The 143,153-nt window shown below is 38.9% G+C and overlaps 7 protein-coding genes and 1 long non-coding RNA gene across 24 annotated transcripts in view; 3 read left to right on the forward strand and 5 right to left on the reverse strand.

Annotated features, from left to right (window-relative positions):
• Positions 1-1,088: 1,088 nt before the first annotated feature.
• Positions 1,089-18,432, reverse strand: LOC127467990 (protein-lysine methyltransferase METTL21E-like). 11 transcript variants are annotated; one of them, XM_051780656.1, is made up of 6 exons: positions 18,211-18,432; positions 16,493-16,549; positions 15,996-16,062; positions 5,839-5,996; positions 3,370-3,487; positions 1,089-2,492 (listed from the first exon to the last, which is right to left on the reverse strand). In XM_051780656.1, exons 2-6 carry the CDS (start codon positions 16,535-16,537, stop codon positions 2,077-2,079), a joined length of 804 nt encoding a protein of 267 aa, XP_051636616.1. In that variant the 5' UTR covers positions 16,538-16,549; positions 18,211-18,432; the 3' UTR covers positions 1,089-2,076. The 11 variants fall into 11 exon arrangements, with proteins under 11 accessions (XP_051636616.1, XP_051636615.1, XP_051636614.1 ...); XM_051780655.1 differs by having other exon boundaries at positions 16,493-16,570; XM_051780654.1 differs by having other exon boundaries at positions 16,493-16,574.
• Positions 18,433-20,638: 2,206 nt separating this feature from the next.
• Positions 20,639-35,146, reverse strand: ERCC5 (ERCC excision repair 5, endonuclease). 3 transcript variants are annotated; one of them, XM_051780589.1, is made up of 16 exons: positions 35,023-35,103; positions 34,774-34,874; positions 33,935-34,110; positions 33,308-33,423; positions 33,119-33,211; positions 32,294-32,354; positions 31,242-31,385; positions 30,188-30,395; positions 28,758-29,909; positions 28,191-28,423; positions 27,696-27,815; positions 26,758-26,971; positions 24,737-24,881; positions 23,673-23,875; positions 22,663-22,745; positions 20,639-21,331 (listed from the first exon to the last, which is right to left on the reverse strand). In XM_051780589.1, exons 2-16 carry the CDS (start codon positions 34,859-34,861, stop codon positions 20,783-20,785), a joined length of 3,585 nt encoding a protein of 1,194 aa, XP_051636549.1. In that variant the 5' UTR covers positions 34,862-34,874; positions 35,023-35,103; the 3' UTR covers positions 20,639-20,782. The 3 variants fall into 3 exon arrangements, with proteins under 3 accessions (XP_051636549.1, XP_051636547.1, XP_051636548.1); XM_051780587.1 differs by having other exon boundaries at positions 20,640-21,331; positions 35,040-35,146; XM_051780588.1 differs by having other exon boundaries at positions 20,640-21,331; positions 34,774-34,877; positions 35,040-35,126.
• Positions 35,147-36,422: 1,276 nt separating this feature from the next.
• Positions 36,423-51,842, reverse strand: BIVM (basic, immunoglobulin-like variable motif containing). Of its 3 annotated transcripts, XM_051780618.1 has the most exons (11): positions 51,749-51,842; positions 49,867-50,468; positions 48,302-48,428; positions 47,564-47,659; positions 47,368-47,472; positions 45,452-45,546; positions 44,035-44,167; positions 41,710-41,781; positions 40,777-40,860; positions 38,883-38,979; positions 36,423-37,923 (listed from the first exon to the last, which is right to left on the reverse strand). In XM_051780618.1, exons 2-11 carry the CDS (start codon positions 50,354-50,356, stop codon positions 37,633-37,635), a joined length of 1,590 nt encoding a protein of 529 aa, XP_051636578.1. In that variant the 5' UTR covers positions 50,357-50,468; positions 51,749-51,842; the 3' UTR covers positions 36,423-37,632. The 3 variants fall into 3 exon arrangements, with proteins under 3 accessions (XP_051636578.1, XP_051636579.1, XP_051636580.1); XM_051780620.1 differs by lacking the exons at positions 36,423-37,923; positions 51,749-51,842 and adding an exon at positions 37,930-38,433; XM_051780619.1 differs by lacking the exons at positions 41,710-41,781; positions 51,749-51,842 and having other exon boundaries at positions 49,867-50,471.
• A 313-nt stretch (positions 51,843-52,155) lies between these two features.
• POGLUT2 (protein O-glucosyltransferase 2) lies at positions 52,156-66,362 on the forward strand. Its single transcript, XM_051780682.1, has 11 exons — positions 52,156-52,337; positions 52,988-53,077; positions 58,177-58,382; positions 58,797-59,002; positions 59,729-59,806; positions 62,882-63,054; positions 63,957-64,194; positions 64,781-64,990; positions 65,346-65,435; positions 65,972-66,076; positions 66,295-66,362. The coding sequence occupies exons 1-11, from the start codon at positions 52,282-52,284 to the stop codon at positions 66,310-66,312; spliced, it is 1,470 nt and encodes a 489-aa protein (XP_051636642.1). The 5' UTR covers positions 52,156-52,281; the 3' UTR covers positions 66,313-66,362.
• Positions 66,363-67,586: 1,224 nt separating this feature from the next.
• On the reverse strand, positions 67,587-73,691 carry TEX30 (testis expressed 30). Its single transcript, XM_051780676.1, has 5 exons — positions 73,622-73,691; positions 72,281-72,511; positions 70,776-70,827; positions 69,117-69,328; positions 67,587-67,949 (listed from the first exon to the last, which is right to left on the reverse strand). Exons 1-5 carry the CDS (start codon positions 73,637-73,639, stop codon positions 67,776-67,778), a joined length of 687 nt encoding a protein of 228 aa, XP_051636636.1. The 5' UTR covers positions 73,640-73,691; the 3' UTR covers positions 67,587-67,775.
• An 11,452-nt stretch (positions 73,692-85,143) lies between these two features.
• On the forward strand, positions 85,144-92,355 carry LOC127468000 (uncharacterized). The gene is made up of 4 exons (XR_007903384.1): positions 85,144-85,251; positions 88,485-88,627; positions 89,382-89,558; positions 91,955-92,355. It is a non-coding gene; the product is annotated as an uncharacterized LOC127468000 (long non-coding RNA).
• Positions 92,356-101,056: 8,701 nt separating this feature from the next.
• METTL21C (methyltransferase 21C, AARS1 lysine) lies at positions 101,057-109,407 on the forward strand. Of its 2 annotated transcripts, none has more exons than XM_051780667.1 (5): positions 101,057-101,384; positions 105,306-105,454; positions 106,754-106,896; positions 108,376-108,493; positions 109,013-109,407. In XM_051780667.1, the coding sequence occupies exons 2-5, from the start codon at positions 105,313-105,315 to the stop codon at positions 109,405-109,407; spliced, it is 798 nt and encodes a 265-aa protein (XP_051636627.1). In that variant the 5' UTR covers positions 101,057-101,384; positions 105,306-105,312. The 2 variants fall into 2 exon arrangements, with proteins under 2 accessions (XP_051636627.1, XP_051636626.1); XM_051780666.1 differs by lacking the exon at positions 101,057-101,384 and adding an exon at positions 101,538-101,619.
• A 706-nt stretch (positions 109,408-110,113) lies between these two features.
• The window catches only part of TPP2 (tripeptidyl peptidase 2), a 52,378-nt gene continuing 19,338 nt past the window's right edge, over positions 110,114-143,153 (reverse strand). Inside the window, exons 13-30 of one of the 2 annotated variants that reach the window (XM_051780585.1) lie at positions 142,307-142,475; positions 140,252-140,409; positions 138,635-138,711; positions 137,673-137,779; positions 136,715-136,869; positions 135,527-135,643; positions 133,823-133,923; positions 131,712-131,808; positions 131,308-131,445; positions 130,260-130,504; positions 129,977-130,055; positions 128,026-128,064; positions 120,356-120,507; positions 120,161-120,257; positions 119,170-119,300; positions 117,648-117,855; positions 111,287-111,406; positions 110,114-110,664 (exon numbers count right to left, since the gene is read on the reverse strand). In XM_051780585.1, the coding sequence (XP_051636545.1) occupies positions 110,575-110,664; positions 111,287-111,406; positions 117,648-117,855; positions 119,170-119,300; positions 120,161-120,257; positions 120,356-120,507; positions 128,026-128,064; positions 129,977-130,055; positions 130,260-130,504; positions 131,308-131,445; positions 131,712-131,808; positions 133,823-133,923; positions 135,527-135,643; positions 136,715-136,869; positions 137,673-137,779; positions 138,635-138,711; positions 140,252-140,409; positions 142,307-142,475 (2,280 nt within the window). In that variant the 3' untranslated portion in view covers positions 110,114-110,574. The remainder of the gene's footprint in view (positions 110,665-111,286; positions 111,407-117,647; positions 117,856-119,169; positions 119,301-120,160; positions 120,258-120,355; positions 120,508-128,025; positions 128,065-129,976; positions 130,056-130,259; positions 130,505-131,307; positions 131,446-131,711; positions 131,809-133,822; positions 133,924-135,526; positions 135,644-136,714; positions 136,870-137,672; positions 137,780-138,634; positions 138,712-140,251; positions 140,410-142,306; positions 142,476-143,153) is intronic. The other variant, XM_051780586.1, reaches the window with a different exon arrangement.

Consider the following 143,153-nt stretch of genomic DNA (forward strand, 5'->3'; position numbering starts at 1 on the left):
AGGAAATCAAGCAAAGGTAGAGATCCATCTTTGTTTCTTTATTCACTTACACTGAACTATTTCTATTAAACAGTCTGGAAAAATATTTCCATTTTGTAATCATGTTTTTCTACATTTGTAATGATCTCAGGCCATGTGCATAATAACATCTGTAAGGAGGGGTAATACTTCCTGCCAGATGGCATAGAGTCTAATTTTCTAGCTATACTGATTGATCCAATAAAAGATGCTACCTGTATCTACAAACCTTGTCACAGGAAACTAACTGATGAGGATTAGAAGCTTTTTCTCCAATAACCTCCAAACCAAAATCTCACATGCGATCTCTCATCAGGAAAGCTAGAAAATAGACTTGACTCCCTTTCTTCTCATTTGTTGTCCTGGACTAAGACATACTACTGATTGCTTTAGTTTTATCCATGTCTCACCAAGAATGCCCTCACTACAGTCAGTAGCAAGAAAGGTAGTGCTATGGTTCTAAAAACTTTTTGAAGTCAGTCTCACTATTCTCTTTCTTTTTCTCTATCTGACCTTCTCCCTACAGCTACCTTTTCTCTGCAACCCTCCCTCCAAAAACAAATCCCTCCTGCCACATCCTCATCTGCTCTCCCCCAAAATTCTCTTCAATACCTCCTTTCACACATAGGATACCCAGCTCCCACTGGAAAAGCTTGGCAGCTCAGCCTCTCCTCTCTGCAACACTTCATCTCTAACACCAAGCAACTTAGTCCCAAGAAAACCCAATGTTCAGCTGGAAGAAAAAGTACATCCCAGTTGTACCAGCTATTTACCATAATTCTGCCTTGTACTTGTGCCAGGCAGCAGAGTACATAAGTAGCATGCATCTGCCCTAATCAGAGGTATAAACACTAGTATGCTCTGGAAGTCAACAATAAAAAAATGCTCAAATCTACAATAGATAAAATACACTTTGAGGAAGTACAGATAGTGGCTAAAAAGTTAAAGACTGGCAGTCCCCAGAGCCTTCATATTGCTAGGGCAATTGCCTGCTACAGCAGAGGTGATAAAGCTCTCTTCTCTAGCCTGCAAGGGACTTGAAGGTCTCAAAATCAAGCAGAATCAGAAAATATGGTATGTGGAAAGAATAATTTTATTAATCTCCCCATAAGAAAACTATTGGATAGGCCACTGTAAACAGAAGCACACAATCCTGAGGACTAGGAGGAAAGTATTTTGTTTGTCCATATCACAAAACAAATATCTAAGCCTGTCCATGCCTCAGGCACACTATGACAGGCTGGTTTAGTTTTCTACCTCCAGCCACCAGCAGCCGGCAGTGCAAGGCTCCTCTCTTCATGGTCACCGTCATTTTTCCATTGTTGTTCCCTGATGTCCAGATAACTGTCTATTTTTGGAGGAGCAGACATCCAAGAATCTAAGGTCTTTGCAAAGGGCAGCTGGTGATATGCTGTACTCTTCTTATACAACTTACATATTGAGCACTTGTTCAAGCAACAAAACATTTAACTCCCTCTTGCCTCATGTGTGCAGCTGATGAAGAATCTCCAAATCTAAATAAAAAGTGAAAGCATAATTATTAAATCAAAGGGTAACTAATATATTCTATCCCTGTATTATGACAATATAGGTAGCAAGGGTTTTTTTCGGCTAATTTAACATCCTATTAAGGGTGTTCTAAGGAAGGATTAACATGATAGTGAGAATGGGAAAAGATCATATTTAACACCTCAACTTTTAAATGCAAAGATTCATGACAGTCTTGAGTTTTAAATGATTGGTTGATCATATAAGACACCACTCAAAGCTGTAACTGAAAGCTTTTGGAAATATTCATTACATGACCCATAACAATAGTGTTAAGACCAGTGAAACTTATTAGAGTTGTCATCTTAGCACAGAAAAGTCAAGAAAATGTCAAAAGTACATCTCTTCTGTGTATAAAACTATCAGCAAATTGAATTTAGCAATTTTTAGCTACCTCTAAAACTGTGATTCACGTAGATGTTAGCAGTTACTAACATGGAAATTATTAAAAAGAGAACAAGCTACAGAACAGTTGAAACTGTCACCTTCCTATATCTCACTTTCAGACCATCAGTTTGGAAGGCTGGCTTTCATGCTGCCTTTCCTCATTGCTTTATACAAGGTTATGTTCAAACTGGGGAAATTAGAAATCATCTCTAAGTCAAACAGGGTCTGAAATCTGTCCACAAATTTGTTCTCTTTCTCCAACCTAAATTTCATAGCCCACAGAATAACAGTATCATTCTTGCACAAGTGATCAAAAGTTAGGAGGAGTTCATCCAGGAACGGATGGTGGTAAACTACATCAGCAGCCATAATGTAGTCAAAATGACAGGAAGACCTAGGAAAGTTCTTTTCCAGATCAATTCCCCAAGACAATTCCTTAACACAAGGCTGGTGCTTGCTTTTCAGCTTTGTATTACGGAGAACGTTGTGCTGAAGGTTTCCCAGTAATTCTGGCAAATCTGTGGCAGTCACAAGGGCACCTGTGACATGGAGAAAACAAATGTAACATTTTAATATACTTCAAGACTTGAGTAAAAGTCCATTCACAAAAGTCACTGCACAAGGAACTCGTTTTATCAAATAGCTCTCACTGAGGCTAACAGAACAATGTAAATGCTCCCAATAACTCTTAGACATTGTGTTTGAAATAAATACTTGGTTTCTGATAGTTCTATTCTACAGATTGCCATCTAAATGCAGCTGGTGGGGAGAAATTAGATACTTACCGTGTCTTGATATCACACTGGTTAAAAGTACAGTGACCAGCTAAGGATAGAGGAATACCAGTTACTGACTCCAAGAAGTCAGCATGAGATTTAAGCATTGCCTCAGGTTTCTTCCTTTTCACAGAGAAAGAAGCTTTCTCAGACTACAGAAAGCTAAAGTTCTGTTAAAATGCAGACACCACTGACTTGGAATACTCTTGAGGAAGAATAGGTTACCATGAGAGAAAACACAACAGTGCCTGTAGCAGAAAAATCAAGTTGCTGAAGGAAAATACTGAAACACAAATGGATAGAAAGTGACCTGGCATCTAAGAGCTTCTTTGGTAAATGGAAGGGGGTGCATTAGTCATACTTACATCTGGCTCCAACTGACATCCTGTGAAGCCACTAATTTCTTATTTTGGTCCTCTGTTTAACACAGTTAATGACAATATATTTATTCCTTTCTTGCATCAATACACTCAGAGAAAAAAAAAAGTGACAAAGCATGTTTCCAATTAGAATTTACTGTTTCTCAGTCTGGGAAGCTCTCAAACAACAGCTTTTTAGAAGAACTAAGACACTTCCTTTGTCCTCCACTATTCAACTGAGAGCTATTTCTAAGACCATAACAGCAATGGCACATACTCACCCAGTAAGCTGGCTACTATGGAGACCAACCCAGTTCCAGCTCCAATTTCAATCACATTTTTGTCAACCAAATTGTATTGTTTAGAATTAGTTTCCAAAAAATAACACAGAACAAGAGCCTGTAGTGGAGGAAATCCGTGAACATACTGAATAAATTAATTAAATAAACCCCTTCACTAAATATGCATTGTCATTCAAAAGCATGCAAAAAACCTGTTGTCTGTTCAAATGAGCAATATCCATTTAAACACTATCCCTAAAGGATCACAGCTCACTATGATCTTTGAGCTCTATAGGTCACAAAATAAATGCCACAACATGCCTCCATGTAGGTTAATAAATTATTACAGCCAGAAGGAACAACTACAATTAGATAATCTGTCATTATGCATAACATGAGCTGTAAAATTACAGTCAGCAATTCCTGCTTATAACTGGAACTTCTGATGGATTTAAAAGGTGTCCTTTACAAAGACATCTTGACATAAGGACTGCTTGTGAGAGAAAATCCACAATGACCCTTGTTAAGTTTTCCAATGGTAAATTATTTCTACAAATAAGTAATTATCATAATGATTCAAAAGGGACAAATAGATTTACACCCTTTTCTTCCAGTTCAGTTTGTTTTCAGTTTCTGTGTGCTTACCTCGTTAAGTTTAGCAAACTTTCATAGCAAATATAGCCACAAAGAGCCCTCTACAACAGACTCCTTACACAAGTATTTATAAACTGTGATTAAGAAGCCCCTTCAGCCTATCTGCCCTGTCTCACACTAATCAATGAATTTTAGTTCACTGTTGAAATAGAAATTGTTAACTTTATTTCTCTGGCAAAGATAGTTTCGAGCTTGTCTCCCATATTTTTCCCCAGATGATGACAATTACATAGTCTCCACTGACAAATATATATGATGGTTGCCACATCCTCTTGCCACTTGGAAAGGTAATTATTTGTGGCTTGGTCTGGCACAATAAAATTACACTCTTAGTTTTGCTTTTAACTAATTAAGAAGTAGAAGGAAAGGAACAGGAGTGTTGACCCAGTGTTAACATTCTAGAAATTCGAACAAAGTTTTTGTTTTCTACCTCTTAATTCAGACCATGAAAGAGTAGGTAATGTGAACTTTGGTAAAGAAATAAGTCTGTGAGAACTAGGACTAATTAAAGTCAGGTTCCTATAGATTGGGTCTGATATTCGACTAATATTTGGCACATTATATTAGGATTTCCTGTTATTCCATAAATTCCTATAATTCCTTCCCTCAGAGTTCACCCTATTCTGCTGTAGAAACCAGCTAGCAAAATCAAAGTTCCTGAGAGTTCTGCCTTCCCATGAAACATACAGAAACTTTATTTTCATTAAAGTTTCTCCCCTCTTGACAAATTTGGCTGACATTTTTCATAAGAGTTCAAGCAAAGCTAGATCAAGAGGAAGGGAGAACATCAAGAAACATAGATTGAAAGGTTGTCTTCCTTACGCAGCAAAACTGGCTAAGCCCTTCTAGGAAAAAAAAAAAAAAAGGTGCTTTTCAATGAAGCCCATGATTCTGTGAGAATAATCAGCAGTCAGCCAAACTTTCCATGAGGACATGCACTGACATCACTAAAACATATAGTATAGATTATTTGTCCAGATCTCCTAAAACAAGGAATATCGCAGCTGAACTATGGCCATACTTCTTAAAAACAGTATGAACCTGGGACGCTGATACAGCTGGGACAGAAATGGAGCCTCCTGGGTCTCTCCTACAGGGACTGTTCCCTGAAAGCCACAAGTGTCAATGGTTTATCATGGCACCTCTTGGTGGATTCTTTCAGTCTTAATTATTTCCAAACAGTCAGTCAGCTACATTGTGCAGATTCAAAACCTCGAAGAAAGCTTCTTGTATGGTGGATGTGCTCACGGTTCTTATATCAAGAGCCAAGGACAACTGTTCTCTCCCACTAGATTTCTGGTTGCTTAAGAAACTGAAAGCTCCTTTTCCCTTGTCTACATATTTATAAGGTAAATTTGTTTCTTACATGAGTAGCCTGCGTAGCTTCTGTGAGTGCTAATATCTTGTGAGCTTGTAGCATAGTGGTTTCCACAACCTGGATCTGCCTGATACACAGTCATCTGTATTTACAAAACGTACAGAAATAATCATAAAACTGCCATATTTCCTTCAAAATATGCATGTAATTGCCTAATAGAATCAAAAGTTACTGGTAAATGAGGAGGGGACACAAGATCATACACCTTGTGTGACTGGGGCACAAAGAAGAAATACCATCTAAGCTTTCAGAACCACAAATTCAAACAAAACCAGGCTAAATTCAGGTTTGGGATTTCCAGAACAGAGACAGAGAAGCACAGAATTATTTCCTTGGGTTTACAACATATAATAAAACATATTTGTCCTACCAAACAAATTAAAAAGTGCTAGAAGACTCCAAAAATAAAAAATAACAATACTGTAAAAATATTGTACCGATGGCCAGACGACTGCCCCATAACAATCAGTGGTTTCTGTAATTCTTATCTCATGGCCAGCAAAGTGAAAGCCTTCCCACGTCTCATGAGTTATAAGAGCAGGAATAAACCGCCTCCTCATGATTTCTGCAACTATCTGTTCATCCTCTTTTTCCCCTGGAAGAAAAAGTATAAAAAGGCTGAGTGGACTGATAATGAAACTACCAATTCATGTTGAAAAGTTTATTTGGAAGCAAGAACATGAATTACATCTGTAAATAAAAATACATTTCACCATTAGCAGTTTGCATGATATATGACAATTCTCCTGAATTCTAATTGAAGTTTTAAGTTTTATGACTAAATAATTTCTTTCCTATTTTGCTGAAGCAGCTAAGTTCATAAAAAGTAAAGAAGGGGAATGCCACCATACGTTGTTTTTCCTTTCAGCACTCCAAAGGAAATTTTTAAACTTCTTTTTCCCTTCAAGAACAGCTGCCCTAGTATAGGTACTCATGGTCTTATGTGCCCAGATTTTTCATTATTTTCCATATCCTTTTGCTAATCACTTTCCCCACATTATGGTTCTTTTTGACAGTAAACAAAAGGAGGCAGAGTATCATTTATAAGTCTGTCACAAAACTTGTGAAACAGATCCTAGCAACACAAATTATAACAGACAGGAGTGAAAGCACTAGTGTTATCAGGAAAGCTTATCCACCCACCCCAACAGAGCCCTGTCAGAGGTATTTTTTCCAGTTGGCTTGATATCCTGAATGCCATTCCTGTTGCTAAGCAAAGGATATTTATGATAGCTAACATAATCTTGGATAACTCTTCTAACAGGAGAGGATTCATTCTTTTTTAGTTGCATACCAAGCTAATTTCAGTTTTGCCATCATCACACAAAGCAGCACCACAATGTTAGGAAAAGAAATATGTAAGTGAAGTTGTCTAGAGCATTTTCTTAGCAAAGTCTAGATTGATTCCAAGTTTTCACAAGAATTTTGCTTTCAGTGCCAACTACGATCTGTTGGCAAATCAGCTAAAAAAAAACATGTTTACAAGCTACACCTTCTAGAAAGCATGCTAGAGATTTAGATAACTGGGTTACCACCTTGTCCAAAGCAGAGTTTCTGTATCAAGCCTGCAGCCTCCAACAAAATCACAGATATCAATATCAGGATCTGCATGGAAATTGCAGGCCCAAATGCTGTTAAAAATGGAAACATTTATGCTTTCGACAGCATAAAACACATTGGTCTACCAAAGATTCTTCATATTTTCTTCTCCCTCAAATCATTGCAGTCACAGGACATGACAGCCACAAGTGTCATCACTTGTTTTGCCATATGCCTCAGTAATTTTATTGCTAACATATTGACAAAGTCTCTCTCCCTTCCTTGTGATACAAGGCCCAAGGAACAAAAGCAGGAGTGAACTAAGAAAAAGATGATACCAAACAAAATTACATGAGGAAGATGTTCAGGCTCATTAGCCAGTGCTTTAAGCTTGTAACTCAACTTTAAGTATCAGAGGAGACTAGAGAACAGCAACAAATGAAGAAGAAAAAGCAAAAATATTCAATCTTAGTATGTTGACCCTAAGACACAAAAACCCAACAAAAACCAACTAACCAACCACAGTACTCCATGAATTTACTGTGAGGGGAGAACCCTAATCATGGGATACAGCAAAATTAAAAATAATGCAGTGTATATACTACTGGAAAAAAATGCAAACAGGTTTTTATAAATTTTATAAAGATAACTAAAATAAAATGCTCAACACTGAAACTGGTATTCTAAGATGTTAGGAAACAAGTAGTATGTGTCAGCCCATTATATCTTCTTCAAGCCTCTAATGTTAAGCTGAGAGAAAACACATGAGTCATTGTACCTGTAATCAGGGAGCTCTTGGCAAACATGAATTAAATGTCAGAGAAATGCTGCTTCAGGGCAAAATTAATCTTTTTTTTAATTAAAAAAATAATATAAAGCTGTCTTATTACTCATATCATAAGTGTATTTAATATATCGTCCTGTTTCCAAGCATACCAGATACAGACTGCTTTTAATCTTCTCCTATTGCTTAGAGCAGTCTGATCTTGTTCTGTGATCATTACTAGCTGGGAAGTAAAAGCTATTCTTTCTATTACTTCTCAATTACAGTCATTTTTCTTGATTCTTTCTCCCCTGACATCAGTTTTGGATCCAATTTTGTTGAGAAGCTGGTAACTTATTAAGTCTTAACTTACAAAGCTTCTGCCAGAAGATCTATAAAACTTTAGCAGTATTACAGCTGCCCCTCTAGCGCTTAATAAACATTTCCCATCTATTCCCTACGTGATCAGCAAACTTTCTATTTCAGCCTTGTGCAGCACCTACACTAACAGAGTTTGTAGGCCACTGCTTCCTTCCTGAGCTAAACCGTCGGCACTCCTAAAAGAAGAATGCCCAATCTGCTGATTAATAACACCATTTAAATTTTTGCCCATCTTATCCCTTTGGTAATCCTCCAGGTGAGTTCCCTGGAGAAGCTTACAAAATTTTTTATTTTTTTTTATTTCCCCTTAAAATGCTACTAGTATAGTGAAGAATCAAGAAGAGTATCTGTTTCATCAGAGTTACCATATGGTAGGCAGGCTTTAAAACCTGAGAAACTTTATCAGGACTGGGATTCTAATGATCCTGATGAAGAGTGCTGACAAAATAAGGAGTGCAGACTTTTAGTCAGATTCACTTTCCTTCATACAAGTTTACATACTGCAAAAGACACTCCTCTGTTTGCTGCTTTATGTCTTTCAAACTAACTTCTTATGGGATTATGCAAAGGGAAAGAAGTTAATTTTTCTGTAACTGCCTTCAGAGTAGTCAGAACAGAAAAATAAAGAACTAGTGGAAAATCTGTCAAGTGACACAAAAACTACTATAAGAGTAAGTAAAATCCAAATGAGATGAAGTCTTCTAATACCTGAAAACACTAAGAAAATTCTGCTGGTACTTTGATCAAGCTAGTTTCTTGATAACAGATGTAAAAAGCCAAAAGGAAGTTATGCTCCTGGAAGTGTTTATCTCTATGTTCATATTCTCTTGTTAAAAAAAAAAAAAACAAACTGAAATTATGACTCAATGAATGATTTTAACGACGTTTTAAGACAAAAAGAAATGACTCATCAGTAGAACAGGATCAGACAAGAGAGGAGGTGGCTTGAATGACTTGGTTGTCAATTCTTCTAAGTATGGAAGTGCATAATGAGCATTTCCAGCAATACTACTCGAGCACCCATACTGAACTGCCAGAACTTAAAGGTCTGCTAGGACTGGATCCTCCCCTCTTCATTTGCCTGTGCTTGACCAGGTAGGTTTGCCCTCACTCCTCTTCTGTGATGTGGAGAGGCATGAAAGTGGTATGTATATATATATAGAATGATTTTCTTCAGCCTATTTATCTATTTGCATGAGCATGTATACAAAGAAACCACTGGAGTTTCAAGTCTAAAACCTTATTTATAGTAAAATGAGGCAATCTGATCCTGTTCAGGTAACACAGAAATTGAGATAGTTTTTCTTAGTGAAACAGATAGCACTCCTTTGGTCTTGAACTTGTGTTCACAAAGAAGTTCCCATCTATAGCTGCTGAAATTCTTTAAGAAATAGAATTTTAATGTCTTTAAGTTGCTTAAGACTTTATGCCTAATAGGCTAATTTCTTAAGTGTTCTTTGGAATACTTCAGATAAAGTATTGTTTATTATAGAAGTCTAACCTTGGAGTCGAAAATCTTTGGAGTGTGTTGTTTGAACTCCCTGCATTTTATGTCAATATCAGGGCTGAGGGAAAAAAACTCAGGTACTGCTGACACATCTGGCACTGTATCAACCACATCAAAAGAACGAAAGCATCATTCTCAAAGGCAAAGCAATCATCATTATTACAACTGAAATGCAAACACAGTTTTCCAAAGAGACATACTAAATCAGGTGGAAGACCGGAGTTGTGAAGTTAGTGGCAGGTTAGTTAGAGAAACTTGTGTCAAGCTGCAAAATCTTGTGTAGGGAGCCAGAGGATTTTGCTGACACATTCACAAGTCAAATGTTAAAATGTGACTTTAGTTGTCTTGTTACAACAAAACTTAAAGAAAGAAAAGGATGTGAGTTCTGCTGAGACAGACCTGGAGAAGTCCTTCAAGTGGGAAGGAAAGGCAGAAAAAAATAACAGGAGATAGACCAGGTTAGAATGAAAAAAGTTCCAAACTGCAGCATTTTTTTCTTTAACAATGCAGAAAGCTGTCTTTATATTCACACTTTTTGATTAGAATGAGTAGAAATAGTACTTGTTTAGAAACCAGCTACATTATCAGCTGTTCCCTTTACACGACTTGTCACATAAAAACATGCCTGGAAGTATATAGCTCCACTAGGAAATGGTAACCTTAAAATTCAGTTAAGTATCCATCAATTAATAGCATATGTTAAATCTCTCTTTGCATAACTAATGATATTGCTTACATTATTGCATTCTCCACAGAATGAAAAGCAAGCAGAGATAGGCACCATAAAACAGCACTTAAAATGCAGGGAAAACAGCAAAGACAAGGGGGGTAAATCAAAATTACATTAAAAAAAAAAAGTTACCATTGTCTAAATACCTGAATTAAAATGTGGCTAAAAAAGTAAAATGACCCTTATACACGAAAGCTATTAAGAAGATACTAGCAGTTAACATCCATTTTCAGACTCACTCACAAATAGCACACAGAGTAACAAAACATATTCCGAATACTTTGTCAGTGGATTAGAACAGCATTAATTCAGAAACCATAGTTTCAACCACTGATTCATCAAAACAGCCTACAGAAAAAAAATACATGTTAGCCTCTTTCAAGTGCTGCTCTGACCCTACTTAAACTCCTGAGGTCAAATGGTGTCACAGCCCAAGGTCACAAGGAAATAAGATCCAATCATTTTCTGCTTCTCTCCTGCTTTGATGGATCTTCTCCAACTGGCAAAAGGAATGAAATTCAAGACTTAAGCATGAACTTGACCTGACAAAGTTCAGCCCTACAACAACATACTCTCCCTTCTTCAGAAGCAGTATAATCTCACCTATGGAGTTTAGATTTAAAATGTACCATATATATTTGTACTTACAAATATTTTAATACCATGTATCAACAGCTGTGAAGACATATGTGGAGAAGTCCTCCATGACTTCTCAGCAATTATGTCAGGGTCTGATGAACATAAGAGGACTACCTGTGCTGATATTACTGATCGAATAATGCAAAAAAGTAATTTGTAATATCCAGGACTCTTTAGATCCCCCCACTCTGGACACATGGGACTGGAGTCATACAAACTAAGTATTTAAGATGTATTTTATATATATCATATGGACATGATATATATAATACACATAGTATATATATATATATATATATATACATATATATGTATAAAATAGCTATCTATATATCCCAAAGTCAAGAGAATACCTGCAGAAAGATTGGTGAGGGAACAAATCTGCCACCAGTTCTGTAACTGTAAGAGATGACCGGAGAAGAGTTACATTAGTCCACTGATAGAAATCATCAGAAGGTATTCCTGTGAATCCATATGGGTATTTCCAATGGCTCAGACCAAGTTTACCCCCAAAAAAAACAGAAAGGTCTCAATACTAAGGGACTCTGGCATCTCAGAATTTTTACTGAGCTACTGATATCTCCAGATCAGAGCTCTGCTCCTGCAAGCATTACAGATGGCTCCATGGAAACATACAAAATCCTGAATCACAAAATAGTCCCTAAATTCCAGGTGGTATCCCTTTAGTATCTTTATGTCATTCCACCTATTTCTATTTCATTCTATTCCAGCCTGAGGACCTTTAAAGGAAAGGGTTAGGAGGGAAATCTAATCATGCTCTTGACTTCACAGAAGTCAGATGTAACCTATACCTTTCTAAGAATATAAAGCAAAGTACCATGGAAATACTTGTCTAAATGACAGTTAATTTTTCCTTATTTCATCCCTACCTACAAAAAGGGAGATCATCATGTAAGTGTTAGCAGTACATTCATTACAAGTTCAACCTGCTGAAACGATGGCAATGCAGAGGTGTATTATATTGATTAATCTGAGATACTATGTCAGGGTAATATAATACTTGATACTTTATACTTTGAAATGCAGAAATACACAACTGCCACCACAGGCAGCCTCTTCTCAGTCAAAAGACAAAATGCACTTAGCTCAGAGCATGAGGACACAAGAACTGAAGAGGGGTACACTCACAGTATCCAGTCTATGTATTTGCCCAGGCTTGAGAGGTACTTGTAAATTTGGAATTTACACCACTGATATCCTAGTCCTATCCAAGTCACAGGTCATTTAAAATCCATTAAAAGGCTGAAAATAGAAGTATCATAGTGTCCATCTCAGGGACACATAATGAATTCTAATTTGTGAAGTACTTCCCCTGTTACTTCATCATGTTTATCTGTCATTGGAAACACCTTCAGGTCAAAGCTCTGCAGCTAAAAATAACTAAATTATTTGACTTTGACAACAAAAGACTGCAACTTTAAATTAGATTGTTTAATGTATATTAGAAAAGGCAACCAACTTCCTGATGGATAGAAAGAGACTCAAGAAAATGCCATCAGTTTTCACCTACCAATAATTCTAGGTTTCTAAAATACATCTTTGAATAAAGGACCTGAAATAAACTAAAAACACCAATCCATGCAACCCTACTACCTTTTCCACGTGGCAGTTGAAAAATATTATTTAGTGTCAAACTGCAGCTAGTGCAAAGATTAGAGAAGTGAAAATAGGAAAGACGGGCACATGGCTGAGAGGGTAGAATAAGTTGCAGAGTTCTCTACAGAGTTGATGTATACTTTGGTTATTTGTTGAGTGTTGCCTCCAACTTCTGCTCTATCCATACCCAAGAAGTTTCCACTTGAGCTTAGCAATGTCTTCAATGAAAGTGGGTCTACTTCTTGTGGGGAGAGAAAAGGAACACAGAAGTGTTAAATTAATGAATTTTTACTGATATTTAGTAGAGTACTTGAATGCTGCCACTTTCAAACAAAAGAGCTCAGAGGTAACTTACTGCAAGACATTCAAGAGATAAATAAAGAGAAGAGTTATTTCTAGACTATTCTGTTTTGCTGTGAAGGTGCCATTTATTTTTAGTCACTCCTTAATCGAGTTACACTGAGGTCTTATTCTAAACTACCTCTTTTAGACTTCTTTTGTCTTAGGCAACAAGAGACAGCTTGTTGCCTAAGAGGAGTAGAATTTTAATTCTGCTATTTCTCAATCTTGCAATGAAGAAAAAAATGTAGGTAACTAATGGTGTGACTTCCATGAGTTGGGGTGTGTGTGTGTGTAGGCACTAATGCTTTTAGGATGAGCATTAATGCTTTTAGGGTGAGCGTTAATGTAAGAGGTTATATGTTTGTTTGTGGGTTTGGTGTTTGGTTGGTTGGTTTTTAATCTTAAGATAGAAGCATAATTCAAAGCAAAAAGACAAGAATAAAAATGGAAAAAAAAAGGAAGGTGAAAGAAGGGAAGTCAGGCGGTGTGGGAAGATATTGCAAAAGTGTTATTTCTATATAGTATAAATAAGCTCTTTATTTAACCAGCACTATAAATTGAGAAGTCCACTATATAAAGAATGGTTCAGTGAATGAGGAACTCAAAATGGAGGAACTGAGTGCTGGATCTTCCTCAGAAGAATTCAAATTCAGAACTCACTCACACAAGGGGTGTGTTCCAGCCATCCTACAGAACCAGGTGCTTCCCCTCCCCTCCATCACCACCAGAGGTGGGCCATCAGAAAACCAGGATTGCAAGAATCATGCTAGAAGGACAATAAGCAAGGAAAAGCCCAACTACAAGTTGGGCACTCAGTTGTGAAAAGGCAAACTTGGACTCCATGCTCAGGTGCCAGGATATTTTTCACAGTTTACAGCTAAGTCTGTGAAGTCAGTGGGAAAGTGTCAGCAGGGAAGGGAATGAGAAAGAGAAGTAGTATCTTTAGAAGTAACCCAGGAAATAGGTCACTCCTCTTCCCAGCTGAATATCTTAATTTCTAAATTACAGGGTTAGACTGATTCTCATTTTGCTCCATTCCAAGTATGTCCTGTTTAAGGCACCTTTCTGGACTTCACAAAAAGGTACTTGACATGATGGCAGGAACTGCCATCAATTAGGACATCTGTCAAGCAGCGTGACACTCCTTCTAAAGTGTCAGGAGTTATTAGAAGGTTACTAGGTCAGCATTTTCTCAGATATTTATGGATTAAAAACTAAGGCCTGGCCAAGTGAACTGCAACGATGGACTGTCAAGGACAAGTATGCCTTGCAAACTTCTCCTCCTCCTTCTGTCTCAGACGTAAAGTTATTCTGGGTTAAATTTACACGATGCAACTGGGGTAAAGTAATCTAGTATCCCAAGAAATTAGGATGGGAGTGGTAGAATCAGATCTTAGAAACATTTAGCCAAGGAAACTTAAAGCTAATGATCGGGAGAAATTATGTGAGGAAAGAAAGGAGACATCTAATAATGCAGATGTGGAGAACTGATTGGATAAAGACACACGAGGAAGGATCAGACTGGGTGAGAACCTACCTGTAAGGTGAGAACCAGTAGTAATGGGAATCATGAACAAAAATAAGGAGTTTTAAACTGAAGAACTTATGATGAGTTAATTAAGAAGCAAAGGGGAAGGCACCAAAGATAAAGGACTCAGACTGTGAGAGTGGTGCAACAGTGGAACAGGTTGCCCAGAGAAGCTGTGGATGCCCCATCCATGGAAGTGTTCAAGGCCAGGATGGATGGGGCTTTGAGCAATCTGGTCTAGTGGAAGGTGTCTCTGCCCATGGTAGAGAGGTTGGAACTGCATGGTCTTTAAGGTCTCTTCCAACCCAAAACATTTTGTGATTCTATGATCCCATGACTGGAACTTGCAGAAAAACTGAACTAGAATATGAACCCTGAGAAACAGATATTGAGACTGGGTAGGGGAAATAACGAAATAGGGATGGTGAAGGGAGTAAAGAAAAAGGATAAGAACAGGGAAGGCACAGGCTCAGAGTGATTGAGCAGGTAAATATCCATGCAGCAGGTTCAGCACCCTTCACTTCCAGAACCTGGTATGGAATTTAAGATGCCAAAATATGGTGTCAGATGAAACTTTGAAGATATTCCATTTTCCATTCATGTCTCCTCATTCTCTTAAACTAGTGTTTCTAGACATGGAAGAGAACCACCTGTTATTGCTATCAACACAGTTCCTCTGTTAGCTAAGTGAAATGTATTTCTGCATTTGATCTAAATATTCTACTGACTAATTTGCTTACATTGACCTAATGTCCTAGAATTCAATTTATTTTCATAATTCAAAACCTAAAGAAATCATATGCAGCCTCACTCCTCTCTGCCCTGAATCCTGCATGAAGAGAATATCTGTATTGGACAATCAGGCTTTCAGAAGCATAGAAATGACTGTGGAACTTCATTTCAGCCCTCATGTACTATGGAACACACAATGACAGTCATCAATATTTCAGTCTTTAGTAGATCTATCTTTAACATTTATTCTTCTAGATAATTCTTCTCCTAATAATCATGCTTCATTGCATAGGATCAACTTGAGCTCTTTGTTCAAATCAGAATTAGACAAAAGGAATTAAAGAAAATCTCCCAATTAAGACACTTGAACAGTGCTTTGTAGAACAGCAACCTATACCAATTGCTATCAGACATCCTCTTGTGCAACATCAGCTTTCCAGAGAAGGTCATCAGTTTGGGGTACTCAAAAAAAAGTATTTGAAAGTGAAACAACAAACATTAGTTTTAATGAGAAAATAATTAATTTTAAGTATTGCAGTCATGCCCAAAGCTCTATGTTGCCTCACTGAACAGGTAGCAAAGCAAAACTGCATGCTGATCTCTCTTGAGAAAACAGAAACCCAAAAGCTTGGCTGTACATGGACCACAACTCAGCTGAGATTTTAAACAAAAATATTATGAAAAATAAAATAATTTTAAACCCCTCTTCCTTTCACACATGTTATGTAGAACATAACTAGACCCCACTGCAAAACACATGCACTTGCCCTAAAACCTTGTCTACTCCTGGTGACTGCTAAAAAGGGGACTACTTACAATACTTTAGGATCTTGAAAGATGTGCAGCCATGAAAGTGCTGAAGAAGAAAAGCTGTCAGTAGCCCCTGAGGGATTTGAAAGATTAGGTCTGAGGCTGTCTGGACAGAAACCAAGCTTGTAATAACCAATTCTCCCTAACTGACAGCCCGTAAACAAACCTCTCTGAATAGCTTGATCATAGTCACAGCTTCATTTCCTGGAACCAGTCACAGGCAAGTAGCTGGAGGACAGATGCCAGGCACTGGTAGGAAACTGCCAGGACAAGAGTACGCAGGTGTAACATACTTAAGATACCCACTGCATAGCTAGAATACAACAGCGCTATCTGTTGTATTTTCTGCACAAGTGGCATAAGCACAGCTCTTCAGAAAAAATGAATGAGAAGATAGCTCACTGTCAGCCAGACACTTTGTTCCTTATACTTAACAATAATGAAATAAGGAAAAATAATGAAATAAGAAACATTTTACCTTCTTGTCTTTCCAACTCTCTTACCAGTTCATTTTGTAGATAATTATGTTGTGATGATGTCAAATCCATACTGTCACAAACCTGGGACAGAGAAACACAAGCCTGCCTGAATAATGTAAGAAATAAGTACCTTATTTCTTTTTCCCCACAAAAAATAATTAAAAAAGAAAATTCTTTTTACATGTACTATGCTATAATTTACTTATATAGATGATAAAAACATGTAGACACATAAGTATCAATATTCAAGGCATAAAAGAACCAGAACCAAATTAGTTCAACTCTTACACTCTCAAAGAGGCAAAAGAGTAGATTTTTTTAAAAATGAGAGAGATAAAGAGCTTTGATAAATGTTTAAAACTATTATATGAAACCTTAAAATTAGAACAAACTAAAATCAGGGTTAGTAGGCTTATAAAGGATTGAAAGGAAAGGTAGCAACAAGTGTCTGAAAGACATGAAAAACTGCACCTTAAGGATCTAATCTTGTTTGAATAAATTTGCATATGAGAATAAGTAAGAAGCAGGATCTACAAATAACATGCTAAACAGAAAGCATATGTGCCTATATAAACAGTCACAGAACACACAGACTCCAGAGAAAAAATAATAGGAAAAGTATGACAGAGGACAATACAATTTTTGCTGTCTGTAGAAAAGTAGACAGAAGCAATCATCTCCAATTCTTGATATTTTACGATTAGGAAGAACACTGAGTTCATAGGAAGAAAAAAAAAATCAGTGCTTTAATAATTTTTGAAGTTTTAATTTAATTTTTAAATTTTCACTGTTATGTGCAGATTTAACTGATTTTTGCTGGAATGGTTCAGGTAGTATACAGTTAATAACCTACACATGTTTAAAGACCCGATAGGAATGCAATTAAATAAAGCAATAGGTGAAGGAATATCTCTATACAGTGAAAAGAAAAAAAAAACAACAATCAAAGTAAAAAAATATGCTGAATACCAAGAATCTTCCTCACAGTGCAAAGTCCAAGGCAGGTTTTTGTCTCAAAACTTCAAGTGAAAAAGGACAGTATGGAATAGCCCTTTCCTTTTAGAGAGGATGCACCATGCCCTTTTGACTTCACCCTACCAAAGACACATGTTTCATGTTTAACTTTACTACTACAATACCAGCAGTCATTAACCTGTTCGAAGGTGAAAAATATCTTTGGAGGTTTCTACATGTTACTGTAACACCTAGAAGAAAATTATTGACATTATTTTCGTGTCTACACACGAACTTAGCTATAGCAACATCATTAGATGAGGAACAAAAAAGAGATTCAATGGGATTTGAAGTCTTTGTATGCATCTGCAGAATAACAAGTAGCATAAGAAACTACTGGGACATTAAGCAGAAAATGCTACACACATCCATCAGCTTGTCATCCACCTCAAAAGAATAAAAAAGAAAAATTTTGGTTAATAATCAGTCCTTTTGCATTCTAAAGGATAAGCGACATTGCACTGTAAAATCATCCTACAAGGGAAAGCCTTTTTATTTTGTGATCCTCTACACTTTTTATGTCATTCTAAAAATATCCTTTCAAGTACACTGAACAACATAGCAATCTGTCTGAGTTTAACATACACATTCAAGGGTGCTACAAGCAATTAAACAGTGCAGAACAGCTCAGTTTTGCTGTTTAAAGCAAAGGATACAAAATAATTTAGAGTATAAGACACAGACAAGTGAAATATCACTGGCATCCACCGCATTTCAGTCAATGTTACCTGAATCTCTTGCAGCTTTCCGAAGATGGTGCTCAAACAGCAATGTCCTTATCTGCCTGGTCTCTTCCCTCCAGGGCAGCCACAGGCAGGAGCGTGTCCCGAAGCCTGTGTCACACATTGCCAACATCCCCACAGTGGGAGCAATAATAAATCCTGACAGCTGCAGGACGAGCACAAAGAGGGCACCGCACACCATGTCCCTTACATAAGGGAGTGGATTTCGTAACAGCACCAGTCACCCACTCAAGGGAGCTCCAACCAACAAAGTAACCAACTTGGGAGTATTTTTTTACAAAATAAATAGTGGCAGGATGTAACACTCAGTGTTACTAAAAAGTAACCACAGAGCATAATATCATTCTTCAGTCAAAAGGGTCTCCCAAAGCACAGATTAAAATTTACTAAGGGGCAGGGGGTGCATTTGCAGCAGGGGTGGTCACGTTAGAATGCAAAACTGTGACAACACAACTCCCAAAATCCTACTCTGCTTTACTCCATGAGACAGCTGTCAATTTGCATAAACATCCACACACTACTAGATTAATTTCAACAAAGATTTTAGTAAGGTGAAAAACACCTTATCTGTAGAAATGTACTCAAAATGAGACATAACAGGGTCAGACCACTTGATATAACCAGATAAAACTACTTAGAAGCCTTGAAGCTGTTCCAAGGAGGACATAGAAGACAAGGAAGATGAAGGTGGAGAGGAAGGGGTTGTCATTTTGAGACCACCAACTCAGATTTGGGAGGTGTGGCAAGGGTGGGATGATGGGAGGGATGGTTTTGGGGATGGGTGTAACCAATGAAGTAATGTCCAGATATTGTAATTAGATGGTATTATAAAATTGTAAAGGTCTATGCCATAGTCGGTACAATATTTTTTGTGCACCTACAACGCCTCAATTAAAGAATAGCTTTTTGCCTTTCTATACTAAAAATTGTCAAAAAATTATTTCTTTAATTACTTTCTTTGAAATTCTTGACAGGAAGAGTTAAACAGCATTTTAGGAATCTAATACAAAGGTGCTTAGCAAACTAAAAGTACTAGTGAGTTATACTAAATATATATAGTTATACTACGATTTAATATAATATAGATTTTAAGGCATCACACTCCTTTATATTCCAAATGTCTATTCACTCAACAGATTACAAATACTTACTGCCATAAGAACAACTACAGCTATCTAAGATTTCTCTGTTTTAGTGTGTAATCAATTCAGGACAAGAACCGTCTCTTACTTTACACATTTTTTAGAAAAATTAGACTTCAACCTCAACTGTGGTTTCTAGGTGTTACAGAAAAATGATAAATTATTGTACAAAAATACTAAACAAGCCCTACAGAGAGGTGAGGGTGTGTGTACTTTACCATACTCAGCAGAAGAAATTAACAGGAGCTCTTCTAGACCTATAAACTATTAAACAATTCGCTGAGACCTGATACACACTTTTAAAGTAAAATTCAGTAATAGTAATGAGTGATTTACAAACTAGTGCTGTAAACTGGTTGTACAGGCTGAGAATTTGCTTAAAATGTTATAATCTTTTAGAAAAGAGGTTTAAAGAGGATCATTTTTGACCAATATAAACTGTACATGAAGTATTAGAGTCTCTGCAACTGTGAGGATCAAATCACACCCAGTTCACGTCAGCCCTTCATCCTTTTAGGGGAGGATAATATCTAATACAAAACTTAAATATATGGACTTGGATTTCAAACAATGAAACAATGAGAAACACAGTAGAAATATCAAATGAGAAGACAAAAAAAAGGGCAAGAAGGACTAAAATGTAATGTGAGAATAAAAGTAAGACTGTACTTTTCCTCCTTAATCCACAGGAGGTAGAAATAAATTCTACAATCATTCAAAGAGGTGAGATGTGTGAGAAGTCTGAGCCCAACACATTGTCTCTCAAAAATTAATCTGATGTGAGTTGCTGCACCACTTTTTCAAACAAACACTGTCTTTCGATATGATCAAGGAAATCCAGATCTAGAAACATGACATTTACATTCAGAACATAAACAACTACTGCTCATCAGATTATGTAAGGACTGATTATACTGTGTGTTTTTCCTTGAGATTTTACGAGAGTTTGCTTCATCTCTCTTCAATAAACAACATTACTTTCAAGACAGGCTTAGTGAAGGGAAAAGAAAAACAAAACTAATTGAACTTATTTTCCTTCTTGCAACACCTAGAAATCACCCAGGTAGTTTTCAAAATTTCATTTAAGTTCTAAGTTAAGAAAGCAACAGATTGCAGGTGATTTTAACAATTAACTCAGAATGTAAATGAATGGACATCACATATTGGCTCAATTTTAAAATCTGAATCCAGAAAACTTATATCAAGTTCAATCTAGATCTTTATGAGTAAATGTCCTAAAATTAGTTTTTTCATTGCTTAGAATCCCTTCTATTTAAGGTCTGGACAGAAAATGAATGACAAATACATAACAAATAGAAATAATTTATTATATTTTATCAAAAATTCATTAGAATAATTACAAAGCTTAAATCATAAATGCCACAAGAGTCTGCCCTTTTTATTACTTTTCTTCTTTAAGACTTTTTCTTTCTTATTCCTCTCTTGCCCCGTGATCTGTTTTTTCTGCCCTCAAACACAGGTTTGGCAGTCACCATGACTACATTTCCCAGGTCTTCCTCCTCATCACTTGAGCTACTGCACCCCTTTTTCTCTTTATGGTCTGCAGTCTCTATCGTAGAGGTGTTTTTCCTCCTTTTGCTCTTGCCTAAATCTCTACTACTTGATTCCTCTGAGGAGTCACTAGAAGTTTCTGAAAGATGCAAATTTCCAATAAAACCACCTCCATATAAACATTCTTTTCTGGAATCTGAGTGTTTTCTTCTCTTTCCCCTCTGGGCTTTTGTTGCCACAGTTAGATTTGCACAGTCTGTGGTACCTTCCCCTTTTGTTTTCTCATGCTGTTCAAGTTCCATCTCTGTAACAGCAGTGGTCTCCTGAATTTCATCGTCTGCTTCTTTTTCCTTTCTCTTCAGGCAAGTCACAGCTCTGCGCAGTCTCTGACTTTTGATAGCCAGTTTTTCATGCTGCTCTAGTCTGAAGAATGAATCAATTCGAAGCTGAGTCTACCAAAAATAAAACAGAAAAACACCTTTAAATAGGATAGGAATTCAGTTGTTATCTCAGCTATGCTATAAGCTACCCAAAACTAAAGCAGGACAAAGGACTAATGAAATTAATACATGTGCACATAGATGTGAACAATAAGATGCATTATTAAGTAATACCTATATCTTATTATAAATTATACAACAAGAACCTTTACAGAAACCAAATAAGTAGCAACCTCCAGTGAAATTCATAAACATTGTACTGCTGATGATTAGACATATGTTGCTATTTTCAACCCTAATACAGAGAACCTCTGTAGTGCTCTTAAGGATGTCCTTACAAACACATCCTTAGCTTCAAGCTGTTAAAACAGCAGAATGTTTACTAAGTAAATGTTGTAAGTGCACTTCACATTTGTGCCTGCAAGTGCAACACACAGTCATTTGACTCAAGTTCGTTGTACCACATGCTGCTACAGTATAATTCCGAAGAGTAGAACTAGAAGTAGTCATACAGGATGGATCTGTGCTATTCAACCACAGCCAGGCTTATTGTAGAGACTAAGCTAGCCCTCTATATTTTCCCTAAAATTGTCTAAGAGAAACAGACGCTTCCAAAGGATGCTCAAGTCAACCTGAAAGTATAACTATTTAACCATGGGGTTTGGTACCTTTCAATCCTTTGAGTGATACAGAGAACCTAGAACACTGGTTTAGACAACATATCTACCTTATATATGACAAAAGGAGAAAACAGCCTGAGATTGGGTGATCAATTTCACAACTGCCTTTGACAGTTTTCACAGTATGCATCACAATTCCCTTTCAGCTTTTATTAAAGTTGACAGAACATTTATTTGGAAATTAGAATAATATTATTAATGGGCACTTGCTCAACAGTTCAGCCTGCACTCCTCCTCAAAGGATATGTATGGCATCAAATGGGCAGTATCACTTCACCAAAACCTTAGGGGCATTTTTATAAATACTTTTTAGAGACAGTATATTGTCTTTTAAAATTACTAAAGTTGCTTGAGGTACCTGTAGCGTCAACTACATCCAGAAGAAACAGCAGCCTCGATTTGAGATAGGTGCTTGATAGATAATAAAATTTGAGACCAACAATTGAAATTATGTAGAGTCCCTCACAGCACATTCAAATCATACAGAAATGAAGTCTGGAGAAGTACATTTAATGATTTAAATATATATACATAAAGATTATAAAACATATGACCAAAGCCCGGTTTTTGAGAAACATATTTTAGTTTAAATCCTTGCTCTTAATTTTAAAATGCTTCTCACAATTTTCCAGTTGCCCTTAAACTATAGGTTTTATACTTTACCTGCTGCACATTCAGCTGTTTCATCACAGGCAAAAGGATTCCATCTATCTTTGCTGTAGTCCAGCCAAAGTGATCCTTACAGAATGTGCAGAAAGTCAAAGAACTTTACAAAATGGCTATTAACTACTATTGTGTAAACACATAAAATGAAAATTCCTCAAGTAAACAATGTCTGTCGGAAAGTTGCTCCAGTTCAAAAGTTCTTCTAGTACAAAACTAGAGAAAAGACTCTAAGTTATAATAGCTGGTTTATGTGGACTGTTCCAGTATTACGCTATGCATCACGAATCACACTGTTACATCTCCAATAGTTGCAGAACCTTTTCTCTAATATCAACAATTCCAAAGGCATGTTTCAGTGAAGACAGAACTCACTTTGGCTATACAGTATTGTCATAAGACAAAATACCTATAAATAAACCTTACTTTTACACTTGCACACACTGGAAATTCCATTTACTGTTTAAAACACTATCAGCTCTGCATGCATTGCCATCTACTTTTCAACAATCCACTGTAGCTCAGACTGCAACAGATTCAAAAAACAGACATTATTGGAAGAAATGCAGGGAATAACGAGGGACAAAGTGCAGATTGAAACACCATTTCTGATTAGGCTTTGAGACTTATTCATGGAAAAATGGCAAACATACACCAAGAGTGTGCAAACAATCCCACTCACTCTAAGTCTAGAAACAGGCACAGGACAGTTACAGAAGCAGGAGGATCGAAACTAATTAGTTAGGTCAGCTACAAGATTCTCTTTCCACACAAAGCAAAGCAGCCCACTCTCTAGGAGGGCACAGCAGCCTTGAGTACCACACAAGCATGGCTGCATTCCCTTCCATTCCAGAGCTGGTGTCATTTTAGGAAAGCGCATGCAGATAGGGCTGGAGGCCCCTCACACCCAAGAGATGTTAAGAACTTGCCACTCCATTACTGACTCACTAACACACTTTATGAACTTTGAGTACTTTTACCTAACAAGTCCTACCATACAGTAAAAGGATATTCTCTGATCTGCTCTAAGTCAGGCTTCCCCCAGGTGAACGAACTCCTTGTCTCATCCACCACAGGCTTCAGGTATGCTTCTGCCACTGCTGGATTTGGGAAACCTGAAGAAAGCTGCAGCTCCCGTAGTTTCTTCTTGACCTTGGTATCATGTGGATTAGGTCTCAATTTCTTATTCTTCTGAGCCTCATTCCACCACTCACTGAAAAACAGAGATTATTAATTTGCCTCCATAACATATAATTTGAAGTATCAAGAGCCACCATGCTTATTTCAATAGCCTTAGTCTCTCTACTTCAGTTGCTACAAGGTATGAGGTAGAAAATTTCTAAATAAAGGACGGTCAAAGTGATAAATAATCTGAAAGCAGAAAAGACAAAACACACACATTAAATGCAGCCATTGTAAGCCACAGTAGTAAACATCACCTGTATTCCCCATAAATTGCTAAACAGAAGACCCTAACTTCAGCCTCACTTCCACACACAAGGATCATTTTTGGAGATTTTTTTGGTATGAAAGGGGAAAAAAAAGAAAACAAAAAGAAAACCCAAACCAAACCAACCCCAACAAAACCAACCAACCAAACAAAAAACCCAAACAAAAAACCAAACCTTCTAACCATCCTTGCCTTTGCCAATACAACTGCCTTGGCCCTCTTCAAATCTTGCTCTTCCCCACAGCCTACCTGTCTGTCTCTTTCCAGGTCATCCATCCTCTTTCCTCTATGAACAAGCTATAGCAACTTCTCACAAACTCAGGCAGAATAAACCTCTGCTCCATTATGGATCCAGCTCTGCAATGAACTCTGAGGCAGTCACACAGTTTTACAGCTATTCTATTTCGCTGTAATTGCTCACTTATTGTAATCACTGTATCAATATGTCACCTTATTTACCTATCATTTCAAATAGCGATATAATGGAGACACATGTTTTGCAGCTTAGTCTCCTTAATGATGGTCAAAGATGGTCATATGTCTTGGTGCATGCTTAAGCAGCAGCAAAGCATATTCATTTTCATAACACGGAGAGACAAAAGAGCAAAATAGAATGAAGCATACGCAAATTTTAAGAGTGGTTCTAAGCCATGCCCAGGAAATTCATTTAAAATCTCCATCGCTGTTACGAAGCCAACATTTGGGATGCCCTCAGTGTAGTCACTTCCAAGCAAGTACGCCAAATTAATTAGCTTGCTTCTATCCAACCCTGTAAAAGAAAGTGCATAAACCAAATAAAAACAGTGGATTCAGCATTTATTCTCTTACAAATTAAAAAATATTATCTGAAAGGCAAAAATCAAAAGGAAAGCAAAGACATTTACTCTGTAAAATTATATTTAGTTCAACATCAGAATTTGCTCAATTATATTCTAGAGCACTACAAATATGCTCCTGCTAGGTCAAGCACCAATAGTTGTGCTAACTGGGCAAATACATCTTGCCAAATCAAACTGTTACAATGGACATCAAGAGGAATTTTTTCACAAAAAGGGTTGTTAAACATTGGAATAGGTTGCCTGGGGAGGTGGTGGATTCACCACCCCTGGAGGTGTTCAAGAAACAACTGGACATGGCACTCAGTGCCACAGTCTAGTTGGTAAGGTGGTGATCAGTCAAAGGCTGGACTCGATAACCTCAGAGGTCTTTTCCAACCTAAATGATTGTCTAATGTCAAAACCTTTGGGAAATTCAGGGTTGCTAAGAGATTTTTTTTTTTACATTTATTTTATCCAATTACTGTCCTATTCCCATCTAATGCGGACTCAAATTTAATAATGCTTTAATAAAAAATGTTTAAATAAAAACATTCTGTTTGAATTCTAGCCCATAATATCAATGCCTCTGCTTCTTAAGCGTTCCCCAACTGGGAGCCTTTTGTTCTGTGCTGGTGCAGTTACTAAGTAGGTCAGAAGAGCCTGTGGAACAGCCAGAAAGAAGGAAAAACTCAGTCGACCACTTTTACTTGATAGAAGGTTTGAGGCAACCAGACTGATTTTTAGTGACCAGCTTCAATAATTTAGATTTAAATAAAAAATAACTTTAAAAAAATTCAATGCAGAAAAGGAGAGATGTGATTCTAAACACACAAAGCAAGATCATCATCATGCTAGTCAGGATATCTATCAAGAACGGAGCTAAGAAAGAATAATTGTGCAACGCATAGGAAAGAAGTAGCAGTACAAGGCTGCAGAGGAATGTGACATGAAGACTGATGGTGACTATTTTTCCCCAATAAATAAATAAAAGCTCTGGCTTATTACATTAATAACAGTTAAAAATCACACACATGCTTTTACAGCAAGTCTTTCCAAGTAAGCTACAGTAGCATACTTCAGTAGGGGAAAAAATATTCCATTCAATTTGCTGGAAGAAGAAACCAAAGATATATTTTTCATCACATAAAAATGGTAAGAAATGTTACATGCTGAAGACATTAAAATATTACTTCAAAGTCTACAGCCTCTCAAATTTGAAAGTGTCAAAACTGATTTTAAGAATTCTGTTAGAAAAAGACATAATAACAAGTTTAACTCGGTTCATATTTTCCCTAATACACTATGTGACACTGAAGTTTAGTAGTTCAACAAAATTAGCAACAATTTGATTAGACTGAAGAGCAATCTGAAAGAAGGAAAAAATCTGTCAGTGTTAACTAAATGAAAAATGTTTTACATAGCATACACATATTTCTGATCCTCTTTTAACACATTATGTGTCAGTATGCCCAAAACTAACTTTCATTTCCAGAAGACTATAAATTTGATGACATCAGAATATAATTTTCCTACCACATCAGGAAAGTCATGCTAACATTTACCCAGGAACTGATATCATAGTTCATATCTCCAGCCTTGATGATCATCACATTAACTCAGTATATGAAATGCAGGAGTTTGTATATTCAGGGTGGTCAGTTGGCAGTAAAAACAGCAACCCAACTGAATGGCTTTAGAGACTACCCAAAGAACAGGCATTGTAATAACAGACACACAAAATTCTGTAGAAAACACAATTTCAAAGAGACAGATGGCAGCGCTGTCTTACTAAAGACTGTGTTTAACAAACCAATACCTGAGGCTTACCTAGCTCATTTTGCAAATCAATATACTGATAATATTCTACATATTTGTTCTGGCTGAAGAAATTTTTATAAACATGTCGTGCGCCAAATAACCAAACATCGCTGTCATCGGTGATTGTCCCAGAGGTCTGATCGGTAAGGTCCAGTATGGCACACTGTGCCTCTGCTTCCATCGGAGCTTCAATATATGGAATGCCAAACAGACGCAGAAGCTCCTGCAGGATGGAGGGAAAGTAACAATTCATCTAAAGAATTAACTTCTATTATACTTCTGCTTGACTTGGAACTGCTAGATTCACACTTGGGATGTATTTAATATTTGGCAGCAAATCTGAATTTCCCCTAAAAAGTGCCAAGCGCAGTTAAGTCAAGGGGGAAATTACACTTATCTCAGGCAGATAGTTCCACATAAGTCAAGCACTACTTGAGCACCCTATTAGCACAGAGTTTGAGAACCTGCTATCTTAATTGCACAAGCATACTTAACTACTGTGTTTTCCACAGCAAGGAGAAAATTCCATGCATTACAGTTATGTGGGCTCCATGAAAGAAAGACGCAGGTTAAATGAAAAAAAAAAAATAAATCATATTTTAAAAAAATTGGTCATCACTTTAGCTAAGAAAATAGTTGAAAGCACCTGAGAAACATTCATATCAAGCAGGAAACAGTGGGCAGACTAATCATTCTTTGGATAGTGTTTTGATATACATGTATTTTGATGCGTTTTTGCTTTTATGGAATACATTAGTTAACTTCAGTTAAATATCCAACACGCACTAGGTTTACAGACTTGTGCTATTTACACAACTCTGGATTATGTTCCCCACCCAGCTAGAGGAAGAAAGGAGACCTATAATTAACAAAAATTACTAACAGCTTTTGAGTAAATTACTGGGGTGGAGAAGTGAACGAAATCAAAATGACTCAGCAAATACTACCTGGCTTTCCAAGAACATCTGTCCTGTTACAGAAGCAGCAACACGCTCCTGCTGCTGTTTTTGAGACTGAAGCATATTCTGCTCAGTAGAAAGGTCCCTTTCTAATTCTTCTAGTTCTTCCTGAAAATATAAACCAAGACTTTCATTATTTCAACAATTCAGGTATACTTAGTTAAGTACAGCACTAAGTCTCTGGCTATAATTATTCTAGTAGTATATGATTCATTAATTCACACACAGAAGGTGTTACAGCTTCTCTAATGCAGTACCAGGGATAGGTTGTCATCACCATGCTAAACCCTTGAAGTTTCCCTCTGATTTCAGGGAGATTATGATTAACTATCTTTAAACAAAAATCAGTTCCTGTACAATTAGACACATATATGAGAAAACAATGAAACAATACAAAGCTGTCCAATAGTTTTCCTTAACAACTACTTGGAGACAAAGCACTCCATTAATAGCTCAAAACAAGTAACAAGGAGAATAAGTTACCAAACTGATGTCTTGCCACTCATCCACTGCATCTTTATTATCAGCTTCTCTTTCAACATTCTGAGCATTTCCCAGCTGCATTTCATCAGACTCCTTCAGCAGCTCCTGTGTGACAACATCAGGTCTGCCTGTCTCTACTTCTGAAAGCGCTGTTTCATCACCCAGTTTTTCATCATATTTAGTAGGAAACTCAGCCTCATTACTGATTTCAGTATCCACTTCAATAAAGCTTGCTATTAAGAGAAAACAGATACTTGAACATATGCAGATTTAGATATAAGGATTGTGAAATTACACAAACCAAGTGGCTGACCATTAATACACCAGTTAAATTCAGTGTACACAACAACATGCTTTCCTGACTTTTTGTATTTTATACTCAGGTTTCAATGATAAAATGTGACACCAAGGGGAAAAACACAGCTCAGATTTTCTTCCCACCTCCTGTATGTGTAGGGACAGGTGTATTTAAAGCATTTCACACTGAGAGAAAAGGTTAACTTCAAATGACTACAAATATGCTAAGTTCCTATTTTTTATCTTTTTACACAATTAAAAAGCACATACCATCGGAATCACTGTCTTCAGACTGTGAAATCCCTTCTCTGTCCTCCTCAGGACCTCTTGCTTCTGGAAAAACTCTAATATGCTTCTGTACCTCAGATACATTCTCTTCTGTTTGTGAAATTACTTCCTCTATATTTTCAGAAATTTTCAAGTTTTTCTCATTTTTAGAAAGGTCTGTTGTTGCAGCATGAATCAAAGCCCCTATACTAGTTTGTACAGAGGAACAACTTGGCTTCTGCACACACAAATTCATATCCTTATCTTCCAAAGACTTTAAGTCCATTTTGGAACCATTTTCTTCTTTTTCTAAGTCTTCTTTGCCTTTCCTAGTATTTTCAATACAAGAATAATTTTCAGCTCTGGATATACTGATATCTTTGGGTGAAATATGATTTTTGGAACCATTTTCTTCTTTGTCTAAATCTTCTGTGTCTTTTCTAGTATTGTCAATAAACGAATAATTTTCCGCTCTGAATATATTGGTATCCTTGGGTGCAATACAATTTTTTGAACCATTTTCTTCTTTGCTTACATCTTCTTTGCCTTTTTTAGTATTGTCAGTAGAAGAGTAATTTTCAGTTGTGGATATACCAGTGTCTTTGGGTGTAATATGATTTTCTTCCAGCTTCTGACTTTTCTGTTCAAATTCAGCACCATGCATAGTCACTTGGATTGACGAACAAATTGTAGTTTTAAGTATGTTTTTTCCCTCCTTAACTTCAGGAATCTGCTCTTCCTCATCTGAGCTACTAAGCAGAAAATCTTTCACTTCTGATCTTTCTGGTAGCACTCCATCAGTTCTAATAATAACAACTTCCTCCCTTTTATCCTCATCACTCAGAGCTTGCTGAATTGCCCGTAGTGTTCTTGGAGACACACTGCCTTCCTCTGTTACATTCAATTGTCCTGTATCCAGTTCTTCTTCTGAGCTGCTTTCTACCATAGCAGCCTGGATAGCATGCAAAGTCCGAGGAGAGGGTGGTGCTGTCACCACATTATTATCTTTCTCTGTTTGCATCTTGTCAGATGCAACTGGCTTTGCATTAGCAGGAGATTCGTTGATTTTATTCAATTTAGTCAATTCAAGCATTTTTGATGAGGGTCCTGCAGTAGTTTCCAAGTCTCTATTTATAGCTTCTTTTGCTTGAATACCTGAAAGAAAGTTTTTTGTTGATTTTTTTGTTTTAGTAAAAAACTGCTTTATAATAACATTCCATTTTACATAATGAACATCATTATATAAAGATTAATAAACCACTTTTCTACAGGTTTACAGATCACAGTTAATTATGTACAATAGTAATGCACATTTCATACAAAGTATTGGCTACATGCGTCCATAAACAATATTCAGGGTTTTTTTTAAAAACTGCCAGTTGCAGAGTGTACACTCCAAACAAGAGGTTTTACAAAATTAAGACCTGACATACCCTTTATCAGAATATAGTGAGAAGTCTCTTCAGAGACCACCCTCCTTGATTCCACTTCTTTCACAAAACCACCTTCATTTTCATATTGTGTTTGGATTTCACCCGACTGCTGTTGATTCATTTCTTTTTGCACATTCTCTATGCACCGATTGAGGTTGCTTTTTTTAAGCAAGCCCCTAAGCTGGTACTGGGAAAACTCATTGGAGTCCTCAAAACAAAACAAAACAAAATGAAACAAAACAAAACAAACAAGTCAATTGAAATAAAATGCCCCTTTTAAGTAAGTTCATTTCCCACACTCTGGAGAGTGTGGAAACTCTTTTAAGAGTTCCTTTAAACACGTAACATTTGTGTTTTACTGACTGCTACACTCCCAAGCGACAGCAATACTATCCTGGTAACATGCAACAATTCTAAAAGGCACCAGTAGTTCTGACTGCTGGTTAAACATGAAATCTCAATTATGTGACCAACAAAACTTAGTTGGCTTGCAGAGGTCATTTCCATCTTAAAAAAGAAAGCAATTAAAACAGAATCCACAAGTGGACCATTTTAAAATTATGATTCTTAGCCATCATTTGATCTGTACTTTCAAATCTAACTGCAGAAGCAGCACTGTAGGATTCTCCATTTGTCTCTGAGCAGCTTCAGCAACACATCTGCCTAAGTTACAAAAGCCTCTTCCCAGCTGCTAGCTCCCCTAACAACCTCAGGGTTTGGAATCCTAGCTGTGTTCATTCTGCCTGGTTTATCCACACCACTAGCTTGTTTTTGCAATTGAAATCTTGGGCATAATGCTGATGAGGCATGAGACAGAGCATGCTTTTTCTCGTTCTTGCCAAACTGAATTAGCTCTGCTAATTTTAGTGGAAATCAAGAGATAAGGCTGTTAAGAGTCATTATCTCATTGGATTTTTTTCCCCCTCAATATAACATCTCTTATTAAGTAGTCCAGGGAGTAAAGCTTTCTAGATGTGATCTGCTTACATAGTCCTCATCTGCATTAATGGCAATAGCTCCATTCTGTTGGCTTGAAAACTATTTTAAATATTACCTCTGGCATTGCTTCAAATAACGTTCTTCTTCGCTTTGTAAGTTCTTTAATATCAGTCAAGATCTCATGTTTTACTTCTGGAGGTAGCTTGTTGAAATCTTCTGATTCAATATCTACAGAATAAGGATTTTCACATAACTGTTCCTATAAAAATGGAAAATAACATAAAATATATATTTTTATATTACAGCACAGCAAAAATAGTAAAATATTTAGAGCATCATTCCAAACAACAAGACCAAAAAAAAGTCTTAAGAATTTTGTTGCTACTTCCTATATGGTAAAGAAAACAAGGAAAAAAAAGGTAACTGCTACATAATAAAACAATGTAAAGTACATAATTATTGATGTACATTATACAGAGAAACTTGGTTTTATTCTTTTTACAAAAAGATATTTAGTATAAATCACAGAAGTAGGTTCTATAGCCTCAGCTAGTCTGATTTTATCTTTCTAAAGAGGTTCTCCTGAATGAGAACTACTTCAAAGATAAACAGTATTTTCAAGAGTTTTTCTTTTTTTTTTTCTATTGATGAAAGCAGAGATAATTTTATTACTCATTATGTCTTCTCCTTAGGTTATATATTTCTCTTCTCCTCTTCCTGTGAGCACAACAGAAGCAAATACAGAATTTATCTGTGAAAGCTCAAGGAATGAAATGCTTCAGCATCAGTTCATATGTGGAGAAGCACAGGAATTTTGTTAAATGTTGTATGCATACACATGTGCATAAATGCATACATGTCACGTACATCATCAGAAAAACCAATTTTTTTCTCAATATGTTCAGAGAAAGTAGTAAAAAGAAAAAAAAGGATACCATAAAAAATTTCTCTTCCGTTGTATCCTAGTGGAGAAATTACATTTATATTTCCTCATTATCAGGAAGTCTTAGAGTACCAAAAATTAACGTGTTTGCTTGAGAAGCAATGCTATAGTAAGACTTATATCTCCAAACAATTGGGTTTTTTTAAGCTTTTTGTTTATCTTTTAAGCATAGCATATGAATGAGAAGACTGTTCACAGTAACAGGGTAATTAGGTTGCACTTACTTGCAACATCTTTTTTTGGCTCACTCTCATTTGCCATTCTTTTTCTTCCTCCTCTTCTGAGCTAAAAATCACAAAGAGAAAACAAAAGGTGTAGATATTTACCCAGGAAAATAAAGTTCCTATTTAAAGCAAAAGGACATTAGTCATTGCTTTGGTAGTAAGTACAAAAATACATACGCACACACATATATATATATACATATACATACAAACACACATTATAAATACATACACAGGTCAAAAAGATCTGAGCAGAAAGCAAGAAGGCAGACTTATGTCAGCTAAAACTAGATTGAGACAACTGATGCTGCTTAAATCCTTATCTGATGGTCAGTGTTTAAAGTACATGAAAGGACAGATACACATAGAGTAATCTAACGCATAGCTTCATGTTCTCAGTTTTGTTGTCATATTTGACAGCACAAACAAAGTCTGCTTCTACTGAACACGTCAGTGCTCTGAACAAGGGGACACAAAACAGAGTCATATAGGTAGCAGTCACCCAAGTTTGAGCAATCAGTCCCATTTAGTTGTACAGATATGGTCAGAGAGACTGAGGTAGACCTTTCATCCTTAAACATGAATCCAGTGTAGAAATTTAATCTGTGGGCTGAAGGCTTCTTCTGTTACTTTCTCATAAGTAACTAGAAGGGTTCTGTGTACAGTTATAAACAAACCCTCCAAAAAGAAACTGAAATAAAATATAAATGAAAAATATACTTCATATATTATAGAATCTCATAGATCAAAGGCCTTTCAGCAGCATCAAAAAATGTGTTTAATGCTTTTATCCTAGTTTAAGTTATTTTTTTTAATTTTACCTACCTATTCTTCTCTTCATCTTCTAAAGCAGGCAATACATACATATCATCAATTTCTCCTCTTCGAACTTGTGTAATACTGGGCAAAACTTCATTGCTTAGGGAAAAGGAAAAAAAAACCCACAGTGAGTAACAGCTATATAAGGAATTATCTGACATTTATAAATGAGGGAAAAATAATTTTTATTCTTGCCTTTTTCCCGCAAGAGCAGTTTTGATAACATGTCTCTTCAAAAGCGTCTTCAAGAGTTTCTCTGTAGTTTCCCTGGAATCACTGATGGCAACTTCCTTTCTTTGTCTTCGCTTAGCCTGTGAAAGTAAGATTAACACCAACAAGATTTTGCCAGATGCTGAAGATGCACATCCAACATGTCACTGTTAAAATTCAGTGTGCTGAGCCTACGAGCTACTCCTAAATCATCCTACACTACTGGGGTCACAGTCTTCAAATCCTCTAAATCTACATCTGTTTCCTCTGTGGGACTTGGGAACAGCTTTCAGCTTCCGGGTACAAATGCCACAAGAGTTCATTCAAGGTCCATTCTGGAGCATGATCCAGGCTTATGCCATCCTCTACTTCTCCACAACCTGGTTTCTATGGAAAGCAAACCTGCCTCTATCAAAAGAGAGCTGCCGCATGCTCCAAGAGCTAACCCAGGTTGGGACTGCAGAGGACACTGCACAGCAGTGGCTTCAAGCCCTCCATCCTCACAGATCAGAAGCATAGGCAGAACAGTAGGAAGAAAACTGAACATGGCTACTTAGTTTCAGCGGACGCACACCCTATTTTGCATTGCAATGACTCAGCAAAGGCACTTACCAAGGTTTGTCTCTTCAGAAGAGGCGCCTCTCCGTCAAAAACAAAGACAGGTCGAATTCGGAAAAACAGTAACTTGCAGAGCCGATGGAACAGAGTGAGGAGGTGAGCATTCCGTACGGAAACACCACCACGATCTCTGGCTCCCTTTATTGCTTGGTTCAACCAAATACTGATATCTTAAAGAACCGCTGAGAGGAAAAACTGTGCTCTCTTACACATATACTACATTAAGTTTCTATAAAGTGCACATATTTGACTGAGTGGCTTTTACCCACTGCTTCAGGCTTGGCTTATGGAAACCAAAATTATCCAAATAGCTGTGAACTTTGGAGAAGAATAAATTCTTGCCCTTATTGCCCTGCACAAAAAGTAGAGTGGAAGGAACTGTGGAGCAAGTACCTCCCCAATTATTTTTACACATAAATGAAGGCTAATTTCCCTCCACATCTTTCCAGTATTTGACCAAGCATACAGGATAGGAAAGTTAATTCTTAAGTATTTAATTTTTTTCATCTTACAGTCCTACAGAGTTTATTTATAAAGCACGTTTATTTATAAAGTACGTTTATTTATAAAGCACAAAATCCTAGAGTCCAACACTTTTGTAAGGAACCTATTCAGAAAAGCCTATTCTTCAAACGATAAAAACAGAAAGAGCTTACTATTCCACATATTATAAAGTATAAAATCCACCTACCAAAATGTTGTCAATTTAAAATTAATAACAACAATAATCATCATAATCACAACAAGAAAACATGATCACTTATAAGTAAGGGAAATAGTTAAGATAATCTCCTTCACAGTTTTGGTTCCCCGGTTTTACTTTTAAAGGATACCCACAGCAAGAATTTTCCCTTCTAGCGTTTCTGGGCTTATGGTTCTCCCGGTGCATTCGAGCAGCTTCCAAAGTCCTTGAACTCCCATGGTCCCTTCTTACCTGCTTTGAGAGAAAATCTATGAGGCAAAAAGAAGGGATAACCCAAAGACGATACGGCCCACGTCTGCTTCATTAAGGCGAACAGAAATAACGAGGCAGCCGTTCGGCCCGGGACCAGCTGGGGCAGGAGGGGGTCGTGGTGCTGGACCTGCGGCGGGAGCTCACCTGCGGCGGGGCAGGGAGCGGAGCCTGGCGGGGGACCCGGAAAGGCCGGACAGGCCCAGCGGCCCCTCCAGCCAGCGAGCGCAGACACCGCCCCGGCACCGCCCCGGCACCGCCCCGGCACCGCCCCGGTACCGCCCCGGTACCGCCCCGGCACCGCCCCCGTACCGCCCCGGTACCGCCCCGGCACCGCCCCCGTACCGCCCCGGCGCTGCCCCGCGGCCCGCCGGGAAGAGCCGTGGGCGGGGCGGAGCCGGCGCCCCTTCCCGGCCTGCGAGGAGCCGCTCATTCCCGCCCCTCACTGCGGGGCCGGGCGGCTCCCACCGGTCTTTCTCCGCCCGCCGGGAGCGCCAGCGTTCCTGAGAAAGGGGACTCTCTGCCTGCCCGGAGGAGAGCCGAGTACCGAACACCAGAGACTCACAGAATCGATTAGATTGGAAAGGACCTCAGATGATCGAGTCTAACCTATGAGCGAACACCACCGTGTCAACGAGACCATGGCACTACGTCCCGTCTTCCCTTAAACAGCGCCAGGGTCGGTGACTCCACCGCCTCCCTGGGAAATCTATTCTAATATCACCCTGTGAAGAAATTCCTCCTTATGTCCAGCTTAAACCTTCCCTGTTGCAGCTCGAGACTACGTCCTCTTGTCCTGTCGCTGGTTGCCTGTGAAAAGAGACCGACGCCCATCAACCTCCTCTTTTTTTTCTTCCCGAACGTGATTTTCCTTGCAGCATGTGCTCTTGCCCACTCCGCTCCCACTGCAGCCACAGTGCCCCTCGCTGGACACACCCACCCCTGGGTGAATCCCTAGGGAAAGCTTCCTGAAGCATAACCCCGAGGACGTGGACTTTCCTCCTGCCAATGCTGGACGAATCCCATATACGGAGTACTCCGGATGAAATGTGACAGTCTCCATGTCCAGAGCAAAATAACTCTAAAACCAGTTAAGCATAGCAGCCGGCTACCATCAGAGGAGAGTCCCTGTTCCTCAGTGTAACTATTATTAAGCAAAACTTATGAGACATACATATAACACCGCATATATGTCTTAAATCCCTTAAAGAACACAGTGCAAGTATTCCAGAGAAACCTAAGCCCTCAGCCCAAATTCAGCTTGCAAAAACAGCTCATCTGGAAAATAAATTTTCAAAACCTATGGGTTCTGTTCAGTTGTGAGGCTACAGGCTTTGGGAAATTAAATATCAGAAGTTAAGTCACATTGGCTGCACAGAGCAGCCACTTTTTATGAGCAAAGAGATCCTACCTCCAGGATAACTTTGCTAAGCAGTATTTGCAACTCTGATCCACTGCTTACCTACTCTGCTGAAGACCTTTTCTAAATGTAGGGTCACCGTTCCCATGACAAATGAAAAGCAAACAAGATAGAAAACAAATTTTATTGAGTGAACAAAAGTCTAAAAGTCTCCCATTTTTGGTTAACAAAAGCAGCAACCTACAAAACCCCTGCATTCCACGACAAATCTTTTTATGTCAAAAAATTAATCCTTGAGCAGGTATGAACATTTGTACACAGAACATTGCAACTGTTGGGATGTGTTCGGGCAAACAACTAGATAAATTTCAAATCAGGGAAAACAAGAAAAGAAAAAAATAGACTGCACGTGGACACCTGAAAAAGCTTGAATTGTTTGCTGGCTGAGAGGTATATCATCGGGGCTGTCAGCAGTTTTCGGCACTTGCACCCCCTTCATACAAAATAAAAAGAGCAGCAGAAAAAGGACAGAGATTTTAAGACAGAACAAGAAAAAGAACTGCCAACAGAACATAGTGTTCAGCTAGCTCATTTGGCTAATGGTAAATGCAGCTTTTTAATACTGAATTTCACAAGCTTGTGTTAAGTGAGTCCGTGTTCTGAAGAGGCTCCAGGATAAGAATTCAGCCACTATACCCACAGAGCAAAAGCAACAGAGAAGTTCCATCCTCAAAAAGGCAATTCCCCACAGTCTAAAACAGGCAACTAGATAAGGGAAAAGAAAGTGAGACCTGCTTCTCAAGATATGATTATCTGACCAACAGAAGTCTAATGAGAACTAAATGGAGAATGTACATTCCCTTCGTAAATCCAAAAGGTTTTCTAACCCATGTGATTTTTTTTTTCCTTTGCACTGGATATGGGCAGCCTTAATAAAATTAAGTGTTAAAAAGGAAGGCAATGATTACTTTTATCTTTACACCATTTGCAGAATAACCCTTTTTTATAAAATCATACCACAGTTTTTCATGCTTTTGAACACTAAGTATTTTCAATGAAGTCTGTTTATTACATTGGCTAATTTCAATCTGTTCTTTTGTTTTCACAAATCAAGACATAGTACAATTACTTCAAAAGAAATTATTGATTTTGCTGTCACATTTACCTTTGATTGCAAAAGTACAATAATCTGTGCTTATCTGTCACTTTACACATCAGATCTTGTCCACTGCAACCATATCATCAGATTGATTTAATAATTATGAGGCTGTATCTTATACCATAATTTCTATTCATATGTATTCTAGGACTAATAGATCCCTAATATGTTTTGATTAAAACTAACTTTGATATATCAACTCTTATCATCTAAAGTTAATTTTAATCATTTTCATCATAATCATTATAACTCTGATACCCACTGTTCCTCCTCTCCCGAAGATTAGATTTCTTCCACGTAGATTCTTGATGAAAACTAGCACTGAAAGATCGACCCAGTCGTCCATGTTGTTTCTTAGAGATATTGTCTTCACTCTCAGATTTGGAAATTCCTTGTCCTTGTGTTTGGGATTGTTTATTCTGTCTAACATTTCCAAATGGAAAATTCCAAGGACCAAACCTTTGCCAGTTAAGTCTCTGAAAGGCAATGATGCAATGAAGATTTCCTCCAACCTAATCAAAGTAAAAAGGCTCTTTGTTAAATGCACATGGGTGCTTTTCTAAAACACATTGATATTTGACATCAACATCTTGGCAAGTAACACAATCATTTCAAAAAGAAAATACACAAAAAAGGCAACAAGTACAAACCAGAAAAAAACAAACAAACAAACAAAACCAAAAACCAACAAAAAAACCCCCAACACAAAACTATATACAAAAACAAACAACTCGCATCAATCAGTTTTTAATTGTATCCCAGATTCAATTACTGCCTTCTTTCTCATCTTTTTAAGTTATCCATTTTATCTTTCATGGGCCAGTGTTGCTTATCTTCTGCTAGTCTTTTTTACTTTCTAGCTACCTTTTCAGAAATTATGTGTTCTGGTCCATTCTGATCTTGCTGACACAGTCTTCCATACGGTCTTCACGTTTGAAATTATCTCTTCAGTCTATTATTTCTCATAGACTTGCAATTGGCAAATCACAAATACATCTTCCACCCATGAGATACAGCCCTATCTATAGGAAAGAAAGCCACATGCATTGACACTAAGTCTGCACAAGGGATAGACATGCATTCTTTTATGCCTGATCCTACTCGATTTTGCCTTGTTTCCTACTTAGAGGAAGCTAGAAGGGTCATCCCCCAAAGGGTTTGTAATTTGGCTGCAGAGTATTACTATACTTGCTGCAGCTACATTTTAAACCAGCACAGGTAAATATTGTGACCAAATACCTTGTATACACACATATCCTGGTTTATCCTGGCATATGCCAAACTACTGCTGTTCTTGTCCTACAAATAAATATAAAAGATGCTGGTATGCAAGTACCCACGTTTTACTTTTTTTCTTCAGCAACACTTCACAACAAACTTCTTTAGTGAAGTTATCTTACACTGCTGAAGTAGCAGTAAGTTTGCAAAAATCTACCATGAATTTCCTCCCATCTTAGTAAGTTTACCTTACCTTCTTTGTTTTTCGATGCTGCAATCCTCTCTCTAGGTGTCGAATATCTAGATATTCTGGATTTTGAGTGTTTAAGTCAGTGACAATATCTGCCCACCTACAGAATAAAATTATTACTACTCAACTGACATTTAAGAAATCTCAGCAGGATTAAGACTCAGGTGTATGTGCACGCAAATACAGATCTGTAGCTTTAAATGGTCTTAGCAGTGATTTAAAGATAAATGAATGTGTAAAGATATAAAAGCCTCAATATCAGAGACATCAACATAGATATAAAAGCGTCACATTTAATCAAAGCATTCACAGTGATTATTCCTGCTCTTGGAAAACGCCTTCCAAAATGAGTGAGAGCACCATGAGTCATTAGTTACATTCCTTACGCTTACCAATTCATCAGTTTGTGAAAGGAAGAAGCAAAGTGTGGTTTAGGCAAGTGGAAACATTAGCTTTTCCTATACTTAAACCCCTCTTACTCTTTTGTATTATTTTGTTTAAACCCTTGTTTTTTTCCACACATCAAATCTGCTTTTACCAGACAGCTCTTGTTGTAACTCACTCCTCCATTTTATTTAAATCCAGTTGAATCCTTCTCCACTCACTCAGCTCTTCAAAAATTCATAATTCCTTCTAGCACAATTGAAACAAATATTCCAGACCTCTTTAAACCTACACATCACCTTTTCATTTCTACCAATGCCTAATTACCTGTTTCTCTCTAACGCCATCCTCCAAGTTCAGCAAATGCATTTATACCCCAACCTTTGCCTTCCTACCTTAAGCACAGAACTTTCTGCTAGCTCTCATTGGGAGTGTAGCAAAAGACAGAATGTCTCCACAATCAAAATTAATATTACAAAGGTTTTTATTCTGGATTCAGAAACCTTTTCCTGTGCCATTTGTAGTTTATATACCACAGGACAAAGTTCTGTCATGGAGATCTATAACATGACATTTCTCAGCACAATAACATGCATAATGTGATTTTAATTTTGTTGCACTTAATCTCATTAGTCCAAAATGCACAATTATTTGCAATTATTAACATAGCCACATCACTGAAAAAAACCAAAAATAAAAGAAGTATTATCATTATAATTTGTTTTCACTGTTCTTCTCCTAATGTATAAAGAAAAATCACTCCATAATTAATGTGGGGATAACAGAGATGCTATTTGCTAAAACTTGTATTTTGGCCATGGAACTAGTTTCTTGAGAAATACTACTATTTTGCACTGTTCCCCAATTTCAGAAATAATACTAAGCATAAGTTAAGCTGATAAACTGTACCTGTCAATTTATCTTGACAAATATAACTAATCGAAGAAATTTCTACAGAGCACCCTCTAGTTCTCCTAGTCTGTATGTCTAGTTTAGACACCAACTTTGTAGGAGCCAAACCTCATCATAAATGTACGGTTTTAATGCACAGATAAGCTAATAACACAACAGAGTACAGGCTGTAACTGCACCTTAGCTAGGAGACCTTGGCAGCAGCAGAATATCCTGTGCACAGCCCAGACACAGCCTGTGGATGTCCTCAGCTGCGGGGTAAACTCCTCCAAGGGCCGTACAGCCTGTAACTGGCACCATCGCAGACAGCTGAGGTGTCTTTTCTTCCTGACTAACTTGAGATGTCACACTTAAACAAGAGAAATGGGCTTTGGCTTGCAGCAGCCCACAGGTGTCTTGACAGGTGATATAAAACTGCAGAGCCAACCCTAATATCAAAACACAAAGTTTCTCACTAAAGCACCACCTGTTTCTGTTTGATAGATATATCTATATATATATTCATTCAAAAGAACTAAAAAGTCATTTGTTGACCCTGAGTAGAGAAGTACAAAGTGTTTTGAAGGAAAACATTGTTTTATATTCTTACCAAGTAACATACCTTTTGCAGTGTATTGTTGGATGCTTTCTGCTCGGCTCTCCAATTAAGATCCAATATTCTACTTCTTGCTGCAAGACACGACCTCTGTTCAACAGAAGATACAATCCTAGTAAGATTTACTGTGTATACTAAAAAGAAAAAGAGATATTCTGCTGTTCTTTTTAGGATTTTCTAATGTTTAAAATTGTTTCCTCAGCTCCTGTGCTACATATAGTTCGCAATTCCATACAGGGAACCTTTCGTTTCACAAAGCCTGGAAGCAAGCCCTGTGAAAGCTACTGCATATTATTTGGGAAGAAGACAGATATTCATTAAAAATAGTGTTACTTGGATGAAAGGCAGTCTGGTATATGATCTAAATATAAATATATAGGTAAAACAGAAATAAGAGCTGTGGAAAGCCACATGAATGTGGAACAAACATCCTCCTCCCTATTTCTGACTCCCTAACAGTCATGAAAGAGTCCTTTCCACCATTTTTAAACTATACCTCCACTGACAGTTGTTACTAACAGCTGTAGGGTAACCTCTAGAACACAACTGGTAACTTCAAATGCTTCCTCCTAAGCATCCAATACCACATATTAAAAATCCAAACCCTTCAAAAGATCAATTTCAAGTTTGTGATCAACTTCCAAGAAACTCAAAGCCTGCAGTAACCTTATCAGGGAAAATTTGTGACAGGCACCAGGACAGACTGATGAGATGTACAGGACAGTTCTGTGACTTCCTGTAGATAATTACCTCATGAAAAACTACTTCAGTTTCAATTGTGACAAAACCTGAGATTTTTCTGCCTAGGCTATTAGACAGCATATGGCCTTAGTGCTTACAATAATCTGTTTACTTATAAAAAATTCCCTGTAAAAAACTAATGTATGCCATCACTGCACAGATGGGAAACCAAGACACAGGATAGATTAATAGACTTACCTAAAGTCACACTGGAAGTCTGTGGTTGAACTGGGAACCGAACCCAGGTCTCCCGAGTCCAAATCCAGCAACCTAAGATCATACAGGAAGTCTGTGGGTGACCTAAGAACTGTCTCTAAGCTCAGCCTAGCAGCCTATCTACTTAGCTCAGCCTAGCAACCTGTCTACCCACTGCTTTTGGAACTGAAAATGTTTCTTAGCTTCATTTTTAAAGAAAAGCTTAAAACAGATAAACAAGAACTGCTCCAGAATCTATATACTGCTCTGGAACTGAAACACTTTTTTTTTCCCAGTAAGATCAGAAAATACAAAGAAAACGGGATGCTCTTCTGGTCTGACCTCCAGCCTGAAGTAAGGCTATGAAAGCTCTTTGAACTTATTATTTCCCATTACATTGTTAGAAGATAACTCCTGTTAGGAAAAAAATGTAATACTGCCTTAAAAATAACATCACTAGTGAATAAGAATCTGTTTCAGCCATGGGTAAAGGACCGAAAGTGTTGTTCTCACTTATTACTAAACAATGTAAATTCAGATTAGTTATAAGGCATGTTATGCTTCCACACACTGGATCATATTACTTGGCAAACTGCATTTTTCATCTAGTAAACTTTTTTTTTTACTTTGTTTTTCTAGTGCAGATTCTTAGTAACTGATTGAGTAAGTAAGCCACTAATGTTTTGGTAAATTTAAGCAGACTGATGTATTGGATTTCTACTTGGGGCATATTTTCTACACACTTCTTACAAACATGGCACATCAGTGAATGCAGTCTTAATAAAAAAAACTGTAGTCTTTTGTTCACATACTAAAAGCTTTCATTAACCTTATGGTGAGACTCACTGGGAACAAATTAGATTCATAAGATTATGCTTTATCACCTCAAAAGAATTACCATTTTGAACTCCAAAAGCAGAGCTATCATTCTCCATTCCTTGACGTGACCCCACCTCTTAACAGCTAAAGTCAGACTGCTTAGCAAGCAAACAGCAAGACTTATACTAGTGCTCTATTCTTTTAATTGGTTAATATTCCCCACTATTGGTATCTGCTAATTGTGTCAGGAATTGTCTTCTTATGCTCTGTGATAATTCTAATAAATACTGACCAATGGTTGAACCTCGAGAAAGTCCAACAGAAACCTCCAGTACATACTGTGTTTGTAACTACTCTGAGAGAGGAAAAACAGTTTAATATGATTCCGTGAATGAGGTAAAACAAACTACTCTCCACAGGAGAGTACATGGAGTACTCTACTACATAAAGCAGCAAGGTAAATGTCTTACAAAATATAAATAGTGTCAGCATTAACATTTTCAAACTTAAAATCTGTGGGTTTAATACAAGACTTCCCCTAAACTCAGTATGAGTATCCATGCTATTATCCTCTTTTAAAACCTAAATTTAATTGAAATCTCTATCAACTATTGCATTATATTATCCTGAGCAACACCGCCCTGAGAAATCTGAAATTATTCAGGTACCTGTAACTGTATTTTTATTCTAAAACAACTGGCATATTAAGCTTCTCCTGGTATTTTAGAAGTGCTCCAGCATTCCAAGCATTGCTTAAAAAAGCCAAACGTACTGTGATAGTCCAAAGATCTCTTCTAGCTTCCCTCCCCCCACCTCCTGCCAATTCCTGGTAACAAATTATTCAGATATCTTTACTTTTCTATGCCTTACACTCCAGTAGTTGCAGTTTATCATCATTATTAGCCAACCCTGCAAAAAATGTATGCAACCACCATCCTACAATACCTACATATTCCCTGTTCTTGCTATATACAAGTGTAAATTTTGTGTAAATTTTATCACATCAACCCCAGGATGGACTGATATCACTGTACGCTTTTTGATTCTAGTTTATAAAGAAAAATTGCAACATACACACACTTCTGTTTTCCCCTCCAAAGTATCTGGGAACAGACTGTCTCCATAATTATCTGGCTTTTTATTCTTTTGCCTTAAAATAAAGCACCTGGCTTTTTTTCAGCCCCTATGTTTTTATTTTTCAGACTAGTTACCTTCACTTGTCCTTCAAGTAAATAACTACCCTTTCTATATGTGGCTAAAATGTCTTTAAACAATTTCTGGGTACCACTCATAATTTTCTGTTTTAAATTCTCTCAATCTAGTCTGCTTAGTTATGCTTAATTTTAAGTCAATCCTTTCAAATTACACTGTAGTGTTTTGCTAGCTCAGACATAAATGTCTTTTTGACATACAATGACATGTTACTTAGGGAAGAAAAATGGTATCAACTTGCAGTAAATTTTCCTGCATGTTTCTTCACCTAAAATAAGCATAAACACAGTATCTTACCTATAGGCTTTACTAGCTTTTACTGGGGTTGCTTCAAATCCAATTGGGCAAAAATAATGGTTTTGGCAATGGTAGATGTAGGCCATTGATTCATCTTTCAGTCCACGTGTGAGCTTTGCAAGGGCTCCTGCAGCTACAAAGAAAGATCAGGTTACACGACAGGGTGTGTAACACCCTGTGCAACATATTCAGCAAAAAAAAGACCTATTTGATAACAGAGAGTACTTATACTGCTTTTTTAAATGAGAGGACATGACCTGACAGGTATGCACAAAATAGAGTTTTGATCTCAAACTTCTTGTTATTTTTGAGGAAATTAAGTACTATCTACCACACAGTGTGTAATAAGAAAATGTAATGTAAAGTATGCTTAGTTGCATACTAAGCATACTAATACATGGTATTAAAATTTATCATTCTGGGGAGAAAAAAAAAAAAAAAGAACCAAAAGTATCTCTCAACCTTGGAAATACACACTGTAACACAATGCAGTCCTGCTGCCCCAAGTCACTGGTGGCACATATCAATGATACTACTGAAACCACTGAAAGCTTTCAAATGTTTTGGTATCCCTAGCTTCTTGGAGATTCCTAGTCTTAGAAACACATTTGGGCATACCCTGCTTTGTAATGTGACCACAACACTCAGTTTCAGGAAAAGACTAGAAGAGGCATTGAAACATGACAGAATTTTCAAATGGGATACCAAAAAAAAAGTTATTTCTACTTTAATAATCTCCCCCAAAACTTTTCAGTGTGATCTTATGCTTTTAAATAATGTTTTAATTAGAAGATAATTACCCAGACTATACCAAAGGCTAGTAAACTGGGTATGAAAATAGTTTTTTTGTTTTTAGGTAGCACACTTAAAAGTAGACATAAAAATGCAGCTTCATAAGTTAATTGAGAATAATCACCTAACTTTTAGAGACAGATGTTAGCCAAAGTCATGACTTCATTAACTTAAAAACTGGGTTTTTCAAAAGTATAAAACATTTATTAAGAACTAATACTTTTGTGCTGGACATTCTGAATTTTTATACAATATAGATTTCTAAAAAGCTGAAACAAAAATGTGTTGTTCTCCCAGTGTATGACAACAAATAAATCTTCCCAAACACAGAACCGGAAATGCAGTGTTCTCCTGGATACTTTAAAATTTCAGTTCTGTGATAGCAGAATATATAGTGCAGAATGTATAGCACAGAATATATATTATCATAATAAAACTAAAAATGAAAATTTTAGCAAAATAGGAGAAAAAGTAAAAACAGAAAAATCAGGCTACTTGGAGCTTCTTGATATCTTATCTCAAACTGGAAGTACTACTTACAGACTTTGTCCTGTCACATGCTACACACTGCAGGATTTTTCAGTTTATATACTGTAAGATGAATGCTTTAGGATTAGCTACGTACCAGTTTCTCCAGCTGTCTTGTTCTTCCCATGAGGTTTATACAGAACATATGAGCATCCCTTGATATGGAAGTGATCATTTATTTGCCTAAACCATCTGAAACAATAAGCTTAAAGACTGTAGTAACTCAAGAGTGATTAAATGCAATTTTATTTTCTCCTGCTCTTCATGTCTTGACAGTTTAGGAAAAAAGGTTTTTGTGTGCTACTAAATACCTACCACACCAGTATACAGATAGTAGATAGTACCCAATACAAACCAAATTTAACATATCCTAGAGAGAGAAATAAATATGCAAAGACTTTTCCCTCACTGTGCTTTTCCAGACCTGACATAGATCTATAATAACCAAAGATTTGGATGTGAAATGTTGGTCCTATTGTATTCAGTCCAGACACCTTTAATTTTCAGTTGCTCAGCCTTTAGAAAGACACAAAATTCTGAAGTGCCAAACTTCAACCATGATTTGTAAGCTACACAAATGAAATCTAAGATACCAGAAGGAACCCTTCAAGAGAGAGACTGCACATCATTTTTGGTTTCTGTCACATAAGCTTCACAAAGCCTGAGTGCTACAGGAGTCCCATACTGCAACTCCTCCTAGGAGCAGTAAATGAGGACAGGCCTGCAATTTTTCCATATTAGAAGATTCAAATTCACATGTCTGAAGATAACACCTCATTCATACAGCTATGTTGGGTGATGGGGTTGGCTCCCAGTCCTCCTGTTTCCCATTCTGCCAAGTACTTTAAAATTATTTGACCAGGCAGAAAATAAAAAAAAAAAAAAAAAGAGTAACTTCCCTGAAGTACACAGGATACTCACAGGGGAAATCAAGGAATTACAAGTTTAACTTTTGTCTGTACAGACTGTTGACTTAAAGAGACAGAGCATTTTATCAGCTTGGTCTGCAAGGGTCACTATAACCTGACATATTCCTGAAGAGATACAAATCCTGTATCTGTATCTGAGTCTCCTAAGGCAGATGAGGAAATTTTCATGACACTTTTCAATGATCTAGCCAGTATGCTGGCTGGAGAACAGACTGCTGACATATTTTCAAATCCAGCACCAAACTGCTGAGTCAAACACTATACATTGCCTTCAACACTATATAGTGCCAAAAAAAAAATTAATTAAACCAAATGCAACTCATGAAGCAAGCAAGAACACTGTAAATTTTTTTTAATTTCACACCAAAGCCCTGTCAGATATTCAACACTCAAGTATAATATGCTTCTTAGCTCTGTTTAATGCTAAAATTCCTTTAATATAAAAGAAACAAAAAAAAGTATAAAGATTTTAGGTCTAACTTATAAATAACAGAGCAGAAGTGATAAAAAATTTCAAAGTTGAAGTGTTCTGTGACTTCAGCCCCATGTTTCTGTTTTGGGTTTTTTTCCTCTTCCTCCTCCTGAATAGCTCCATTGCAGCAAAGCTGCAGCACTATCTCATTTTCAATTCTTAAATTATATTTTACATAAAACTACCAGTGTATCAATTGCCTTTTCAGGCTGTTTCAGTGATATTAGCAAGCATTTAACATGCCTTTTCAAAAACAGGAAAATGAGTATAAAGAAAAAATTTCCTAACTAGGAGACTGGACTCACTAGAGTATTATACAACCACTAAACAAACTGAACGAAAAATCAAATAGAATTTCACATTCACCTGACCTGTGTAGCAACACCGCACTATATAAAATGGCCAGTGCAAACCACTCTTTGAAAAGTGTCTTTGGGCGCTGTCAGAGTACCCAGGTATGCTTCATTATTCTAAAGCTTAAGAGGACTAACTTGTGTTAGCCACTTTTTTTTAAATAAATGAACTGGTGTATTTTTAAAGGTTCTATCTCTTAGCTTTATGTTATTTTTGCATAAATTAACAATTTAGCTACATCAAAAGAACCAAACGTACCTCATTAGAGTTGTATTTCCAGTGAAGGGACCAAACCTAATCTCCTCAAATGGGGGCTGAAAGCCCAGTATATGCAAAGCTTCTTCTTGAGTGATGGGTGGTAAACTGAAAACGAAAAAAAAGAAAAGAAGTAAATAAAGTAATTAGTAACATATTTTAGACACTCAAGAGGCAAAGCAGTCTATGTCTGACTTACCTTCCAGCTCCCAGTGTACTATATAAGAAATTCCAGCAAGACACTAACGATGAAATGCCACAAGAAGTCTTGTATTGAGGTCGGCTAACACAATACCTTAAACAAAAAAAACCCCAAACACATTAATAAGCATTCTTGATTTAGTTATAGGACCAACCTGAACTACTTTTCTGTGTGCCACGTCACTGAAGTGTCATGTTATAGTGGATGTTTTTATGTCACCTGTATTAAAAAATACAAACAAAAAACCAAAATAACTGCATTCTTTGAAAAATAAATTGAGTAAATATGTTAACCAATTTCTTTCTCAGATGCTAGTACGCTATTTTATATTAGTCAGCCAAATTTCCAACAGCTCCACGGGAGTTCTGTACAAATGATCCCACAGGAAAAAACAGTAATGCACTAATAGTGTACAGTCTCTTCTAACATGTCAACTTGCAGTAAACTGCATCTCTACCAATTTACTAATGAAGGTCATTCCAGATCGCAGATTCCCTAAGCTAAGCCTAATTTTCTATGTCACAGACATACAGATTCATTAAACTAAGTGAATTTAGTGAACTATATTCATATGATAATAGGTTGTATAGACACTGTATGTATGCGTAGCATATCCCCATTTCTCCTAAAAAATTTATGAAGACATTATTAAGAAGTTTTAAATCAGGTAACTAGCAACAGTGTTTAGTGATAAACTGTATGGGAATAATTCTAAACACAATTCAAAAATACTACCATCTCCGAAGGTCCAACACTTTTCTCTCCTTCACATCTTCAAGAGCTGAACGCTGAGGACACTCTCTGTATTGTTTGCTTTTTTTGTCCACAGACTTTTTCTTCATCCCTTGTTTCTTCATGTTGCCTACAAAACAGATTTCAGAAACAAATGAATGTCTAGTTTACCCTCCATAGCCTTCTTCTTAAATACTTCTACTAATAGCATACAGCTCAAATAGAGACACTGGTTGTGTTAGTAAGTGCCAACTGGGACTTTAAGTGAAAGGAAAAAGCTCAAATATATAATCAAGATTGTCAACAGGTTTATAAAGCTGCCATTAGCTCTGTAAACAACATGGTGTTTAGATCATGAACAGAATTAATGATGTCCTGCCCAACTGTTTAGAGAGATAAGTCAATCTGATTATTCTAATGCGTTAAATCAGCCATCCCAGAAATAGACTCTCACACCAACATGGACTTCCCATCTCCTAACATTAAATGCATGTGTAATATAATCAAATGCTTGTTTTTCACTGCCAGCCTTGTAACCAGCTTCTGATGAAAGCTTATATGCAAATTCAGTAAGAATAATATACACCAGAGGTCTCTTCCTTCTCATAAGCCACGGAGACAGGGAAAAACAGAGAGTTGAGCCACACTGTACAGCAGAAATATTTTTGTCCCATTTTGAAACCATCACATCCAGATAAAATATACCACATATTTTAGAAATTATGACCATCCTCTAAGACATTATAATTTACTTCTTACTTTCATTTAAGGACACTTCATGTATACATGAAAAGGCAATGGCAACTTGCCAAACATGTTTTTAAGTTTTGCTGAACAGGTTTCATACTAATCTAGAGAAAACAGCAGTTTGACTAGCTAGCCAAGCCATTAAGGAAAAAAAAAATCCACAGCACGCTCTAGATAAACAGAGGGATTGTAGGACAAAGAAAACCAAGTGGGTATGCAAGTGTTTGATTTGTAGTTGCAATCAGTGACTAGGCAGAGAAAGAACACAGGAGGTAGCAAAGGAGCCAGTTTTAAAGGATCCCTAACACTGTGTACATGTAGCAAATTGAAATAAATAAAATTCTGTTACAGAAACCTACTGTTTTCCTAGGCAACTGTCATGATTCCATTGTCATAAACAAACCACATCTTCAACTTCAAAATACATCTCTGAAGTATCTTGAAACATTTCTGCAAGTGACAAACCTGTACTTAACAGGCAAAAGTAATCATTGCACGATGCACTAGGTCCTACTAAAATTAATAAAAAAAAAAAAAACACTCCAGAAAAACAGTGGGGAAAAAATACCAGAAACCACCCCAAAAAAATAAAAAATACAGTTAAGTAGAAGCCAGTCTGTTTTAGAGCCACTTCCCCAGGCAGCTACATCTGACTTTCACTCCTCCTATCTCACCCTCTTCTTTTCCAATGAGCAGGTTCCTTGAAATGAAGTAGAGGCTCTTCTGTAGCACTTCCTCAAGGGATACATGACCAGCCCCCTCCACAAACAAGCTGTAAACATGAAGCCTTTTCCTTTCACATCAAAACTCCACCACCTCACCTGCTTTGTTCTTCAGATTTGTGTTCACACCATTGAACTCCGATTTGTCTATTTCCCATGCCAGTGGAAGCTTTCCAAGACTGCCAGGCAGGCTTTCCAAGTCAGCATCTTCCCTGTAGATTATCTCTGAAGCACCAGTTTGAACGCTGAGTAAGTTAGGTGTGTTATTTCCAGCATTTAAGGCAGTACTGCCTGACAGGCAGGCATTAACTGAAGCACTTGGGCTTTTACAAATAGATGTTACTCTGTTTAAAAAAGCATAGTCTGAGCAGATGGTATAAAATTTCTCTCTTGTATGAGTCACAGGACATCCCCATGGATAATGCCCATCTCCCCTGGATACCAACGATGCAGTGGAGCTGTCTGACATGCAGTATGGCTTCACAGGATCATGAAGAGAAGCTTCTGGGGATTCTTTCCCAGCTCTGTTTTCAGTGTTTCCATTATTTCCAGAACCATTTTCCTTTTCATCTTCTGAAATGGTAGGCATTGAATGATACTAAAAGAGTATTGCGCAGCTAAGAATACGTTTTCTTTTTGTTTAACTACACCAGGGTTTTCATCATTGCCTCCATTGCCTCTGCAAGGTATTGACGAGGTACCTGAAAGAAAATGTGTGTCAATCAACATAAAATAGACACAAAGCTTATCTTTGAACTCATAGCCAATCAGATCTGAAATACCCTTCAAGATATACCACAGCATACATGGTGTCGTTCCCCAAGCATCTCTAGAGCTCTACAAACAGCACTTTTTATTATTTGAGAGTTGCCAAAAGCATACACCATAGTGATACCATGATGAAGACATGACTAATTACATTTATAAATGAGCACACAAATAAGAAAAAAATAAATTAAAAAATTAAAAGCTTCCTGCATTTACGTAGTTGCGGTTGACACTTCTATCCCTTACAGTAATAGTACACTGTTAATGTTGAGTGCAAAATAATTTATACAAATTAATATATCACAGAACAGCAACTTAAGATCACTTAATTCTGCCAAATCCTGCATACTTTTTCTGCAAGTGGAATGTAGGTGTACAGTTACCGTAACTATAACCTCCATTGATTGTAAATTGACAACACTTCCCTCAATCTGTTCCACTGCTTTTCTCCTATGGCTGTTAAGGATTCCCTTTATTTTTATGTGCCTCCTATCCCTCAAGACGTGAGAAAGAAAAGCAGGTGTTGTTTATGGTAGCTAAGAATTACCAAAAACAAATTTAGAAAAGCTGGCTGGCTTGCTCTAAACGATCACTTTTAAAGGGCAAGCCGACAGCGTGTGTGTTATCTGTCATCTCAGCAGCTTGCACGTCTACAGACACGCGCCGCAGATGGGAACCTGGCGCGAAGGAGGCAGAAAATCCGCTCCAGAGCCGCCTCCTGCGACGCGGGCTTCGGGTCGCTGCCCCGCACCCCAGCGGCGCACCGGGAGCGACTCCGGCCGCCTGACCCCGGCAGGGCTCCGCTGGGCACATCCCAGGGGCACATCCCAGGGGCACATCCCAGGGGCACATCCCAGGGGCACACTCCAGGGACACGTCCCAACCCCCGCCCGTGCCCCGCAGCGCCCGCCCTGAAGGCAGGCCCAAGACTCGCCCCTCGCCCGCCCGGGCCGCCCGCACAGCCCCGCCCGGGGCGGGGGGCAGCGGCCCCGGGGAGGGGCGGGAGCGCTGGGGCGCTGCCAATCGGGGCCGCGGCTCCCCGCCCCGCCTCCCGCGCTGCAGCCCGCCGGCTCCGGTGCGCACAGCCGCAGGCTGGGGGAAGGGGGCCCGCGGGAGGGTGGATTTGCTCCCTTCCCGGGCGGCGGCGGGGGCGGCAGCGGGGCCGGCGGGCAAGGCGGCTGCGACCCCGCAGCCCGCTCCCGGCCCGTGTTACCTGCGCGGAGCGGGACCGCCCGTGCTCCCTCCCGGCCGCGGCGGAGCGGGGACGCGGCGCGCCGGAAACAGACACGGCCGCGCGCTCACCTGCGCGCCCCCGCCGCCCCCCTCCTCCTCCGCGCCGCCGCCGCCGGCCCGCACCAACTCCCGCAGCCGCGCGGGGTGGCGGGAGGCGCGGGGCTGCCCGGCGGCGGCGCCGCTCCCGCGGCGGGCCCTCACGGTGCCGCAGAGGCACCGGCCGCTCGCCGCCCGGCTGGGCCGTGACTGCGCCTCGGCGCTGTGAGAGGCGCCTCCTTGGCCGCCCCCCCCCCCCCCCACCTATACGCCCTCATGGTCTCGCCCGCGGGGCAGGCGAGGGAGGGAGAGGAGGGGCAAGTCGGGGATGGCGGGAAGGGGGTCTGGCGTTGGGAGTAGGCACAAAGCGGGAAACACAAAGCCTGAGGGTGCCGGGCCTGTTCAGCCTCGGGAAGTGATGTCTGAGAGGGGATCTCATCAGTGTCTATAAGTATCTGAAGGGAGGGTGCCACGAGGATGGATCCAGGCTCTTTTCGGTGGTGCCAAGCAGTAGCTCAAGAGGCAGTGAGTGGGCAGAAACTGATGCACAGGAAGTTCTACTGTTCAAGTGACTGTGCACTGGAACAGATTGCTCAGAGAGGTTGTGGAGTCTCCCCTACTGGAGATACTCAAGAACCATCTGGATATAATCCTGTGCCATGTGCTCTGGGATGACCCTGCCTGAGCAGGGAGATTGGACTAGATAACCCAATGTCCTCCCTTCCAAACTGGCCCATTCTGTGATTCTGTGAAAAAGCAAAGTGGTGTTGGCTAATGAAACCCTGATGCAAACAGTTCATCGCCACTGCCACCCAGAGTGCTGCATGTGCTCAGCAAAGCCTCCCAGCTCTGGCCCCAACAGCCACTGGAACTGCTCCCTGGGCAGCGTGGGGTCACCCCATGCCATCACTACATCCCTTTGGGATGTGGGTGCTCCAGGTACCTGCACCTGCTGGCACCTGCCTGCCCCAAATGGCTCAGGGGGTGTCTGGGACACTAGTCCCTGCTGCCCCAACCTCTTATGTGAAAGTAGGATATTGTAGGTCAGGCTCAACACAAGTCTTGGCTCAGCTTTGGGGCCACGCTTCTAACTTGGCTACATCTTCCTGCTGAGCATAGGAAAGGTGTAGGAGCATAATAGTGAGAACAGGGGACTGACATCTGGACCTTTTATTTGCACCAGGTTTCTCTTGGTTTCCCCTGACAGTAGTAACAGTACATGTAACAAAAATGCTTCCGGAAAAGTGTATGAAGGAACAGAAGTCTATTTTAGGTAAGTGTCTAGAACTGCTGAAAATATTTTTCATCGCATCCTTCACCCAGCATAATTTCAACATGAACAAACACAATGACACTGAAGATACAACTGGAGCTGTTCTGGTACCGCCACTGTTATTTAAAATTCGTTTGTTTTTAAATATCTGAAATCATGATATTAATTGATTGATTTTATAACAAAGTAGTTACAAAATTTTAAATAAAAAAAGTTATATGGTGTACTGCTGAAGATTCACTGCCAGCGATTACAACACAGTGCTCTCAGCCCACAGAGCCCCTACTCCCAGCAGTAGTTTATGTGAGAAGTGCTGCAGATAATGAGAAATATAAATGTCTTCTCAAATGCTAGAGTTATTTGATAGTTCTTGTTGTTAGGCAGAGAAAAGTTGCAAAAGTCATCTAGAAAGAAGTTGTGGGTACAGCCAAGTTTGCCATCCCCTGTGTTAAGGAAACTTCCCTGTCCAACCACTCTGGCACTCTGGCAGTCAGACTCGAGGGACTGAGGCCCCTTCACAGCTACACCCCCCACACTCACAGTCAGACCAGGTTTCCTCACAAGCTTGACCCCAGGTTTCCCATAGTGCAGTCTCAGACATCCAGATCCTTAAAATAATTTAATCTTGGTGCAATAACTAAATAAGAAAATAACAGCTAGTTGATGGTGTCTCCGAGGAGGGACCCTGAACAAAGACACCCCTGGGCTTTTAGACCCTCATAGTCTAAGGAAGGGCAAGTCTGGGGGTCGTTGGCTCCTGCCCTGTCGCTGAGTGTCTGGTCCCCTGGATGGGCCACAGGTCCAGTGCCCTTTGTTAGGCAAAAGGTCAACAGTTCACAGCCCCTTGCCTCGGGCTGGGGCTTCTGCAGCCCCAGAGCTCAACCTGCAGCTGGCACTGCAGCTGCACACCGAGCTACCTGCACTGAATGTATTCTTTAACACCCTGGACACAAGTTTTCAGTATTTTACATGGCTTCATCCTGAGGCAACATGCCTATTGTAATGGAGAGCAGCCCTTATGCCTTTGCCAGCTGGAAGCCTGTTGAGCCTTAGTCAGCCAACAGCCTTTGATGTAATTAAATGATTCTCCCTCCAAAGCATTTTTATCTGAGCCAAATTATAGACATTAGGGTAGCAGCAACGTTGGCTTTGCCAGCCAGGACTAAAATTAGGTTGCATGATTTATCTTACAACTTGTTTGGGTGCTGACAAATAGTGTCAGATCTCTGCATGGATTCCCTGAGCTGCACTTCTGTGGAGGAGAAAAGCTGGAGGAGAGAACATCAGGAGGGTGGAAGTGTGTCACCCTTGCTTCATCACTGCTGTGTTCTTTTTAACATGTCAGTGCCACCCTGCTAGGAAGAAGGATGTTCTGTGAATTCTACAGCTATCAAATTTCTTTTTAAATAAAAACATATTTAAAGTTCTTTTCCACTAGAGGGGACTGGCTTCTCTGGTACAGCAAAATACAAGTTGAGTATGATTTCTGCCTGTATAACACATCAGCAGAGGTAAAGATGGGGAAAGAAGAGCTAAAGGGTCATGGATATAAAATAGGGCCTGTGTGAATTTTTAGGCTGGAAATTGCAAATCTTCTAACTGAATGTCCTGAAAAATCATGTCAATGGGAACATCATGGGGCAAAAACTATATTTTTAAAAGCTGGAGCTTGATAATTTTTAAGTCATGTCATAATGAAGTTTTTGGTTAGAAAAGACTGCATTCATTAAACCAACTGATCATTTTTCAGCTTGCAATTTTCTCCAAGCAAATGACTTTTGTGTGCTTTTCTCTAAACATACAGTATTTCAAAATGTAAAAAACAAAATCTCTTTGAAATTCATGACTCTTTGATGATGAGGTTCAATTTCCTGTATTGTTTGCCTTAACAAGAGAAAAGCAAAAAGGAGCAAAATTGAAAGTATCTTTTGGGATTTGAGTTCTCCCATGAAGAAGCCTTAATTTTTGTAAGGCTTCTGCAGCTAAATGACAAAAGCATTTGTGTGAATACAACCTACCTGAAAGGAGATTGTAGCGAGGTAGATGTTGTTTTTTTCAAGTAGCAAGTGATGAGAGGAAATGGCTTCAGGTTGCACCAGGGAAAGGTTTAGACTGGATATTAGTAAAAATTTCTCCACGGAAAGGGTGGTGAAGCAGCGGAGCAGGCTGCCCAAGTTAGTGGTTGAGTCACCACCCCTGAAGACATTTAAAAGGTGTGTAGGATGTGGTGCTCAGGGACAGGGTTTAGCAGTGGAGTTGGCAGTGCTGGGTTAGCGGTTGGACTCCATGTTCTCAGGGGTCTTTTGCAGCCCGAATGGTTGTGTTTGTAGTTAAGCACGGCACTGACACTAGCGTTCTGCAACCTGAGGTTGGATTACTTGACAGACTAAAGCCCATCGAATCAGGGAAGGTGCGTGTTGGACGATTGGCAGCGGACTGATGAGGTGCCCTTTCACCTCCGCTGCGGACAATCCTAGACCTGAGCTACTGGCTGCCACACATCACAGAACCACGGCACAGTGAGAGTTGGAAGGGACCTCTGGAGATCATCTAGTCCAACCCCCCTGCCAAGGCAGGGTCCCATAGTGCGGGTGACACAAGAACGTCTCCACGCGGCTTCCAGATGCCTTCAGCGAGGGCTCCCGCGGCACCTCCCGCCCAGCCTGCGGCTCCAGCGGCACCGCCCCGCCTTCCCCCCTGTCCCCGCCCCGTGAAGCCGCGCCGAGGGCAGGACTCCCCAGCGCCGCGGCGAGGGCAGGAGGCCGGTTCCGGCGGTGTTCCCCCGTCTGGGCAGCGCTGCCGATGCTGTGGCCTCTGTGCCTCGCCCTGGGAGCCGCGGCGGCGGCCGCGGGCGGGGCCGGGCCGCCGAGCGCCGAGCGCAGCGCGGTGTGGGGGCCCGGGCTGCGGGCCCAGGCGGCGCTCCCCGCACGGTACTTCTACGTGCAGGCCGTGGACGCCGAGGGGCAGAGGTGAGGGCGCGACGGCTTTCCAGGGACATTGGGGGCTGTCCGGAAGGCTTGGGGGTTTTCTTGTGGAAAGGGCAGGCTGAAAGATCTCGACGTGAGTTTTTTCTGTATATCACTTAGTGAAAACTAATTATTTTTTTCTATGATTATCACATAACTTCGCGATTTGCAGGGGATGAGATAAGAGGATGAAAATGTTCAGCAGCAAAACATACATGTTAGTCCAACCAAAAATTTATTATTTATTCTCCTTTGTCAAAACTTTAACAGTGACAAATACATTTAATTTATTATGTTCAGGCATCCAGCTTGTTTCCATTGTTGGGAACATCAGTATTTCTCCTACATGTGTAGGCATGAGATCAGTAGAATCATTTACTAATTACTCCATAGTCCATTAGATAAAACTTCATAGGAATGAAATAAGACGAGGAGCAATAGCCATAAACTAAAACACAAGAAGTTCCACCTCAGCGTGAGGAAGAACTTCTTTACCTTGAGGGTGGCAGAGCACTGGAACAGGCTGCCCAGGGAGGCTGTGGAGTCTCCCTCTCTGGAGACATTCCAAACCCACCTGGACACATTCCTATGTCACCTGCTGTAGGTGACCCTGTCTTAGAAGGGGGGTTGGACTAGATGGTCTCCAGAGGCCCCTTCCAACCCTAAGTATTCTGTGATTTTGTGATTTTCAGAGGACAGTCATGGCTTCCCATTTCTAAAGGGAAGAAACTCTTATTGTACAGCCCAGGTAGGAGCTTGGAATGCTCCATCCAGTCATCCAGATTAGATGCGCCATGGCTTGTGTCAGTCTAGAAGCTGCCAGTTCAGTTTATCATGGAAAGTAAAGATTTCCTGCCTTTCGTTGAACTGCCAGCTCCCTGGTATGTCTGGACAAGTTAAGGTAACCAGGCTGTTGGGCTGTAGTCCAGCTACTTAGTAGTAACTTAGTCCAGCTAGTCCCACCACCTCTTTCTCTATCCGAGGCTCTAGTAAATATTTTGGACTATGTTTAAAGGGACGAAAGAAAGGTGGAAGAAAGTTGGCAGATGCAGCATTTTGACTGCACCAGCTTTGTTCGTACCTCAGTGATATGTGATAACTTCAGATGATTTTTCAGATTACTGTATTTGGTTTTATGGAGATTTTTCTGTGTTTGGTATATGGTGAATTTTACCAAAATATTATAAGTACACACTGAATTACATGATCCCACTGTAATGTTTTTTCCCTACTGAGACAATGGAATTTTTAGTATTCTTTTTTTCCCCGTTGTATGAGCTACTGTAATGATTAAGATGTTTAACTTTATTCTTTACTTCCTTAAATAATACCTGGAAAATAAAGTAATCTGAAAATATTTTGCATCTGAATGTAAAATAACAGACTTATTAAGCTGCTAAAGTGAAACTTGTTTTAGTATTTTTTTATATAGAATCATGGAATGGTTTGGGTTAGAAGAGACTTTTAAAGATCACCTCATTCCAACCCCTATGCCATGGGCAGGGACACCTTCTACTAGACCAGGTAGCTCAAAGCTCTGTCCAGCTTGACCTTGAACACTTCTACTTATGGGGCATCCACAACTTCTCTGGGCAACCTATTTCTGTGTCTCATCACCCTCATTGTAAACAATTTCTTACTTATATCCAATCAAATCTACTCTTTTTCAGTTTAAAACCATTGCCCCTTGCTCTGTCCCTACAGGACAGGACACCAAGATATATCCATTTATCTACATGCTCTCTACCTTCCCATCATTTTATATTTGAGCTACTACTAATCAAGAGCTGTGCTGGATTTTTAAAGCTGCTCTGTTCCCATATAGTCAAAGACCATATTTCCAACACTGTTCAACCTATAGGGCACCAAGTGATTCTTAGAGGTGTGTTCATGACCGAGTGAAACCTTCTTGATGCCTTATGCTTCAACACCATGAGACATTTTAGGTAACCTAACAAAATTCTCTTTGGAAAAAATCCCACCTTGTTTGTGAGCATTAGGATGTACTCAAAGAGGCCTAGCATGGCTCAGTGAAGTTACTGGAAATCTGTCGGCTTGAGAAGGAATGGGTTGGACTAAGAAATCTGTTGTGTGTTGGCTTTTTTATTAAGCTCCCACTTACTCTCCGGGTAGGTTCACTTCGTCACCAGGTGAAAATGCATTCCAGGTGAAGATCACTGCTCCTGATGAACAGTTCACTCGGGTTGGTGTGCAAGTGTTAGACAGGAAAGATGGTTCCTTCCTCGTGAGATACAGGATGTACGCAAGCTACCAAAACCTGAAGATAGAAGTCAAAACTGGAGATAAACATGTTGCACAGTCTCCATATGTTTTAAAAGGTAAGAGGCAGCATTACACACAGATTTCCTATCACAGTTTTTTCTCACAAACTGTGTGCCAGAATGTCTTCTTGGATAAGCATAGGATTCTTTGGGACCTCAGTACTTTTCTGAACTGTCAAATCCATTGGAATTATGGATTCATTATAAGTGTCCTACACATACTGTTTAAAATAATAAAAAGAAGCAAATGCTGTGAAGCTGTTGCCTAGCAAATACATGGAGAGGGCTCACACAGAAGCTGATGTAGATTGACATGACTCCATTGAAATGAAAAAAAAAATTCAGACGTCCATTCGGAGAGTTGCTGACTGCTTGGCCCTAAGAAATGAATGTTCAGTGCCTGACCCTCTTTTGTGATCTCAACAAGTCAATAGTATGATTTTTTAAAAATAATAATTGTGTTCCTGATAGGACCTATTTACCATGAAAACTGTGACTGCCCTCAGGAGGACAGCAGTGCATGGCTGGAAGAGATGAACTGCCCTCAAACCATGCCACAGATTCAAAGAGACCTAGCAAATTTTCCCACTGTTGATCCAGATAAGATTGCAAAAGAAATTCCACAGAGGTTTGGACAAAGACAGAGTTTGTGTCACTACACCATCAGAGATAACGAGGTACGGAATGGGATAATCTGAAGTCCCTTTGGGAACTTGGTAGCAAATCATGCAGCTGGGCAGTTTGGTTGTTCCCAGTTGTAAAAGCTTCTTTGCTTGCTTCTCTGTCCTTGAATACTTTGCAGTTTGTATATGAGCTCAGCAATATCTGTCCTGCTTTATAAGTGCTTCTTGTCCACATTGCAACTGAAGCAACTGCAACACAGCAAAGGCAAATTACTTTCCAGGCAATCAATATGAGTACTGGGCACACACCCAAGTCTCCTAAATGCTAATTCAGTTTCCTGTTCGCTGAGTAATATTGCTGTGCAGTATCACAGTCATCTAATTTGGAGTGCATTAATAAATTACATTGTGCATAGTTCTGAGGTAAGGAAATACCACTTTTAGTTCCACTGAGGATCAGAGCTACAATTCTTTTTAACAGAACTGTACTTCAGTAGAGTTTTATAGGGAAATGAGTACAATGGAACACAACAGAAATAGGCAACCAGTCTCTGTTTCCATGAAACAGACCTGGAATATTTTAAAAAGCAGGCAAAGCTTGTAATTTTTTTTTGTCAGTTTTCTGTGATGAGATTTCTAAAGCTTCCCAGCTGATTCGTAAATCTGTACAGCCATACAATCTGTCTGATTAGTTGCTAAGCAATTAGAAGAGCTCTAAATTGTGGCAGCCATTCTCTGAAATGAAAACACCAGGCCAATAAAACTTTTGTTTATTTTCAGGTTTATATAAAGACATATGGGGAACATGTTGGCTTCAGAATTTTCATGGATGCCATACTGCTTTCTTTGACAAGAAAAGTGAGTATATCTGCACAGTCATTTATTCTGTATGCCTCAATATGCCAGGTTTATAGAAACCTGGGCTTAACAAATACACTTCTGCATATTTGTTGCTGTATCTGTTAAAAAGCTCTTGTTCTTTCATTAATAATGGAAAGGTCAGATGGATTTTTTTTATTTGAAGATGGCATGTTCTAGAATGCCATCTGATCAGAGTATCACAAAAGTTAATTGAATAGCAGGCTTTTATAGGTGAGTTGATAAATCTGGACAGGTTGTGTTGGGTTTTATTTTCTGTAGACAAAATAAATCATCTTGTAGCATTTAATATAAAATTTGCTAGTACATTTTACAAGATGACTTAAAAAAAGTAGGACATGTATATCATCCTTCATTAAATTCAGTTGAGGAGGAGTACCACAAGCCCAGCAGGTGGTGTGTGGGGAAACTCCCTTGATTGTACAAGCAAAAAGCACCATGAAGACTCTTTCCTAGGGAAACTTTGGAAAAAACCTGACATGTACACAGTGACAGAATATAGCAGGGCTGAAGTTTCAGCACACACAAATATGTGATTTTTACATAAAATAAGTAGTGAGAGAAATATGAATATAGCCAACTTAATATCTGGTTTTGACTACAAAAAGGCAAAGTGCCTGGCCTTTTAAAAAGGGGAGAAGGAAGAGAGAGGAACTACTAAAGTATGGAGTTGTTCACCTAAAAACCTTTCTTCAAAATTTAATAAAAATAAACACATTATAAGTAGCTGAAAGATAAGGTAATTGGTATGAAACAACATGGATTTATCATGAAATATAAGTCATAGCACTCTAATTTCTTTCTATAACAAGGTAACAGTTTCCCTGTATGATGTCTTCATTTTAGGCTTTTGGGGTTAAGTCTCACAAGTTTCTCACGAACAACATGGAATTCTTTGCCTAGAAGAAACTAATGTAACCTGCTTGGAAAGCCTTACTTAAATAACTTTTGCCACTGTTTCCAGAGATGTGAAAGGTGTCACAAACATACTTTTCAGAGATTTATCATATATTCAGTCACCATTGAATAACTAGTTATATTTTGACTGAATAATGGACTAGAGAATATGCTTATTGAATTTTCAGATAGCAAAAACGAAAGAACCTGCAAGCACCTCATGGTACAGCATTATAACTTTAAATTTTCTTCACAAGTAAGAGACATTGTATGGAAAAATGGATAAAATAAAGTGCCAAGGGCAGGATACTACACAAAGGCTGGATAAGTGATATAGTTATGACAGCTATTTAAAAAGGAGGGAGTGGTAATTTTCTGCAGAAAAGCGTGAAGGTTTAAGGTATCACGAATGTAATGTGAGTCAACAGTGGCATGCTGTTGTGAAAACTAACCACACATATTAACACAACACGTGAAAGAAAGGTAAAATAACCATCCTCAGGATGAGTAATGGATTGGTTATGCTACTCTGTCTGCCTTTGAGTGTCATGCTTTAAGAAAGATTGCACAGGAAAATGGTAAGAATGACTAGACATACAAATGAAAAATCATTTAAGTGGAGATTGTTTAACAGTTTCTAAGAGAAGATGTCAATGTAGCCTTTAATTATCTAAAAGGTTGCTCCACAGAAGATGAAAGTAAACTGTTCTTGGTGTCAGTAGTCAGTAGAAATAATGGAATTAAATTGCATCTATGGAATTTAGGCTGAACATTGAAGAAAAATTGCTAACTCTGGAGACAGAAACTGTTTACAGATCTAGAAGACACAGTTTGTCTTCTCGGAAATTTCTATCAAGACATTGTCACTGAATGACAATACATCTTTTGGTTGGAGAAGAAGATATAACCTGTTGAATGATTCTGCCATTGAAGATGTAGATAAAATACAATTTGTATGGGTTTGTGCCCATCATAACCATTAGATGGCACTGTGCTAATGAAGTTTAGTGCTGAGGATTAGAATGTGTAGCAACTCCCACGGAAAGTACACAATGAAACCTTTTCTGTTCGTCTGTGTACTGAAGGCAAAAAGTACTGCTTTGGGTATCTGCCTCTTCCTGTGTCGTCGGGTTAAAGAAGAATATCTTCCAACCATTTAGGGGAGTTTTTATATTTGCCAAATTATTAACTTCTTTTGCTTTTAAAGAGGCAACTGAGGGGGATGTAGTAGAGATTTATGTTTTTTAAAAAAATTAAGAGAGTGAACTGAGATACAACCTGAGTTCTACACTGACATTATAGGTACCTTCAGGTTTCTGTAAAACACAGCCATATGTCATCTTTTGCCTTTTGCTCTCCAGACTGAACTGTCCTACTGTTTTCAGATTTTCTTCACAAGGCAGCTGGTCCTTTCATTAGAAAAGTATAAAGCTGCCTTTCTTTGTACCTTTTCTTACTTCACTTGCAAATACCCAAACCCCATGCAATGCTTAAGATTGGGGTGCATCACAGTTTCATGTAGCTGCAAAATTATGCCCTCTATCCTGCTTCCTGGCCATCAACAGTATTTTGCTTGCTTTTTAGCTGTGATAGTGATTCAGCAATGGTTTCATACTACAAAATATTTTAAATAAGTGAGGGTGTTATGCTTAATAATTAACCCCAGCTCTGACTAAATGTGGTCTTCCCATCATAGCTGGTCATTTCTGTTTCCTCCATTGGATTTAGGCATCCTGCAGACACAAGGTGAATCAGTTCACTGATGTGACAGAAAACTAATTTACCACCCAACAGCAATATCCCATATAGAAACAAGGTGGTTCACCTTACCTTGGAACTATACAATTGCTTACTAGGTCCCAGTGCTAGCCTGATAAAAAGATTGTGTGGCCAATTATGTAAAGAAACCAGCTTCTAAAAAGGGAGCATTTTTGTGACTTTGTACAAATCTTTTTTTAAAAAAATATTATCTTGTAGGCTTTACTCTGTGGTCTCAGTACTTCTAACATGTTTCTAAAGTCTAATGATGTATTACAGGTATATTAAGTATATTAGACACCTGGTTATTTTTTCCTCATGCTTTCAAAATGCAAGATGGCAGCAGAAGAATACTGCTTTGTGTTAAATTGCACTTGTGCCTAATTTGCTTCTGTTTAGGTGAAAATGCCAGATGTAGAATTTTTTGTTAATTTGGGGGACTGGCCTCTGGAGAAAAAGAAGTCCCCACAGAACCTGCACCCCATCTTCTCGTGGTGTGGGTCCAATGAGTCAAAAGATATCGTTATGCCAACATATGACTTAACAGACTCAGTTTTGGAGAGTATGGGACGGTAAGAAATTGCTTAAACTTTCCACAAAATTCACAGTGAATGATTTTCCATAGAGATATGTATATTAACAGTGTATTAACTGTTTCCATTTATTCATTGAGACAATGGCATGCTGCAGGTAGGCAATAACTGTGTAATCAATATGTTAACATTATAGTTCACTGTTTTATTTAAAAAACCAAAACCAATAGCAGTTAGAATGTTTCAAGGGTAGTTATTTGGTTTGTTTGCTTTGTTTCTCCCCACATGAACATATTGATGACTAGCCAGCTGTTTTTTTTTCCTGATTTTGTTAGAGTCCTTTTTTCTGTACCTTTAAAATCCCAACATGGCTAGAATTCTTGAACTAGGAGCTACCATCTCCCATGTTGATTACTGATCATAATTAGGCTTGTTGTCCTGAAATACTGCCAAGCCAGCTTCTAAGAGATCTCTGTGATCCATCTTGCAACTGTTTATCATTTCACTGCATTTAGTTCTGGTTCCTTTTTTTATTATCAAGACTTTCTCTAAACTTGCTACCTTCTGCCCTCCCAGTTTATGTGTTTTAATTTAGCAACGTTTTTAAGGAAGTGAAATATGCTGTATTAAGCAAGTTACTTTACCCTGCATCACTTTCACCTGTTTTGAAAACATATCCACTTTTACCTGCTTTTTTCCATGACAATTGCCAGGTACTCTTTCCCTATGCCATGTTGTTGAACTGATGCTGTCATGCCACACATCTGTGAACTTAACATTTGTTATCTGTTTTTATTGCTGCAAAATACTGATACAATACAGATCACGGTGTGCTCATGACTTACTTTCCTCCTTAGTTGGTACTGTGAACTCTTTGAAGTAATTGCACTTAAAAATATTTCCAGCAGGCTTCCCTATTAAATCACTTCTTTCTGCTCCAGAGTCAGTCTGGATATGATGTCAGTTCAAGCAAACACTGGCCCATCGTGGGAAGACAAGAACACCACAGCATTCTGGAGAGGACGTGACAGCCGCAAAGAGAGGCTTGAGCTTGTAAAACTCAGCAGAAAATATCCAGAGATCATAGATGCTGCTTTCACAAACTTTTTTTTCTTTAAACATGATGAAAGCCTCTATGGCCCTATTGTTAAGCACATTTCATTTTTTGATTTTTTTAAGGTAAGTCACTAACCATTTTTCATAGAACTAGGTTCTCGATGTTTCCCATTATCGAATAACTTAGCATGTATTATCGATAATAAAGTGGTTTTTAGTTTTTCAGGACAACACCAGTAACAAGCATGAATAGACATCCCTCCAGGGAGATTAACTGCTATGTAGCTCTTACACTGAAGATGATAATGTCTGATTTACGTCTAAAGGTTCTATAGAACCTTATGTAATCTATATAACTTCAAGTTCCTTTTTATTTCTTTTTCCTGATTCAGCGATCAGGACTACTAACATAACTAACATAGTGGGAAAATCGGTGGATGAAGTGGCACATCTACCCTCACATCAGAGGATGAGCGTCTAAGAATTCCCGGAGAACTTAACTGATGAAGAGGGCAGCTCTGTGTACCCTGCACTGTGATGAATTCCAAACTAAATAATAAAAGCTACTTAGACATTGATGCTTGCCTAGCCAATCCTACATGTCTCAATATCGGCAAGTCAGTAACACCAGTGCCCTCAGAATAATATAATCTAACCAAGCCATTGGGATCTTGTGTTTGTTAATAACGTATGGTCCTTTTCTTTCCAGTATAAATATCAAATTAATATTGATGGCACAGTGGCAGCATACAGATTGCCTTATCTACTAGCAGGAAACAGTGTGGTGCTAAAGCAAGACTCCATATACTATGAGCATTTTTATAATGAGCTGCAGCCGTGGAAACATTATATTCCATTTAAAAGTGACCTGAGCGATCTACTAGAAAAACTACAGTGGGCAAAAGAGCATGATGAAGAGGTAAATACACATTTAGAAGTGCTCAGTAATGTTTCTAGAAGAGAACAAAAATTGCATTTCTTTAAAACAAACAAAAAAACCTATTAGAAGAACTTAAAAATTATTTTCAACTCCACAAATAAGAAAAACACTTGAAAAATACGTAATACTGCCCTTAATTTGAAATTAAACTTTGCAAAAAATTGAGAACATTTTCATAACAGTGCCTTAACATTTAAATTAAAAATACTTATTTAAGTTATCCTAAACTCTCAACATCATACTTAACTCCATAACCAACACTGGCATCCTGAAATAAATATTAGTTTTGGGGAATAATAAAAAACCAAAACAAACCTTTTATTTTTTTTGACAGGCAAAAAATATTGCAAAATCTGGACAAGAATTTGCAAGAAACCATCTCATGGGAGACCACATTTTTTGTTACTACTTCAAACTTTTCCAGGTCAGTATATTTTTAATGGCTACTGGCACAAAAATAGAAATCACAAAGAAAGAATTCAGGGCAACGGAGCTGCTGGAAATTGGCCAGCCCAATACTTGAAGCCACAAAGCAAACATCAGCAATTAAAATCTTAATTTGGTTTACAAACGTATTCAATTATATCCTGTGAAACCCCATTTAAGACTATGGTGATGTGATGCTTTGAGAAGCAGTCAGATCCCATAAATCGTGATCTAATCTGCAAGAATATGTTGCCCACAATGATCAAAGAATTCCACATCAGATGCACACCCTGTGAACCACAGCTGAAAATATCTGTGCATTAGCACCAAGGTACTGAAACTCCAGTGAGGCACCCGAAGGGGCTCCCTTCTGCAGTTAAGTATCTGCTTACCCTGTGACACAGTGTGGAGTAACAGATTGTGTACCCCAGAGTTTTTAGAGAATTACTCAGCTGAGTTGGTGCAGTATTTACGGCCAGACATACAATCTAACAACTTTATGAATTAACAATACCTTTATTTTTTTTAAACTAGGAATATGCCAGCTTGCAAGTGAGCGAGCCAAAAATCAGAGATGGAATGGAGAAGGTGCCACAGCCTGATGATGACCTTTTCCCATGTACTTGCCACCGAAAAAAGGTACGGTACATGCAGAGTTAAACATGAAGTGCTAGGTGTCTTCAGTTCTTGTCAACCTCCCTGGGAGAGGCCTGCTCAGTGCCCCTGGTATCAGTTAACAGGCCAAGCCATTAACACCTATCAAACTTAGAAATGTTTCTTGATGTATTTGCAGGACTAGACAGTGAAAAATTGAGCTTCCAGTTAACTGAAACACATTTCTTCTTTCTTGACTGCAGGCCAAAGATGAACTCTGACAGAAAGGAATTAATTAATTTTTTCAGTATTTGCCTACATTCAGACTGTCTTCTTAAAGAAAGAAGAAAAATTTGAATTAATATGCCAGTGGATAATGTCAGTGGATATTATGAAGTTTACCATATAATGATCAAGGTATGGAAGAAAACAAAGTACCTCCTATTTCCTTTTTATTATGTGGTGGTGGCAGAATCTTGTTCAAACACATTTTTATAATTTTTTTTTAATAAAAAACATGTTTGTTATCAGTTATGTGTTCCTGTCCTGAGTTACCTTGGAGATCCAGATACTTCTTACTCATGCTTGTTATACTGAATCTTTTCAGAAGTATGTTCTGCAAAAAAGGGCAGATGAGAATTGTACATTTGCTCCCCACACACATATCTACCCAAAGGCTTCTTTTTCAGACCATAACCTTGATCCTTCTGAGAGAATCAGTATTCTCAAAGTTAGGGGTGTGGGGTTCATAATAAATCTTGTTAACCTGAAGGAAAAACACAATTCATATATTGCTGTAAGCTTTGGTTACACCAGCAAGTTAATTATAGCCCATAATGGGGAAGGCTACAGCTGCCAGCACACAGGAAGTGTTTCATCTGCTGTGCAATGTCAGAGCTCAGACAAGGACTTGAGTTCCCCTTGCTAATGGGTAATGAGGTCCAGACCCTGGCCTGCCTCTTTAGAGTCCTCCAGAGAGAAGTCTTGTGCAGCAGGTCACACTGGAAGCAGAACCGCTTCCTGCTCCAGGAGCTCCTCCTTTCTTATAAACACAATTTGTTGTTCATCAGTATTTATTAGAGGGCCTCTGTGATCAGTCCTTTACACAAAGGACGCGTCTGGAGGAGACTGTTCAAAACTGTAACCCACATTCTTTGATCCACTGCCCAGCTGTGCCTGCATTACCTCCTCCTCCCCACGCAGGCCCACAGTCTGGCTCCCTGAGGTGGCGACACTGTAAACCATGAGAGACTCCTCTCAGCACCTGGGAGTGGAGGATGTGGGACCAAGGCAGGGTAGTACACCAGGCTCGCCAGCCTCAGGGGATGTGCTGGTAGAATTCTACAAATCAGTAGGTTTTAATTGCAAGCAAGTACAGCATCAATGATGTACTCAGAAATTGAAGGTACCTAAAGATATGCTGTCCAAGTAGATTTTTTTCCAGTATATTACTTCAAATAATAGTCAAAAGCATTTACTTAGTGCTCTCATTACTAAGTGTTGTATATGGTTAATTGCACAGAAACACAGAAAAAAATGCTGCCATGATACTAAATATTTTCTGTCCTTCAAGAAGTTCTTTATTGTTTTGCATATTTTTTTGATTCATACAAAGCTTTATTTGCATTTGCACTGAGACCTGTGAAAAGATCTGTTTTAAAAAATATGCCTCTCAAAAATAACAAACTCTTAATTTGCCATATTTAGGAAAAACTATATGAAGAAACTGCTTAAACACTGCAAATTATTTGTGCTCCAGTTCAACATTCTCTTTAAGCCATGAAAAAACTTGTGCATTTATTTCTTCCATGACATCATCTGTTGTTCGTCCTTTGACTGCCATCCCATGGTTAGCTTTATCAATCCAATGGATTTTCTTGGGGGCTTTCATTTTGCTTGCCACACCTTCTAGCAATTGCTATGGAGAAAATAAGAATTAAAAAGTTAGAGAATCAGCTGCTACAAACTGCAACTCCTAGATGTCTCTCATTTTGCCTGTGTAACGCCTCATAGGCAGCTCTTAAAAACAAAATGGATTTGTGTGCACATGAAAAACACCTTGATAGGAAAATGGGATGTATTCTGTATTCAGGATATGAATGCTGTGCTCAGCAATGGGATCTGCTCAAAGGTCTGCCCTCACTCAAACACAGAATAGCAGCAAATTAAAACTTCAAAAACTGAAAAGGTCACAAACCCTGTGCAGGCACCTTCCCCACACTGACAAAGGAATCCACTTCTACTGTCAGAGGGTAGTGCTAGCAATAAAGATAGAACTTTCTAAGTCAGATTTGTCTATAGGGCTGAACAGCAATATGATTCCTTAGGGACTGGCTTTGATGCTGTTGCACTTTCTCAGCAACCAGATCTAAGAACCAGTTCAGAAACTCTTAAAGATTTCTGCATTAAGAGGGCACTCCAGGGATCTGCCGGTTGCTAGCCGGACTTATTTTGGTGACAACTCCTCTCAAATGCACTATGACTCCTTAAAAGCTGTCCAGGCATGGAAAATGCCAGTTGGACACACTCCCAAAATCAAGCTGACCTGTTCAAGAACAACAGATACTTGTTTGCAGGAAAATGAGGCCGAAAACCACTGTGTGCTCACCTCTGCACACCTGCTCTTCATCTCTACAAAAATATCACTTTCTGCTACAGAAGCCTGATTTGTGAGCCAGAACTGCTTTGCTAGAAGAATTTGTCATGAAAACGTGGCAAATATGAAATTGGTAGTGCAGTACAGCATATATGTTTTGTAACCTGAAATAGTTAAAACAAAATAGCAACTCACTCCTTCCACAGGCCGCTTTTAATTTGTACAATAAAAACCACTTAAATCTGCGGTATTGCAGTGGCCCAAAGGTGAGTTAGCTAAAGTGGAAGATCGAGCGTGATCCAATGGTTTTAAGCAGCAAAGGAAAGCACTACCAGGCTTCCTTATGTCCAGCAAAGTCCACCCAAGGCTTCCTTCAGAAGACCTATATTTAGAGAAGGCTGTAATCAGGTGCACCATACAGATGTCACTCTGGCTCATTTGTACTCCTCCAGATTGCCTTTTCATGGCAGGATTTACAAGGGTACTCACTTTTTCACACATCTCATCTGCTGATCCTGAGACAAATAGCACTGGACAGCTGATAAATAATAAATCTTCATCCCGGAGCTTGGACTGAAGTTTTGGTCGATGCAATGGGTAAGATAAACATATGAGACCTCGAATGAAGTCATCACCATCATCATCATTCTGGCTAAGCTGACGTATCAGAGAGGCAGCAGCTCGTGAGCCCATGGAACGGCCTTTCTCCCATGTACAAATAAAGGAAAAAAGTATATCTGCTGTCACCTCATTTGCATTCTGCTTGAGTAAACCACTCCTAAAAACAATCCAACTGAGTGTATATCAGTGTACCAGCAGTATGAAATGCTAGTGATGCTTTTATTCTTTTATTCCATGAAAAATATTAACCTTAATTTCAACATTTTCTGCTAAAATAGTTGTCTAATTATATTATGATTTCATGTAACCATTTAAAAAAGAAGGGAAAAAGAAAAGATAAATGAAGAAGGATCCTTTGCAATACTGGAAGGATACAGCCCATCCCGGGGCAGGGGGAAGAGAGGGATAGGTCCTATGCTCTAGAGCCTTGAAATTTGAGATAGCCATTATATAATCTTACATAATTCTTTTCATGCAACCCCAATCTGCTCAAGTTAAAACAAAGTTCTATGCACCTTACTCCCAAAACCAAACCAGCAAGTGTTTATGCACACCTCAAACTTCAACCTAGAAGTAAAAGTAGAAGGGGGAAAAAAGATAAAGTGTGAACTTGTAGCACGAGGTCAGTCAGTAACAGCAGGGAAATATCAAAGCATCTCCTCAAAGACAAGGCATATGAGCTGACAATGCTCTGTAATTGAGTGTTACAAGTGGCTGATTCCAGTGGGATTAACTTGCATCAGCACAGATTTTGTTGCACTTAGTCAGAGAACATTTAGAATTTCCCATATCAAGTTATTCCTAATCACCCCATCTACTGCCCTTTTCACATAATATAGCTTTTTTTTATTTTATCTTTCACTAGGTTTTAACTACCAAAACATGTTTTGGGAAAACTGTTTTCCATTTACCAGTAACTAGAATTCTTCAAGACCTGCAGTTAAAAAGTACACATGGATTATCAAAAAACTCATGCCCTGTCACTTTTAAGTGATAAGTAAGTTTTCTCTCAAAGTACTTGGAAAATGCAATCTGTTGCTCTTTCCTTCCACCTCTACAGCAAGATCTGTGGCATAGTGAGGAAGGTGAATAGATCTAGACAGCCATGCTCTCGAGAATCTGACGGAAGCAGCAGGCTGAATGTTCCCACTGGTGACGTGAGCAGCAGTGCTGCTCAAGCCAACTGCACACATGCCCTGCACACCCACCAGCTCCAGGGCTGGTCACATTCAGCTCCAGGGGAAGACCCCCAAATGCAGATCTGTAAGTGGGCTTGGCACCCATGTTCCCATGGCAGGCAGGGGGCTGCTGATCCACTAATGAAGGTTACAGAGCATTAAACTGTCAGCTCTCCCCAGCTAACCCACTACTGGGAGGTTATTCAGCTTGTTCCAACATCAGACTGAAACCTGTCATCCACATCTGTTTGTTCACTTCTCAACAAAGTGGGATAGACTTGGAATAGTTACAGACTGCTATTACTGGAGACAGTATAAGAGAGAAAAATATTGATAATAAAAACAATACCTGCAAGGAAGACGCCATAAAGTTTATAATCATCAGAAAGTTTTAAGTATTCCTAAACAAATAAGATAAAGAGAAGTATTACAAGTCAGAATTACGACAGCTGGGAAGCTGGAGATTTCTTCTGTTTGTAGCTACTAAATACAAAATGGGAAGCTCTTTTAGCACTTCAGATTAAACAAAAAACAGATACATACAAGTTGCTCTCTTGGTTTTTTCACACAAATGGTTTCATAACATTTTGCAGCAGCGACATAAACATAATCGATTTCACATTAGCTCTCAGCAAGTCTAAAATATCAGGTGCCCTATCAAGTTACCAAAACACGAGTGATTACTGTGTATTAACTTAGTGTAGTAACAGAGGCCATGCACACCCTTGGCCCATCAAAAGGAAAAATAAGTTACCAAAAATGCCCTTCATTCAGATCATGTATTTCCAATTACACGTTTGAGACACGATCATTTAAGTCTGACAGAAAAGATAAAATTCAGCAACAACTTTTACAGTTTTTAGGAGATAACTAATCAGATGCTATCTTAGCAGAGGCCTTTAAATTACCTTTACACAGCAGCCTATTAACATAAACTCACTAACAACATTGTGCTTCTTCCAAAAAGAATGTAGAACAGATCCACATTAAAGAGAGAAAAGTCTGACTTTAAGTAAATGTACATATAATCCCAATGACATACAAATTAGTTCCTTAAAAATTGGAATTTGTTCCCCTACAAAACTGCCTCATGCTCAAGGAAAAGTGCTTCCCATGTCCCACTAAAAGTCACAAAATAATCAGGAAAAAACTTCCGTTCCATCCTACATGCTCCAGAAGAGGAGGATTATCTAAACTGATTCTATTGCAACAAAAGCTTCCTTATTTTAACAAAACTTAACTACATGAGAGCATCTTTAACAATGTACCAGCAGCAGAAAGAGATAAACACATGCATATAAGAGGTTAAACTGATTTTGAAATCAAAGATTACTTAGATATCAGGGCTCTCATACGCTAATTCCAATCTCTCTTGCTTCAAATCCTGCCATGACCCAGTCCCCTACTCTTTCCCAAAATCTGCTTCTCCAGCTTCCAAGCCTCAGAGACCCAGCACAACTCCCAGATCAACTTCTTTCTCTCAAAACTACTTTTAAAGCTGTTTCTCTTAATCCCCCACCCCTCACCAAGCCCTCCCAGAACACCTACCTCTTGCTTCCATCCCAAACACTTGAGTTCTTTTTCAAGCTGCAAATTTTGCCAGGAAGCACCCTTGCTTTTTCTCAAGCTTTACTCTCTCTCCCTGAACTCCAACCCACATATTTGTGGCAGCTGTTCCAGCTATTGCCCACGTAAGAATTGCTTCTGCTGTTTCTGTATACAGATAGCTCCATTTCGCTAATCATTGGTTCTAATTTTCCTGCTGTTGCTTGACTAATGCCTGGCCGTAATTTCAGAAACCTGGAAGACAACACCAATAGATCTAAGCTTTGGCAGAATTTGGTCACTTCTTACCACAACTGTTTTGAAAGCCTTAGTCCTATAAGCAACATTAAGACCTTTACAAGTAAACCGCAGGCACAGAACTCCACGGGATGCCAGATAGGTTGCCAAAGACAGTAAGTGAGGGAAATTCATATCTCCTCCAGCTCCATGGGTAAGAATCACTCCATATGTTGATTTCTTCTCTGGGACAGAGAAGATAGCATCAAGATATTTGTTTCCAAAAGGTATTTTCACTTTAACCTAGAAATGAAACAAACCCCAATATTATTAAAAAAAAAAAGGAAGCATGTTCCAAGTCCACACATTATGATGAACTAAAATCAGACAAGAAATAAACAAAAATTGCAAGCCTGCTTATATTTCTTCCATTTAAGAGTACTAAATGAGTAAGTTTACATTACTCAAAGATTCAAAGATTTTCCATACAAAAATGGGCAAGTCACTTTATGACTCAACACCTTATGTGCTGCATTAGAAAATGAAGCATCCCTAGCTTCAAAGCATAAATTGAAACGATTCTTACCTTCTCTATGTATCTATGTCTAGCTTTTTCAGAACCAACTAGCAGCCTAAACCACAAAAATATGCAACATTAAGACACAGTTAGCAAACATCTCCAGACTGCACAGTGGGAATCACTCAGTGAAAAGAGCAGCCTGCATATAGTCAAGGACTGAACTCTCCCCAGGGACAGGAGATAGCACAGGTGCAGACAATGTCAGATCCAAGGGGGGCGCAGAAACCCCAGCCAGCACAGGAGGAGCAGAACCAAATTGCTCAGGACCAGCTGATGTTCTGCAGAATGAAAGGGAGCTGGACAGCAGAGCATACGTGTTCCTGCTGCAGCTTCTGAGAACAAAAAGGCAAACACCCCGGTGCTGGGACGAAACCCAGCTTCATTTCACTGCTTCCCAAAGGCTCTCCCTGGCAGCGCTCCCACGGGGGAACTGCGCAGAGGGGCAGGAGGTTGGCGGCGGCCTGGCCGAGCTGCTGCTCCCATAGCCTCTGCCCGGCTGAAGTGGTGGGAGATGCCAGACAAGGGGATGGTAGTGGCGCCTGTACACAGGGATGGGCAGAGCAAACACAGCTGCACTTCCCGACCCCCGGGCCGCTGCTCAGCGGGGACCAGCCCAGGCGGCCTCAGCTGCCCACCAGTCATGGATGCGCCTCTGCGGGGAAGGCAGAGGCGGTAGCACAACCACCCCGCCCCGCCTTCCCCATCTCCAGGGGCTCCTCAGAAGGTAAGGGCAGGTGCCGAGGCTGCAAGACCCCACGTATGCCAAGGGAACAAAGGCACGCGGACCCCGCCGGCAGCAGGGCCAGCCGACCAGACACAGCCCGCGGCCATACCTCGGCATGCCCGCTCATCCCGGCGGTGACGTCACGCAATGGACAGTCCGCCGAGCCAGTCCCGCCCCGGGGGCCGGGCACTGCCTGGCGCTGATTGGTCCACAGCGGGCGAGGCCCCGCCCTCCCCGAGGCGAGAGCGGGCAGCCGGGAGGCGTCGGGGCTGTTGGGGAGCTCTGAGGATGGGTGGGTTGGGTCGTGTTTAAGTCAACGAAAACTGACGATAAATAGCTTTTAGTCCCCTGTACATGTAAAAAAACACGGAATGATGGATGGTGACTCGGAAGAAATAAACCCAACTATGTGGGGATTGCTTGGAAAGTCACGTTCTCTCTGATTTCAGGGAGTACAAATGTGATGCTTCTGATGAGTTATAGATCACAGAATCAGTTACGTTGGAAAAGACTGAAATCATCGAGTCCAATCTTTGAATACCACGTTGTCAACTAAACCATAGCATTAAGTGCCATGTCCAGTAGTTTCCTGAACACCCTCCAGGGATGGTGTCTCCACCACTTCCCTGAGTAGTCCATGTTTAAAAGTGGTGATATCCATAACACTGCCAAATTTTTAACTATCCTATCATACGTCTAGAGGGTCTGAAAAAGTTTAGAGATCCTCTGTGAAAGAGGAAGTGATGGGCAGGCAATAAGCAGAACCACTATAACATGCAGAAAAATACAGTATTTTAATGTGGCATATGTAAATCCTCATGTCTCCATGATGAGCTGGAAAACTTGGTCATTTGCATTGGATGACTTTCTTTAGCAAGGGTGAAGGAGCAAGCCAGATGCTCATATTCTCAAGGTACAGACATTGGCCACCAGTGAGATCAGAAACTGTCTTGGCTATAACTTTTTTCGGGACTTTGGGCTGGTCAGAAGGCAGAGTATTCAAACCAATCTGAAAACAGTTCTACTAGTGGTAATTCTGTAATACAGTCTGATAAAATGTACTTATTAAGTGATTTGTTCGTTCCCCATTGATAACCATGTGATTGTTTTATTATTATACTTGTTTTTATATATAAATATATTTTTTATTATATTATTATATTTTTTCCCATGATGTCAGCTTTCTTATTGTGCCCACCTGTTATATATAGTTAGCCTATTCAAACTGTAATATATTAGTAACATGCTTACATAGTAATATAATGTAATATATATAATATATAAGAAATGTTGTGTATTTGCTAGATAGTGATTTTTGTGAAACTATGCCATGTACAGAGAACTGGTGCCTTTTATAGCATTATATTGGCCACAAACATCTCATTGATCACATAACATGAGGTAGCAAATGTGCAGCAAATGTGCAAAGACTTCTCTCCCTTTGAACTGCACAAGACCCTTTGGGAACATTTTTTGCTTTGTAATTGTAGTGCTAAATGGAATTTCCTTGCTTTAATTAAGGAAGATGTCATCATAACACATGCTTTTGGATGGCAAATTTGGATGCTATACATTTCTCAGAGTCTTTGTTAGGGATTTTGTATTCCTTCACTGTTCTTGATAAATGCAACCACTTTGTTTTCCAGTGGCAGCTGTTTCAATCCATGCGTGTGCTGGGACTGCACAGAGCACTGCTGGCAGGAGATCGCTCTGGCTGTTCTGTTCCCTTGGCTTACAGTGAACTGACCTGGCCAGGAGCCAGTGGAACAAACCTTTCTACTCCCACTGCTGCGAGGAAAGAATTAATAGTTATGGCATGTTCGTACAATCTTTGAATGCTGAGCTCGATTCCATATATGTTTTCTCTCCAAAGTTTCACTCTGTTTTTATCTGTCTTTTTTTCAAAAGATTAGAATGGTAAGGGATGGTAAAGAACATTATTGATGCTGCTGGGATTACCTTTGTTGTGAACACTGCATTAAGATCTGAAACTCTTTAACATTTATCTCATAGTAAAAAATCTGATACCCTCTTGCAATCGTGTTATCAGTCATCCACGTAGGTTACTTATCTGGAGTTTATTGCTAGTTATAATTATAAACACAGTGCTACAGCCCCTAAATATGGGCACTGTGTACATTTTGTGTCTTGTCACAAGCTTCTAGGCCATTTTCACTTCCATTAATAAATTGATCATTTTGAGATGCAGAAAGTGACATTACACTTCTCTTTGCATTTAACTCACACAGAGATTCACAAAAATTAGAGAATTAATCCCTTTATTTATCCATAAGTTGTCAGAATGAGCAACTGAGGCTCTGCAGATGTCTGTTGCACCTTCCTCATTTGTCATTCCTCCAGGTTATTTCTTTCCTTCAGGCAGACAGAATCACAGAACCACAGAATCACCTAGGGTGGAAAAGACCCCTGAGACCACTGAGTCCAACCTTTAACTGAACACCACCATGTCAATTAGACCATAACAGTAAGTGCCACATCCAGTCATTTCTTGAACAATTCCAGGGATAGTGACTACCACCTCCCTAAGCAGCCCATTCCAATGCTTAACCACCCTTTCAGTGAAGAAATTCTTCCTGATGTCCAGTCTGAACCTTGAGGCCATGTCCTCTTGTCCTGTCGCTAATTGCCTGGGATCAGAGACTGACCCCCACCTTACCACAACCTCCTCTCAGGTGGTTGTGGAGAGCAATAAGGTCCCTCTGAGCCTCCTCTCCTTCAGGCTAAACAACCCCAGCTCCCTCAGCCATTCCTTATAGGACTTACTTATGATTTTTCTAAGCACTATTCTCCAAAGCATTCCAACAATCCCTTTCAGCCTTACATTACCTGTACATTTAAGAAGTACATTATCCACTCTGTAGTCCAAGATATTTCTAAACATAGTGAGTTCAAGAAAAGAGTGCATGGAGCCGTCTTTGATTTATTTTTCTGTTCCAACAGAATATCTGTCACAGTTGCATTACCAAGAAATGTTTTCTGGCTTTGCGTGTGTGCTGTTGGAAGTTTAATTTATGCTATGATTCTCTAGTCAGATAGAAAGAAGCAATAGCAAAGTTTAATGAAGTCAGCATCTATTGCTGTTCACAAAATCTGCTACAGTGGGGAAGGAGGAGAAATAATTTGATTTAACACAACTTATTAACTGTAAGTAGATTTTAGTGTACACAGATAGCATGTATTTGCTTAGTGCCTAGAAACTGAAGTTAAACTGAAAGGTCTAATTATTAGCTTCTTATTTTCCCCTTTTATCTTACACATTGTCATGAATTTACATGTGTAACAGGATATAGTGTGCTACTGGCTGTATACTTTTGAATATAAACATCCATACTTACATATCTGCACACTGAAAGTGTTAGTGAGCACGGAAATGAGCCTATAAATGTCCGAAGACTGACAGATGTGGCTATGGGTGGCCCTAGACAGAATTTTTAAAAGTACTATTACTTCTCACAGCAGTCTTCTAGGTCAGTGTGTTCATAGGACAGTTCGTACAACATCTAACTGGCTCAGTGAGTCTTAGGTGGAGGAATGCTTACAAGGCTATTGCCAGCTATTTTAAATCCTCCTGGTGTCATGAGAAGCTGCACTCAGTGCTCAGCCAAATAGTGAATTCATCTCAGTTCATGTGTTCCATGCATCAGTGCTGTCAGCAGCTAGCATCTTGCTGCACTTGGTAATCACAGAAGCATAAAATGGCTTGGATTGGAAGGGACCTTAAAGATCATCTAGTTTCAAGTCCCCTGCCATGGGCAGGGATACCTTAACTAGACCAGGTTGCTCAAAGCCCCATCCAACCTGGCCTTGAACACTCCCAGGGATGGGGCAGCCACAGCTTCTCTGGGCAACTTGTTCCAATGGCTCACCACCCTCACAGTGAAAAATTTCTTTAGAATATCCAATCTAAACCTATTCTCTTTCAGTTTAAAGCCATTGCCCTTTGTCTTATCACTTTTCTTGTAAATCCAAGTAGGTGGACATTTTTAAGTCTTGCATTTAGTGCCGTATCTAAAACCAGTCTGAGCATATCTGGAGAGATGACATTTGTCTTAGGTATCTTTGGCACAAATCTCTTTACAAGACCTGCTCTTCTGAACACAGAAGAAATTGACTGTTGAGAGACAATGTCCCATCTTACAGCTCTCCTGTGTTCCCAGCTGCGACAGTAGCTGAAAAACTACTCTTTACCCTTTTTTTGGGTCCTTGTACCCATACTCCCTCAACTGAGCTGAAGCTCCTCACTTTCTGTATACAAGATTTTTTTCATCTCAGCTACCTTACATTCACCCTCCTTTCTTTTCTGCAATCTCCCTCCCAAGGAAAGACCAGCCAGAAACAGCATTGTTTAGGAGCTTTCAAACCTGGTCAGGTGTATTCTCACCTCAGTTCTGACAAGTGTAAGAGTTTCTTCACATCTTCTACAGCTTCTTGAAAAGCGATGATTAAGTATGGTTCCAGTGATCTCCAAGCCATCTGTTTGTGCTCTGCTGTTTTGGTTGTAAAATTTACAAGAGAGATGCACAAAAACCAAAGAACACTCTTTAAATAATGCTGAAAGACATGCTCTGACTATGCTGGTTTTTTCATGTGCTGTGGTCAGTCAGCCAGAACTCATCTGAAATTCATGGATCAAAGCTGTTATAAAATTGTATGGCAATGGGTCTTGCAGCCATTGCAAAGACTTCGATAGGCTGGAAGATAAGATTTGGGAATGGCACAGGTAGTAGCACACACATTGTACATGGATTCATTAAAATTCAGATTTTAAAGAATGCTGAGGCTTGTAAGTACTTCTCTGATACACCATTAAATGTGCCCTAAACTAGTTCTTCTCTAAGCTTCTTGCTATGTTAAGTATGTCAGGTATCCTGACCTACACTTGAAGTTATGGGTTGCATGTCACAAAGTCTGCTTTCCTTTTTATAAGGGCACATTGATTGCGAAGTGGAAAATGTCCCGCGGGATGCTGCAAGGGCAACAAGTTACTGGAGTCCACGTGACAGCTTTTAGCCCCAGGCGTGTTTGGCACTTCTCCTCAGCACTAGTAAATCAATAGATTATATGACATGAATAATTTCAAGAAGATGCAAGAAGAAAGATGAAGCACAGTATTTAATCCACCATGTGTACTTCAAAGATCCTGGAACATTACATGACTTTTACTTATGTAGGACTGGTCATCCAACCTTTGAACTTTTGGACGTGCAGCCTTGTCTTGATCACCTGGATACTTCAGTAAGCAAAGCCCAATCATTTACTTTGGAGGCTGGATCTAAGATCACAGGTCTCTCACGTGTCTGTTCTGCAATTAATCTCATTAGCTGAAAAACAACTGTGAGAAAAGTTCATTACACTTCAGCCTTCTGGGAAAACACCAAGGATAGTAACATTACACTCAGAAGTTGGAGGACTCGTTTCCATAGGGAATTCATAGGTCTTTGCCAATGGCAGCAAATCAGACAGAGGATGCCTGAGTAATGACATCAGGCAACACCGTCTGTGGAGTCAAGAGGCAACTTGGTGATAAAGTCAGAAGGAGACAGGCTTGGCAAACTGCATCATGCCTATGCCAGCTTATGCCAGTACACACGTCAAGGTTTTGGCCTTTTGCTTCATAGTGTGATAGCTAGGAACAGAGCTAATGAAAAGGGTGGTGAAAAGAGGACCTAGGGAAAGGTCGTCTGCAGGATGGAATTTATGGTGTTATATGTTTTGTGGTTTAATTGCTCCTTTCAGTCCTTCCAATTCTATATGCTCCAAAGGCAGCATTTGTTCCCTGTGGTTTTTAGTTTGATTTTGGTGTTTTGGGTTGTTATTTGGTTTGGTTTTTTGTTTGTTTGTTTTCCCAAAGGAAATAACTACAGGGTTTCTGGCCAGTGAGTTTAGAATATTGACCCTTAAGAAAATGAACCATTTCCAGATTAAGGGAGATCTATAAGCCCTCAGTTTCAATCAAGATCAGGTTTAGCCCATCACGGTACGGTGGCCAAACCGGTCTTAGCACCCAGTGGTGGCAAACCACATTTATAAACTTGACCTTCTCTTGGATGCTCTGTTCACTTTGAGCTCTTGGCCTTGTCCAAATGCTGGGCTAAGATTATAGGCCCTCATGTGGTCAAGAATGAATTTGTATCTGCAAAAAAGGAAGTCAGATCAGTTGGTCTGTGAGATAGGTCAGCTAATTTGTCCAAGAAGAGTCAGAAGAAACTAGTGGTTTTGCATTGATTTTGCATCAAACTGTTAAAATTCTTGAAATCTTTCAATATATAGTAGTGGAATGCCTCAGAAGGAGATGCAGCAGAAATGTATCTCAGTAGATGCTTAGATGTCACTGCAGTCAAATATCTTTTAAGTGGTAAGACATTTTCCTAGGACCACAGAAATGAGAGAATCCAACTACGTCATCTAACCCTATCCCTGCCAAAACAACATTGTATGACATTCGCTGTGGTAGCTTTTGGAAACTCTTAAGACCACTTTATGGCACCAGTCCTTGTGTTTGCAGTGACACAGTCCCTTAGAGGGGAAGGAAGAGGTTGTGCCACTACAGGCACAGCAGGTAATCTTTTTAGTCCCTGCAGCTCTCTCACTTCCTGTAAGTTTATGTTGTGCTTATTGCAGCCAATCAAATACAGCAGAAAAAATAAGCAAAAAACCCCATCTCTTCTCATGTTTATATTTATGCCATTTAATCTTTGGTCAGAAACTTAATGGGGTGCATTTTCAAATACCAGAACATGGGAATACCCACAAAAACATGCAGGTATGCTTATGTGCTTTTTTTTTAAACTTGTATCAGAATTCTTACAAGTTTATGCATGTTAGGCCTGTGGGATGAAGTAAACTTTCTTGTGGAAAGTCTAGCACAAACTCAGTATTTAGACCTTGTTAAAGCCCTAGTTTGAGAGGTTAAATAGTATTAAATGTTGAAGGAGCCTCATGCCACATCTCTGGAAGGGGAGTGGGTAGAGTTCATTCACTGTGAAGTAATACTTGTGTTAATAGTTAGAGGTAGGATGACCAGGAATCCATGCCTGGAAAACCTGTGATCTTGATGATTTCAGTGCCCTCTCTGGCATCCTGTGAAAAATCTCACATGACAGCTTTGAAGGCAGCTGGATCCCTTGCTGGTCAGCTGCTCCTACTAGAAAATTCTTCTCCAGATATTCTCTGGATGGCAGAAATCCCCATCAAAACACTCACCAGAAGGGAAAGAGCAGTGGTGCTGTGAAAACAGCCTGGGGAATGTCCCCATATCAGATAAGCCCATCAAAAACACTGCTAGTTCAGCAACATCAAACTATTAAAATGTCACAGCATGGAGCTCAGCTTGAGCTGTTTTGTTCATTTCTGGGATAGGATTTGAAGCCTAAACTGCACTCCATGCTGCTGGGGGAAGATCACCACCAGCGCTCTGGGGAGTGAGCTGGAAGGTGCATCCATGAAGTAGAAACATGTACTGAGTGACATCCTTTGGAGTTGATCAGTCAGGAAAACATGAATAAATAAGTCTTTGTGCAAGGGACACCACCTTTATGAAAGGCATCTGGTGTGCAGCTTAGGCAAAAATGCCATGAAGGTGAGGGCAGCACCTCCCCATGTGCCCCACAGGGTCTATAGGTAACTTTGGAAAATGCCTGCACTTGGGCAGGGCTGTGCTGGCCCGTGACAGTGACCTCCTTGCTTCAAGTGTACAGATGCTGCAAGATCAATGTCCCCCAGGGAATGTGATTTTTTAGAGATGTTTCTCAAACCGTGCTTGAAATACCTGATGTTAGTAGGCAGCCCATGAGGCAACTCTGTGAACAAGATGTTGACCAGCCAGGGAGTTCACTCTGCTGATACAAGACTATGCCTTAGGACATATTTGAGATAGAAGTGGCCTGGGCATAGCATAAAGCCCTTCTCAGTGCCCCCTTCCCTAACAGCTTGCAATGTTGAGCTCTGCAGGAGCCTCCCACCCACCACGTCCCAAACAGTAATTTCAAGCTGTCTGGCCTAGGAGACTGGTAGGTTTTGAAATGATGCCAGGATATGATTAATAAATTTCCAGGTGCTTGCAGGAAGGGCAAGGAAAGCAGTGCTGGGAACAGCTGTGGAGGAGATTGCCAAAAGCGTGAGGTGACCTCCATCTTGTCTATGGTTGGGTGTCCCTCCAGACAGCAGAGAGATATTTGCAAAAACCCAACAGGATTGTACCCCACAGTTCCAATTCCCTATATGGATTCTCCTTTTCTGTGTAAGTGAGAACCGCTATCTTGTCCTCCTCAGCCCAAGCGCCATTACTGATCAGTCAGGAGAAGTGACAAACCTCCTGGCAGCGGGAGCGGAGGAGCTGAGGCCTCTAGGATGAGCTGTGGAGGAAGAGGTGATGGCTGGTTTCACCTTTGTTTCAGTCACTGGAAAAGAAAGGCATTCTGCCCCCACTCTCCTGGGGACCAGACAGAGAGTTCACAGAGAGTCTGTGAGGAGGGCTGAACTCCTGCTGCTGAGGTGAGTCTTCAAAGGTTCATCTTTTTTTCATTTTCTTCAACTGCCAGAAGTCACAAGCATGTGGTTCATGAGACAAGATGTCCATGTGCCACTGGAAGACTTTGCTCCTTCCCCTGTCAGTGCCTGCCCAGCCCTCCTACGCTCTCTCTTGTCTTCTTTCAATGTCTTGGTTTACAATGTTCCCATAGAAAGGCTTGTTGCATTCAGAGAATTGAATGGGCAAAAAACTAGAGAAAATTATTCACTGTTTTGCCCCTGTTGGGTTAGTTTCCTGGCCACTGTTTTCTGCATCAGCTTCCTGTAGGCTGACAGGAGCAAGGGGGCAGTCTGAGCACCTTGACCCTGCAGGTGGCCCTTTGCAATCTCATTGCCATCACTGCAGAGGACAGCACAGCCTCTGTCACCCTTGGGGAGCATATCTCAAGGCAGAGCATCTCACAGTTCCTCCAGGGTGAGGGAAAGCACTACAGCTTGCCGAGGCAGGGGCACCCCAAACCTGTGTGAAGGAGTGAAGTGCTCTCCACAGGTACCCATGGCAGATATTTTTTCATTGCTGCTTATTATGTAGAGTCAGGAAATGGACTGTTCCCAGGGTTTTTTTGACCATGAAGGCCTTCTCACTCAGCAGTAACCTAATCCCCACATAGGCAGGGGTCTCCTATATATTGATGTGCAGTCTGGTGCCATTCTTTGCATTAGCTTTTTTAACTTGCTCAACAGCTTGCCACAGACTCTGAAAACAGCAAGCATAAAAAGCCATGCCAATGGACATGTAGAATGAATGGAATAAAAATGGAGCAAGGTAAATTTTTTTTCTGAAATTTAAGGAGGCATCAGATGTTGATCAAGATAACTTTAGTCTTTGATAGTGCTGGACAGTTTAATGTCCCCACTCATATATTAGCAAAACCTTTCTGTGTATAGTGACCTTTGTACTTGTAGTGACACATTGAAAGAAGCCCTCATTCTCAATTTAATGGAGACACATCTCACAGTGATTTTATATATTTCTTAGTTAACAAAAAAAACACCTCTCTCCCAGGGACAAAGACCTCCCAGCTTATGGAAAGGCAGCATCAGTTTTTCCTTGGTTGCAGAGCTCATTTTTTTCCCTGTAATTGGATATTAACCTCTGATTGATATCAGAAGCAACACTCTGGCACTATCCCGGCAGGTTGATAGTTGAGGCTTCTGACTTCAGGTTTCAGTTTCCCAGGGAAGGACCATGCCGAGGTATTTCCTCTTTCCTCAGAGGTGTGGGGAGCAGGATCAGGAGTGTGCCTGGCTCTGTCAGGTGTCCCGCTTCAGTGTGTTTCCTGGTACCACAGGGACACAGCTGCACGGTTAAAAGATCCAGATAACTGGATATGTTTGAAGTGAGATTTGTTCACCTGGGTTCAAAAGCTCACTGCACAAGAATAGTTACTTGTGAAGAGTTGCACCCCATGACAGAAATAAACAATTCCAGGCTCTTTTAAAATAAGAAATAATCTTAAGTATGTAGAACCCTAAATGCATCTGCAGCTGCTTTCCAGGCCACATTTAACTGAACAGAACTACTTACCCCACATCCACATTAGATCCAAAAAAGTTCACTGCTTGGACCAAGGTTAAACACAAGCTCTTAGGCACATCCATAACTTGAACATGCTGCATATTACTTAATGGGTAGGGCTACACATGCCTGAGTGATGGGCCACATGTGTGCCACTTTGAACTTTTTTGAATTAGAATTTGGAGTGCTGGCTTAGTGAAATAAAATAATTGAATTAGAAGGCCTATTTTGTTTAATGAACTTTATTCTAACAGGACTGTGTTTCCATTCCAGCACAGAGACGTCCCATGGCCCAGGAGGCTTTGAATCAGAGACATTACACTGTGTGTACATTAAAGTCTGTAATTCAAAGGATTAATCTCTTCCCTATTCTCCTTGCCTGTGTCTGAAGGAGGAGGTGAAATCTCTGTCCAGTTGTGACATCTGCAACTGCATGGGATAAAAGGACACCTCTCTGTGGAAAGCTCACTATGCTGAGAGCTTTACAGGCAAACAGACATAAACTCTGCTCATGAAAACCCAGTGCTACCTGATTCTATAAGAAAAGGTCACTGACAGTAGAAAGGTGAGAATGAATAATGCAATTGCCTAGCTGCAAATTCAGCAGGCTTGTAAGGGCCAGAGACTCTGGTCTGCTGAGGCCATGTTACATTGTAGATGCAGTAAGTAGTGCCCTTGGACACTTCTTAGGTTTGTTTAAATTACATTTTTACAAGCTTTTGTTCATGGATTTTCATCAGGAAACTACAGGTCTCTTTCCATAGGAAACCAATTATCCTGGCACCTGGATTCTCAAGCCACCTAGCAGGGATGCCTGGGTGAGGTAGTGTGACTGGTCCAGTAGCCCAGCAGAAAAGGCAGCCTGAGTTACTCACTGTCCTCTTGAACTAGAAATACTGTAAGAGTCATGACAAATAACCATGTACCTGGTCAGAGGTCTAAGTACAGGTGTTTAAAGCAGGGAAAGGATAAGATTAGAAAAGCTCCTGTTTCTGTGAAAGGAGTCTTTGTTCATGAAATATTGTGCCAGTGGACTTTTCTAGCCAAGAAGTAAGTGACCTGGAAACACAGCAGGATAAGAGGGAGAATGGGGAAAAAAATGGGTGAGAAAGGTGACTTCTCAGCATCTTGACTGCTGCCCATGTACAATGTAAATGTGCTGGATCTGGGTACTCCTGAACCTGGTTGGCAAAGGGGCTGCAGCACGCCTGCATAGGACAGTCCCTCAAACCACCAGCTTCATTCCTGGTGTGTGAATACCCTGTTGAATTTATTTGAGTGAGTCAGCTGCGGGACTCTTGGCAGGGTGGGAGCCTCCATGCCAGCACAGGACAGTGAATGGAAGTGAGAATGTGGCTCATCTTCCTTTTTTACTTCTGTTCCTCTTCCTAACACTACCCACCACAGAGTGCCACTGTTTCCTTGCCCTCACTTGAGTGCTAGTTGGTCACTGTGGTACACACAAATCTTCTCTAGGAGGAGAAGGCCCCCTCCTCCTGTGGAGAGAGGATTACCAAGCTCAGTGATGTCACAGACACCAAGTGCCAGGGCTACCTAAAGGCTAGAAGCCAGCTGAGGAGATAGGAACAGCAGTGGGAAACAAAGCTTCCTGCTTGCGGTGGCAGGAGCACCAAGGGCCTCCACTTTTTGATATTGAGGTGGGTGAACAGGTGGGTGCTACTCTGCCAAGCTCCTCAAGTCCAGGCCCCCTGCCTGGAAAAACCCTTGACCTGGTGGGAACTGTCTCAGGTGCCCATGCAGGCTGTCCACTCCTGCCCCATGGAGGGCTGAGTAGGTCATATCAAGTGATTGGAAATTTGATGCTTGGCTCAAGAGGGTCTCATGGTTCATTGGAAACTAAGCTAATTAGGCCCTGAAGACAGCAGTTCAGAAATACCCTGTCTGGCTATGGGTGGCATGGCAGGAGACCAGGACCAGGAAAGCTCACCTCTCCCCTTCTGCACTTGGGCAGCTCCACACCTAGCACACACCATGAGGTGTGTATTAGCTGGCCCAACCCCAACTGTGCCTTATCTGCCAAGGGGTGATGAAGGAAGGATTTCCTAAATGCTTTTTCCTGAGTTATTTTGGTTCTGCCCAAAGGCCTGCTGCTTTGTGTTCAATTACAGAATCTCACAGAATCAACCAGGTTGGAAAAGACCTCCAAGATCATCAAGTCCACCCCAACACCACCCTGTCAACTAGAGCATAGCACTGAGTGCCACATCCAGTCTCTTCTTAAATACCTCCAGGGACAGTGACTCCAACCACCTCCTGGGCAACACATTCCAATGTTTGATCACTCTGTAAAGAATTTCTTTCTAATGTCTAACCTAAAGCTCCCTGGCACAGCTTAAGACTGTGCCCTCTTGTCCTACTGCTGGTTGGCTGGGAGAAGAGACCAACCCCCACCTGGCTACAACCTCCCTTCAGGTAGTTGTAGAGAGTGATGAGGTCTCCCCTGAGCCTCCTGCTCTCCAGGATAAACAGCCCCAGCTCCCTCAGCCTCTCTTCATAGAGCCTGTGCTCGAGTCCCTTCTTTGGACACTCTCCAGCACCTCAATATCCTTCCTAAATTGAGGAGCCCAAAACTGGACACAGTACTCCAGGTGTGGCCTCACCAGCACTGAGTACAGGTCCTGGTCCTGCTGGCCACACTGTTCCTGATCCAGGCCAGGATGCCATTGGCCTTCTTGGCCACCTGGGCACACTGCTGGCTCATGTTCCACTTCCTGTCAATCCAAACTCCCAGGTCCCTCTCTGCCTGGCTGCTCTCCAGCCACTCTGTCCCCAGCCTGTAGCACTGCATGGGGTTGTTGTGGCCAAAGTGCAGGACCCAGCACTTGGCCTTGTTGAACCTCATCCCGTTGGAATCAGCCCAACTCTCCAGCCTGTCCAGGTCCCTCTGAAGAGCCCTCCTACCTTCCAGCAGATTGACACTCCCTCCCAACTTGGTGTCGTCTTCAAATTTGCTGATGGTGGACTCAATCCCCTCATCCAGATCATCAATAAACATATTAAACAGGACTGGGCCCAACACTGATCCCTGGGGGACACCACCAGTGACCGGCCACCAACTGGATGCAGCACTGTTCACCACCACTCTCTGGGCCTGGCAAATGGCCCTGGCAACCCCCCTTGCTCACCAGGTTGGCTCTCAAGAGTAGCCAAGCCCAGGCTACCAGGCTACTGTCATTTATTCCTCTGGATTATTACCTGAAGCAGGTCCACCCTGCACATACTGGGCGCTGTTTGGGTTAAGCCCAGGTGCTCAGCCAAGCCAGATCTGGCTGCAAGGGCAGAGTCTGAAGGGTCACAGCCTCTTCCTTCATGTCACCAGCAGGGACACAAAGTGAGACAGGCCCTGGTCTTTGCTTCAATTCTGTCCCACCTTTCAGCAATGCTTCAGAGCCCAAAGTATATGAAAGGGGTGTTTCCAGAGACAGGGAACACCAAGCATTTCAATGTTTCTGATAAATTGGTACTCACCGTGGAAAAAATGAATACCACACTTTTATCTAGAGATCAAAGCAAGGAACTGGCACATTAGTCTCTTATTACACAGTTGTCAACCCAATGCTATAATTGGTATTATATATATAATATAAACCATTACACATATATTATATATTTATTTTCCTCTTAACAGTAGTTTCTGATTTTTCCTTCTCTGGATGAGGCAGGCTGTTGCTCTTACTATCCTTGTGATTTCTAACTTGGCTTCTGCAATGAAATAAAAAACCAGTCCTCACTTTACAAACATGTGGTCATGTTTCTTAAATGAAACAGTGTGATGCACAGAGTACCAAGGCTGTAATTCAAGTTGCTCATCACAAACTGCCAAAGTCATTTTTCTTTCAGGATATTGCCTTTCACTGAATCTGAAGATTGACTTACGATTTGGTGGGCCAAGCAGGATATTTGTTACTCTTAGGAAGAGTGATTAGCAAACACTGGCAAGGCATTCTCCTAAACAGTATGACACTATTACTCACTGTTGAATTTAAATGAAAAGATAAATATTTCACACAACAAGCTTAGCTGCACATGGCTTTTGCCTCTATTGTTTATTACATATTTCTAAAGTAGCAGGTAATGATTTTCGTGTTTTGTGAGCTATAATTTAAAACCAATAAATCAAAGAGCTTTATTAAAGGATCTTCTTATCCTACTCAGAGCAGCATAGCCAGATGTTAAATTAGAAATGGAGAAGAAAACTTTTAAAACAGATATTTTAAAGGTAAATTAAGTAGTATGTTTGCAGAAATTGTTACCTTCAACTGAGGCTATACTTGCTTTGTCATTTAAAAAAAAAAATTGAAAAATTGAAAGTGCTATACTTTTAAAGGGGTTTTACACTGCCTTGGCTACTTCCAGTTGACCCTGGTGGCTTTGGCTATTGCTGTCCTGGCCCTAGGTAGCAGCTGACTGGAAAGACCTGTGCTACAATGCTCAAAATAGTCATGCCTGCAGCAGTGCTATGTGTTTTGTCGCCAAGAACTAAAGCAATGAGTAACTAGTCTGAATTCTCCCATCAGTTGAGCAGCAGAGAAATGTTCTTCTAGTCAGACAACACACAAACAGGTGACATGGCTTTCTACAGAAGAAGAGTGGCATACGCATGGAGAGTGCTCTTAGACAAGTGTTCTTGCTTGTACAGGTGCACTACAACATGAGACCAGTTCAATAAGAGCCCTTAGAAGAGAGCCCTTAGCAAGCTGGTGTTCAAGAGGAGGGCTTAAAATGATGGAAATAGCTTGAATGTGCATGGGGAAGCTGACAAGAGTTGGTGGAGGCAACCTTATCCTCATTAGCAACATCTTAAATCACCGAGGGAATGTCCTTTCTCATGTTTCCTGCAGTTGCTGCAGATAATTCTGAGTCTATAAAACTCTGTTTGCAGGATCTCATTCCAGTTTTGAGGAGTAAGTACATTCTTGTCCGGTCTTCAGAGTGATGCAGTTTGGAGAAAACAACATACCAAAGCAGTTTTCCTCCATGTGGTCCTCCATCAACATAGATGTCTGCACTATCTGTGCCCACCAAGTGAGTGACACACACATCTTTCAGTTTAGAAATATTTAGAAATGTTGTGGGGATGATAGTAGAGTATCCGTCTATGTATGCTATTTATTCTCTTTAAATGAGCATTTGCCCTTTAATCTTGCTAAGAAGCACAGTTTAATTCAGAGGACACTCCACTGTGAAACTTTTTGGCTCATAAGGGGCTGTAACAACTTTTTGCCATGTAAGTCTCAGTCTAGCAAGGTACCATGGGATACAGTAAGGTGTCAAGAAATCCCACCTCATGCTCAAACATATTTGCAGTTGTCATTCAAAGATGTGTTTACATATATTTTTCAGTTTAATCTGATTTGGTTTAATGGGATTTGGAGTGTCCCTAATGATTGTGCCACAGCCGTGTGATCACCTGACTTGATGCTTCAACCAGAGGTTGCACAAAACCACATCATGCAAACCTGCTTTCACCCTTGCACCCAGCACCTGCAATCCTCTGTTCATCACATATCTCAGTAAAATGAAGACTGCAACTCTTTGCTGATCTTGAAAAGCAGGTTAGACAAACATCTGCCAGGAATTGTTCAGGTGGCTCATACCTTGGGCTGGAAGAATGACTTTCTACAAGCAATTGCAACGCAATTTTCTGAGACCTCTAGGAAATTAACATGATGGTTAGACTATTAGAGGGGTGACAAGCACAGCTACTAGCTAGTAGTCAAAATTAAAACAAATCATATTAATTATTCAGATTTTTCTGCAGCTCTTAAACCTTTCTAAGTTTACCTAGGTATCACCTTCAACAAGAGAAGACGGGGAAAGAGAACGTTTTCCTGTTGAGAAGAGAATCCTTTTCAACTTACTGATTGAGAGGACATGCTTTCCATCCTATTTTGTTTTTTATTTCTCCCAAGGATTGACACAGGCAGAAAAAAAGCCTAGATCACAAATGGCTATCGTAAGTCCCTTGGGCAGCTAAGTTCAAAATGTTTATGCTGTGAACTCCCACCCTAAGCTGCTGCTTGTCTGTGGCTAAATGTCCCCTGTAGCTCCATTTCCATGGTAAAATCTCCATCTCATCAGCTGCTGGCCATAGTTACAACTAGTCAAATCCAAATGCTTTTGTCTGAGCACAAGGCCTGCCGGATTTCCCAAACAAACACTTTCCCATCTATTTCTCTTTGCAAGGCAAAGACCTAATTTTAAGTCTAACCCTTGCTTCACATCATACTTTTCTGAATGCCTAGTTGAACACATCTGTAACATCTTTCTCTAGGTAATGGTATGCTTAAGCCTCTTTCACACCAGAGGTGCAGTTACAACAAGAAGGACTGTGAAAAACTGACTTAAAAATAACCATCAGCCTGTAAGCTGCACTGCCATTTTGGGAAGCAAGAAAAGAGTGCAACAGAGACAGTTGTACCTATAAATCATCTAGCTGTGGATAAAAAGGGGCTTTCAGTGTCCCAAATTTTGTTATTTTTCCAGCAAAATAGGTTTATTTTGGAGAGTCGGGCTTATATCTTATCTTAAAATTTAGTATCTTGGGTCCTTCTTAATCACAGAGGTCTGATTGATACAGTCAAAGGAGCTTGAGGGATGATTCATATGCCCTACCAGCACAGATGGGCTTCCTTTAATGTCGGCTCTTCCTGCCATTTGATACTCCAGGACAGATGAGACATCTGCACAGGGCTTGCAGATATGATGTAAGACAAAGGAAGTCCATGCCCTTTTGGTGAAGCAACTGGATGCCAACCAGGATACTCCACAACACCTAAAATAGCATTAGACACTTGCTTTTAGGCAACTGAATCCTGGTTTTAGAAAGATTAATTATTTCTAGGTTCATTGATTATACAGAATATATTTCCATGGACTTAAATGAATTCCCACATTCATGCCTGAATTTAGATGTTCTCACCTGGTATTGAATGTCCTCTCCCAGCAGGATTAAGTGGCCTAAATATGGCTGTCTAGTACAATCTCAGGTACCCCACCTGGACTCCAGCTGCTGCTGCAGGAGGCTGAGGGTCCCCCAGCAGTGCCATGTCTTCTGTCAGCCCCAAGCAATTATTCCAGACATGCTGAGGTATCTCAGAGGGCTTTGGGCATCTGTACTCAAGCCATCTGTGTCTTGAAGAGGGCTGGGAGAATGCTGTCAGTATGGTCAGTGCCAGGAGCACTCTGATGTTTCTGGAAGGGGAGAGCCAAAGTCTGCACTGATATTATTCACAAGACTTTTGTCACGTATGCTGGCTACAGTGGGTTCACCACTGGCTCACATGGGCAGCATTCATCCACTCCATGCTTATTTTGCACTACAGTCTGTTTTCCATCTCAAAAAGCATATTGGAGACCGATGCTGAGATTTCCATTTTTTATCTGATCTGGTGGTCCTGTCAAAGTGATATGAGCTGTACCCTCTGATACTAACAGCACTTTCAGAGATTCCCAGCACTTTCTTATTAGTTAGATCTGTGCTTTGTATTTTTTTCTACCAACCCAGTCCTCAAGAGAGATTTGTAAATTTTCTTTCAATATTCAGTGGTTTGAAATTCGTTTTTTGGCATCAGCATGGACTTTGCAGAGCAGTACAATGTGCAGTGGAAGTCTGAGTAATTCAGATAAAATTCATCCTTGGAGTACACAGGCTTTGCCTGACAGTCTTTTTTTTGGGTGAGAACAAACTTTAGCCTTTGTGCACAGCCTTTGTCAGGAGAAATCCTGACCTGTAGTGGAGCTGTGACAGGAGGGATTAAACAAAAGAAATTAATGGGGATCCACCCCAGGCTAAGGAGGAGAGAGTGAAGGTCTTGACAAATTTAATGCTCCACGGTGCCTTCTCTGACTTTGCAAGGAGATCCACTCGATCAATGTACAGAATTGTCTCTGTATACTCCTGCTGGTGAGCACGTCTTTCCATTGTGAGACAGCAATTCACATAGTTCTGATCTCTTATTTTACCTCAGTGAGCAGGTGTAAGGATAATAAACTCCCTTCCAATAAACTGGTAATGCCACTTTGCTGTTTCATGCCAGGTGAGGAGCAGCAGGGATAAATGAAACCTCAGTGCCAAGGTGATGAAATGTTTCCATTGTCAGTTTGACACAAGCACATGAGCGGTCAGAGCACGGTGCTAATAACATAACGCCAAGGGTGCAGGTTCAATTCCCATATCAGCCATTCACCTAGGAGTTGGACTTGATGATCCTCATGGGTCTCTTCCAACTCAGAATACTCTGTGATTCTGTGAACAAGAGAGCAAAGATGACACCCAAATTGAAAAGGGTTTGGGTGAACTTGTTATTTGAGAGTACATCACTGTGCGCTCACACCTGTGTGCCTTTACAGGGTCTGGTCAGCAAGGACTGAAAAAACATGTCACAAGTGCCTTTGCAATAGATACCTCTGCAAGAGCACAGCAGGAGGACCAATAGCTGGGAGAGAAGTACATCCATCACCACTGGGCAGGCACTCCATGCTGCTCCCTGCCTCCCAAAACCTGCAGATGCAGCAGGGAGCTGTGGCTTCCATCAGCGGAGGAGCTTTACTTATGGGGACATGCAGGGTCCAGCACTGATCATGTTCAAATCCAAGTGACAGCGATGGCCCAAGCACCCTCCTACAAACACTGCGCTCTGCACGGGAACAACAGGAGACTGCAGTCAGAGGGAACAGCTGCCTCAACTCAGACGGATGCTGGATATAGGCACAGCAATTAATACTACAGAAATAATGTATTTAAAAGCCAGTGTGACACAGTTATGCAAGTTACAATGATCTCTTTTGCAAAAGGTTGAGTCATGCTAATTACAACAAATCTTGCTCATAGTAGACAGTGTCTCTTGTCTCTGTTTCTGTTTTTTCCTTTTGCCTACAGCAAAGACAGACTTTGCTGAAGATTGGGTCAGCCGACCAACAAAGATGACTGAAGTCTCTGAAACATTAGGACAAGAGTGTGGGCTAAAGAAGACATTATTATAAACAAGTCTAATACTGCAAAACTCAGTTCATGGAGGTTTGGAACACCAAGTGTAATTGTCCAGGGTTGCTACTGTTGTAGCCTATGCTCTGTGGCACAATATGGCATACTTTTCACTTGAAGATTATTTCCTACAGAGGACAACTACCCTTCCTCTGAGCTTCTGTCTGTGCTGTAATGCTGCAAGTGTGGTCCTTAAAGAGTTTTTAAAAAAATTTTCTTTTTGATCAATTGGCTTGCATATGGAAGCCTGGAACTACGTCCTCAGAGGGGAGCAGGACAGCAAAGTGTTTGTGGGGCCCATCACTGGCTTAGGAGGCTTGAAGTAACCCCTCATCTTTTTGGTGGTGCTGGCAGGGAATAGTTTTAACCTTGATGTAATAGCCATCCCAAAATATCTCTTCTGAATAGCCTTACAAAAGCTGCCAGGCAAATCTTTCATAGCTTTAAGTATTACTGGTACTTTCCAGATAACGTAATTCTGCTTTTTCTGGGCCATTCCTAAAATATTACAGACACGCTGCATGATTGCAGAGGCAGCAGAACAACAAAACATTTGCCAACTCTGACTTTCTCCCTGCCACCGAGTTCCTGGGCCTTCTTGCCTCTCACATCCACAAAACACACTGATACAGTAGGTGAGGCTGTGGAAATGAGCTAAGACTCTGCTGTCCCTCTCATAGAATAAAAAAGCCAAATCTCTCCTTCAAACAGTTAGACTTTGATTTATGTCTCCAAAAGGCAGCAAAGTCCAATTTGTGCTTCTGCAGATCAAGACCAGGAACTAATCTTGATGTCCTAAAGAAATCATGATGGGTACATTGCCAGGGGATCCCTTTTTAGTGAGCTAGGAAGGGCTTTATGACAACTTCTGACTAAAGTTGTTTGTTAAATATCCAGATTGCAATCCTTTTAAACTTCTATAGAGTCAAATCAGCATCCTATTCCTACTTAAGAGATGGACAGCACAGGTTTGCCTGTGAAGCAGGTGCACAGTAAGATCTGGACAGCAGTTGAAAAGATGTGATGATAGATGTTGGAGCTAAATAGATTCTTTAAAAATAAATATTACTAGTGACTCAGGATTAAATTCTGCAGTTCTCACTTACACAAACCTGCTGAGCTTTCAGACTTATTGCACACTGCAGCACACAGATGTTGATTAAATCCGAGTGAAACTGGAGGCTTCAAACCTAGCCCTTTCACACCCAAACTCATTCTATAAATGGAAAAAAGGGGAGAAGAGAGAAAAGAAATCAGAAAAATAAAAAAACCTACAATGCTAAATATATAAGAGCCCTGCTACAGGTAAACTTGCAAAAAATATGAAATATATATTTTTTGCGGTTCAAGGCAAAAAACCCCACTGACTCCAATGACATAGAAATCTACCTTATTGTCACCATCTCACATTTCAGCTATGGTTCCAATGTCATCAAGAGTCTGTTGACTAATTCAGGCACAGAGCTATCTTGATTTGCATTAGCTTTTTGATTTGCACACACAATAGTTAAGGAAACAGACACTGTATTACCCTTTGTATCTGTACAGTTAAGCTCATACAAGCCTCGGTTTGTTAAAAACTATATGGTTTAGTGGTGGGCTTGGCAGTGCTGGGTTAACAGATGGACTCAATCTTCAAGGTCTTTTCCAACCTTAATGATTCTAGAATTCTAAGTCAATAGAAACTCTTCCATCTAATTTTTTTTTAATAAGGTCAAGTTACTTATAATATTAGTCTGTAAAAACTGATTTCTGACTACTTAATTCCTCTTGCAAAACAAATTGATTCATTGTAATATTGCTTGAGCTACTCATTAGCCTTTCATTTGAAATGACTTTAAATACATTTTTATCTTCCTTCTAGAGAAACATCACATTTTTCACAACTGGAAGAGAAGCAAGGACACTCTTCAGTGGGATACCACTAATCAGAACCTGCATTCTTGTTATTCAGCCATTTAATCATCCCTTGTCATGACAAAACTGCCTGCTTTCAGCAGCTTTACCTGAAAAAGAACTTGAAGAGTTTATTGCTTGGCAAATATTATTACAATGGGGGATAACTAAATGTCTCCCTCAAAAAACCCCAAACCAAACCAAAACCAAACAATTCAACAAAAACAGAAAGGCAAGATGTTAAAAAAGCCCTGACATTATTAATGGTAGTAACTGTAGCCAAGCAAACGCTGTAGCACTGAGAGTGCTGTGCTCCTTCTTGACACAGCCAGCTTAGGCTGGTCCCTCATTTGTGTATATAGTAACCAGCCCCAAACAGACCGAGTAAAGGGAGCCCCAGCTGTAAAACTTCCAGTTCAGTATATTAAGACCATCACACTCTTTGCTCTATAAAAAGCCACGTAGAATTAGGTCAAGATCTCTTTCCTTGCCACAAAGAAAAAATAGAAGGTGGCATTGAGTCCTTCTCTAAACAACCAGCTGAGAAATGGCACAGGGACCACAGGAGGTAAGACAACACTCCATGGCAGGGTAGAGAGGGATCCTCAGCGAAGAGCTAAAATTCTTCCCAAGCTTTGAGAGAGTTCAAATGAAAGTTCAGCTTTAGTGACTTCTGAGGGAGTAGCGGCTCTCCAAACAGGTGGGATGAATAAGCAGATGAGAAAGAGGTAGTACCAAGGGAAAAACCTATCCCTATTTAAAACAGAGGAGAACTAGGATTAATGAGGAAACCCAAACTAAAACAATCCCTTGAAGGCAAACAGCTTCAGATTTTCAAAAACTAACTACAGAAGGCTTGAAGACACCCCAAAACTCATTGCTGAGGGATGCGGAAGTGTGTGACTTTATAATAAGACAGGAATTAATCTGCTGCAAAAAAACAATCCATGGATTTTAGTTATATTGTCTCTACTGTCAATATGTGAAAATGAGGGCAAAGGATCTGATTTGCCTGTGGCTTCATGCATTCAAATGCACTTTTCACATGCAGCAATACCAGATGTTGTGCCTCTGTGTTCCACTTCTGACTTCCCTTTACAGTTGTACCTCTCTCGCCAATCTCCTCATGCAAATGCATGGCATCTAAATTATCTGTTTTCTTTTATCTAACAGGTCTTTGCCATGATAAGGGGCACATACAGAAGCTGGACAAAAACCTCAAGAAGGAAATTTGTAATTAAAAATAACCCGAATCTGTTAATTCTGGTATTAGAGTTTGTGCTTAAATAATATTCCAGGGCTCTTCACTTAAAGACAAGTGAAGGAAGGTTCTGCTCAGACCACCCAAAGCCAAGTTTTGACTCACCTGTCCTCTTGCTTTTTAGCAAGACAGGAAGAGCTCTTGTTCAACAGATCACGTAGATGGACACAGGAAGTACAGAACACATGTATTCTCACAGGAATAAGGCTCTTTAGCCTAATCCAGAACAGCCTAAATCACAGAGGATGGTTAGATGATGGAAATAAACACTCATTTAGAGTCCCATTCCTCACCATCTTGGCTCTTGTGATGAGCCCAGGTGGTGCAACACTTGGGGTTTCCCCAACAGCTTTGCTACTGAGCAGCAGCACTTGCACTGCCAGGGAAGGAGAGAGCAGGCATTAAATGCACAATACACGGCTAACAGCAGTCAGGAGCCACTGACCAGGTGGGCACAGCCTGGTGTCACTCTTCTTAGCATAAAATCTTGGAGCATTTCTTCATTATTCCATGCTCCTGAACATGAAGATCTCCTATATAGCCCCACAATTTTAAATAAATACTTAGAATCACAGAATGGTTTGGGTTCGAATGGACCCAAAGATCACCTAGTCCCAAACCCCCTACCCTGGGCAGGGACGCCTTCCACTAGACCAGGTTGCTTAGGGCCCCATCCAGCCTGACCTTGAACACTTTCAGGGATGGGACGTCCACAGCTTCTCTAGACAAATTGTTCCAGAGTTATCTGCTTTGTTGCCTTCTTTGAGATGTGTGTCATCTGATTGTATGCGAAAATAAGGTTAGGCCTGATTAACTTGACATGAAACATTTAATCAGCTAAAGAAAAAAAATAAAAAGGTTTCTGTAAAGCACTGGAACGGACTGCCCAGGGAAGTGGTTGAGTCACCATCCTTGAGTTACCTCAGCTAGGCGAGCAAAAGGAGCTCTCTACCAATAAGAAAGGATTTCTTATTTCAAAAACAATGAAAACAGTGTGTGTGGTTTGAGGATCATATTCAGTGTTCAGTGTTATCCTTCGCCTTTGGCTGCCCTTGTTTAGGAGGGCCACCACAATTAACTTTGGGTATTAGTGACTTCAAGCTAAGGAGTCATTCCAGAGCCATAAGGAATAGGATAAGAAAGTGCCAAACACCAAAGATCATAGAATGGCTTGTGCTGGAAGTGACCTTTAAAGGTCATCTAGTGCAATCCCCCCTGCAATGAGCAGGGACATCTTTTACTGTATCAGGTTGATCAGTAAAAGGTCCAACCTGACCTTGAATGTTTCCAGGGATGGGAATCTGTTCATCTCTAGCCTGTATTGACACTGGGAGTTGCCCCAACCCAGGTGCAGCACCTTGGACTCAGTGTTGTTAGACCTCATGAGATTCCCACAGGTCCACTTCTTGAGCTTGTCCAAGTCCCTCTGGAGGGCATCCCATGCTTCAGGTGTGTCAACTGCACCACTTAGCTTGATGTCATCTGCAAATTTGCTGAGGGTTCACTTGATCCCTTTATCTATGTCATTGATGAAGATATTAAGTAACACTGATCCCAGTTTGGACCCCTGAGGGACACCACTTATCACCAATGTCCATTTGGACACTGAGCCCTTTACCATTCCCCTCTGGTTGTGACCATCCAACCAATTCCTAATCCACCAAACAGTCCACTCATCAAATCCATCTCTCTCCAGTTCAGAGAAAAGGATATTATGGGGGACCATGTAAAATGTTTTAAAGAAATTCAGATTAATGACATCCGTAGCCCTTCCCTTGTCCACTGATGTAGTTGCTCCATCACAGAAGGCCACCAGGTTGGTCAGGCAGGACTTGCCCTTGGTGAAGCCATGCTGGCTATCCCAAATCACCTCCCTGTTCTCCACGGGCCTTATCTTACCTTCTAGAAGGATCTGCTCTATGATCTTCTCAGGCACGGAGGTGAGGCTGACAGGTTAGTAGCTCCCAGGGTCCTTCTTCCTACCCTTTTTAAAGGTGGGTTCAACGTTTCACTTCTTCTAGTCACCTGGGACTTCACCTGACTTTTCAAATGTCATGGAGAGAGGCTTGGCAACTATAGCAGCCAATTCCCTCAGACTCTGGGATGTACCTCCTGGGGTCCCATAGACTTAGGCACAATCAGGTTCCTCAGGTGGTCATGAACCTGATCTTTGCTAACAGTGGGAAGCTCTTTTCTGCTTGTGAGCTCGATGCCTCCTATAGCTGGAGCAAAAAGGCTTCATCAGTAGGGTCGCCTTGATCAGGGGCCTGTCATAGACACTGACCAGGAAGTTTCCCTTAGTTGTTTGTACTTGAACAAACTGCACAGGTAATGTCAAGACAATGCCGTAGACATTTAGCTGGCTGCCAACTGCAGTTAAGAAGTCCCTGTGAGCTGGAGAATGCAAACCTGCTTTCCACATCCAGAAAAGTCCAGCAGATGCCTCCAGCAATAAGGATGAGGAGAATATACTCTAGAGCTGTGAGTTTGTCATTCTTCACCAGTCATTTGCCAGATCACCCACTTCAGCAAACTCTGTAGGATTCAGGACCCTGAATGTTTTAATCAAGGACTTGAGGCACACACTGAGCACATGAGACAATCTCTGAATTCCTAGAGTGGAAAAAACAATGTTTCTTTTCCATTGTTTTTTGTTTCCTGGTTTGTTTGCTTTTTTCCTTATAAATGCAAAAATCTCTTTATGTTTTTGATTACAATGTGGTTTTGCAGAGGTATTTTTACATAGCTGTAATGGTGCCATTAAGATCTCTTTCCCAGGTGGTTAGAGGCTGTCTCTGTGTATTATGTTATACTTGTCAACACTGAATTTCATTTATCATATTATCACCTCTCGTAACATGTCAAGAGATTCTTTTGGAACTCTGCAGCTTATTTTTGTTTTCACGGTCTTGAATAATTCTACATTATTGTCATCACGTTATTTTCTACATTTCCCATTAACTCTTAGGAATACACTCAGCAGCACAGTTGCTCCTGGGTCATTGTAAACCTGACCATTTATTGCCTTCTTGTTGTTAACAAATTATTAAAAAAAAAGCAAAATGACTCCTTATCCCAGCAAAGCTCAATTCCTGTAAAGATCTTAAGTTAGTGACCTTTGAAAAGGTTGTGGAAATTCACATATGCTGTAAACTGGAGGACCCTGAACTACTTGTTTGTAGATACCGTCAAAGAACATATAAAACCTTCTTCCTTTCCCATCCTATGCCTATTACTTATCAGCTAACACCAACACTGCCGTTCTTCTCAGTTTCCCTGACACAGATGTCAGACTCACTCGCTCCACTGTTCCCTAGATCCGTCCAAAACCCCCCTAGACGTACACCTCACATTTGTATCATTTCCTGTGCTTTGATATCAAGCCTACTTTCAGATGCAGGCACCGTGCTCTGGTTCACAGTTGGTAACTTAACTGCAGAGTTCTGGGTAACCACCATCTGATCCTGGTGCTCTGCTTCTATTAAATTCATTGACAAGTACATCTTTTAACTTTTCTGGTTTAACCCTGCCTTCTTTTGGTACAAATCTGGCAGGTTTCTTGCTCCTGATGGGTTAAATGACCATAACATTTTCCTACCTCTCTCTCGCAATTTTTCTAACTGATTTTTTAACAATTTTACATTATTTTACATTGAACTTGTTACCTTTAACAGCAGAGAAACTTTTAAATTTAAATTTGTTTTAAATTTAAATCACTGTAATCTATAATCCAATAATATGAGTATAGTTTTACTCTGCCTGTACACTACCTACACTACCAATTAGGTTTCATATAAGTGGGCTTAACCCCCCCCAAACCTACCCAAGCTACACAATTCATACTAAAAATAAATACATTCTAAAAATATTTGAAGTTTTCTTTACTTCATTGCATTTTTCAGCCTGTTGCATTTTGTCTTCCACCAATGGCAAAATTCCCATGAGTGCTTTGAGAAACAGAAAAGCCAATTGAATAATCCAGAGCTTTGTGGAATTTGATGTTGAGTTAATAACTGAAAATCACTCTTTTGCACATAGAACTGAGGAGCTGTACCCTCCCCAGCCTTACTATTCATGGAAGTCAGAAGGAATTTTAATTCCATGGGGCTACCCCTCCAGACAACACACATTTTCAATGTTAAAGAAGTGCTTGGAGATAGAGTGTAGAACAAGAAGTATTTATAGAAATTACATAGTAAATCTTTGTCAACTAACACTACATTTCAGAGCATTAGTGTCGATCCCTTTATCAGTTATAAAAAAGAAATTAAGCCATGCCTGCATCAGTCATAAGCTGTAACACTGTCCGTACAGTTGGTATCCTTTCTAAAAGAGATATAACACAGAGTAAGCCAGTTCCTCTGATTTAATTTAAAAAATAAACTGTTTATGTCCAGCATCAACCCCATTGCCAAAGCTTAGGACACAACTTTGACAGTAGCACCAGTCTGAGCTACATTCACCCCTGGTGACAAATACAGTAAATATGACAGTGGGAACATGCCTGTTAAAAAGAACCACATCTTAACAAAAGCTATGGCAGTCATTCCAACAGCAGTATATTTGCTCCTTTATTTCCAATAACAGGACGTGGCTCGGGACCACTCATATGCAGTACTTGTAAAGTCAGGCGGGTCTGTGAAATGCAGTGTTTATATCAACCTAATACAGTTAATATCTTAATACTAGCTCCCAAGTATAAATTAAAAAGTATCTTTTAACTATAAACTTTCAGAGGAAATAAACTGGTGAACATCTGAATGCAGAGCCAAGTGTCTCCTATACTTGGTGTGACTACTAGAAACAGCAGCTAATGCGTGAAACAGCCACAGTGACAGGAAAGGTTCATTTTTTCCCTCTGCCACTCTTCAGGAGAGCATTACCTGAATTCAAAAGCTCTTCATCCAAAAATGCAGATGCCTATACATTGAGTTAAAAATCTACATTTCCTCCCACCTCCCCCATTTCTATTGCCAGCCTTCAGTTGTTCATTAATTAGCCAGGGGTTGTTTTCTAGCTTTATGACTTTCAAAGTTGCTTTTAATTTTTTCTGTCTTCTAGTTAAATTTCTTTCCACAGAAACTTTTCCAAGAAGGAGAAAGGAGGGCAGAAGGGCAGCAAAGGAATAAATGCATATAAGCCTCTCAAATTCTTGAACCATGAAAGGAATACACATTTGATTTATCTACAACATCTACAACATCCACCTGTTTTAAATAAAGCAACTGCAAGATTTTCTGATGAAATTGGTATTTTCAGGTTTGCACTCTCTCTTTCAGTGGATATAATATCTCCTATGGTTATGACCTGCACTAAAGACAGTGGGTAAGTTGTTATTTCCTTAGGAATGTCAGTTCCCTATACCCTCTGTGACTCAGGACAGGGGAGGGTACCCAGAGCTTCCCCAGCCAGACACTCAGCAGGGCAAGTAAGACTTGACCTTTTCCTGGCAGTAGGAGCTTCACAAACTTTTCTCTGCACTCTGCTGCCAAGTGGCCACACACGTTATTTATGCTCTAGTTTGCCCACAGTAAGTTGCTTGCTTGGTTCAGCTCTGCTGACCTAAGGCAAACACAGGGAGCACTCCATCTGCAAAAACAGAACAAGAGGTTGGAGGAAACTGAACCTTATTTCTGAAGGTTAGTATGCTTGGGACTTCAAAGTCTAAAAGAGTTTTCATTTTGTACTGCAAATGTGGAAGAGTTTAGTGTAACATATTAAGTTCTTGGAGCGCTGCCTGGTAATGTTACTCTAAATAGCCTGCAATCCGACTGGCCAGAGAGGAGAGTTATTCTTTTCAGGTGCACGCCTGTATAAAAAACCTCTGGAGCATGCATCCACCCACAGGAAACTTCCCGTGCCCTGTCACATCAGGTACCCACACAGCTGCTCAGCTAACTTCATTTGTGTTCTCTGCTAACTAACAACAGAATTACCTTTGCCTGAATTCTTGTATTTCAGGTCAGCTCTGTTTGCCAGCAGAATCCAGCTTTCCTAACCCCTTCTGTTTTGTGAGGATTGACTGTCACTGCTGGTTTTCAGTATTTGGGTCCATTTACCTTGTGAATTGAAATATCATATAAGTTTCTTATATTGATATTCCTAGCATTGGCATTTTCTTTATTTCCTAGCATTTATACTGGGTTGTTTTTTTTTTTTTTTTTTTTAATGTAATGTATTTTTTTAATGTAATGTAACATGAGAAAATTGCATGACCTTAAGAAACAGAGATGTTACTGTGTGGTAAGAGTCTATGGTTAAGCCCTGTCTTGCAAAGAACACACTGTAATTACATTTCCCATGTGAGCAAATGAAATTGGCTTTTGCCCAAATACTTCAGACTAAACCAGAGTACACTGTGCAACTTTGTGTAGAGGTGAGAGAAACACATTTCAGCAGAATTGTGTTTACATTACCACTCAATAATCTACTTTTTTTTTTTTTTTTGCCACATAGCTAGATTTGAAAAGCTCTTTCTGAGCAATGGATTTCAACAGTTTAAGAGGCACAAAGTTTATTATTACAGGGGATAAACTGTGTTACCTTAAGGTTTATCATCATCTTACAATTTGCCCTTAAATGTTTGATTACCTTGTTAATTCTATGTGGTATTGTCAAATAGATATAATTTTATGAATTATTCTTTCTTCCTTAGGTTTTGAAGAAATCAAATGTGATTTTGTAAGTTTTGTTCACAACAGCTTAAGGCTATTACTGAAGTCAATGCTGGTCTTAAAACTCTGAAAGAATTTAGATGATTATTTCCCAACAGGATCAATTTGGAAAAAAACTGGCTGCTCACATTCAGAAAAAGCCAACACTTTCAAAGGGAACAGATTTTACTTGCAACATTATTAAATCAAAATTCTTTTAGAGATATATAGTTTTCAGTAAAATATGGAACAGAAAAATATCAAACCAGTAAGAAATATTTTTTATAATTCTTGAAGCGCATCAACAACTTGACCATATTACATATAGAGGGTGTAAAAATGCAACCACCTATTTGCAAATAGCTTCTCAATACTCACCTGTAGTCTTCAGGTAGTTTGCCACTTAAAATGATAAAATAAATGCATCAATAAGGCCAAGACACTAATATTCTTGAATTCTTGAATTTATATGACTAAAACTGTCCTGTAGTTTGCAGCTAAAAAAACAAGCCATACTTTTAACTCCTATGAAATATATAACATAATAATTATGGCAATAGAATGTGTATATATATATATATACACACACACATATAAACTGCTTTCTGTTTAGCAAAAGCTACACCTATGATAAGATATTAATATAGCATCGTGAAGCCCCAGTGATAAACCAGAGCTCAGTGTGTTAGATGACATACAAATGCAGAGTGCCTAGTGTTTATCAACAAACTTGTATTTATTAAGCATGTTTTCAAACTGTTTTCTGGAATTCACCACTACCCACAGCTAACTGAAATTGTGGCCTGTTGCAGTGACTCGTTTAAGGAAAGAAAAAAAATACAGAGGGATCACTTTCTACTCAGACTGACAAATTACAGTTTACTCATTAAAAAAGCCCTTCTGGTTTTATACATGGAAAAGTACTGGACAAGATAAAGTTTCCTCCTGCTGTTTAATTTCAGGATTGGCTTTTTCATTTATATAGCACAAATTTCATGCTACAAGACCCTTACAAAAAAACCCCCACCAAAACAAAACAAAACACTCATCCCAAACTCCCGGAATATGACAATGTAGTGCTCTGCATGTTTCAGCATGAAATGTTAAGAAGACTGGGTCTTTAACCAACTGTTTTCTGGCTTTAGCCATCACCAGTTCTGACAGATTCTTCTCATTTCATTATGTACCTTCCCAATTGCCCAAGTCTTATTTTTCACAGAGATTTCCTAAAACATTAAAACATGACCAGATTTTATTCTAGCTCAAGGCATGAAGGAGGTATTGCTGAAAACTAGAAGTCTACTTTTGATTACATGAGAAATCACTATCGTTGGAAGGAGGCACAATGTCATGTGTGACCTGTGGACATGGATGAATTCACTCGTCAGGGAATGCCGTAACTGCAGCATTAACTTCAGCCTCTTAAATACTGTCATCACATCTGAAATCACACGCAAAAAGTGCACAGCCAGAACTTGTTACTAGCCAGATGGAGGGCCTCTGAAGAAAAGAAAATCAAAATCTGCAGAAATCAATTTCCTTCAAAGCACTCTTTTCTGAAACAGTACAAAATTGCTGTCAAGACTGAGCAAATGCAGTGTCAGAGGAATTAGAATCTAAATCCCATCCTTGTGAATAAACAGAGCAGCAATAAGGAATATATCACGTATCAGTAAAACTGCAATAGTGTCAATATCATGTGCAAATAAACCACTCACACAAGTCAGCAGGTACTCTGCTCCTTAAAAAACTACCTGCAGGCATTGCTGAACTTTTTGGTCACTGCCAAACATTTACCCCTTCTGGTCAGGATATCCACAACAGCCTCCTGCAGTATGATGCAACCCAAATTATACAACGCTTAGTCTGCAGTGCCTGGGGCTGGAGAGAGCAAATATGCAGTCTCAAGAATGAGCAGAATGGATAAATGTTTTCATCATGGATAAAAACATAGCTCACTCCAGCTGTCAGGTTATGTGGGAAGGGTGAGCTTGTACAGCCTCTGGCCAGAGCAGGTTATGAACCTTTTTTTTGCTCTTTACTGTGTGTGTATACCTTATCTATTTTTCTATCTATATACACACACAGATATAGGCTGGTGCTTCACTGAATAAAATTCCAGTCAAGCAAGAAGTGTCGCTGACATATTACTCCCCAGGTAAATTTAGATCCAGTCCTATTCCTGCTTTTATTGATATTAGTTGGTATCAATCAGTTCCTTTTTAGGCTGGGTGCTGCCCTGTACACTGAGGATGCACAATCATTCACAACACATACAATTCTCCAAAAAGCCCTATGGATTCAAACTGCTCACTGCAATGATTTCCTGACTGCTATCTGCATACTCTGCAGTTCACTACATTTCAGAGTAATTCATTAAGCTGTTCTGCAAGAAAAGGCAGGGAAGATTAGGTAACTGGATGCTGAGACAAAATCAAGAGCACTGGCTGCAGCAAATGAAACAGTTTTATCTCAGGAATGCCAAGTCCCAAGTTTTTTGGAAAACAGTAAATTGCACAGATTAGAAGTCATAGATGTTAAAAGACAGTTATCTTTCTCAGTTATTGCTTCAATTGATAAAAGTAGCTCAATTTTCAGACTGATTAGTGGCATCAATTCAGTGACATAATGCAAAGAGTCTGTATAAATGTTAAAATAAACACAATAATAAATATGATAAATGTGATAAAACAAAAATTCTGACAGTATTACTGCATTATCAGAAAGTGGTCATAACACTCAGTGGAGTGGGAATATTATGTCATCTTGTCCCTTCAAACCATCACTGAAAAAAACCCCCAAAAGTCCACCAAAGTCCACCCAAACTACTCATGTCTTCTTCCAGTCATGTCTCATACAAAGAGAGTGCCTGCAAGATTTTACATTAGTTTTCCCCTTCTGTTTCAGTTCTGCTATGATCTCTGCACAGCAGCCACCATTTCCCAACAAAATTCAAAGAGCAATGGACTGCCAATCTGAGGAAGAAGAAACCTGTGAAGAGCAGTGTGACACTGAAAACTGCACTTGCAGCTCCAAGCATGCAGAATCTGACACAGGTTTAATCCCATTTAAATTCTGCAATTGCTATGGCATGCTAGCAGTTCATATTTTGATTTTTGTCAGTCTTCAAATAGTAGATGTCACCATGTCACTTTGCCTTTTGACATCCAATTTTCCCATTTCTCCTTATGTTTGCATATATTATCAGACCAAATCTACAAAAAAATTACCATCTCCATAATTCAGATGTATATTTAAAAAGGTCTCTGAATTTTACTTGGACATCTAAGAATTATTTGTCAATTACAATCAGAGATATGATTATAATATGCATTAATTGGGCTGGCACTGTTGAAGCTGTGGTATTACAAATTTCAACAGGCTAAACTGCTCCAACAGCTACCAAGGATTCCTGGCAGGTAACAATTAAAATCCATGCTAGCCAGAGCAAAATTTTTCTTTGCAGTTAAGGTTAATTCTTTGCATATCCTGCTAACAGGCTTCCAGCAACAGTACAGTCATTCAGATCTGTGTCCTTGTTTTCAGTGAGATCAGATGGAACAGTTCAGCACAGCTCTTCTGAAAAGCCTCACCCATGAGCCTGCTTGCTATGATGAGACACACTAGCACAGCCATAGTACTGACTTGCTGAACCACACTGTTTTGTCAACACATACTTAGAGTATCTTACAACTCTCCTTCTGTGGAAGGACGCTTAAAAAACAACCACTAAAAAGAGTTAGGTTTTCTTCAATGAAAGAGGTAAATTCTAAACTCTTCTTATTTAAAAAGACATTTGATGTTCTAGAGCTGTTGACCCCACAAATGAAATCTACAGCACAAACACCTACACACTATCTTCATACTCAATATGAACTATCTTACCCCAAAACACAAGGTAACTTGGTCCTGAAAGTCTTCTAGCTGTAATTAGAACAACTTTATATCTGATTTAGTAAATTGCCCACGTGAACACTCAGAATGGCAGGAAATGACCATTGTTTCTTTCACTACCTGGTCAGCCAGAGTGTCTGCTTTTGGACAGCAGCTAGTCTTCACTGAAAGGGTGGTCAGGCATTGGAACAGGCTGCCCAGGGAAGTGATCAAATCACCATCCCCAGAAGTGTTTAAAAGATGTGGCACTTGAGAACATGTTTTAGTGATGAACACAGAGGTGCTGGGTTGGTTAAGGGTTAGATTCAACAATCTTCCAGATCTTTCCCAACCTTAATGATTCTGAAATTCAAGGCCGATGGCCTGACAGCTTTCTAGTTTGTGTGCCCACACACTATTTTTGCAAGACACTTTTTACCAAGTTGCATATAAAGACACCAATTTCAACTTTTCTCTCACAGGCTCACCAGTAACTCTCAAAATACTGCAGAACTGGGTTCCTAGAGTTTCGCACTACTTCGATAAAGAGCACTATACATATGTTGGCCACCGGATCATCATTCAGGAGTCCATAGAACACTTTGGAGCCGTGGTATGGCCGGGGGTAAGTGCATGACACGGCAGAAAGCTGACAGGACACAAGAGTAAACCATGACAGCAGCACACAAACATTAAGGAAGCTTTCTTAGATGATACTTCCGACAATGGAGGTTTCCCTACGCAGGACAAAGACCTTCAGCAGAAAGTTCTGCCTTAGGGTAATTTGCCAGTTCACACCAAAAGGACTATGGCATTAAAGCATTCGTAAATTGGATGCAGGCGTTCAAAAAAATTCAGAAAGGGAACTGAGGAAGAAGCATTCAGCTTCCTTCATGTTTCCAATCAGTCACTGCTAGGAGGTAAGCAATCAGCAGTACAAAAAGGAGGCTGAAAAAGAAAATTGTGAGAGATTAAATAAAGGAGGTTATAACAATTAAACATGCTTCCTTTAAAGAACAGGCTGGAACAGCTCCATCACAGTATAGGAAACCACACTTGCAAACAGTTCTTCAATCTCTGCTTCTCCTGCTCTTAAAAACAGAATTTCACATGGACTGAGAAAACTGCCTTTGAGGGAAGAGAGGGTCAACGATAAAGACATGAAAATTAGGATTTCAAAATTTTCAGATCCACATTTATTTAAAAAGCTCACAAAAAAATGGCAGACAATTTCAAAACAATAGAAAGAAAGCGTATGTGTGGGTGAAACAGTATCTTATTTTGACATGTCCGATCATCAATTCGCACATTAATCAGGTGTTAGAATGCAGATGGTACAACTATCCAAGAAAATGGAGAGGTTGCACAAATTGGACTAGTGATTTATTAGCTGTCAGCTTTCTCAGAGTAGGTAGACAGTGTTGCATTATGAAAAGCACAAGAATTAAAATAGTAACACAACTCTGAAGAAGAGAAGCAAAAGGGGGAAGACAGTTTCTTTGGCATCAGTTTATGTTGTTTATAAACAGCCCCTTTATATTCTATTGATAAGATCTTTACAAAGGCCTGATAAACAATATTTCCATACAGTGCTGTTTCCTTTTTAAAGTTTATATGATTACCAAGACAAGTGTCAAGTTGGTAAATAAATTTTTAATATTTCCTTTGCTAAAAAAAATTGAAAAAAACCAGGTTTTCCAAAAATCTCTGCTGAAGTCTGAATTTACTTGATAATAGCAATAATAAAGCATAACATTTATGATCATAAACCAGAACATTACTTTTTACATATTGTTAAATCTCGTTTGGTGCTCTGACTGTATGGTTTACATTTTATCACTGCCTATCTTGAGCTGTCAGAAGACTCACATAGAAATGTGTAGCAAATCCATATCCCATAAAAGTAAATTAAAAATAAACTGCTTTAATTTTTTTAATATAAAAAAACAGAACATCGCAATTCTTTCCATATTACATTTTTATGTTACACCCTTCAGTGTTTTTCATTGTACTAAAAAAACCAACACCTTTGCATAAAAACATCTAATGAATTTTTGTGCAACTTAGCTGTTACCCTCTTATGGATATGTGTTAACCATTTTAGGCACTGGCTTTATCTCAATATCTGGAATCAAATCAAGAACAATTCAACCTCAAAGACAAAAAAGTTTTGGAAATTGGTGCTGGAACAGGCTTGCTTTCCATTGTGGCCTGTATCTTAGGTTGGTAAATTTGTATTTTCTTTTAGATTTTCTGTGAAAGATGATTTAGTCCTGCCACTGTGACTTTAAGGAAATGAAACAACAATTGAAATAAACTTCGTCACTGGTTGTTTGTTTTTTTTTAAATGAAAATTATTGTAAAAAACTCTTTTGTTAACTACCCTAGTTACTGCCAAGGGGGAGGCTGGAGAAGTTATGTAGATAAAGTTTTATATATGTTTAACTATTTATCTATGAATTCTGCCATGTTTCGAGTGAAAGGATGAGAGGAAATGGCCTTAAAGTTAGATGTTTTATTTTTTTTACTGTAGAGTGGTTTAGGCATTGGAATAAGTTGCCCATGGAGGTGGTGTAGTCACCATCTCTGAAGTTTTCAAGAGGCATCTGGATGTGGGACTTGGGGAAATGGTTTAGGGGTGATTATGGCAGAGCTGGGTTCACAGTTGGACCAAATGATCTTGAAGGTCTCTTCTGACCTTGATGATTCTGTGAATTGAAACAAATTCATGTTTTCTTTAGGAGCTCATGTTACAGCTACCGATCTGCCTGAAGTTCTTGAAAATCTCTCATATAATATTTCAAGAAATACACAAAACATGAATATGCACAAACCTGAAGTGAGAAAACTGGTATGGGGAGAAGGCCTCAACGAAGATTTTCCTGTATCAACTTACCATTATGATTTCATACTGGCAACTGATGTTGTGTACCATCATGCAGCTCTGGATCCCCTGCTAGCAACAATGGTGTATTTTTGTAAGCCAGGAACAGTATTACTATGGGCCAATAAATTCAGATTTACTACAGACTACGAATTTTTGGAAAAACTTTCCAATATATTTAACACAACTATTCTAGCAGAATTTCCAGAATCCAATGTCAAGTTGCTTAAAGCCACAGTAAGAGAAAATTAAAGAGAAAACTATCACTATTCTTGATTTAGTGGCAGGACCTCACAGTTTGGAATGCTTTGCAGGATTATGTTGCACCTTATGTGCATTTACATTTGTAAAGTCGCAGTTGTATTTCAGTTTTGCATTGCAAGTATTGAAAAAACTAGCAAGGCAAAGGATACGGCAATTTGTCTCTGGTTGATACATATGACCTGTTCAAACAGACCAATTTCCCTTCACTGAAGGAACAATTTTCATAGCAGTAGTCAGTAACAAGGCTTTAACAAAAAGCACTGATCTTCTGGGCTGCACTGAACTTTTGTTTGTAAGGTGTTTTCTTTCAGCAAGTTTTTTTTATGTACTAATCCAGAAACCAATACAATTTTTAGCTTCAGTATTTTTATTAATTATAAAAATCTTTTAAAGTATCAGAGTGCACATAGTGTTTTTTTGATCTTCAGCTTTGCACATTTATTCTGCTGTGGTTTATACTTTTAACATTAATAAACATATATGTATAGCTTTACAATATCCGATCAAGATGTAACTGTCTGGCACTTTCATACATGTATCAGTCTGTCCTTGATACTCAGCTTCACACAGATTTTTGAGTTTGTCTGAAATCACTCCAAAATGAAGATTTACAAGAGCACCTATGCATCAGCAATTCAAACACCATAACAGTTTGAGAGGTTGAATTTTTCTTAAAAAAAATTAAATGTAAACTCTTGCAAACAATACACGTGTTCCATTATTTTTGTCTAATAAGTAAGAGTTTAGCCACTCTTGAAGTAGCTTTAAGGCCTTCATACAACTGAAATTAAGATCAAACATGTTAAAATTCAGTTTATCGTAAAAAATACAGAACTTTTACAGGTTTGCAGTTAAAAGTAACAGTTCAGAACCTAACATGCATGCAGTAAGTCTTTCCAACCTGATTCCAAATCCTTGGTGTTGGCAGTTCTGGCACATCCATTGCCAGCAATGGGATGCACAATAAGGAAACTCCCTAATTATAGGAGTTAGGTTAACAGGTATTAACTGTACCCAGGTGCCTTTACTGATAAATACACACAATTTAATAATCAGCATTCAGTAATGAAAACATGCGTTCGAATAAAAAGTCAAACTTATCTTTTTCTATCCTGCCCCATATAAAATCATTTTAATTTTACAACTGTTGATTTTCTAGAATACGCAATAATCAGGTGGATACATGACAGGAAGCCAATTCTCAGTGAAAGTTGCACAATGAGTCCATCCAAGCAACTTCATTAGCTGAAGAAAAAAAGCAGACATTAAAAAAAGAGTCATTCTTTTTAACATCTAAATCTAAACGAACACTGCACAGATATCAACATCTTACTAAAAATGTCAGTTATAGAAAGATAACAGATTGGAGAACTAGTGATCTTTGAATTCCTTAGTCCTGAAAGGGGGAAATTTCTGCTTCCCCCATATGATCGACAGTCTTTTAACTCAATGCACAAAAATCTTATCCTAGGAACTACCGTAATTTCCATTAATTCTCCACCTATATTCTACTAACAGTAATTATGATTAATAATAGTAAAAAATAATAGTGGTTAAACCGCAACATAACAGGATTTTAAATATGCAGATATCTTTGGTTATGCTGTCTACCTCCTTTATGCCCCAAAGGAAGTTCCATAAAGTAAATCTGCTAAAAATGACAGTTACTCACAAATGAGTTATTCTAGAAAAAGAAATCACTATCAAAAATGGAGGGCAAGCTACCAAAGCCTGGATAAAGATAAAATGTTCCATTTAGTGGTTTCTAAAATGTAAAAAGTATCAAAAATTCCAAAAGACTTATATCTTGCTCTTAAAAGTTTACTCAGCATGATCATAGTCTATTACTTGACCAAATACTGCTTACCTGAATGCAGTTTTTCAAGTTGTCCTTTGTTGGTTTTTCTTCTGCAAGTTTTGTGGCAAACTTGAGACCTCTCCCGTACATTTTATTTACCAATGCATGCTTATAGGCAAAAGTCAAAACCTACAATGCAAATTAAAAAAACCAAAACAAATTAAGTATATCTTACAAGGTTTGACAAGTAATAGCAAATTCTGTTCAGGCAGAAGAAGTGATTCAAAATAAAACATTTACAGAAGATAGCTTTTTCTTTGCAGTAAAACAGATGATTCCCAGTAGTAGTTATAAACATGAACTTCCTAGAGACTATTTCTGACGAACATATTTGACTTCAGAACGTCTTATGTAACACAGATGTCACTATTCTAATTTTTCATTTATCACACTTCTAGCTTCTTTGGATTTTCATTCTCTAGAGGCAACCGTATGGTACATTAAAAAAAAAAAATTAAAAAAAAAATCAAGAACCAGGCAGGTATATCTTCAACCCACAGAAGCAAAGACCCAACTGAGATTTTTGATTCCTAGGTAGTCACTAACTTACTGCAGAAAAAAGTATGAATGTACATAGTGAATGATATATATACAGACACAGACAGAGAAATGCACATAATTATAAAAAAGCAATGAAGACAGGTAAGCATGAAGACAAGCCTCAGGTTTCAGGTGAGCTCCTCACTATTGGTAATGTCTTAAGAAGAGATCGTAAAAAAAGCTTTCTCTTGATAACACTAACTAAAGAGCCAGCTGACAGTCCCTATCAATGCAGTAACTAACATAAGCAAACAAATGTGTTTCCTTGAGTGCTAATGTGAAATAAATCAGGTTCTTAACACCAAACACTGATGGCATTCAGGGTTCTGCAAGATAGTTCATACCATTTCACCAGCTACAGCGCTAAAAATTAGAGCAATCAAGACACTTATCTTTTATTCCCTTTGGAACACTCATAGCAAATAGGTATTTTTTATTTTTTACTGAAAAGTGACATAGCAGTAAAGTTGGTGAATATGGTGGTATGTCTGTTGTTGGTAGTGTTTATGAAATCTTGTATTAGAGTTTGCCATTCATTTCCCCTCATTCATTACAATATTTGTCCTTCCCTCTGACTCCACAATAAAAGTTAAATTTTCCCACTTAAATTATCCCATTAAGAAAAGCTAACAAAAACTCTTACAGGATGTTTGGAAATATGCTTTGCATAAAAAAGTAAATTAAATATATCTCAAGAATATAAACATTAAGGAACCAGAGACCTGAATCTTGCAAGGACTGAGGAACCTGTCTAATTTTATCAGCCTGAACACTTTCATTTAGTGTTAATCACATGCACAAGTCTTTGCAGGATCAATATTTAAAGGACAGGTAAAAAAGAAATAACAAGCTCAATTATCAAGCAAGTAAAGGTGCAATTTTGAAGCTCCAAAATACTATGTCAAGTACTCAGAGTTCCTCATTCTTGTTCTTCTATCTTCAGGTACTTATTTTGCTGTGTTGAAGTATTCACTTAATCTGTTGTAGCTTAAAACACACACATATATGCAACAATGAGCATACAGCACCATTCACAGATACGATTTTCCAAATATTGCTATTGGAAAAACACTTTGCCATGCTGCATTCTCAATCCAACTATGCTGGATATTTTCCTAAAGCAAAACACATTAGCAAACATTTCTGAATAACCTCTCAGTGGATCCATTAGCATTTAGTTGGTTAAACTAAACTTAAAAAAAAAAATTCCCTTCTGTAAAAGATGATAGAACCACAAAACAAAAAACAAACAAACAAAATAAAATCAAATGAAAAATGCATTGGAGCTCTCAGCAAATGTAACATATCGGAGGCTAACCAGAAATAATGTCACTGCTCTATTAAGAAAGCTCTTACCTGACCCTCTAAGTTTTGAATGGTTATTGAACATCAGTGATAAAGGCAGGAGGAAAGCCACTTGACAGCATTTCTTTCGTAACAGGGCTTCCTAGAGTTTTTATGGCAAGAAAACAAAGCATTTTACGAAACACCCTTGCTCTGGCCAAATAAAAGTTTGGGTATTTCTAAATGAGAAAAAGGTTCTCTGCTGGACCAAAAGGTTGAAAACAATGCTCCAAGAGCTCTTGATAAAAGACAATTTCTGTTGTAGTGCTTGGAAAAAAACCCTCAATCAACCGTATACAAGTTCAGTAAAACTACTAAAAATTCATTAGCACTTTAGAAGTTAAGAACAATCCATGAATTGCTTTAAGATCGGAACTGGTTTACGAAGAAAGGTGTTAAGATATTTTACAACTTGTACACATGTTGGTCAAATTAAGCCTTATAATTATTGCAAGCTTTATAAGGTCACAGAAGTAAAGATTATGGTTCCTTGATGTGTGTAAGCAAAATGTAACCTGGAATGCTATTAAGATATAAAACAAAAACCAGCTGCTATATGAATGTATAAAACCAGCAAAGAAACCAATTTGCAGTATCCAAAAGCAAATTTCTAGATGAAAGAAGAGGAATTAATTCAAAGTATATTAATATTATTTCATAATTGCAACAAATACAATTAGGGCTAGCTTTTACATCACAAGTGATACAGCCCAGAGATTGTACAAAGAGCGATAAGAAGGGTAGTAAGAAAAGGCAACATATACTTCTAGGATACTGAGGGGAGGAAAAAAAAAGATATCACTGTTAGATACTTTATTCCCCAAGCTAACGGCCTGGAATACTCCACGTGCTAGGAGTCAGACCCATGAAAATGGTTGAACATCTGACTCCTAATTAGCTGCCTAACTTGCTATTGGCTATAAAGATGTTTAGGAGAGTAAAATGCTAAAACGATTTCTCCTAAAACATTTGTAGGGCTGAAATATTTAAAAACCTGAAAACACTCTTAGAAAAGTGTTTGAATCCAGCAACACTAAACTACCTAAAAAACCTGTTCTAGTGTCCTAATGTTGTTACCTATGAAAACAGATTTGTATAATCAATTACTTCATTATTTAAGCAGTTGATTAAAATATATCTACATGTACAAATCGTTAAAATACTAGATTAAACAATATAATGTGTAGATAACATACTGCAACTACTTATTAAGAACACTGAGGTTATAATGTTTACAATTCCCAGCAAACGAAAAAATTGACTCATTTTCAAGAGAGGGAAGGCAGTTAAGGGAATCAAGTATCCAGCAGCAAGTTTTTGGCAGTGACTGAATACAATCAGCTGGAAGAAACAGCTGCATCTAATGGTGCAGACAGTACTAGGAAAAATAATGCAGGCTAAAGATGTTTAAAGGACAAGATGGAAAAGTCTGCACCTTTTACTTGTTTTTAAATGTGACTTTAGGTTTGTCCCCAACAGCTAATAAAAGTTGAGGGGCATTAAATTATACAGATTGGTCATTCCCATTAACAAACATACAACATCCTACTACTCTCCTGTAGCAGCTTTGTTTAAAACTGAGGATTTTGGCCTACAAAATTTAAAGCTATGTTCTAGGTAAAAGAAAAACTGCACAACTTATATTCCATTACTGAAGACCCTACAGTGCTGTCATAAACATGTCAGCATAAGCAATCAAATGCTGCATAAAGCTGTCTCAACTAGAGTTTACTTGAAATGCTTTTGTGTACACAAGGGACATAAATATTTTCTTTCATGTTTCATTTAAAATGAACCTTCAGAGAAGAGCTGAAAGTCTGAACAAATGCACTTACTATCAAAAGGAAATTTACTTCCCTACACATTTGCTACAATACAGGGAACAAGCACAACATTTCCATGAGAAACAGGTAATTCAAGGAAACCAACAAATGCCCTGTGGCCACAGAGGTGCAACAGCTGCAGAGGAGAGATGAAACAAGTGACAGTACTTGGTTTACTAGAGGGTGAGCAGAAGCACACAGAAAAGTGATGACATTCCTGATTCATCTCTTTGTTTTCAAAAATTTACTTAGCCTTTTAATTACTGACATCTGGATGTAATTTGATTGGTAGAAAACTTAGAACTAAAAACACTTAAAGCAATGTTTCTATCTAAAGCTCTCTATATATACTTGAATGATCAGTGCAGTATTCAAAAGCCTTATTTCCATGCTTTCTCATCCAGGTGTTCAATTTTTCAAGTGCCATGTCCACATACAGAAGAGGTCCACATTTTAATTTACTACACACTGCTTTAGAATATGCTGGTTGCTTCTTGAGGATTCTCACTGAAGGACATTCATACAAAGTCTGTCTCCTGTCTGACTTGACTATTCCACTCTACCCTTCCTTCTCTTTCATTTCTGCGCTGGTTTTGGCTGAGCTAATTTTCTTCATAGTAGCTGGTATGGGGCCCTGTTTTGGATTTGTGCTGGAAACAGGGCTGATAACACAGGGATGTTTTAGTCATTGCTGAGTAGCACTTGCACAGAGTGAAGGCCTCTCACCCCACCTCACCAGTGAGCAGGCTGGGGATGCACAATGAGTTGAGAGGGAACACAACCAGCACAGCTGACCCCAACTGACCACAGGGATATCCCACACTGTATGGTGTCATGCTCAGCATATAAAGCTGGGAGAAGAAGGGGGAATAGGGGAGATTTGGAGTGATGGTATTTGATTTCCCAAGTCACAGTTACATATGAGGGAGCCTGGCTTTCCTGGAGATGTCTGAACACCTGCCTGCCCATGGGTAGTGGCAAATGAATTCCTTGTTTTGTTTCACTTGTGTCCTTGGCTTTTGCTTTACCCGTTGAACTGTCGTTATCTCACCCTGAAAGTTCTCACTTTTACTCTTCCAGTTTTCTCCCTCGTTTCACCACAGGGGAATGAGCAAGTAGCTCTGTAGCTCTCCTGACCATCAATCAGTCTAGATTTCAAATTGAGTAGTAAAACCAAGAGGAAAAAGAAGACAAACGTACTACATAAACAGGATGGAAATAATTTCCATACAAAATGCTACAGAAATGTAAAACAGTTTTGTTGGCTTTTCAGTACCAATTTAACAATACAGCAGCATAATTTTCAGAGCAAAATCTGAATGTGCACTTAGACAAATCCATACTTAAGCCACTCAAAGAGAAAGGTTCAAGTTCCTAATCTGTAGAACTCAAATCAGTTACTTATTCCCGACACAGAGCATTCAGCTCAACAATACCTGGAATCACTACGTGTCTTGAAAAAAAAAGCCATTAACAAAGAGTGATAAACTCCTAACAGAATGTCTATATAGGCATTTTTCCCCTGAAATTCTATCAGCTTTAAAAAATAAAAACCAGAAGACAGAAGTAAGCCAGGAGTTACTATACTGGAACAAAGTACTCCATTTACAAACAGATAGCAAGAAAATCACGTACCAAGGAATATGATTAAAGCACAAAATCTGCTACCACAGAATATTATAATCAGTTAACGATTAGGAGAGGTATGCTGAAAAGATGTATGGGTACAAGGGCATACACACTAAGCGAGAGGGAGCACCATCAAACTTCTTGTTCAGGCCTCCACCTAAAGCATAAGTTCTTACACGGAGTTTATTTACTGTCAAGGAAGTTAAATGTTTTGGGGCTTTTTTTTTTTCCACTTTCAAAGTTTTTCTTTTTTAACTACTTGAAGTGCATTTGTAATTTTACTCAATTATAAACAAATACGTTGGTCACTTCATCTTCTACTAAAACAGTCACATGTGACAGCTACGTACAGCAACTACATAGCTCAACAGCCAAAAATACAAAATCATAACCTTTATAAATTAAAAGTTACATAACTAATCACCGACAATGACTTTTTTTTTACTTCTGGAATAACTGTCTTGAATGAAGTAGACAAAAAAAAAATTCAAGTCTCAGGATCAGGAACCTTGAAATGTCAAGAAAGTCTGTGCTAATAAAAACGTAAGTGTAATTATTTCCAAGGGATTCTTCCTTTACCTCTACAGATACTACTGACAGCAAAACACAAAACTTCTCTTGTCCATGGTGTGGAAGAGACTACAGCATGCAGGACTGAACAGAGTAGGGCTGCTGCACACTTCTATGTGCACAGCTACAACAGTGCAGAGGTTAATCAAAAATATTCCCTGGAAAGTACAGAAAGAAGCAATTCAATAAAGCAAGTAGCTTTTTTATGTAAATCTGGTACTGTCCTATACCCTTCCCTTAACCTCTACATTCATATGCACAGAGATGGGCTTACCATGGATTTGACAAGCTTGGCAAAATCTGTGGAAAAAGGTCATTTAGGAAGCACAAGATATGGGGACAGCATGAAAAAGTACAAGGGAGGAATGTACAAGGTTGTGCACACAAAGGTGGTGCATAATTCCAGGAGAAATTATCAGAAAACCCAACATGCAAAAGAAAAAAAATCCGTTCTGGTCTCTTACCTTGCTGTCAAAAAGATCAGTCCATTTTGTTGTTTCCCAGAATGTCTCTGTCAAAACTTCTGAGCACCTCTCATGATCCTCATCTTTGCCCTCTGTATCACTGGAAGCAGCCCCTTCTTGGGCCTGCAGATGAAGCAGTTGGTCAGCCAGCGCACTTCCTTTTCGACAAAGTGCATCCACTAAAGTACTCTTCTGTTTTTCCATTTCACTAGAAAAAGAAAACAGCATGAAAAAATATTTAGAATTTTTGCAGATACCTCATTAAGAACAGAATCAGTGCCAACTGAGTTTACAGTAGTTAGTATACACAAAATGAAAATAAGCACAAAGATAATTTTTAAATCAAGGCTAGTTACTATAACTTAAAATAATCGTAAAAAATTACCTTAAGACACTGTGCATTACAGAAACTCAATCATTCTTCTAAGTCTGAAATGCCTTTGACGTCTTAAGGCAAGGGCAACTCAGACTTCTAAAAGTAAGCCAGCATTTAGATATACAGTTTTATAGTTCCTGGCATTATCAACAGAGAGAGTTGAATCCACCACTAACATAAGCAGATACAATTCTGCTGACTTCAAAGGAATTGCATCCATTTAAAGCACCATTGAATCTGGTGTTTAATTTCAGATGTTAGATTCAACTGCATGACCTAATGGGTCAACTTACCAAGAAATGTTTAGAATGAGGTTTATTATGTCATGGTTTTGCTTTTACAGCAGCAATTCTAAAATTACCCACAAATCTGAATTCAGGATAGCCAGAACAGATAGACTAGATTTACAACTGAAATACACTATTTTAATATTAATATTAATTAATATTAATCAACAAATATGCATCTCCCATGTCGAGGGCCTAATCTTCAAATCTGCTGCTCTGTTCATGACTAAAACAGCACCATACTACGTCCAGCAAAATCCACCACTTATTCTCTAGACTAGGATGTCACCTTCAAAACAGTGTCTCCTTGGAGATATATATATACACACTGGTAATTAAGAGGAATAATCTAAAACTAAATAAAAACAATGAGTCTCAAAAATACTCTGAAGCAGAAGTATGGTCATCATGCTTATCACAAATAAAATCTTTTGCAAGCAGTTAGTTCTTTGGCTGATGTCAATTTTGTCTTCAAATACAGATCTGAATGGTTGCAAAAGATAAAGAAAAGGCATGTAGCATTCAAAACACACACTTCTACTAATATTCTGCTGGTCCCTCTGATCTTAGATTGAGCTTGATACAAAAACTTAATACTCTATTTTTCTGATACAATTAAATCCTAAAAGCACCCTCGTTTATTTTATTGAGTAAATGAAAAATTGCAGGTTTCAGTGTTCCTGCATTCTGGAGATATAATAAGAAAACACAGTAATTGTATAGTCAAATTTGAAATTACCTATGTCCTAAAAAATACCACAAGTTATCAAAGTTATAGTAATTCAAATTTTTATATGCAGAGACAAAGTACACAGATTACAAAAATAGGATGCAAGAAAATTATTTACTGGTTAGGTACTTTTTTATAGTAGTTGCATCAGGCCTGGGATCAGTCTTCATGGCAAAATATACTGCTAATGCTGTCTGATCAATATGAGAGATTACAGTATTTGCAGCTGCAACAATTTCATCTAGTCTTTTCATTCGTTCCTAAAGGAAGAATAAAAAAAGATGTTCAGCTCTATGAAATCACACCGCTTCACTGGATAACACACTACATTAGGATAACTGCAAAGTTATGCAGAAGTAACGCTAGATAATTAAACCTGTTGTTTTCTCCCCTTTCTCCAAAGTTTGCTTAAAGAAATCTGGAAAGCTTGCAAGATTTCCTGCATACGTAGTCCATTTTACTGAAAATAAGCAGTGAAAAATATGAGGTCGGTACATGGAAAATGCAGAGTTTATGGAAAAAAAATCACCTTTCAGTACAAATCAATACTCTTAAATAATGGTAGTAGTTATTCAATTCAGAAATAAATTTAAAATCAGAACCAAATGAAAAGAAAAATATTCAAGCTAGTGGCATATACACAAAGGTCTTTATCTTCAACATAAAAAACCTCAGATGCAAACTTTTCTGTTCACAGTTCTCATTTTTGAGGACAGATTCTGGATTTAGCTGTGTCATTTCAGGGGATTACTGTCCTCAGTTGTCTAAGCAATTCTGCCAGAAGAAATTACCAATCCAGTAGAGGAACAGATTGGGATGTGTGTTTTTCTCAATAACCACCATTCAGAATAATACTGTTGTAGACTAAACCAGTAAGGAAATTTACAATTTGTTTAACCGAACAAGGAGTTACTGATAAGCAAACAGTATAGTTAAGCATACTTTCACCCTGCTGTGGGATTAAGTAAACCACCACCAGCTCAGGAGGCAGTTGTTACTCTAATTAGGAATTTCTGCTTTATAGTACTGAGTACAGTCACTTCAACATATATGAAGAAAGACTCAGTTTTCAGGCTACATGGATGTATTGAGACATCAAGTTTAAGAAGTGTTAAATAACCTTTTCAGAATCCAGCTGATGAAGTCTTGCAACATATAATGGAAGATGATTAGGAAATGCTTCTTTCAACTCATTATACATGTCAGTGGTATCTAGCCTAGAAAAGAGGAGGATACATCATGAAAGTACAGATTCTAAATATTTTTTTGAATTTCAAGCTGCTTAAAGCTTGTGTAGTAAGGACAGTAGACATACTTAGTCATCCACTGTATTTTTAGATCTCTTAAAGCTTCAGCAAATTCTTCTTTTACGTCTTTTTCTTTTTCCTGTTCTTTTTCTTTCTCTTTGCTGCCATTTTTACTCTTTGATGGTGATGGTATCAGATGATAGTGAACAGTAAGGACATCCTGGAGGTGGGAAAAGAGACACATACTGAAAGGGATACAGTACATTTTTTTCTGATGCAATATAAAAGCCAAATCATAGCCAGCAACTACTCTGAGCTACACATACGAGTAAAGATTCTGAGAGCAAAGTTATTAGATATTAAGAATTCAGGAACTGCTTTAACTTTTTATTCTAAGCAATGCAAGGACATAAATATTAAGACAGCACACTAGGTGTAAGAAAAGAAAGCCTAAAATTTATGAAGTTTGACATTTTTGTATTCATATAATTTTAAAAGGTATTAGTTAGGGAATAAGAAACATGGAAGGGTTTTTGTTTATAAAAAAAGCAAATAACTTGGATAAAGGCAAAGGAAAAGAAGACAGTTAGAGATCCTATCCTATAAATCTGGAACTAAGTAAATTAATAAAGATGACTGATTTCTAAAAAATATCACAGTAGGATAAACACGAAACATGTCACAGGATATACAAATTTATTCCACCCAAGATATTATTTCTTCCATGTGCCTACTGAATTAGCTGATGTATCTACAGTCAACTGCTACAGACTTTCCAGTTTCATCTGTACATGTGCTCAAATTAGTCATCACAACAGCAAGTTTTTTTTTAAACATTATATGTTTATACAAATATCACTATAGTTTGAGTTCATGCTATACTAGTCAACAATTACCATAAGAAAATCACCTACAGCTAACTCATCTTTGACCATGCTCTCAAGTCCTTTTCTCAAGGCAACTTACATATAAGTTTGCAAATAAGCTAGCATTAGATTTCAGTCACTCATTCTAAAATATTACAACTGCTGGGGGAGGCTGTTTTGTTCTTTTTTGGGGGTTGTGTTGCAATCTTTAAAAAAGCTTTTCCCTAAACAGTGAGGGCACATGTCCCGTTATGTTACATATAAGATGTTTCGTAGAAGATCATTAAAGTTTACATCCTCTAGATACCATTACTCTGTTGCAACATTGTGCCAAATATTGAGTTGCATGCTCAATCACTGTGGTAATTTAATTATTCTTACCAATTGTTCCACAATACATTTGTGGGAATGCTTCCCGTAAACCATGTCAGTGTTGTGGAATAAAATGAAACCTTGTGCACAAGATGGAGTTATTTAAGGTTACTTAAATAGCAGGTAAAAGGGTGGCTATTAGAAACTGCTATGCTGTCATGGGTTAAGATTGGCCCCCCCTGAGAGTCAGGGGCTCAGAGGTGATTGGGTGCCAGGGCAGTGTTCCCTGGAGAGCCAGTCACCACTTGTCTTGTTTGCTTCTGCTAAAAAATCATATATACACAGCACCGGACGCCGCTGGCAGTTTCTGTTGGTGGCTGCTGCGCGTAGGTGTAGAAGGCCAGGGGGTGGCTGGGCTCTTTCTTCCCCCTCCGGGGGAGAGAGGGGAGCCCTGCGGCCCCCCAACTCTGCCTAAGGCAGAGTTAGAGACAGCATTGGAGTGAGTGTATGTTTGTGAGGGATGTGACTCACAAACAACTGGTAAGCGAGAGAGAGAGAGAGAGGTAGGCCTTGCGGCCGGGCTCTCTTCTTCTTTCCCCCCCTTTGCAGCCAGGCTGCAGAAGGGGGCTGTTTTTCCCTCTCACTGTTTAGTGGGAGTGGTGCAAGGCTCAGCATTGAAGCAGAGCCAAGTGGATGGGTTGATAACGAAGCAGCTTGGCGCTAGGGAAAAGAATCCCAGGCGAAGTTGGAGACGGGCCAGAGAGAGAGAGAGGCTCGGGAGTTGCCCTGCCAAAGTTTGACCAGGGGCAGCTGAAAACTGACTTGGAGGACGTGTACGTTGATAAGCTACACTACAGCAGCCTACAGAACTGAGGTATGAGACAGAGAGAGAGAGATCACACAGTAGAAATTACACAGGACCAAGGAGAAAGGACTCAAAGCTACCTTCTTGGACTTCATGAGGAAGGAAGGACTTCCACAAACAGCTGGAGCTTGGTGAGGGGGGAGTATTCGGGTCCCCGAACACTCCCACGAGAGAGAGACTGGTTACTTATCAGCCAGAAAAGGCTTTTCCTGGACTAAAGTTAAAAGGAGAAGCTTCGAAGGAACTGATAGAAGTGTAATAATATATATATATAGTTGCTTTTAGTTTGTACAGTATATTTATTTGTGTAAATAAATGTAAATACTTCCCCTTTCCCCTATAGAAGCCTCTGGCCTGAAAGTTTTCTCTTCAGTGTTAGGATAAATTGTGGGAAGGGGTGGGGAAGCCTGGAAATTGGATTTTGGATTTCTAATGTGGCTCAAACTGCCACATTGCAATAATGAGCTTGAACACTACACTTCTGAAACATTCAAGGACATTGATGCAGAAAAATTTTATTTGAACTGATAATTCAAACTGACCAGTAACTTGCTATGTGTTATCGAACACGGTACTGGTAACAGTCACATCAATATTCCCTTAAAACAATTTTTCAAGCTACTTAATATGTAATCATAGAACAACAACACTGACATTTAAATACCGGTTTTTTTAAAGTAGTTTAGACAACTAATCTACATTAAAGGAATTCCTTCACAGGAATCATATAAAGAAAAAAAATAATATAATTACAGGATAAGAATATAATAACAGGGATATAAAGAATAATTCCTTCACAGGAACTATCCCACACACATGCATTTCAAATATGAAGCGCATGACCAGTCAGTACAGCTATTTAGTACTCAGTACTCAGCAAGACCTAGGCCAGAGCACAACGAAAGAGGTCATGGAAGTAAGCACATGCAGGAAGGTACAGAGGTCAGAAACATGGTAGGGGCTCACTAAGGTAAAGAGAACAGTAGAAACCAACAATGTAGCAATGTAGTCCATTAAAACAAACTAACATTTTAAGATACCTAACAGGTTAAGCACAAAAATCTGAATGAGTTTATCATGTTTTCTAAAAGATGTCCTTTATTGAGACTAATATTTTCTTAAGAAGGAAACCAGCCATTCTCAGAAATATTCTTCCAATAGTTCAGGATTTCCCTCTTGAAAGTCCTTTTTGATCTTACTTGGCAACTATTTTTGGAGTTACGTATCTAAACGATCTCTGCATTCTCAAGCCCTCTCCATATGAGAAGGTTCTACTATACTACTCTGGTTTAAGTTTCAAACGAAGCATAACTGGATTAACAAAAACCCACTTATGTGGAAAAACACTTTCACTTAGACAGACTAATTCTATGTAGCTAAACCATTAACAGTAAAATGTCATCTCCCCATTCTCTCAGCAAGATACTTTTGGTCATGAGATTCTGCAAGCATTACAAGCTATGACCACTGAAAGGAAATTAATGAGCTTCAGACACAGGCGCCCTCCTATTAAAAGAGCTTAGAGAATAAGAGGTACACTCTTTTACACAGACTTCAAACTTATTTCATGGGATAAATAAAGTTTAGGTGCTTATAATATTTAATTACATATAATTTAACTATAACAAGACCGTAAGATGGATTGAAAGCTTCTTTCTCTATTCTACCTGCAAACACTAGGATCATTTATAAAACCTGGCAACCCCCTGGATATCAGAAGATCTCTGAATGGCACTGTCATTGCCATCAAAGAGACATTCATCATTAGAAACTAAGGAGAAGAAAGGCAGTTCTTTACAATTCAGCACTTCAGCTGGTTTTCTTATTCAAACTTCCCTCTGAACAGAATTCCTAGAATAGTGTACTGATTTTACATACACCTATAAAAAGATACAGAACTGCAGACAGATAAAGATAGCAAGTGAGAATATTATCCATTGAAAAAAATACTTTAAATAATCTTTCAAATTAATGCAAAATATGCTTTTTGTTTATCCTCTAAAAATTAGTGGAGTATTAAAAACTTTGGAAGTAGATAGGATATGCACTTTGGTCAGTGTACTCTGTGTAGTTTGATAAGCCTGAATTTACTTTTAACTAGAACTACAAACTGCATCCATAAACAAGAACAATGTGCTCAAAACAATCACCTCTCAAAAGAGCTTAATTAACTATTAATTTTGCTTCAAGATTTTAATTTTTAAAGATTTTTGTCTAGTGATTCAATTTCTAGTCCTTTATGTGGAAAACACATATGAACTACTGTTTTCTGTACTTCAAAGCATCCACAGCAAAACTAACTACAGGCAAACAGCTCCTTCAAGAAACACATCCCAGGTCTCATTTTTCATTTAATATGCATCTGCATATTAATACAATTCTGCATACACACAATTGAATGCACATATGAAATTTGAATCTGCTTTAAGATGCATACAATTTGTGCAGTGTTGCTTATTTTTATGATAATACTCTAATTTAATGGAAAATTAAGATTCTTGAAGTCATCAGCCAGGCTTACACAAAATTTTATTAGGCACATACTTCATCCTATTTTTGAAGGCCTCATGATTAAACAGGGATAGTGTCTTAATGCTCAAAGGAAGTCACCCTTCATGTTTGACTTCACAATGCTATTTATTAGTCTCCCATTTGTACTTATCAATACCTGCATAATGCGTTTCTTGCTTTAAATCAGAGGAAAGAACGGTAGAACAGGGAGAAAGATGTAGAAATTTTCTATCCCTTGGCTAGTTGTTACATATTGCTGTTCAAAAGCTGCATTATGCAAAACAACACAAAATTATTGTTACAGACCAGAAAAAGTCAATGATTTGTTTTTCATTCTAACTGGGTTCTGGACTAAACTTAGAGACAAGGGGAAAAAGTAACGAGATTGTAACTGCTTTATAATCAGTAATTGTAAAAACAAAGACACCTGCTTATTGCATAGAGAGAACATATTGACATTTTTGTCCAAGTTATAAAAGAATTCACTATCTTTGGAAAACTAGGCTGCTACTTCCTGGCATAACCACAAACTGCTTTTATGCAATACAGAGAAGCTGTTCAAACTGGGAGGACTGGGTGATAAACCAGAGGATCATGCTGCCATCCAGAGGGACCTTGACAGGCTGCAGAAATGGGCTTGCAGGAGCCTCATGAAGTTCAACAAGAAGAACTCAAATAGAATAAATCCAGGCACAGAACATGCTGTGGGGCAGCCAGCTGGAAAGCAGCTTGGCAGGAAAGGACCTGGGGGTCCTGATGGACACCAGGTTGAACATGAGCCAGCAGTGCCTTTGTGGTAAAGAGGGCTAATGGTATCCCTGGTTGCATTACACTCACTATCAGCAGGTTGAGGGTTGTGATCCTTCTCCTTTGCTCTGCAGCAGTGAAGCCTCACCTGGGATGCTTCGTCCAGTCCTGGGCTCCCCAGTAAAAGAGACATGTGAATCTACTGGAGCAAGCCCAGTGAAGGTCCATGAAGATGCGAAAAAGATGTGAAACAGCTGTGACTGTTCAGCCTAAAGAAGGCATTTGGGGGGTGTGGAGCATTTGGGGATTGAACTCCTCTATCTGTGTAAATACCTACAGGGAGAGAGTAAAGAGAAATCCAGACTGTCTTCAGTGGTGCATAGTGACAAGACTGGAGGAAATGGCCATGAACAGAAACACAGGAGGTTGCCTCTGGACATCAGGAAACACTTTTTCACAGTGAAGGTGACTAGGCAGGGCATAGGTTGCCCAGAGAGTTTGTGTAGTCTCCACCCTTCAAGATACTCAAAAGCCGTCTGGGCATGGTCTTGGGAAACCAGCTTTAGGAGACCCTGCTCAAGCAGGAGGGTTAGACCAGATGACCTCCAGAGGTCACTTCCAGCCTCAGCGGTTCTATAATTCTGTGAAAACAGAAGTACTTTCAAACAACCAGAAATACTTGCTCTGGATCTCTCACAGAGTCATGCACATGTGTGCCAGCTAACAAGTTCCATCCCTCCTCAACTAAAAAAAAAACCAAAACCCAGAAACCCCAAAACAACAAGAAAATCCTTCCACAGACCAGTCATTGGTACCAAAACAAAAAAAACCCACACATAAAATAAAAATGTCACATGTAAATTAACACTCCTAATCTTACAAGAGGGCCTGGACTTGTCTGTGAAAAATACGGAAAGTCTACACATACTTTTTTGATCAACTGTGTCACAAAAAAACCCCCAAAAACCCAAGTCTTCTGTGCTGGAAAACATTTTACCTGCATGTAAACTTAGGACAGGGCAGGGTAAGTATTGAAACTTGTAAACTAGGAAGGCCTCGGAGTTGTATTCTCAGAAAAATGCATTAATTAATAGAGGTCTTACAGAACAATGCTGTGAAATGCATTGTGTTTTATTTATTTGCTGCTAGTACACTGATGAGTAATAGACGGAAGTAACAAGAGCAGCGGTTTTTATTTTGACTTCGAGTGGGTATACTGCTCAGCTCAGTATATCTGAACACAAATCTCTGTTCAAAAAAAAAAAAAAGAAAAAACCCCAGAACATGAAACCTCTAATCTGTTTAACAGGTTTTGTTATGCAAATTAAATTATGAGTAGAGTTTAACTCCCTTGTTAGAGATTCACTTTGTGAAGATTTTATACCCTATTCATCAGGAAGCCATGCATTCACTTACTAAAAGTGATCTGCATTCACTTACTAAAAGTGATCTGCATGATTTTCAGATATGAAAATAAAATTCAGCAACGTGCACTAAAATCCTTCCTTGTAAAGCCTAATCACATTCCCACACAGTTATTACACCAAAACCAGAGTAAGTTAGCAGGTTCAGTTATAAATTCACTGTTAACAAAATAGCAGAATGTGGCAACAGACTGAGTTATCCATGGTTCTCAGATCTTATTTCTAACAAGAAAAAACCCAGTAACCTTATAAAGGTAGTCTAACGGAGTATTCTTTGCATTCTTTTAATAAACTGTTTCACACTCTGACTTCTGGTAGACTATTGTATTACCTGATGTAAAAATACGAGAAAGCACAATATTAAACGCTGCTGTATTGAAAGTCACTCACCCCCTACCTAAAATATCTTATATGTACTCCAAAATTCATTCTGTAAATTCTACTACCTGCTACACAACTGTATAAACTCTAGACTGTAACAAAATACATTCAATTTAAGTAGAAACATGAACAAAGAGACTTTTCCACCAAGTCCATCTCACCTAAGGAAAATATTGCTTCCTACAGTATGTTTTTTATGACTGTAATGAAGCCAACTCTCAATTCAGTAGATTAGGTATAGAGTTAGATATTCATTTACTCAATTCTATATCAATGGGTTAGGTTCGTAATCAATTCTCAATATGCAGACAGAATAGGCAGAAACACTTGCCTCAGAAAATCTAGACCACAAACACTTAAGATTCCTGAATATTTAATAATGAGAAAAAATACAGGCCACTAATCACCACATGCATTTTACACCACTTATTGCAAAAGTATACACATGCTCACGTGCCTCCCAGTGTTTTGTCATTCTACCAGTAAACATACGTAAGGTGCTGAAATAAATAATTCAGGTCTAAGTAGGTAGATAAAGGAGACAAATTAAAAACCAAGACTGGTAGACAAATTCTTTAAGTCATATGCAAAAAGACTTAAGCATATCTTTTTCAAAAACTAACATTCAGTACCTTTTTAAATTTTCCTTGTCGTTTTGCTGCAGACTGCCCCTGGGAGTTAGAATAACATACTGTAAGAAAACATGCACACACCACACAGGATGGAGACACCTTCTCTGTACAATTATAGTCATACTTTCAACCTACAGATTGCCAACTTTTAGAGTCACATCTATGTTCAAACATGCTCTTAAAGCATGCTCTTTCATGTTTTCAAAATTAATAAAACAATGCATCATTGTGTATACAGTCCATTCCTCCTGTAAGATAAGCAAGTGTTGTTAACCACTTAGCTTCAATTAATAAATTACAGAAATTGAGTCTCAGAATTTTAGTTTTTAGATTGTTGACTGTTTACTGGCATTGTTGTATTTCATAATAAATATACAGAAATTAGATACATTTTCCCTTACCTTGCATCCACCTGCTGACTTAGAGACAACTTTGCTGCCTAGTCCTCCTTTTTTGTCTCCTGGTACGTATTGAGATTCACTAAAGGCAGCAGAAAGTATCTGATGCTATTTGATACCATCCTTTTTCCAGTGAAACATGACCATAACAGTAATGCCTTAGACTATGACATGAGACACGCCTCAGCTAGAACTTCTCTCCGAGAAAGAAATTTTTCTCCATCACATGAAATTTGACAGGCAGTATCTACCTATCTCCTACTTCCTATCACAGAAACTACTGTACATAGCCACTTAGTCTGGTTTTAAAATAAAATGGGCAAGAATCACAACCAATAGTTCAAGGAAGTGCAGAATTCTAGTTAGGGAAACTATACTACACTAGTGTAATGAATTTACCACAGATTTCATAAAAGCACACTTACAACCTCACAGGAATCACAAAGAAATAATTAAACTAGGTATTTTAGAGTTCCTAGTTACTGGATTTTTCCTCACTGATATGTAAATTCTCCTGACAGACATTATCTCACCTGCAGTTATACACAATCTGCCCCAAAAGTACTAGCTACAGCCAAATCAGACTGAACGAACTAAACTTTTATGCTAGACAAGATGTAAAGGTATATGCCCCCCTATTCACAGAAACCTATTTTGTATGAAAACATACTCTAATTTCATATATATTGTTCAGCCACATCTAGCGATATATAGACATAGACGAACTACCTTTTAAGTACTAACAATCACCAGGATTGACTAAAATTTAATCTCAGGTATGACATCTGTTTAAAAATAGCTAGGAGAATCTTCTAAACACTGTACCACCAGATACACAGAAAATAATTGTGCTTACTACAATCACTGTTGCAATAGAAAGTCATACAAGTTAAAAACCATTTTTTCACAGGATGTTGCATTATGAGCAAAAGGACCCTACAGTTGTTTTTCTAGCATCACACACAAAGATCTTATCTCTTGCTTTGAAGCATACAGTCGTACTAGTGGTTGACAACATCAGTGTCTAGCAGGTAAGAACATCTATGTACTTGAGTCAGCAAAATTCCTACTACTTGGTAACAGTAACACGAAGGTATTTAGAAAACACGTGTTTTTGCTCAAAACTGTATGCATGCAAGGAAGAGTACAGGTGCTTGTTACAGAACCAACATGCACAAAACACTACAGATGCATGTATTTTTCATTCAAAAATTACAGTAAGCTATGGAGTTATAAAAATCAATTTTAAAGGCTCCATGCCAACAAAAAAGCAGTTGCTCCTAGAAATAAAAAGGTTTCAGAGTGAAAGAACTAGAAGACACAATTTGGAAAATGCAACTAAATTTGAAATTAGAAGATGAAAATAAAATTAGAGATACTTAGAAACTATGCTGACTTTATAATGAAACAACTGCTTCTAAAATGCATTATATATTATCAAACCTAACGCTCTTTAATGTAATAAACCCATACAATATAATACTTCCTGGCATGCCATTCACTTGCTACAAAAGTTTCAGAAAAAGAAACTGTCATCCATCTCATATACTCACAGCTTTCTTTCCAAGTTCTGTTTTAGATAGTGTAAGACTTCCTGCAAGATAACATCCTGGTCCTGCTCCTTTAGGTATTCTGTTCAAAGAAAGTAAGTTAAGTGTTAAAATCAGGTTAATTAAGGTTCCATGAAAACTACAATGAAGAAGCCAAATAGTGAAAGAGCAACACAAGAGGAATTACCAAGCCTGAGTAGGTAGACACTATTCAAGTATCATTTTAGTTAGGTGCAGAGGCAGCTGGTTAGACGTAGATGGGAAACACAGGACTTCAGTAACTTACTTGTCATCAGGCAGAGATGTAACAAAGAATGGCTGACTGTGTTTTGGTGGTAACGTCAAACTGTTGGATTTCTTCTTCCCTAAGAGAGCAAGGCTATGGTTTTCATAAATATCTAAGCTCAAGGTACTAGACAACCTGTGAGAAACAATAAATGGAAGGTCTTTGATGCGATCCAGTTCACTGTTCTGTTCATGACGAATTTGTAACCGAATAGTGTAATCTCCTTTTTCCAGTTTCACAGAATACTGAAAGAAAGAAGTTCTCATAAATGTCTGGATTAAATATTTCACCATTCACAAAAAACCACAAACCCCAGAAATAAAACTGTCATGTTCTTCTTGATCCATATAGCTCTAGCCATTTAAATATATTAGATTGCTTGGTTTTGGAATCTCCTGAAAACAGAGTGCTTTCAAGACAGGATAGCAGCCAAAACATGTTTTGTACTGAGGGAAAAAAAATTAAGTTTTCAGACCACTAAACAGGCACAGATCAGAATTCCTGTTAAGCTTTCAGTTCAAAACCTCTGCAGGTTTGCCTTGATACACTTTCAGTGTACTATGTTTGGGTGCTCTGGGTTGAGATCACAGAACCAGCACAGAAAACCACAGCCTTCATAGATACAGAAACCTCTGATTTAACAGCAGACAAGTCAAACTACAGAAAAATAATGGATTCTTTCCACCTCACATAGAAAAGTTTACGGTATTGTCTTTGTAAAAACCCCAAACATAAAGACACATAAAGACAAGATTTTGAATTCACTTCTTGAGAAGCGCCTGTCAAAATCATAAGTTAACAGCTTTTCCTGTTTCTCCTTCCTTAAAAGAGGAAAAAAAATCATGTTCTATTTAATGGACACAAACCTATCAATTTTTTAAAGACAAATACATCACCATTGACTATGTCTTCTTGAGAACACATAAGAACATTATATCTATGCATCAGGAAATATTAAGAGCCAACAGCAGGGCTAGGTGGTGAAAAAGAATGAAAATTTTCACTGTCTGCAGAAAACAGAAGGTAAAATATATACATTACTCTGTACCTGGTGTGGATAGGCATCTCCTGAACCCATTTGTCTTTTGTTCTGGTCAAAAATAATCCACAGCTGACTATCAAATTCAGATTCATACAACAATTCACAAAGAAGTGGACAGCTTGGAGTTACTTCTCCACTCTTAGGCTATTAAAAGAAAGGTCAAGGCATTTAATCTTGTACAGAATAAAACAAGTACAATCCTTATACACATGCTCTAAAAGATAACTGAACTGTGGCCCATTTCATGCAACAGCAGCTCTTTAAGTGGACCAAATCAGAATGTTGATGTAGAGTCCAGAGTGTGAATCTAGACCTCCTTTCTGACAGGAAGTTAGTTAAAATTAAGATCTATCTGGTTTTAGAAAACATGCTGTACTTATCACCGACTTTTAAAAAAACAGTTACCTTACCTGATGAAAATTATATGTCAAAATCATCTCATACAGTTGACGGTTATTTGGTAAAATATCTCTGGAACCCAAAGGTTTTATTTTTGCACTCACTGGTCTGCAGTTAAACAACAAAAAACAACAAAAGGTACTCTTAAGAAACATGTATCCTCTACCAAAATTTGTCTTAAGTAGAAGCATATTCTGAAGTACAACTGAATTCAGCAAATGCAATAACATCTCTTAAATATTGTAACTATCCAAGCAGCATATACTCTTCAGTTAAAATTAATGTCAGTTCAAAAACAAGGTTTAATGACATTACAGACATAGCGAAAAAAAAAAGAAGCCAATGTAGCAAGCGTGTCTAAAACTCAAAATAAAAGGTCATTTAAAAAAAAAAAAAAAAGGAATACCAGACTCAGGTTTAGGAAACAAACAAACAAAAAAAAAATCAGGTTACACTTCTAGTATCCATACTGAAATCAGCACTTGTATTCATAACAAAAAGATTAATGGTACGGCAATTAGGAGACAGAACAAACAGTTGATAATTCCTTGTTATAGAAGACTGTAGCATAAGAGAATCTATAAGAGGCCTTGAGAAATCTGAGTAGTAATATAGAAGAATGTACACTACAGAGAGTGTATGTTAATTCAGAAACAGTTGGGAAAAGCCACTGCTCAGGGCAACACAAACACTTTAGACATTAAGTATCAAAGAATATAAACTAAATAATAATGATATAGGAAAATCTGAGCTTCAGAAATAAAGAGTAGCAGAATCACGGTGGCCTGGCATAATTTAAGTTTACATTTCATTCATTCAATCTGACAACCTTTAACTACATGATCAGAATTCTTCTCTAAGATTCTGCCAACTCTTTCACTGCCAAGAGCACAGACTAGTCACCCAGTAAGATGTGTATGATGAGTCAGACCACGTGTCCATTTAACCCAGGTTTCCTAGTCTGGTAAACACTAGGTAGACTGCTGACAGAAGACTTAAGAACCGAGTAATACCACACATGATACACCTCCCTAACATTCACCCTGCCTCCAAGCATTTGAAACAAGAGACAGAATGAAAAGCCATTCAGTATTTTTCTTCTCTGTGTTATGACTCTTTAGTTCACTCAAGAAACACTATTCCTACCTTAATTTAAATGCATAAGTATTTCTCCATAGTTTACTTAATTGCAGTTCATTTACTGTCAGACAAGCGCCTTAAAGACTACAAGGACTTAAGAGCATCTCCATTTTTCAAACCAAGAATGAGGCAAAGCTATGTTAAGGGACTGTTTTATTTCCTCACTTAAGGCATATCAAATTGAGTATTTCTGAATATAACATTAGGTGACAAGTTCATTAAACAGTAAACTCTTAGTGACCTCAATTCCAGTTACAAGTATCCAAAACCTCCAGACAGAGATCCCAGGTCTCCACTGACAGGCCCAAATAAAGGAAAACTTTGGACTACTGAGCACTATGAAATTGTCTGTCTCACATCTTAAAAGCACCGGTTAAACCACATGGCATTTTTTTATCCTTCTGAAGTGACCAACTGTAATAATTGCTGCACTGTTTAGGAATTTTCCAACAAAGCTTTTCCTCCAAATCAGTATTGCTGTCAAACTGACAACAAGATAAAAACAGCTTTCCACAAAAAATTCTGCACTAGATTCTACAAAAACACTTCTAATCAAGCAAGAGAGAAGAGTCTTCCCATGTTGAAACTGGGCAGGATCTGAAGCAGCTGCTTAAAAAAAAACCATAAACCCAAGCCAACAAACAGTAGCACCAAATAACTCTACAATTTGTTTCTTTATGTATTAAAGTGCCTTTTAGATATTAAAAGGTATTTTACCTCTAAGTGTCTCCTTCAGAAGCAATGGAATATTTTTGTATTTTTTTTTTAAATTAGCTTAAGGAAACTAATTTGTATGGAAAGAAGTCACCATAAAGAAACCAAAAGAGGGAATGCTGAAAAATTAATTGATGCTTCCAAAGCTACTTTGAATTTGACAAGAATATTGTTGTAATTTTGAATTTCACTGTTAACATGTTACTGTTTTAACCCTACGCACAATTAGTTTTCCCACTCTCCCAAAACAGTTCCCCAGAAACTCTACCTGAGCGTTTGAACCCAGCTTTTCAGATTTATGCATGGAGCAATATCTTCATATTTCAACAGGGACTGAACATCAAATCGTACGATGCCTTCTGAAGCATGCTATAAAAAGAGTATATAACAATTAGGCTTCTGTGCACTTATAATATCAGATGTGGACCACCTGTTATATCCCTCAAAAATATAACACAAGCTGTAATTATTTACACTTTAGCAAGAATACTGCATGATTTTGAAAGTATCACAAGTGCTTCTCTATTTTACAACAGCAGACATACCAGGACTTGCAAAACTTTAGCAAGTGGGGCTACAGTTTTATTTATGTACTTACATACTTATATTATTATAAGTATATATATATATATGTAATATATAAATACTTTGCATAGAACTGACAAGTCATACTTTGAGCAAGGCTGGATTTTGTTTGTGCATTTGGGATGATTTTTTTTCAATACGTAACTCAATATATACAAGTATTATTTATCTAGAATATTAAAGCTAGTATTTTATTGTGCTTCTTAGGATTATTATTACAGAAGAGCTTAACTCTGCAAAAAAGAAACAATACTACATAGACAGACCTAGTGATGGGCAAAATCATTTGAAAACTTTCCTTTTAGCAGTATCCCATGACAAAGACTATACATGAGCACTATTAAAATTTATTTTATGAAAGTCACCAGTGCTCAAAAAGGAAGAGCAAAACTGTTCCTATTCTCTCAATTTAACTCTCCATTATTTATTTGACGTAATCCTGCTGGGCTGGGGGCAGCTGCTGTGCACACCACCACCACCAGATCCTTCTTTTACTGTTCTACTGGTTGAAGACCCTGGGACCTTAGCACATTGCACCCACTCTTTTTTCCCCAGTTTATTCAGCTCTTAGAGCCTGACTACATCTAAATTCACCCATGGGACAACTATAATTTGCTCTGGCTTTCAGCTGAAAAAAAAGAGAGGAGTCAGGATAAACTGGCATGGTGTTGCTTCATGTATGTATTTCCCTATCAGCTCTCGAAGAGCTCTCTCCTGAGCGAGGCAGTGTCAAGCTAAGCCAGCTTGCATAGGACAGCAAAAATATAGGACCAAGACAGAGTACTGTAACTATTATGACACTAACATTTTAAGCAACTTTTCAAATCCTTTAGTGTCACAGAGCCTTAGTCATCATGACACTGACCCATCCACTGTGCCTTCAACTGCCCTAAATGATGACCCTCAACCCAATCAGCTTGATGACTCTCAAGCTAATCTCAATAAAACACTGAACAGAAAATAAATTTTAATTAAATTTTATTCTGAATATGATATTGAGAGTATTGTCTTTTTAGCAATGTTCGCCTAGATATTCAAGTTCAAGAACTGTGGGCCCAGTGAAATTTATTTACACAAACACTTGCTAGTGTAAGCGTATTTACAATTTCAGCCTTTGAGTATGTTTTTTCTATTGGTGTTGAGTTTAGGGGTTTTGCTTGGGTTCTTTTCCTTTCTTTTCCCACTACTGATTAACAATGAAAAGGCAAAGAAAAAAACGCATAAATAATGGTAATGGGCATTTCTATGGGACTGAACTATTTTGCAACTTTTAAGAGAGAACATGAACATCTCTCTTTCTAAATACAGTCAAGAAGGAAAAATCTTTCTTTTTTGAGGTACCATAGGATTTCAAAATAATTAAAAGTAAACACTCTGGAAAACTTACCATGTTTAGCTGAGGAGCAGCGCAAAGTACACCATGGAAAGAAATTGTGTAATTAATGCTAACATCACTAAGGCTTGCCCACCACCGAGCAACACAAAATTCAATTGTTTTTCCAGCCTGGGTAAAAAAAAGCACAAAGTTAGACTCAAGCGCCCATCTTCCTCTTCTATTGATCCCAATCCCCAACCTCCTTCTCCCAAGACAACAAAAACATCAGAGTACAGCTCAAAAAAGACCTCTTATGTCCAGTTTACTCCAACGGTACAGATTTGTACCAAATAAGACATACTTTGTTAAAAAACACAAGACAGCTCCAAAAAAACCAGGATGACTGATGAATGCATCAGAACAAAGGGTGTTGGGATATACCCTACACAGAACGGTAAAGTTTTTAAAGGTTACCTTTTCCTTTCTTATCCTTCAAACTAGGCAGACAGGTTAGGTCATAGATGAGTTTAACATATGTGCCCCAGAAAACACCTATTAGAAAAAGAGATCCCACTCCCTGCCTAAATAAGATGACATGAAGCTTGAGAGCTTTGGGTTGATTTTATTTTTGTCTGGTTGGTGGGGTTTTTTGTTTGTTTTGTTTTTTAATTAATATGATAAAATTCATAACGTGTCAGTGGGACCAATTTAGCTTATGGTCCCCCACTAGACATTTTCACACAGGTTAAGAGACTGAATAGCACAGAAATTATAACTACTCTTTGGCTTTAGAGCTATACAACTAAATTGAGCAAGGCAGGGGACAAACTTCAGAAGGAGGCTCTGTTATCCACACCCCTGAACTATTAGCTCATTCCCAGGTTGTGTTCTGGACTCTTGAGCTAGCATTATCTAAGCTAAGCCTGCTCTACCACCTATCACCTGGCTTAAACATCAAGATGTCCCAGACTACCACATTAACCACTAAACTACGGCTGAACTAAAGTCATAGTTCCTACTTGAAAGGGAAACAAACTGCTTTGTATAAACAAGTAGAAACAAACTGAAGACATTAGCATGTACTATATTACTAAATAGCTCAGAAATCCTAGAAAGCTATTAGACTGAAAATCAGATGCGCTAACTACTGTAACAAACACATGATTTCTTGGGTTGGGGGTTTTTCTTTGGAAAAAAATCCAGAACAATGTTATAATGCATGGATACTTTATTTACCCCACACCACCCTAAGTAACTTACTAAGACAGGAAATGCTTCAGTCACTGATCCTTTTTCTGGTAAGGATGAAAATTTGTAGAACTCATGACTTCTATATGCCTTTTGTTTCACTAGTTGAACAGCATGAAGCACAAACTTGGCAGTCACATCAGCTGAACATGAACTCACTGTCACTTCTAGGTTATAGAAAAAGAAATTAGGTTTAGTTTCAAGACCCAAGAATTTTAGAAGGAAAGCAGAGATTCATCAGAGAAACACTACTTTTGCAAGTCATTTGTAATTTAAGTTATGCAGCAGCCCAAGTGGCTCCATATGTGAAAAATGCTTATATATCAGTTATTTTCAAAGACCCTTTCAGATCAAGGTAAACTAGCTACGTTCAGAGAAAAATTAAAAGAAACATTATGTTTCACAAATGGTGAAAATTAACCAGATACTACAGAGTACAATCTGTACAGGACAGACTACTGAATTCCAAATTAAGAGTCTTATCATTAACTTCTGTTTAAATGAAAGATTTTTGTAAGGATTATTATTTAATAATTTCATGCAGGAATACGAGGGAAAACCCCCTTTTTTTCCTTTTTCCAAATTACAGGCTACTTGCCCCTTATGAAAATCACACTTTCTTCAGTTCAACATCTTTCAACACGGCATCCATACACCTTAAAAACTAGACAAACCTCAGACAGTAATACTTTTCCATAAACATGGGGCATTCCTCCAGGTATAGGAAATCATTTCAGATTGTTATTTGCTGGCTTCTTTAAGACTGAGAATCATGATCCTACTATACCAAAAAACATAGGATAATTCACAATCACTCCTTTAAGAGCTTAAAAATCAAATAAATATTTTACATATTCATGGGTTGAATCCTTCAGTATTGATTCAGGTAGAACTTAAAATGATTTAAAAATAACTTTGTCAAGTTTGACAGACGTGATTTTTTATTTAATTAAGGTGGTTATTTCCTCACCAGCCCATGTAGATCCCTGTGGAACATCAATGAAATGCCTTCGGATCTGACCAGGTTTAAAATGAACATCTGTATATGTCAGGTCATAGCTGGATGATTCATCTACTCTGTATGTCAAAAGGAAAACACAAATCGTAGTCAAACAAGCTGTGAAGTCAATATTTAAAGTATTTTTAAATGCAAAAACACTCTAAAAATGTCTACAATAAGGATATTTAGTCCTCAGCACCAATTATTTTAATCCATAATAGTACAGAATCTGACAGCACAACGTATCCAAAAGATGTAAAACATCAGCTCCACCACAATAAGTAAACACCCTCCCCACCTCCCTGAAGTTACAGCACTTAAACGTAAGTATCAAAGAATCCTCATTTTCAGTGGATCTGCTCTTCCTGGCTGAGTGAATTGCCACTGAAGTGAGCCAAGGTATGAAAGAAGCAATATCTCTGTGAACGAGTCAGAGAACAGTTACTTCCCCCCCCTCACTGCCTCAGGGCAGATTGTTCACCAAACAGGTTTAATCAAATACTGCCTTTCCCTATCAACATTGCTGAAGTCATGTTTAAAACAGTGATGGACACAATACTATTTGTTAACTCCCTATATTAAAGTCATGACCAAAGTGTATGCCAATGTACAATGGCCAAATAATGCCCTCTGCCTCTGTGTACTCTAGTCCACCAGGCAGAAATGAAAAGCCAACTCCAGTTGACCTACAAGTATGAGTACATTGATAGATACTTTGTAAAACAAGCCAGAAAGCATCTGTATTCTGATGGAGCAGGAAGCTGCTGCCACTGTGGCTAAGCCTACCAGAACACACTGCCTTCTGGCTGCCAGGACCAAAACTATGAAAACGTCACAGCTGCCTGTTTGCTGTAAGAATCTTTTCAGGTGTCTACTCCCTTAACAGAGTTAGTATTAAGTTCTAGAACTCCCAGAGTTCTGGGTTTACTGACCTTGTTGGTATAACAACAGTGATTGGAACTCGGAACAGAGGGCCTGCATTAGGCGTTGCTGTATCATATCCACACACCTAACAAAATAAATACAACTACTTAAAATCTTTGGTCAAAACTAAACTACAGAAGATAACATTCAATTTAAACTACTTGCAGAGTATTTTGAATCTTTGTAATAATCACTGAGAAACAAAAAGCCATTTGACCACTGTCACCCTAGAAATAATAAAACACCAACAACCCCCGAGGAAAAAAAAAATTAGTTTTCACACTGACTCATTTCAGTCTTTCCCCAACAGTCTTCAAACTTTCAACGCACATTTGATAGTTCCTATATCAAAAGCTCAGCCTAGTTTCAACTCAGAATTTGTCCCAAACAGACTTACTTTAGTTCAGATATTTTTATTGTTATATAAAAAATATTTTTATTTTTGTCTTCCAGGATTATGTTAGAAAAAATATAATTTGATTTACCATGCTTTTCACAGCCAAGCTTTAAATACTATCTTTGAAAAATATGTTCAATCACAGAATCTCATAACGGTTAAGGTTGAAAGGGGCCTTAAGATCATTAAGTACCAACTCCTCTGCCATGGGCAGGGAGTCCTTCCACTAGATTGGGTTGCTCAAAGCCCCATCCAACCTGGTCTTTAACATTGCAAAGGATGGGCATCCAACAGCTTCTCTGGGCAACCTGTTCCAGCATCTCACCACTCTCACAGTGACTTTGCTAAAATGTTCTCAGTGGTACCATAGAAGACTTGCAACTCTAAACATCTTAAGCAAGCACTGTGAAAGAGAAAGCTGGTATCATCTTTATTATGATCAAGTACAATGCAATGAAAGCATTTCAATGTTAATATAAGGTTTGTGATAAGGATAGAGAGGGTTGAAAAATATTTGTTGTTGGTGGGTAACTTTCGCAGGAGTAAAAGAGGATGACTGGGAGAGTAAATGAGAAATTTAATGCCTTTGTTATTAAAATTTGACAAAATTTGAATGTAGATACTCAAAGTCAGCTACATCTTCCAGTACACAGCCATTACCACACACTTTTCTCCTTCGCCTTCCAAAATGGGATGTAGTAGAGGTAAGGAAACAAGAAAATATGTTACATCACTGTAATCACAGGAGCAACTTCTAAAGCCAAAGCAAAATCTTGGGTCCATTTAAGGTTGCATGGCAACATCACAAAAGCCAAGCCAGTCCTTAAGCCACCACAGAAGAAATATTTAAGACCTCACAAAAGCACAAATCTCTATCCTCAATAACAGTATCTGTCAATTGAGACAGATAGCCAAAGGTTAAAATATATCCAGAGGAAAAAACTTAATCAATGGTTATTTATTTGGTTTATATTTTTTATATATTTTTATTTTTTTAAACATAGATAATCAAAGTCCTACTGGCATGTGCTACACACCATTGTATAGCATAATCATGGTTGAACCCTGGCTTCAGCCTTCTATAGTGAAATGGAGTGTGGCACTATTTTCTGGTCTATACAGCACACAGACTTGATTTCCTTAAAAATTACTTCTATAAAAAGTTGATAGAGACCACATGAAAAGGAAAGAGCACACAATCTCGCTTAGAACATCAATATTTCCATACTTCTGTATAATGTACTCCTTCTCTGAGGCCACGTGGATCCACACGAATATTTATGTGTCGACACTGGTTCATGAGCTCTAAATGACTAGGACACTGGACCCACAGTGCATTTGAGGTTAAAGCTAAATGAAGCTGGAGAGATATTCTTTCAGTATTTTCTGTCAAGAAACAAATTTAAGAAACAAGTCAGTAACACAAATATGGGCACGTAGCCTGCTATAAATGCAGCATTTACTATTATGTCAATAAAATGTAATAGGAATTAATTCCTTAGGGCACTTGGACGTCAGATTCTGCACAAAGGGTAGTGTTCTATATTACTTCTTTTAACTTGAGAAAAACAGAATAGCAGCAGTATGTAGTAAAATAAAGTTTGTATCCAACTTTGAAAGTCCTCCCCCCTAAAACAGTCAAACCCAACAAAGCCAAAGGTAGGATGGTAAGCAAATGCTTCAGTTACCCACAACATAGTCTGGAAGTAGTTATAAACTTCCTTCTACAGATAAAGTGTTGCCTAATGCAGAGAAATACAATAAAAAGCAATCCCATTGATTCTGAACGTTATGTTAATTACCAAATTACATTATCAAGCAACCTAAGCAAGAAGAAAAATCTTTTAAAAATTACTATGATAATCTAGTTTGACTTTGCAAATAGTCAGATTCTATAAATTAGCTTTTATGTCAAAAAAAGTGCTAAGCTTCCAGGAAAGTATCCAACTCAGTTGAAATGTTTTAGTTATTAAAAACCAACTTCCTCCTCCAAAGATAACACCTCCAAAACCTTTTTTTCTGGTTTCCTGTTCCTAATTAAGCTTAGGTTAATTTTCAAGACATTTCATCACATCTTTATTAGAGAAAAGAGCATTCTATTATGAGATGTAATTCCTTTATGGGTAGATGAAAAGCTCAAAGAGAGCTTCAACAGACAGACTGAGCAATGAATGTCCCTTAACCACTTACTACAGTTTCTCAGACTCAGTCTTGTTGAAGACACCAGACACAGCACAGAAATAACAACTGGACAGGTACTAGGGAAACAACAGCATGCTACAAGCTTCTCACCCATTACAAATGCTTAATTGTTTTCAAATTGTTTGTTTCCTGCAGAAGAGTCTAGTGTATGATGACTTCATTTTTTTGTGTCACATGTTAAATTTAAAATGCACTGATTGCAATATAAGCTGTCAAATAACTAAGCTATTCTGAGTCAGTAACCCATCCCAAAAAATACCCTTTCTTCCCCTAAGCAAACTCACCCCCTTTGCCACATGCCAACCTTCTTGAGAATCTCCAGTTTTAGGAAAGGAATTAATCTCAGTAACAAGCTCTCACATGGCTCATTTTTCAAATACAATGTAATTCAGTCTCTCAGTGAGTTCCAATTTTCATTAAATAAAGTAAAGCAGGGCAAAATGGTTTACAGAAAAAAAAGATGTCAAATCTTATTTTGATCTGCATAAGTTACTTTTACTCTGTAACTATAACCTGTATCAATTGCTGTATTGCCCCTAGATATATTTATGATTATCAATTATTAGATACTGAATGGAAGTCTAGATTGTTAAACAAGATTTTTCTCAGGTTGTGGAAACTTAAAGTCCAAATCTAAAATTTATACTCTTTAAACAACTGAGAAACTAATTTCTGGGTAAGTGCTTTCATCTTTAGAACAGTAATCATCCCTTGTCAAGAGTTATCTACAATAAAGCCCCTATAGTTCTATAATTTCATGAAACATCAGGAATGTTTGACTTTTTTTTTTTATTTTTACCTAGTTCCATAACTCCACTTTAAATTTCTACAGAACAGAGATTCTTTCAGTGGGAGGAAGCATGAAGCAACAGACTCTCCCAAAACATTAAAGCACTGCAGTTATAAGTCTGAGGTTAGAATGGAAAAGTTTTAGTTGTGTCTTCATTTACCATGAAATTTAGAGTTACAGTGACTCCTTTTACAGTACAGGTTCCTATCACTCCTCATTATCAGAACTTTTTGCTTCAAGATCACGCTTTTATGTCCCCACCCACCTTCACATACAAAAGCTCTTTCCTACCTGTATTCTCAGGAAAGACAGGTTCTATGCCAACCCCATGATCAGATGGTGCAGCTATCTGGGCCGGATCTCTGAGGTAGATTCCACGGTTGCTGCCAACAGTAACTGTAAAGCCGATGTTGCTTGTGAATGACGAATTCTGAATGAGGTAGTCATAGGCTTTATCAACCTGTTAGAAAGAACAAGTTATAAATTAACAAATTGCTACTTAATAGTAATTTATGCATATTCTCTTCAACATGAAGTGTTCAGCAAGCACAGCAACAGTGAAGTACCTCATGCTACCTGAGCCACATGTGCTTCCACAATACCAAATATAGAAAGTGAGGCAACTTTTCCTGTCTGCAACAGCCACACAGGGCCCAGAAAGCCAAGAACATTTAAAATAAAAAGGCCAAGTCTCCTCTGCTACAAATCAATTAACAAATTCATAACACAAGTTTTCAGAGATGACCTCAAGGACAAAGAGGACTTCAAGGCCCAAACCTATGATACCAATTCAGGTGACTTTTTCACAGGTGAAGCAACACTAGTTAAACATTCAAAACTTTTATACAACAAAAAGTTGAGCAATTCAAAAGAGACAAGTAATATGGGATGCCCACGTAAGTTTTAAAAATTGGTATGAAATAAGAGAATCAGGCCATGAAATCCATCCCTAGGTCTAAGTAAATGAGCTGTCATAGTAACCTTGTAGGACAAATTCAGCTTTTGTTTTAAGAAGACAACTGTCTAACTTGCTTGCTATTTTACTGACTACAAAAATCTTACATTCTCTTCTACTTGGCAGCAAGGTACCTTCACCAGCAAAGATTAGGGTGCTCTCCTTTGGGAGAAGTGTACATAC

This window comes from Manacus candei, unplaced genomic scaffold, assembly GCF_025592945.1.
Source record: "Manacus candei isolate 608988 ecotype Guabito, Panama unplaced genomic scaffold, ASM2559294v1 h1tg000014l, whole genome shotgun sequence".
Taxonomy (NCBI): domain Eukaryota; kingdom Metazoa; phylum Chordata; class Aves; order Passeriformes; family Pipridae; genus Manacus; species Manacus candei.

Excerpts from the sequence above, each read along its gene's own strand:
- METTL21C (XM_051780667.1), top strand. The coding sequence starts at position 105,313 with ATGATCTCTGCACAGCAGCCACCATTTCCCAACAAAATTCAAAGAGCA. Across the intron at positions 106,897-108,375 it reads GAGCCGTGGTATGGCCGGGG|GCACTGGCTTTATCTCAATA; the intron begins GTAAGTGCATGA and ends TAACCATTTTAG. Across the intron at positions 108,494-109,012 it reads CATTGTGGCCTGTATCTTAG|GAGCTCATGTTACAGCTACC; the intron begins GTTGGTAAATTT and ends TGTTTTCTTTAG.
- POGLUT2 (XM_051780682.1), top strand. The coding sequence starts at position 52,282 with ATGGATCCAGGCTCTTTTCGGTGGTGCCAAGCAGTAGCTCAAGAGGCA. Across the intron at positions 52,338-52,987 it reads GCTCAAGAGGCAGTGAGTGG|GTTTCTCTTGGTTTCCCCTG; the intron begins GCAGAAACTGAT and ends TATTTGCACCAG. Across the intron at positions 63,055-63,956 it reads GTTTTGGAGAGTATGGGACG|AGTCAGTCTGGATATGATGT; the intron begins GTAAGAAATTGC and ends TTTCTGCTCCAG.
- LOC127467990 (XM_051780653.1), bottom strand. The coding sequence starts at position 7,051 with ATGTTTCCATTTTTAACAGCATTTGGGCCTGCAATTTCCATGCAGATC. Across the intron at positions 5,997-6,936 it reads GAAACTCTGCTTTGGACAAG|GGGAAAAAGAGGATGAACAG; the intron begins GTGGTAACCCAG and ends TTTTTCTTCCAG. Across the intron at positions 3,488-5,838 it reads GGGCAGTCGTCTGGCCATCG|GCTCTTGTTCTGTGTTATTT; the intron begins GTACAATATTTT and ends CCTCCACTACAG.
- BIVM (XM_051780618.1), bottom strand. The coding sequence starts at position 50,356 with ATGCCTACCATTTCAGAAGATGAAAAGGAAAATGGTTCTGGAAATAAT. Across the intron at positions 44,168-45,451 it reads CAAGACAGCTGGAGAAACTG|CTGCAGGAGCCCTTGCAAAG; the intron begins GTACGTAGCTAA and ends CTTTCTTTGTAG. Across the intron at positions 37,924-38,882 it reads AGCATCGAAAAACAAAGAAG|GTTGGAGGAAATCTTCATTG; the intron begins GTAAGGTAAACT and ends TACTTTGATTAG.
- ERCC5 (XM_051780589.1), bottom strand. The coding sequence starts at position 34,861 with ATGGGAGTTCAAGGACTTTGGAAGCTGCTCGAATGCACCGGGAGAACC. Across the intron at positions 32,355-33,118 it reads GAAGATGAAGAGAAGAATAG|CTCAGAAGAGGAGGAAGAAA; the intron begins GTAGGTAAAATT and ends TGTGATTTTTAG. Across the intron at positions 28,424-28,757 it reads TGAAGACAGTGATTCCGATG|CAAGCTTTATTGAAGTGGAT; the intron begins GTATGTGCTTTT and ends TTCTCTTAATAG.
- TEX30 (XM_051780676.1), bottom strand. Across the intron at positions 70,828-72,280 it reads AGGCTTTCAAAACAGTTGTG|GAATACTTAAAACTTTCTGA; the intron begins GTAAGAAGTGAC and ends TTATTTGTTTAG. Across the intron at positions 67,950-69,116 it reads CAGATGAGATGTGTGAAAAA|CAATTGCTAGAAGGTGTGGC; the intron begins GTGAGTACCCTT and ends TTTTCTCCATAG.